Below are 142,642 nucleotides of genomic sequence, written 5' to 3'. Positions count from 1 at the left end.
ACCGGGATTGTCAGCCGACCCCTGAGGTCAGAAACACTGTTGTGTTTTCCAAGGTTCCCAGCCCCGCTTCTAGGAGAGGGTTGGAGCCTCTGGCCAAGGATGTTATTCTGCTTCTCTGGCCTCCCCATTCTCTCCCTACCCCCACCCCTTTCCTCCATCTCTCCTTTCCCCTCTCCCCTTTCTGTTCCCTCCAACCTCCCCTCTCCTTTCTCCTCCCCTCCTTCTCTTCTGTTTCCCCTTCCCCCCCACCTCATTATCCTTCCCATCTGCCCACCTCCCTGTACGCGAGCCCCGCCCCTAGCCCCAGCCCCAAGCCAGTCTTTGCGTGCTCAGCACAGGGAGGCAGCTGAGCTGGGCTCCCAGGCTCCGGGGTGAGCCAGCCTGGAAATCCCCCCACTTCTGTGGAGCTCTGCTCAGTGGGAGAGTGAGAAGACAAACACAGCGGCCCACGCTCGCATGTGCAGTGAGCGCTGAGCGTCGAGCAGCGAGGGCCAGCGGGACCCATTTGGATGGGGCGGGGGCGCCCAGAGGACCCGAGAGAAGGCGCGCTGGCTGGGAGGGGGAGCGGGAGCCCTTCAGGTTGTAAGGGGGAGGGGGGAGACTCTATGCCAGTTTGTATGGAGGCCACTGGAGGCCGGCTGGGGACGCAGCACAGGAAGACCAGGCCTGTGAGTGTGGTTCACAGCAAGTGTCCGTTCTGCCATGCCCCTCCCCCAAGCCTTCCCTGGCCAGACAAGGACTTGTCAGCCCATCTGAGATTGGGAGGGAAGTGGCATCAGGGGACAGGGGTTTAATGAGAAAGATGATCCCCTCCCCAAGTCACCTCCCGCTTTTCCAAACACTTGAAGCTTATTACTCACCCAGGAGCCTGCTCTGGCTTCACAGACCCTTGGGGACTGGGTGTTATTTAACTCACCCTACAGACTCATTACTTCATTACTTCATTAGCGAAGTCACACGGTGGGGACCCAGGGGCCTCTCCTCTGTAAAAGGCCTTGCAAACATCCATCATCAAAAATTAATTAAACGCTTCCTTCTCTGGGTGTCTCGTAGCTGCAAGGTCCCCCTTCTGAGGCAGCCGGAGAACAGTCCTGTCGATCTGCAGGCACCACTTCCTAGCCTCCCCGCTGAATCTGGGGTGCTCCAGGGGTGGAGCTGGTTTATGAGGTAGCATGATGGGCATCAGACATAGGGCTGAGCGGAGACATGACCTCAGGTAGTAACATCCAGTGCCAGTCTCCCGTGGAGGATGGGTTTCCAGGCAGATTGAATAATGTGAGACGTTCATGCTTATGTTTCTGTCCCGGTGGTTCATGGGCCTGTGAGAGGGATCACACGCTGCCCAAGGAACCAGAACCTAGTGTGTCCATCAGTCTCCAGGAGACCTGAACTCCTGGTCTTTCTCCCAGCCTTGAACTGGGGTACAGTGAACCCCAGTGTAAGTGAGTGCATCCTAGTCACCTTCTCTTCAAAGCCTCACCAGGGTACCACCACTCTATCTGCAGGGTCTACATGTGTTCATCACAGGCCCTGGGCAAAATACTAGTTTCCAGAGATGTTGTGCCCGCCTCGTTGCTAACCAAGAAGGTGGCTAGAAAGGGCCACATGACATCAATAAATAAACCATGTAGATACCAGTGAAGAAGCAGGGATTAAAAACACTGACTGTAATTAAAAGTGCAGACCACCATACCTAGCCTTTTAAGACATGAGCACCAGGGATTGAACTCAGGTCCTCATGCTGGTGTGGAAAGTAGTTTACTGACTGAGTCATTGACCTAACTTAGTACCCTCCTCTTTTAATTTACCACTGCAATCATTTATATTTCATTTTATTTTATTTTGCGTGTGTGTGTGTGTGTGTGTGTCTGTGTGTGTATGTGTGTGTGTGTATGTGTGTGTGTGTGTGCATGTGCACATGTCTGTCTGTCTGTGCATGTGTGTGTATGGATGCCCCTGGAGTCCAGAAGAGGACATTAGATCCCTTGGAGCTAGAATTACAGGTGTATGTGAGCCGCCCTGTCTGGGCACTAGGGTCCAGACTGGGGTCCAGACTCTGGCCTTCTGATAGAGCACTAAATGCTCCTAACCGCTAAGCCATCTCTTCAGGTCCCCCTAACTTTGCTCTTTTAGGGAGCTTACTCTGTGGTCCAGGCTAGCCTTGAACTTTCAATCCTCCTGCCTCAGCCTCCCAAGTTCTGGGGTGACCAGCATGAGTCTCCTTCTCTCTCATGTGTCATGGATTGCCTCATGGACAGTGATCCAGGATGATCCTTACTAACTGCACAATAAGCTCAAGTAAGGGTCCAGGCATAGCTCAGGACCCGAGACTCGGCATTTCTTTCTGGACCACATCCAACCCCCTGGTTTTTTGTTTGTTTGTTTGTTTTGTTTTGTTTTTTGAGGCAGGGTTTCTCTGTGTAGCTTTGGCACCTTTCTGGGAACTCACTCTGTAGCCCAGACTGGTCTCGAACTCACAGAGATCTGCCTGCCTCTGGGATTAAAGGTGTGCACCACCACCACCTGGCCATCCAACCCACTGTAGGCAGTGGGTGCTTGATGCCTGATGTCACAACTCAGAGAGACAGGTGGTCCAGTGGTGGTGGGCGGAGCCAGACTCTACAGGGCAGGGGGGCCGGATGCGAAGCTGACTTCAACTTCATGTCCACATCCACACCGTGGACTTGGCAGAGGCTGGCCCATCTTGTCTCTCACTAGCTCCGTGGTTCTCAACCTTCCTGACGCTGCGGCCCTTTAATACAGCTCCTCATGTTGTAGTGACCCCACCCCCCAACCATAAAATCATTTTTGTTGCTACTTCATAGCTGTGATTTTGCTGCTGTTGTGGATAGTGATGTCAATATTTTTGGAGACAGAGGGTTGCCCAAGGGGCCGAGACCCACAGGTTGGGAACTGCCGCTCTAGACTGACAGCCCTGGCTGCTGTTGTTAGGTTCAGCTGCACAGAGATGGAGAGGCGGATTACAGGGTGGCCAGGATGAAGCTGGGAGCCAGAGCAAGATGCTGGCAGCATTGAACAGGATGGAAGCCCAGGGAGGGGGCGTGGCTGGAGTCTAGGCTTTTGGGGGAAGATGTTGACCATTTTGATTTTTTTTTTAAGGATTTGGGATGGAGTCAAGAAAAGAGGCTTGCTCCCAGCCTTCTGTGGGGCCTGTGGAGGGCCAAGGTTTCTCTTACCTTGTTGACAGGATAATGGAGGAACCAGGAACCAAGCAAGAAGAGAAGAAGAATGGGGGTGGGGTGAGAGTGGGGGGTCCAGGAGGCCTGTGGGAAAAGTAGATCTCAGTGTATCACGGCAAGCCCTGCTCTTTGAGTGGATTCCAAATGAGGCTGGTGGAGGACCCAGGTGGGAGCACCTGCACCCAGAGCACAGTTAGATGGAAAGAGACAGAAAGGTGTACGTTCACAGTCAAGCCAGGCATGGGGCAGACCATCAAGAACTCTGTAGGCCGAGGCAGGAGGATTGTGACTCCAAGGCAATCTTAGGAAAGTTAGTGGTGTTCTGCCTCAAAACAAAAATTAAAGAGGTGGCTGGGGTGTATCTCAGTGGAGAGCACCTGCCTAGAATCCCCCAGTGAGGGGCTGGGGTGTGGCTCAGTGATAGAGCCCCTGCCTAGAATCCCCCAGTGAGGGGCTGGGGTGTGGCTCAGTGATAGAGCCCCTGCCTAGAATCCCCCAGTGAGGGGCTGGGGTGTGGCTCAGTGGTCAGGCACCTGCCTAGAATCCCCCAGTGAGGGGCTGGGGTGTGGCTCAGTGGTAGAGCCCCTGCCTAGAATCCCCCAGTGAGGGGCTGGGTGTGACTCAGTGGTAGAGCCCCTGCCTAGAATCCCCCAGTGAGGGCTGGGGTGTGGCTCAGTGGTAGAGCACCTGCCTAGAATCCCCCAGTGAGGGCTGGGGTGTGGCTCAGTGGTAGAGCACCTGCCTGGAACCCCCCAGTGGGGTGTGGCTTCTCTCCACAACCCCTTATTTTACTCTTCCTCTGAAGTTCCTCTCAACCTCAGTGTGCTTGCTTGCTCTCTGTCTTTCTTCAGTGTCTCTACTCTCTCCCTCTCCCTCCCTCCCTCCCTCTCTCTCTCTCTCTCTCTCTCTCTCTCTCTCTCTCTCTCTCTCAGTGTTTCCATGTCTCTCAATAGTTTTTGCTGTCTCTCTGTACCTCTTCTTCTTTGTTTCTGTCTTTTAGTCTCTGTTTCTATCTGTCCTCTCCTGTCTGTCTGTCTGTCTGTCTCCAGACCCCCTTTTCTCTCTGTAGCCCACACTAGCCTTGTACGCTCTCAGAACTGCCACTCTCCCTACCCCCACCTGGCTTTGCTCTCCTTTTTCTTAACCCAGCTTTCAAGTTTGCAGAGGCTAGAAGGAACCCAGCAATCCCATAGCCCCCTGCAGGGATTAAACTCCCGTCCTGACTCCCCAGTGGGTGAGGAAGCGGCTCAGTCCAGCTGCGGCCAGGTGAGTGGCTCTGGGAAAACGCAGCCACTGGGCCACAGGGACTAGAGACTTCCCTTGGCTGCTCACTCACTCAGCCTCTGCCGGTGAAGGACTCAGGACGGGCAGATGCCGTCTACTTTGTGGACATTGTCCAAGAGGCTGCAGGACACCCTGGAGCGCAGTGGAAGGATGCAGGGGACAGTGTGGACAGGAGAGCAGCAGGGATGTCAGTAGGTCAGCCCAAACTAGAGCATCCCAGGGACCAGGGTGGGTTCAACATCCCCTCAGGGACAGTGATTATAGAATCAGAGGTGGGGGCTGAAGAGAGAGGGTTCAGGAGGGAAAGTGCTCTCTGTTAAGTCCTGAGGACCTGAGTTTGATCCCACTCACCAAAACCCATGTAAAATTACTGGATGTGATGGTACACGCTTGTAAACTCAGTGCTGGTGAGGCAGAGATGGGAGAAGCCTGGTGCTCACTGGCCAGCAAGCCTAGCCAAACCTGTTGAGTTCCAACCCAAGAGAGACCTACAAGGTGGTCAGTGCATAAGAAACAAGACCAAACTGGGCATCGGTGGCACACGCCTTTAATCCCAGAACTCAGGAGGCAGAGGCAGGTGGATCTCTGTGAGTTTGAGGCCAGCCTGGTCTCCAGGACAGCCAAGGCTACCCAGAGAAACCATGTCTTAAACACACACACACACACACACACACACACACACACACACAAAAGAAACAAGATCAACATTGCTTTCTAGCCACTTTATACATATACAAACACATATGTGCACACATATATTTACACACACACATTTACACACACATCTAGTTTTGGCACCCAGAACTAGAGGTGGTCCAACAGACTGGCCATTTCTAACATTTGTTTTTTGTTTTTTTTGTTTGTTTGTTTTTGAGATAGGGTTTCTCTAGATAGCCCTGGCTGACTTGAAACTCTATGTAGACCAGGCTGCCCTTGAACTAACTCAGAGATCCACCTGCCTTTGCAACTGTGAACATTTAGAAGCCTATCATGAGACTAAGGAAGGGGCTTGTTCTATATGACCCCAGGTGGAGCATCATGGAGTCAGTAAAATCAGATACCCTAATACCGGTGAGACCCAGTCACAGCCACACAGGAATAGACTGGCTGACCCCGTGGATAATGAGCTCTTCATCACTGGAGACGTTCAGTGTGAAGACCACGGTGTGGCAGTGATGTTGAATAAGGTGGCTGCTTGATCCTCACAGTTCCTTGGATTTTTCTCTTCTGATGGCAGAGAGAGAGAGAGAGAGAGAGAGAGAGAGAGAGAGAGAGAGAGAGATTATTTCTGTGTAAAAAACGACACTGTCTCTGTCACGTTGAGCCCCACAGTAACAGCTGTGGGAAGCCTCATTCGTACCTTCACGGAGCGTTCTTGCGTTCTTGAACTTGGAGTGCAAATTAACTTCATGTGATCTGAAATATAAAAGGTCGCTTCTCCCACAAATTGGAGTCTAGGAGACGCTTGCCAAGCTCGTGAGCGGCTGGGGTTCCATGGGGACACCAGCCAGGAAGGGCTGGCGTCCACTCCGCTGCCTCGCTCCTGAGGATGGCTCTGCACTGTCCTTTGTCAAGGCCGTTTACTCCGGTCACCACGTCCCTCAGGCTATGACCTCTTCTCCTTCTCCGGTATCTCCTCTCCTTGGATCCCCGACTTCTCTGAGACCTCCTGGCCATGTCCTGTTGGAAGCGGGCAGACCACCGCTAAGGGTCCCAGGAAGAGACCAGATCACCCTAGCTTTCCTGACTTTTCAAACCTTTGTTCTGAGCTCTACAAGGTCAGCCCTGTTTCCTCAAGCTGTGCTGGAGGTTTGCACACGGCACTCTACCCTTGAGCACATCCCTTTGCTCACAGTACTCTTCAGTGAGCAGCTGCCCTGGGAGAGGCTGAGCGGGCTGCCTAGGTCATGCGGGGGACTCTGAGCCTATGAGCCTCTTGAACTCTGATCCATGAAGTAGCCCCCAAAGGTCCGAGTCACCTCCATCGACCCCACTCTCCCATACTAAGCCCTTGGCCTTGGGCACTCCCAACTGGCTACCAACTTGGATCTTTGCTCTGCCTGACACCTGATTGGAAGCTCTATGATCACCCCGATGTCCCTCCTGCATCCCTGTAGGTAAGGCTAAGCCACAAGGGCTCGTGAGCCTGACATACCATAAAATATATGCTCAAAACCAGCTTCCAAGGGCCCCTGGTGTCCAGTGACAGTAAGAGGTCCTTTGGGGTTGTATTGTGTGTTTGGGGTTTGTGGTCAGCACAAGGCCCTCCCTCTCTAAGTGTCCACCAGGCCTCAGAGGCCTAGATAACACAGCTTCCTGAGCCTTGGGTGTGGAGCCACACACAGCTGTGTGCACATCTGTGCTGATGCCATGCCCACGCCCACTCCCTCTCTCTCTCCCTCCTACCAACTGTTGAAGTCCACCGAGCCTGCCTTTGCTGGTCCGGCTGGTCCAAGGAAGTCCTGTAACCCAGCTACCCACTCCTCAAATGCAGCCTTTCTGACCACCGTGGTTCCTGAGAGGGGAGAAACCAGGGGTCGGGTGGTCAGGTGGGGCAATCAATGACCTGGCAGAGCCTTTCAGATCCACTGTGTGTAGAGGAGAGTGAGTTGCCAGATTTGGGGGACCGTGATTAGGAGGTGGCAGGGGGCGCCAGGACCTGCAGCTGATGAGAGGGAAGGCAGGACTGCTCCAGGTCACTGGAAACCTAAGAACGGATAAAACCCCGACTTTACCCTGACTCGAGGTCAGAGGATAACTTTCCTTGTATGGTACTGGGGATGGGACTGAAGGCCTTCCATATGAAGATGCTCTACCACTGAGTCACATCCCCAGCCTCTCACTGGGGGATTCCAGGCTGGAGAGAAGACGTCTACCCCCACAGTCACACCCACAGCTACACTTCATACCCCAAGCCACACCCACAGCCACACCCCAACCCATACACGCACAGCTGCAGCCACACACGCCACAGCCACCCTCCACAGCTACCCCCCACAGTCACCCCCCACAGCCACCCCCCACACCCCCACACCCACGCCCCCCACAGCCACCCCCCACAGCCACCCCTCACAGCCACCCTCCACACCCCCACACCCTCACTCCCCACAGCCACCTCCCCACCCCCACACTCCCCACAGCCACCCCCCACAGCCACCTCCCCACCCCCACACTCCCCACAGCCACCACCCAGAGACACATCCCCACAGAGCCCCCGGGTGGCTGGCGGTGCTCTGGATATTTAGCCCTGAGACCTACCTCACTTCCAACCACAGTGCTATGGACAAGAGACCAGGACTCACCAGCATCCTCGAGGCCCACCCATCCCCATCCATGGGGATGCCCTAGCTTGCACATTAGCACTCCATCTCTCACCTGCCTTGGCTGGGTGAGTGGTTCCAGCAGAGCAAGCCGGGTATCCATCTACTTGTGCCTTTGTGTGTCTTTTGTGATTGGTGCCTCTCTGGTGCTGTTCCTTGGTGCCTGGCAGTGACCCTGCCTGGTGCAATGGTACCAAGTGGAGCCTGATGAGGCTGAGGTGCCCGATGAGGCTGAGGTGGTAGCCTTTTTCGTTTGTTATTTGTATTTGAGTCAGGCTCTCACTACAGAGCCCTGGATGGCTTGGAACTTTCTATACAGGCCAGGATGGCCCCAGACTTAGAGCAGTCCTCTTGTCCCTGCTCCCTGAGCACTGGCAGGACAGGTGTGTGCCACCATGCCTGCCTTTGATGGAGTTCAGAGCTTTGACCAAGAGTTTTCAGAGACTACTGTGCCAGGCAAGTGAGCAAACTGCCCTCTCTGGGCATTTGTTTCCTGCATCCTCCTCCTTCCATCCTTCAGGGAAGGCTCCAGGAGCCTTTATGATACAGGAAGTGCGTTTGCACAGACCTGGTTTCCATTAAGGATGGCCATTCACTCCACTGCTGTTGGCCAGGAACTCAGCTGAGGCTAAAGACCAGAAAGGTCTCAAGTCTTCTTGTGGACCTCTTCCTGTGCCACAGGCTCCCTCACAGCCTGGTGCCTGTCCCCCTCTGTGGTGACCTGTCTTGGAGGTCGTCTTTGGTCTATCATTAGTTAACTTGTGTTCTTACAAGTTCCTGTGTGATAGCCCAAAACCCAGACTCTCAGGATGTGTCTGCATTTCAGCCCAAGTCTTATAGAGGTCAGCAAAAGTAAGATGAGGTCATTGGTTGGCCACTAATCCCACATGCTTGCTATGTAAGGGGAAGAGATCAGGATGAGTGTCATGGCAGAGGCTTCTTAACCCAGCTACATGGGAGACTGAGTCTAGAAGGTCACAAGTTCAAGACCTGAATAGGCTACAGAGTTCAACCCAAGCTCAGATAATTTACTGAGACCTTGTCTCAAAAAAAGAAGTAAGAAGAGGGTGGGAGATGTAGTTCAGTGGTAGAGCCCCTGCCTAGAATCCCCCAGTGAGGTGTGGCTCAGTGGTAGAGCACCTGCCTAGAATCCCCAGTGAGGTGTGGCTCAGTGGTAGAGCACCTGCCTAACAAGGTTGAGGAATAATTAAAAACAAAGACCAAGAAACTGGGGGAAAAAAAAAGCCACCCCTCCCCCAAACAGAGGAACAACCCTGTAAGGTCAAGAGTGAAGAGGTGTGTGTGTGTGTGTGTGTGTGTGTGTGTGTGTGTGTGTGTGTGTGTCCAAGGCTGGGATGAGGCTTCAGTAGGAAACAGCACTGCCACAGTGTGACCTTGCTCTCGAAGCTTCAGGACAGCAGGGCTCAGGGTCTGTGTGAGCTCTGGGTCTACGACTACAGCACAGCTCAGGGACCGGGCTGTGTCCAAGCAGCCCACAAGCTGCCGCCTGCAGTGGGGACATTTGTAGCTGGCTGGGACCTCTTGGGGCTGATCTCCTAACACTTCAGAATGACCATTTAATGCAGATTCCCTCCCAGGCAGGGAAAGCGTTGATGTGTCACCTGCCCAGAGACAGCTGATAGCCCCGATCACAGCCACAGTAATCCCGCAGGCCGAATGCCGAAGCACACGACTGTGAGGACGGGGACCCCTAGATCCTGTTCCCCCAGCTTGGATGTCTCCCCCTGATGTGCTGATCCACAGGAGACCCTTTCCTAGTCTGGCTCAGTAACTGCAGCATTGTGTGCTGGCTGGGCCTCAAGGTCCCGTGTCTCAGTGGATTTTATTTCTCTCGTTATTTGTGTCATGGGCTCTTACGGCTGCCTCTGACAGCAAGGAGAGAAAAATTACACCTTTCTGGAGATGTTGTTAGAGAGAGAGAGAGGTGGGAAAAGACCACTCAGTGGAGAAGGCGGTGCTCGGCTGAGGCCCCTGAACCACAGACGGTGAAGACGAGTTAAAAGCCTGTGGTATCCCAGGGTCATTTCTCAGGGTCTCTTCCAGCACCCACCCAACCACAGGACCTCGGGGTGTCTGCCTTCACCAGCCTTCACCTTCAAGATGGCTAACACTCAATTTCTCCTATCTGTCTCCTCTTTCCTCGGATCGCCTCATTCATTCATTAATTCAGTCATTCATTCAGGAAGTGCCTACTCGGCCTCAGGACACAGCTATGAATGGAAAGCATTCCCAGTCTCCCGGGGGTGAATCTGTCTGACTGTGCCCTGAAGGACGACTTTCTGTCTCCTTGCTTTTTATTTTCAAAATAAACTCCTTTGAAAGCAGTCTGGCAGTTAAACAGCTAGTGCCCGAGCCAGCCATCTGCCTCTAGGACATCCCCGGGAGCACAGGAAATACTCACATATGCATGTCCCTGACACGCTCAGTATTCCCGCAGCAAAGCTGTGGAGGCTTCCATGTTAGCGTTCCATTGCTAGGACAAAATACCGGAGACAGATGCCTGCAGGGAGAGGCTTGTGTTGGCTCACAGCTTTAGAGCCTCCAGTCCGTGGTCAGATGGCCCTCTTGCTGGTAGGACCCAACAGGGTCCAGAGCCACCCAGGAGTCATTCTGGGCATGTCTGCATTGAGCAGAGAGGAGCAAGCGAGCTGAGCACCAGCATCCATCTCTCTCTGCTCCCCGACTGTGGATGCCACGTGACCAGTCGCCTCCTGCTCCTGCCACCACACTGCTGCTGTGGTGGTCTACAGCTCTTCAAAGAGAGCCACAGCAAACCCTCCCCTCTTAAAGCTGCCTTTGTGGGGGATTTGTCACAGAAACCAGAAAAAACGACAAATACGAGATCCATTAACGTTCCCGCAAGTGTGTGTAGGAGGTGGAGGGCCAAGAGACCCACATGGCTCACGAGATCCTCCCGAGGCCCCGCGGTGCCTTGATAGCTAAGACATAAATAATTGACAGGGGTAGGAACTACTCAGTGATGATGCAACTGTCCCTGAGTCACCCATGCCGCTGTAAGGGACCCCAACAAACTCATGGGTTCACCAAGCTGGATTTGGGTGGAAACCGTCCTTTGGTCTGCTAGTGACCTCTCTGTCTGGGTGAATAGACATTTCCTCACTTCCACCCAAGAAAAGTCAGCACCCCTCCTACTTACAACCTTACATCTCCCACCAATAGATTCATGGGCAAGTAGGGTGAGATCCATCCATTGAGTGGAGCACCAACTGGCAGTAGGAAAGGATGCAGACGTGCTAGGATGTGCCTGAGTCTTGTCAGTGATCAATATGCCGAGTTAACGGGGCCAGACACGGAAGGCCAACATCTGATGTGACTCCATCAACATGAGATACCCAGAATGCCACAGAGACGGGAAGTAGATGCATGATGGTTGGGGGCGGGGCTGGGAAGGAGTTATGGAGTGATTGGTGGTCAAGGGTGCCAGGTCTCTCTATGAATTGACGGGAATGTTCTATGAGCTGGAGAGGGGGTTCAGTGGGTAAAGTGCTTGGCACACAAGCGTGAGGATCATCAGCACCCACATGAAAATTTGGGCATTGTGGTGCGTTCCAGTAGTAACAGCACCGGGGAGGCAAACGTACGATAATCCCTGAACTCCCTGGCCAGCCTACCTAGCCCAATTTATGAGCCCCAGGCCATTGAGATCTCTAAAAATAAGGTAGAAGGAGATTGAGATATATACCCAAAGTTGACCTCTGGCCTCCACATATGTGTACACACATGAACACGTGCACATGCATGTGCCACATACACACAAAGTATTCTAATATTGGCCACAGTGACAGATTCTGGCGTCGGTGGCTGTATAGAAGGCCATTGGACTGGGCTGTCCCTCCAACTGGGTGAATTGTGCAACTGGACATGCAAATTAGACCTTAACAAGCCCGTTAAGATACAGCGGTGCCAGCCCTCTGTGGGTTGTTAAGACAGTTGTTTGTTTTCTGTAAAATACTTTAAATATTGCCTGACATATGCCAAGTATTCAATGACTGTTAGCTATTTTAAAAGAATAAATCCCTGACTGTAGCATTAACTGCTTGCGAGTCTAAGGCTGGAGGATCGATCTGGAATTGATTCACTTCGGAGGTGGAGACTGGCCTGGCACCGTGGTGAGACCCTGTCTCTACACATGAAAATGAAACAGTAGTCAAAACCATCCCTTTTCCACTCTGGAAACCCCGTTTCCCCAGGAAGCCAGCTGAGCCTGCAGGGAAGGCTCACCAAGGCTAACAGCAGGGTCCCACTACCTGCAGGCTGCTGGGACCTTCTCATCTCTGTGTTCCTTCTTTGTAAAAATCTCCCTGTGTGGGGTCTGCGTGTGCACACATGCTCATGTGTGTGAATGCATACATGAAGGTCGTGTGTACACATGAATGCACATGTAGGGGTTGGAGGACAACCTCGGTTGCTGATCCTCACCTTTTGCCTTGTTTGATATGGGGTGTCATCATGGCTGTGTATGCCAGAAGAGCTTCCAGGCAGTCTCCTGTCTCCACCTCCTATCTCGACACAGACGCGATGGAGTTACAGATGTGCACTGTCGTGTCTGGCTTTACGTGGATTCCAGGGATCCAAACACGGGTTTTCACGATTGCATGGTAAGCAATGCATCCACGGACCCATCTGCCCTCCCTCTGGTCTCTTTTTACTCTTGGGGATTAAGACATAGACGCCTGTGAGGGGCCCAGCAATGGGCTGCTCTGCCTCTTGCCCCCACCTTGTCTTCCTCCTCCTCACTCTCTTCATCCTCTTCTTCCTCTTCACCCCCCCCCCTCAAATGCCCAACAGCAAGCATGCTCCGATGACATTCTCCTTTTCTGATCTCAGAGTCCCAGATCTCCTAACACCCATCTAAGTCAGAGGAGGCCACATCAGCAGGCATGCCTGACATGCACACACACACACACACACACACACACACACACACACACACACACATACACACACACACACCACACACATACATACACATACATACACACATACACACATACATACACACATACACACACATACACACATACATACATACACACACACACACACACACACACACACACACACACACACCATGTTATTGCCCTCCACGGGGAATATGGATGGTTGCCCATCACACTGACTTTCAGCCCCAGAGACTGGAGCTGCCTCAGCCTCTGCTGCTACTGCCCTGATGAAGCACACTGATTCCTGCTTTGGAGGGCAGGTGGCAAATCCATCGAGGGAAATTTGTAGATGAAATTAAACTGACAGGAAGCCTGATGATATAGGAGATGTTAAAACTGTCCAATATCGTCTGAGTAAATTAGAGGAATAAAAGAAGATTTATCCCCAGCAAAGCTGGAGCCATTTTAATGGGAGAATATGTCTGAGTAGAAACAGAAGAAATTTGGAACCGCTTCGGGAGAACCGGAGGTAACTCGGACGTCGACGTTAAGCACGGAGTGAGACATTCGGTCACCCGGTACTTCCAGAGCCGTCACCTCACCCTCCTGCTTGAGGCCCTGTGAGAAGAGGTCCTGGCTTTGTTTGGCTCTTGGTGGTCATGGGGTAGGGGCTGGGCTTCCGGTCCCAAGAAATACCTGACTCAGATCTGCAGGCTCAGCTTGGCATGTGTGTCCGCTCCGTCTTCAGCGTTGATTGAGTGCCCGCTGCCTGCCTGGTGCCCTTTGTATTTGAGTTTTGAAGGGGCGGGAGAGGTGTCCTCACCAAGCATAGGGACCACGTTTGGTCTTCATCACAGGCTTAGAAAGGCTGGGTGTGGTGGTCCACACTCGCAGGACGGTCCCTGAGGAGACAAGTGCATTTCTGGGGCTCCCTGGACGTCTGGTCTAGCTGAATCGGTGAGCCCGTACCAGTGACAGCACCTTTCTCAGAAAACAAGGTTGAGCCCGAGAGATGGCTTGGTGGGAAAAAGTGCGTGCCACGCAGTCCTAATGGCCTGAGTTTGATCCCGGTGACCACGTCTTTGTAGGAGAGAATCAACTCCACCAAATTGTCCTCTGACTTCATACATGGAACATCCCCACACATCTCTGCCTCCTTCCCTCCTCCTCTCTACCGCTCTCTGAGAGAGACACACACTAGAAAAAGATGGGATGACTCCTGAGGAACAACACCCGGGGTTGACCTCTGGCCTCCACTCCACATGTGTACACCCCACCTATACACACATGAACGTGTAAACATGCACATACATAGAAATGTATAGGCAAGGATGTTGATGTGAACGGTTAGAAGCTGTGACAGGGTTTCCAGATCATATTACAAGGGTTCACGAGGGCTCCCAGATGAAACCTGGACTGGGTTGCCCCTGGGCTCCCAAGCAGGTGACTGGCAGGCCTTTGTCTGCTCATAGGGCTGGCCATGCAAAGAACGCTGCCCGCCAGTGGGTCCTTCCTGAGGCCGAGGCCCAGCTGGAAAAAGTGAACACTTTAATGATGGAGAGAGGGAGGGGGAGAGGAAAGAGAAGGAAAGGAAGGGAGGAGGGAGGGAGTCCTCAGGGGCCCCAAACATGACCACCCTCCCAGCCTGGGGCATACAAGCCCAGGGTCTCCCATCACCCACGTGAAAAGAGTTTGCAGGGGATGCAGCTGGCTGAGGAGACAGAGGGGTGAGGAGGAGCGGGCAGCTGAGGCCGGGCTCTGGGAGGGACAAAGTGGGGGTGAGCCTTCATGGAGCTGCGCAGCCTTAATGACAGTCTGGTGTCAGACAGGCCCCACGGCTCTCCCCGAGCCGGCATCTCCAGCGGCCCCTTGCCAATTAAAGATGAGCCGAGCATAGCATTCGTTAGCTTCCCAATCGTCAAGAAGCCAATTAGAGGCGCCTTAGATCCACTTGACCGCGTCTGCCGATTGTCAGCCTTGGGGGACCGCTGAGGCGGGGTGGCCCAGCCAGGCTGGGGCTGCACTAAATTGGCCCGAGAAGGTAGATTCAGGCACCGCTCTGTCTTCTGACCACTCCAGTGTGGTCCCGGGTTTGGGGTACCTTCCTCCTGGAGGGGGACGGTCTACTTCAGGAAGAAGTCCCCGAGAGGCGGTTCTGAGCACCAACTGTCAGAATCGGCAGTCAGGCCAAGTTTATAGTGAGAGAAATAGGACCCTGAGGGACAGGACCAATGTGTCACAGCCCTGGGGCCGGGAGGGACTGTAGAGGACACCTCTAACTACCCTGAGTGGCCTCTCATCTGTACAGATGTTTGTTTGTTTTGTCTTGAGACAGGTCTTATTCTGTAGCCCAGGCTGGACTTGAACTCACACCCTCCTTTTGTCTCAGCCTTTCCCGGTGTTTGGATTAGAGGAGTATGCCACCATACTTGTCCCTCAAGGGACCCTCTAGTTTTTCAGCAGCAAAGGCAGCTCCCTGCTTTGCAGGTCATACCGTGCCTGCCAGAGTTCCCTAGAATGAAGCTGAGGTAAGAAGGAATTTCCTGAAGGAGACGCCCTGGAGATTTGCGTAAACCGGGGGCTGGGGCGGCATGCTGCGGCTCCCGCTGCATTACCTGCAGCTCCTAGGACATGCAGCCTCCTCAGGAGCAGCTTCTTCCCTTGGGGAGACAGACTGCAGCGACAGAGCTCCACAGAGCTCGGAACCTCACGTGACAAGGGGAAGTGAGAGCTTTCCCTGGAAAAATCAGTCTGGAAAGTGCGGTTGTCAGGGATGGCTGGGGGGTTCAGCGAGCGACAAGTGACCGATCTGTGAGGCTTTGACACAGGAGCTGGGTGTCTGTGACCACACGCCAGGGAGACAGAGGCTGGAAGAGCTCGGCCTGGGGGCTGGGGACACGGCTTGGTCCATGACGTGCTTGCCATATAAGCATGAGGTCCAAGCTCCACCCTCAGCATCCATGTAAAATGTGGGGTGTGGTGGTACATGGATGTGATCAGGGATGGGGAGGCAGAGACAAGAGGAACCATGGCCTCATTGGCCAGTTACAGAGCAGAATCAGGGCACTCCAAGGCTGTGGGCAGCCTGTCTCAAAAGAAAAGGTGCCTGAGGAGTGACACCAGAGATTGTCCTTTGGCTCCACACATACAGAGACATGCACATCTCACACACATACACATAATATACTACACACACATACACATATACCACATACATACAACACACATACCACATACATAAAACACACATACCACATGCATGTTTACCACAGGCATATCCTACACACACATACAACACATACAGACACATACACATATGCACACACACCACATAAAAATACATGCTCTAACACAATATATACACAGGCCATGCACATAAACACATATACCGTATACATACACCACACACACACACACACACACACACACACACTACATACACCTGACATATGCATACCACATACATACAACACACATATTACATACACATGGCATATACATGCTACACACATATAACACATGCATATAACACATGTACATACACATGCAACATATATAAAACACATTCACTCATCAAGCCAACATGGGCTACATGAGATTCTGTCTCAGAAATAAAGAACTTAGATGGCTGTTAGTTGCTTTTTATCTTGTGTTGCCCAAGCTCGGGCTGGGTGCCAGGCACTGCTGCATGCACAGAAGACAGATCATGCCAGGAAGCCAGGAACAAAGGGAGTCCCCATGTAGCAGGGAATGCTGAAGACAAGGTCACCATGCTGTGCCCTAAGCGTGGTGGAGGGTGTCTGCCCGTGCCGATCTGTAACAAAAACCTGCAGACAGGAAATTTATCCAGGGTAGACTGCGGTTTCTCACAATTCTGTGGCTGGAAGTTCACAGCCACACACTAAGTGGATTCTGTGCCTGGTGAAGGAGGTGTCCAGGTCCTCCATGGTGGAAGGGGGCAAGGTTTTTGTGCGTGTGCATGGTATTGCATATTACATAGGTATAACACGTGTGTTGTATGCCACAGGCATGTATGTGGTGTTCATGCAATACATATGCGGCATGTATATATGTGTTATACGCATGTGGTATATGTGTAGCATACAGGTGGCATATGTGTACATGTGTAGTATATCTGGGTTGTGTGTGTATGTTGTATGCACGTGGTGTGTATACATGTGATGTGTTTGTGTTCTCTGTGTGTACATGGTATATATGTATGGGGTGTGTGTGTGTGTGTGTGTGTGTGTGTGTGTGTGTGTGTGATGTATTCATGTCTGTGTGAAGACTAGAGGCCAATGTTGGGTGTCTTTATCATTCCTTCATTTTATTTTTCAAGTCAGAGTCCCTCACTGAACATGAATCTTCCCATCACTGATTCAGCCGGGCTCATTGGCCAGTGAGCCCCAAGGATCCCTGTGTCCACCTCCCCAGGGCTGGGGTGACAGGCGTGTATACTGCTGTGCCTGGCTTTTTATGTGAGTTAAGGGTGTCCTACCACTGAGACACACCCCAGCCCCTCACTGGGGGATTCTAGGCAGGGGCTCTACCACTGAGCCACACCCCAGCCCCTCACTGGGGATTCTAGGCAGGTACTCTACCACTGATCCACACCCCAGCCCCTCACTGGGGGATTCTAGGCAGGTGTTCTACCACTGAGCCACACCCCAGCCCCTCACTGGGGATTCTAGGCAGGGGCTCTACCACTGACCCACACCCCAGCCCCTCACTGGGGGATTCTAGGCAGGGCCTCTACCACTGAGCCACACCCCAGCCCCTCACTGGGGGATTCTAGGCAGGGCCTCTACCACTGAGCCACACTCCAGCCCCTCACTGGGGATTCTAGGCAGGTGCTCTACCACTGAGCCACACCCCAGCCCCTCACTGGGGGATTCTAGGAAGGTGCTCTACCACTGCACCAAACCTCACCACTCTAAAAATAAATCCTTATTGTGAGTATGTGTGTGGAAAACACTTACGAGTTTGGTCCAAGTCAGGCATCATGGGGTCTTAGAATGTCTCGCCTACACATGAAGAGGGAGGGGAGGTCAGAGGCAGGTGTCTAATGTAATTGAAACAAATTCACCCTCACCGAAGAGTGCCCCTCTGTGCCCACCTGGTGGTTTGGAATCAGGGTGTGATTCTGATCTCCCTGGGTGTCACTGCCGTGACACGCCTCTTGTTCATGGAATGCACCCAGGGCCCTCTTCCTGGACCCTCACATGCCCTTGCCCATCCCACTCCAGTCTTCCATTGGGCTGTTCATCATTTTATTGATTTGTGGGCGTCCTCCACAGATCTGGGACATTCATACTCGCCCGGTTGTGTGGGATGTAATCATCCCGCCTGTCTGCGGCCGCATCTGTCTTGCGGCTTTGTTGATGGTGCAGTTTGTCTTACAGAGATTCTTAATTTTGCTCTACTGAGTCCTGTGCGTCTTTCCCTCCATGATTTGTGTCTTTGGTGCCTGTGGGGGCAGCTCCCGCTGCCTGGAGATGGCAGGAAGCTTGCCTTGCTGAAGCCTGCACCCCGCTGCCGACTGTGTGTGCAGTGCTGTGGGGGGAGGGCTCCTTCGGAGTTTCCTTTGTGTGGCGCCCAGTGGACAAACCACGGGTGTCGATTCTCGCTCTCCGTCTTTATTCCTAGTTGTGACCTATTTTTGTTCTGTGTGTATGACGGGTGTGTGGTTGCACATGGGCCAACGCGGAGGTCGGAGGACAACTTTGTGGAGTCAGTTCCCTCCTTCCGCCTTCGCGTGGGTTCCAGGCATGGAACTCAGGTCGCTTGGCTTGGTTTCGGCAAGTGCTTTTCCTGCTGAGCTATCTCACCAGCTCTCCAGTCTGTTTTTTTGAGACACAGTCTCTCCCTGAACTTGGAGCTTGCTGAGTCAGCCAGGCTGGCTGGTCAATGAGCCCCAGGAATCCTCCTGCCTCCACCTCCTCAGCGCTGGGATGGTAAGTACACACCACAGTGCCTGGGTTTTACGTGGGTTCTGGGCCCCAAACTTAGGCCCTTGTGTTTCCACTGTACTGATGGAGCCATTTCCCCAGACTGCATTTTGAGTTCCCTGGTTGGGTTCCAGCATAATCCGACTTTACCCCACTGGTCAGTGCTGGACGTTGGTTTGCAGTGTTTTCCATGTATAAGGCTGATTTGAGGTTTGGGGAGGTAAGGGGGAGGCTTGGGGATCACAGAAGTGGAGAGTGTGGGAGGGAGTGTTAGTGACAGGGCCATGGGGAGGACGTGGAGGGGAAGGAACTCTGTCTTAGTTACCTGTTCTCCTTGCTGTGACCTGTGATCTGGTGGAAGCACATTGAGGGGAAAACAGGTTTATTATGGCTCATGGTTTGAAGGGAGATGGTTTTTCACGGTGGGAAAGGCATGGTGGAAGGAGGCTCATGGGGATGGGGGCATGTAACGGCTTCTTGCTACCATCTTGGTAGGTCAGGAAGCAGAGAGGGTTTGGGCCCGAAACAGAGCCAGCCTATAGAACAAAACAAAGCAAGACAAATCACAAAATCTTTACGGCAACCCACTTCCTCCAGCTAAGTACTATTTCCTAAAGGTTCAGTACTCTCCCAGATGGTGCGCACGTGTGCATGTGCATGTGCGCGCGCGCGCGCACACACACACACGCACGGGGTAGGGGGATGGAGAGGGGGAGAGAGTAATCAAAACCTGTGGATGTGAGGAATGTTTGCCCTCTCATCTAAGTAGCAACAGCTGGGGAGTCCGTGAGAATCTCTCTTTGCTTCTCTTCTGGTTTGCCCATGAGATGTCCCCCACAGGCTCGTGATTGAACCGTCAGCCCCCAGCTGGTGGCACTGTTTGGGAAAGTTGTGCAGCCTCTGGTGTGGCATGCATGGCTGGTAGAGGTGGGTCACTGAGGGCGGGTTTTGGAGGTTATGACTGAGTTCCACATCCAACCTGAGCTTTCTGCTGCCCGAGCCTCCAATGTGGGAGCAAGTCACGCTGCAATTTCCTGCTGCTGCTGCTGCTGTTGCCATGGCAACCTGAGCTGCTCCCTCCTCTCCAGCTGCCATGACTTCCCTGCCATGAACCCTGAGCCAAAATAAGCCTTTCCTCCCTTAAGTTGCTCCTGTCAAGTGTTGAGAATTTTTTACATTCATCATCATTACCATCACCATCACCATCATCGCCACCATCATCATCACCATCATCACCATCACCATCATCATCACCATCATCACCACCATCATCACCATCACCATCATCATCACCATCATCACCACCATGATGATCATCACCATCATCATCATTATTTTTTTTTCAAGAGAAGGTTTCTCTGTGTAGCCCTGGGTGTCTGGGAACTCCCTCTGTAGACCAGGCTGTTCTTGAACTTAGATATCAGCCTGCCTCTGCCTTCCCGGTACTGGGATTAAAAGCATGTGCACCACCACCACCTAGCTATTTTCATTATTTTAATTATGTATATATGTGTGTCTTTGGGATACGAGTACAGGTGTCCATGGAGGCTAGAAAGGTATCAGATCCCTTGGAGCTGGAGTCAGTTGTGAGTCACCCGATGTGGGTTCTGGGAACTCAACTTGGGTCTCTGGAAGAGCAGGGTGTGCTCTTAATGGCTGAGCCACCTCTGTAGCCCTCCGCCTGGGATTTTGTCACAGCGATGGGGAAGGAATGGGCACAGTTCCTAAACTTTCCTCATGTGCTTACGGCAAAGGCCTTATGACTTTCTGGGGAGCACAGGACAGCAGCCACTACCCAGGGCAAAATGCCCCTGATGCTCTGTCCAGTGTCTCTCTCCTCACTCAGCCACAGGAATTCAGGGGCCCTTCCTAAAGGCACTTGGGGATCAGGGCAGGTAACCCAGCTAAGAGTTACAGGCTCGGTCTGTAGGGCAGTGGAAGGTTCTGAGGACTGAAGGAGAAAATTAGGGGATATCCCAGAAGATCAAACTGTGGACACAGCAAGTTCTACTTGAAGCCATCCTGGGCTCCGTGTGTGTGTGTGTGTGTGTGTGTGTGTGTGTGTGTGTGTGTGTGTGTGCCCCTGCATATGTGGAGGCCAGAGGTCAACATCAGGTATCTTTCTCCATCTCTTTCCACCTTATTTTTTTGAGACAGAAGTCTCAGTGAACCTAGAGCACACTAATTTGGCTAGACTGGCCTGGCTAGAGAGAGAACCCCAGAGACCCTCCTGTCTCTGCCTGCCCAGCTCCTCTGTGAATATTCCTGATTTGAACTCAGGTCCTAACAGCTGTATTGGAAGCACTTCATCACCAAGCCATTCATCCCCTCATCTCCCTCCTGGGCATCTAGATTCATCTTTCTGTGTCTAACAGGGGCGTCTCTCTCTGGCTGTGTTCGAATCTCTCTCTCTCCTCGGAGACAGAGTCTCTGTGAATAGCCTGAGCTGCTCTTGAGTTGACAACCTTCTGCTTCTACAACCTTCTGGGTCTGACCTGGGTGACCTGGCCTCCTATAAGACAACAGGCCGAGGAGATGGTCTGTGTGCTGGGCATCGTGTGCTGGGCATCGTGGTGTGCTGGGCACCGTGTGCTGGGCATCATGGTGTGCTGGGCATTGTGTGCTGGGCATCGAGTGCTGGACATCGTGTGCTGGGCATCGTGTGCTGGGCATCGTGTGCTGGGCATTGTGGTGTGCTGGGCACCGTGTGCTGGGCATTGTGTGCTGGGCATCGTGTGCTGGGCATCGAGTGCTGGGCATCGTGTGCTGGGCATCGTGGTGTGCTGGGCATCGTGTGCTGGGCATCGTGTGCTGGGCATCGTGTGCTGGGCATTGTGGTGTGCTGGGCACCGTGTGCTGGGCATCATGGTGTGCTGGGCATTGTGTGCTGGGCATCGAGTGCTGGACATCGTGCGCTGGGCATCGTGCGCTGGGCATCGTGTGCTGGGCATCGAGTGCTGGGCATCGTGCGCTGGGCATCGTGTGCTGGGCATCATGTGCTGGGCATCGTGGTGTGCTGGGCATCATCGCGTGCTGGGCATCGTGTGCTGGGCATCATCGTGTGCTCATGTCACTCTGTTTCTGTGCCATAGCTTCTCTGGTTCTTCCAGGGAAGGAACCTGGGTCTCAGAGTCAGAGAAAACAGTCCACATTGTCCCTGCATAGTGGCCTAGGTAGGGGGGCTTACTCTGAAAATGTGTGTGTGTGTGTGTGTGTGTGTGTGTGTGTGTGTGTGTGTGTATGTGTGTGTGTGTGTGTGTGTGTGTGTGTGTGTGTGTGTGAGAGAGAGAGAGAGAGAGAGAGAGAGAGAGAGAGAGAGAGAGAGAGAGAGAGAGAGTCAGTCTAGCCCAGGCTGTCCTGGAACTTGCTTTATAGACTGCCCTTGAATTTGACTCACAGCAATCCTCCTGCCTCAGCTACTCAAGTGTTAGTACTGCAGACTTGGCCACTAGGCCTGGCCTCATTTCTTCTTTTTTGAAGACCCCCATCCCCTGTCGATTTGTGTCACAGTGCACATGTGGAGGCCAGAGGACGACCCGAGGTGTCCTTTCTCACCTTCCACTTGACAAGGTCTTTTGTTTACTCTGTTGTGCACCCCAGCCTAGCTGGCCCAGCGACGACGTCCAGGCGTTCTCTGTCTATGCCTCCCGTTTGCCTTAGGAGTGTCGGGGTTACAGACACGTGCTGCCTCACCTAACTACACAGAGGTCTGGGGATCCGAACCCAGGTCCTCACACGTGCACAGTGGGCGCTTTATCCACCCAGCCACCTCCCTGACCCCTAGTCTTTTCTTTTAAAAGATTTGCTTATTTTTATTTTATGTGTATGAGTGTTTGCCTTCATGTATGTCTGTGCACCATGCGTGTGCCTGGTGTCCAGAGAGTCCAGAAGAGGGTGTCAGATCCCCTGGAATTTGAGTTGTAGACAGTTGTGAGGCACCATGTGGGTCCTGGGACTTGAACCTGGGTCCTCTGTAAGAGCAGCCAGTGCTTTCAGCCATCTCTCCAGCCCCCTAATCTTTTCTGACAAGGACCCTCGTCGGACCCACCCAATGACCCCATTTCCTTTAACCACCCTTTCAGATCCCGTGGGTTAGAACTTCAGCATATGAAACGGGGGAGGCACAAGTAAGCTTGCATTGTGGGAGGGGTGGGTAAGAGGTCTCAGGGCCTGGGGGGACTTGACTTCACTGGCCACACCGAGCCAGAAGGAGGTCACACCGACTGAGGGATGGGGGATGCTGAGGTATCTGGCAACCAGAAAGACAAGGTGTGATGGGGTGGTTGAGGACAAGGAGCCACCCCTAGCCGTTGGCAGGATGGCCCAGCGGCAGCAGCATAGAGAACCAGCCCCCTCCCCCTACGTATATACTTAAGGGTTTTGGAGCCCACTGTTTAGGGAGAAGGCGGAGAGTCCAGGCTCCGTTCCGTTACAGTGAAGGAGAGGTGAAATTTTGAGCGAGAAGCCCAGGCCTGCTTTCTCCCTGCCCAGTAGCACGGGCAGGGCTAGTGTGGCCAAGAGCTCACGTCCCTTGTGTCCCCAAACTTTGGAACTACACCGCCAAGAAAAAACTATCCCCTCTGTGCCATAAGAGGTGTACCCTGCACTGGTGGAGACGTACGGGGCCCTCTAGGGGGGTAGGCAGCTCCCCACTTGAAAGCCTCCTGCTGATGCTGTGTCCTGGGGAGCTAGAAGGAGTGCTGAGAGGGCAGTTGGGGTCGCCAAGTCGGCCAGGTCTTTGGGCCCCAGACTTAAGACCTCCGGAAGGGAGGTAGCCCCGAGGTCCAGCAGCTGGCTCACTGGCCTGAGGCCAAGGAGTGCAGATGGGAAAGTCCCTGCTCCAGCCCTGATGCCGGCACCGTGCCCCTCCCCCTCCCCAGCTCCCCGCTGCCGCCCAGGCCACCTGCCTGCTGTCCGGATTAGCTGAGACTCAGGTTTAAGGCTGGCTGAGTCCTTGGCTGTTAGGCGCCTCCCCTGACCTTGAGAGGACACTGAGCAGGTGTCCAGGCAGAGTTGGTGGAAAGTGAGGCCACTTAATCCGGAGGCCCAGCATGACAGGGGCAGGACGCTCTCTGGAACCTTCCTCTTGCTTCATTCCCCTTTAATGTCACCTCTGCTTGCTTGCTCTCCTGTCTGGTCTCTCCTCTTCCCCCCATCTTCTTTTTCCTTCCTCACCTCTTCTTCCCCATCTCCTCTCCTGCCCTTCCTCGTTCCCCCCTTTTCCTCTCCTTCCCCGCTACCTCCCATCTCTCTCTTTGTGAGGCAGGGTTTTACTATGTAGCCCTGACTGGTCTTGAACTGCAGTCCAGGAGGCTGACCTTGAACTTGTGGCAATCCTCTTGTCTTGGCCTGCCAAAATGCTGGGACAATGGGCATGAACCATCACGCCCAGCCTCTTCCCCCTCCTCTTCCTCTTTCCCACCTCCCATGTCCCCTCCGCCTCTCTGGATATAAGGGAACTGTGTGACAGAGCCGTTCCGTGCTTTGTGTGACAGAGCCGTTCCGTGCTTGGCTGTACCTCCTAGCAGTGACTTCAGGCCTGCTCTTTTCCATCCGCTGAGAGCTGGGTACCCGTGGGTTCCGCCTTGCCCATCCACTCATTTGCATTGTCTGCTGTGAAGAGCATCGGAGTGAGCACTTTGGACCCGTGACTATGGAGTCCTTGTGTCTCAGTGACCTTTCTTATCACTGTGAAAACAAAACAAACAAACAGCACCTCAGAGAAACAACTCAAGAGAGAGGGGCTTCTTCGGCTCAAGGTTTCAGAGGGTTTGGTCCATTGTGACGGTTCGGCACATCCTGCAGAAGCCTGCAGGTGGGACCCTCAGTGGTCCAGCCCCAGTGACCCACCATCTCCATCAACCGTGCCTCCAGACTCCAAGGTTCCACAGTGCCACCAGCTGAGTCCCAAGCGTCCAAATGCACGGGCCTGTGGGCGACGATTCTCAGCCAAACCCTAGCACCCATTTTCTTTGGAGTACACACCGTGGAACAGGGTTTCTGGGTCACGTGGGAAGTCCATGTAGACAGTCTCGCAAAAATCCTGGACTGTCCTCCGTAGCGGCTGTACCATTTTACAGTCCCACCAGCTTGTGTGAGGCTCCACTTTCTCCACATGTGTGGTCCTCCCTGATGCGGGGTCCCAGGGATTGAATTCGCGTGGTCAGGTTTGGCCGCGAGCATCTCTACCCACTGAGTCATCTCACCAACCCATCCACCTTGGTTTTTGAGCCAGGGTCTCTCACTGGCCTAGAACTCGTTAGACTAGGCTGGCTGGCAAATCCCAGGGATCCACCTGTCTCGTGGCAGATCTCATCTCAATCACGCATCTCTCCAGTAAGCCCAGGCCGCTATGCTAACTTTGTCACAAGGCATCCGAGGATGCGACACAGGTCTTTGTGCTCTCAGGGAAGCACTTTACCAGCGGACACATGTCCCCAGCACGTGTTCTCTTTTCTAAGGAGATGGTGAACTTATTGGTGAGAGATGGCACCGCGTCCCACTGGGGCGGCGATTTACACTAGCTCTGTGCGACGCTCAACGCCTTTTTCATGTCATTTGGTGGCCTTTTAGTACTCTCCCTGGAGAAATGTCTTGTTCCCCAGCTGGTCTCAAACTCCTGGGCTCAAACGACCCCGTCCCCACCCCACACCCTCTCACCCCTGCCACAGTCGTCCACAGCTGGGACCACAGGCTAGGTGCCAATGGTTTTCTTTACTTATTTCCTGGTTTGTTTATTCATATTTTCTTCTGAGGTGCTGGGGCTTGAACCCAGGGCCTTCGACCAGTCAAGTCCTTCATCGCTGAGCTCTAGCCTAAAAAGAGTAAATTTTTAATGAAATAGGTCAGGCTTTCGATGTCATATTTAAAACAATCTTTTTTGTTTGTTCGTTTTTGTTTTTGTTTTGAGATAGGGTTTTTCTGTGAAGCAGTCCTGACTGTCCTGGAACTCACTCTGTAGACCAGGCTGGCCTCGAACTCACAGAGATCCACCTGTCTCTTTAATCCCAGAGTGCTGGGATTAAAGGCGTGCGCTACCACCACCCAGCTTTAAAACAATCTTTACCTAAACAAAGACACAAAGATTTTCCACGTTTTCTGACAGAAATTTGATTATTTTAGGTTTCACATGTATGAAGGTCCACGGCCCATTTAGGGTTGGTTTTGTATGTGGAGCAAACTGCCCTTCTGTGTTTATTCTTTGCACGTAGGGACCCAAGCTTCACAGTTTCACCACACAGCTTTTGCCACTTTGTCAGAAGTTAGCCATCCATGGTGCTCTACAACCGGGGGACCCGGATTTTATCCCCATGTAAAACCCATGTAAAAAAAAAGCCAGATGTATTGGTTGGTCTTTTGTAATTCCAGCTGGGAAGGCAGAGACAGGCGGGACTCGGGCTCACTGGCCAGCCAGTCTAGCTGAATTGGCAAGTTCTGGGTAAAAGTAGGAATCTCTGTCTCAAGAAGCAAGGTGGCTGGTGCCTGAGCAGCCACACCGGAGGCTCATCTCTGGTCACAAGGCACTCACACACAGGCACACACCTGCACGCGCATGAACTCACACAGCTAAAAATCAGTCATAATCTATGCGTGTGTCTGTGCCAAGGCTCCCTCTTGAATTCATGGGTCTTTCTGCTTACATTTAGCCAATACCAGGCCTTTTCGTTTACTGTAGTTTTGTAGTGTGTCCTGAGTCCAGCAATGCAGCATGAGTGTGCTAACCTTGTTCTTTTCCAAGGTCACTTGAGCTACTCACATCTTTTGCAACCCGAGTAAGTCTGGCAAATCCTCTGGCTTCTCAGTGGCTGGCCTCATCAGTGGCAATGGCTGATGTTGGTTTTTGCTGCTGGGGGCTGATCTTCCTAAAATCCTGCTTTCCCCTGGCATGGTCCCACTGCCACCTGCTGCTTTCTCGCTCCTGCCCAGACACCAGGTCTCCTAGGGGGCTGAAAATTATCACTTCCCTGCAAGGTCTGAAGCCCAGGAGGGTTTCAAATGTGGAAAAAATCTGTCCTAATGTTTTGATCCTGTTTCCAGAGTAGCTCTTTTTATTACTGACTAACACCAGGGTACCAGCGGGATTATCTAATACTTGGGTTGTCATTTGTCAATCATCTACCTATCATCATCTATCCATTTATATATCTAATCCATTCACCCACCCATCCACTTATCCATCCGTTCATCCATCATCTATCCACTCATAGTTCATCCATCCATTCATCATCCATACATCCATCATCCATCCATTATCCATCCATCTATACAATCTATCCATCCACACATTCATTAGTCATCTATCACCCATAAACCCATTCATCCATTATTCATCCATCAATCATCCATTTATCCATTCAGTTTATCCATTCAATCATCCGTCGATCACTCATCCATTTACTTATCCATTATTCACTCATCTACCCATCCAATCCATTCACCCATCTATTATTCACCTATCAACCATCCATCCATCCATCCATCCATCCATCCATCTATCCATCCATCTATCCACATTTAGCTATTCACCCATCTACCTCACCTATATACATCCCCACCTGACCCATGTTATTTCTCACCTCACTTGTCTACAGTGAGGGATACTGGGATGCAACATGGTACCCTGGTGAGGACCAAACATGCTGCACTGTGAGCAGGGAATGCTGGTCAGGGAGGTGACATGCCTAGGAGTGCCTACCAGGGCATGGGGGACAGCTGGCCCTCCATGCGCCCTGGCTCCTGCTGTGCTGTGCATGGCCCCTCCATGCAGCTGATGCATTTCTGATGAGATGCATTTTGGAGCTGTAAACAAGCTTTTTTTTTTTTTTTTTTTTTTTTTTTTTTTTTTTTAATCTTTTCCTTCATTTTCTCCTGACTCCATGGCCTCCTCTGCCTGTTGAGTCAAGGGCCCCAGCTGCCTCAGGGGGACTGTGGACAGAGCTAAGAACAAATAAATCAATGGACTCTCCAGGAGAGTGTGGAAAAGCTCACAGCAGCGGCAATGTTCTGAAAGCTTGGAGGCTTTCTTTGCAAGAGCAGGGCTTTTGAAGGAGGAAAGGGATTTTAGGCAAGAACACAGATTTCATTGGCACAAGCTGTAGTGTGGGAGAGGCTGTGGGGGGCCTTTGTGCTGCTTGAGAGGGGACAGTTGAGGAAGCAAGAGGGGAGGCTGAGAAATCCTGAGGTGGTTGGTGATATCAGTAAAGACAACATGTGTCTGGTTTATTCTCTCTCTCTCTCTCTCTCTCTCTCTCTCTCTCTCTCTCTCTCTCTCCTCTCTCTCTCTCTCTCTCTCTCTCTCTCTCTCTCTCTCTCTCTCTAATCAACTTCCAATAGATCTAGTCATACCTGGGGAGAAGGAATGTCAACTGAGGAGTTGCCTTCATTAGCTTGGTCAGTGGGCTTGTCTGCGTCAGCATTTTCTTGATAGAAAGATTCAGCCAAGTGTACATGGTGGTATCCCTGGTCAAGGGGGCCTGGGCTACATAAAAAGGGTAGCTGAGCAAGCCAGGGGGAAGCAGGTCAGTCGGCAGCATTCCTTGATCTCCTGCTTCTGTTCTGCCTTCAAGTTCCTGCTTTGAGTTCCTGCCTTTGATGCCCCTCGGCGGTGGACAGTAAACTGAGTAAAGCCTCATCCTGTCCACGTTGTTTTTGCCCAGTGTTTTATCACAGCAACAAGGAAGCAAACAAAACTGGAACCAGACAGAAACTGGCACCAGAAGTGGGTGTGGCTGTGCCGGAGCTAGCCTTGTGGCTTTTATGACCTGGGCCCTTTTCTGTGAAGCAAGGGAGGACTGTAGAGCTCCATGCTGGCCGAGTTTTGAGTGCTCAGAGCTTACTGGGCTGTTGTGAGAACTTGGAAAAGAACCCTGAGAGCAGTACAGACGATGGAGACCTGGCTTGTGACGTTTTAGAGGGAAGTCCAAGAGTCCCTCAAAGACACTAACAAGGCTATTTGTGTGATATTTTGAATTAAGAACCCGTGGTTCTGATCAGCTAAGCCTGAAGAGTCAGCTGTAATTAACAAGAGACCAGCACCACTGAAGTGAAACATTTGCTTTACTGGGAAAATCAATGCTGGTTAGCTGGGGCTGAAAAACCAACTGTGATTAAGAAAGGAAAAAAACAAAACAAAACAGCATCACTGATGCAAAATCTTCTGGGAAGTATTTCCTTAGAGTCAGCACATAGAAGCCGCGGTCCAGTGAGAGGCCAGCCCCAGGCCACACAGCAAGCTGGCAACAAGACTTGACAGATAGTGTGTAAGGATTTCCCACAAGGTGCTGATTTGGAATACACAAAGAGGTCATGGAGGGAAGCTGAGGCTTGTCGCGGGGTAGCAGGGCCAGAGTCTCCCTGAGGAGAGGCCATGGGTTCAGCCTCGAGTGCAGTGGAGACTCCAGCCTATTGGAGATGCCAGGAGTGTGGGGCAACCATCAAGGACAGCAGATGGTGTAGAGTGGAGCCTACCTGAGCCTATGTGTGTGCCGCAGATGGCTGGTAAGCTGGTAAGTGGGCCTGCCCAAGCTGTTAGGAACTCAGAAGATCATTAGTGAGTCCCAGATGTCGGAACTCAGAAATACCAGCCACAAAGAGGGAAAAAGGGAACAAAAATGAAAAGCTTCATTGGAACAAACAGTTACAAGAAACAAACAAATAAAAAGACATGCAAATAAATAAAAGACATGGTCGGTGGCATAAGCCTGTCATTCTAGCTACCAGATACTGTGGAGGCTGAGTCGGGAAGATCATGAGTTCATGGTCAGCCTGGGCAACTTGGTGACACCATCTCCAAGTAGAAAAATTAAAAAGCCAGTGAGATGGTCCAGACTGTGAAGGTTCTTGCTGTTAAGACCTGAGTTTAATCCCTAGAACTCATGTGGTAGAATGAGAAAACTGAATCTTGCAAGTTCTCCTTTGACCTCAGCACATGCAACAAGGCACACACACTAAATTAATAAGTTGCATTTTTAAAAAAGTGAATAGGACTGGAGATGTAGCTCAGCAGTATCTTGTTTGCCTGGAATCCCCCGAGGAGGGGCTGTGGCATAGCTCACTGGTAGAGCACCTGCCTAGAATCCCCCAGTGAGGGGCTGGGGTGTGGCTCAGTGGTAGAGCCCCTGCCTAGAATCCCCCAGTGAGGGGCCGGGGTGTGGCTCAGTGGTAGAGCACCTGCCTAGAATCCCCCAGTGAGGGGCTGGGGTGTGGCTCAGTGGTAGAGCACTTGCCTAGAATCCCCCAGTGAGGGGCTGGGGTGTGGCTCAGTGGTAGAGCACCTGCCTAGAATCCCCCAGTGAGGGGCTGGGGTGTGGCTCAGTGGTAGAGCACCTGCCTAGAATCCTCCAGTGAGGGGCTGGGGTGTGGCTCAGTGGTAGAGCACCTGCCTAGAATCCCCCAGTGAGGGGCTGGGGTGTGGCTCAGTGGTAGAGCACCTGCCTAGAATCCTCCAGTGAGGGGCTGGGGTGTGGCTCAGTGGTAGAGCACCTGCCTAGAATCCTCCAGTGAGGGGCTGGGGTGTGGCTCAGTGGTAGAGCACCTGCCTAGAATCCCCCAGTGAGGGGCTGGGGTGTGGCTCAGTGGTAGAGCACCTGCCTAGAATCCCCCAGTGAGGGGCAGAGGTGTGGCTCAGAGTTCAAGTAACTCCCTAGCATGTGAGGTCATGGGCTCAATGTAAGAAAAGGAATAAAGGAGAAAAACAATGCAAGCTGACAATGGTGAATGGCTCGGGGGCTGTCTCAGGCCTGACTAACAGCTCCTAACAGAAGCTAGCATTTCTAAGAAGCTTCCAGAATGATCTGTTTGTTCAGAGGCCGGGAGAGTCTCTTCACTCCATCCCTGGCATCTGTGGATAAGCAAGGACTCCTGGGGTGATTTTAGCACTGGATGTGAGGAATGTGGCAGTATTTGCAGACCTTGTTTAAAGAGGTTTCTAAGAATGCTCAGGAGTGGGCATGTTAGCAACCGTGTAAATATTGTGGCCTTAAGTGTTTATTGAACGGAAGCAATAAGAGCCCAGACAGACCTCCTTAAAGGCGCTTCTTACCAGTGAGCCGGCAGGTCCTCCAAAAGAGGCTCTTGCAGGCAACGGATACAATGTATTTCAGATGTATTTGTAGAAGCTTTTGGAGAAGTTGGTTTGAGGGGCTGGGGAGATGACTCAGTTGGTAAGGTACTCACTCGCTGTGCAAGCCGGAGCACCCAGGACCTGCATAAAAAGCAGCTAGGTGCAGTGGTGCATGTTTGCAACTGCAGCACCGGGGAGCCAGCCTTGGCAGATTCCTGGGGTCACTGGCCAGGCAGCTAGCCTACTGAGCTGGCTCCAGGCCAGTGACAAACTGTCTCAAAAAACCCAAGTGGACAGCTCCTGGGGAAATAACACCTGAGACTGTCCTCTGGCCTCTAGACACATGCAAGCACACACACGTGACTGCACACACAGGTGTATAGCTGTTCAAACAGGTGCACACACGGGATCCTAAATGTATATATTTGTATATATAAGTTGCATATATCCACACCTGACCAATTTAAATGCTTGCACACAGAAACGCATGTGAATTAGCCTTCTGCCACTGTAACAAAATACCAACTTCACAAGGGAAAAAGTTACGTTGGCTTATAGTTTTAAAGCTTTCAGACCATGCTTTGAGTCCACGGTAGCCCAGTGCATCATGGGAGGAATGTGGGCTAGAGGAGGCCGAGCCTGCAACATGGGACTTTAAGGCCCATATCACATCTAAATGGTAACATCACAGGCTAGCTGGATGGCTCAGTGGGTAGAGGTGCTTACCTCCTGGCCTGAGTTTGATCCACGCGGTGGAAGGAGAAAAGTGACCCCCTCAAGCTGTCCTGTGACCTCCATACACACGGCGTGGCACACTCAAGTGCACACATACATACATAATAAGGAAATAGAATAAGAACATTAAAAGTTGCTTTAATGAAATAAACTGTCACACCAGGGCCTGGGAGGTGGCTCAGCTTAGGTCGGCAAAGGGCTTGCCACGCAAGCACAAGGGCTTGAGTTTAATCCAAAGCCTCACATATAAAAAGCCGACAGGGTGACATATGTTTGTAATCCCAGCACTGGGGAGGCAGAGACAGGCAGGTCACCAGCCAGCTCATCTAGCAAAATCGCCAAGTCCCAGGCCAGGGAGAGACCTTGCCTCCTAAAACAAGGTGGTTGGCTCCTGAGGAACAACACTCAAGGCTGACATCTGTCCTCCACATGCCAGTGTACAGTCATGCATGTACTCACCCCAGTATGCACGCATACGCACGTGTGCATGCGCACACACAGATATGCATAAAATAAATATATAAATAAACATAGATGAAAATAAACAAGTGATCTGTAACACTTTCCCAAAAGGCCAAGTCTGGCTGCCACACGCATCTGGTCATACCTGTTACATATCGATTGCTGGGATATAATGGTGAATGGCTTTGGATGTTGCCTTACGTCCCTCATGGATCTCTAACAGAACAGGATTTGGTGGGAAAGGCTTGTCTTCACTCTGTGGTGCATTGGCCAGAAGGCAAGACAGGAGCCTGGACTCTACTCCAAGACGGTGCATGAGATGGCAGGTGGTGCCGTGACCCGCACGGCCTGGGACCCATATGGTGCACATGAAGGGGTCAAAAACAACTTACGGGAGTTGGTTCTCTCCTTCTATCATGTAAGTTACAGGAATCAAGCTCAGGTTGCCAGGCTTGACAGTAAGTTCCTTCACCTGCTCAGCCATCTCAAAGGCCCTGCATGGAATTTTCAAGGAATCAAGGACAGGCCTTCTGTTTTGCTACATGTGGCAGGGTCAATTGTATTAGGTTTGGGCTCTGGGCTACTCAGGCCATGCTCACCAGCAGCAGTCTCTCTATCTCTCTGTCAGACCTATTGTGACCTTCTGTGAGTCCATGGTTCCCACTTCCACAAAGGAAGTTTCCCCAAGCACCCAAATGTGTCAGTCCCTACAGGTGATACATCGGGGTAAGGACACACACTCCTGAAGGGCTGTCCCCTTGTACCTTATCTCACAGGGGAATGGAGAGAACCTGATTGCAAGCACACGCTATGGGTTAATCCTCCATGACACGCTACGGCACCTCCCTCCTCTCTTCGAAACCTATGTGAATGAGTGATTAAGTTTTGAAAGTAAGTTTTAAAATATCACCTTGACACAAGCTAGAATCACCTGGGAAGAGAGGCTGAATGAGAAATTGCCTAGATCAGATTGGCCTGTGGAGATGTCCATGGGAGATTGTCTTGATTATAGTTCACTGAAGTGGGAAAAACTGTTGTGGAATATTATTTTAAGATGAATTCTATTTTTTTTAATGCTGTGGAACATTTGTTTTAATTATGCAAAGATGTGTTGCATTCTTTTATGTTGCATTTGTTTAACTTTGTGAATCTGTATTACCTTGCCTGCCTAAAACTTCTGATTGGTCTAATAAAGAGCTGAATGGACAATAGCAAGGTAGGAGAAAGGATAGGTGGGGTTGGCAGGCAGAGAGAATAAATTGGAGGAGAATGGATCAAGGAGCAAGAAAGGAGAAAGAGGGGTTGGGGATTTAGCTCAGTGGTAGAGTGCTTGTCTAGCAAGTGCAAGGCCCTGGGTTCGGTGTTCAGCTCCAGAAAGAAAGAAAGAAAGAAAGAAAGAAAGAAAGAAAGAAAGAAAGAAAGAAAGAAAGAAAGATAGGAAGGAAGGAAGGAAGGAAGAAAGGAAGGAAGAAAGGAGAAGGAGAGGAGGACTCCAAGGGCCAGCCACACACACACACAGCCAGACACAGAATAAGAAGGAAAGATAAGGTACACAGAAATAGAGAAAGGTAAAATCCCAGAGGCAAAAGATAGACGGGATAATTTAAGTTAAGAAAACCTGGCTAGAAACAAGCCAAGCTAAGGCTGGGCATTTATAAGAAAGAAGTCTCTCTGTGTGTATTTATTTGGGAGCTGTGTGGTGGGTCGTCCAAAGAGTAAAGAGTGAAAAAGAGTAAAAAGAAAAAACAGCAACAGAAAACCTACCCATTGTGTGTGGTGTGGTTCCCTGGGCTTGGATCCCAGACTGTGTAAGAATAGAGAGAGCTAGCTGAGCACTAAGCATGCACGTTTGCATTGCTCTCCACTCTTGACTGTGGATGGGATGTGAATAGCTGCTTCTAGACCCTGCCTTGACTCCTTGCAGCGAAGGCCGACTGTGACCTGGAATTGTGAGCTAAAAGAAACCCTTTCTCCACTAAGCTTCTTTCTGTCAAGGTACTTTATCACAGCAACAGAGATGAAACCAGGCCAGAGGGGAGCCCCCACATTGCCTCGTGGGTCGGAACTCTCTTCAGAACATACTGTGCTGTGCTTCTACGTCATCAATATTTCTTCTAATCAATCTCTTGCCCCAAAGGACAATCTGCCTTCATGTCCCCACTGAATTCTGAAATCCAGGATCTTACAAAATAGAAGACAGACCTCAATGCTCAGAAGAAGGAAGGCCAAAGTCACCCTGAAAGAGTAGAGTGTCCCCATAAGAGAGGTGGTACAGCCAGCTTTGAAAAACACAACTTATCACATGCTCTTAAAGCTGTCTGGGCCCTTCTGTGGAAGAGATTAGGGCCATTATGGGCTCTGGTTCCTGTTAGACCACAGACCCTCCAACTGCTCTTCTCTCCTCCAGAAATAGGACCACAAACCCCTGTAGTTCCCTTTGGGACAGAGATAGTTGATAAGAAGCAGTGCTGTGCTGTGGCCTTGACCTGCCCCATGCAAGGTCAAAATAAGTATGTGGTTTGTGCCCCTTGATGTATAGACCGGGCCAGACTAACTGAACTCCCAACACTCCCTGAACACTAATGCAAGCCAGAAAATTCCCTCTGTTCATGCTTTCTAAAAGGAAAATGAAGGGCCTGTCTCTTCCTCCAGGGCTCCCATCATGCTGCATGTGGTAGCTCCCCCCTCCCACTCCCACTTTGAGCATCTCTCAGCTTCTCCTGAGATTTTAAATTTTTTTTTAGTTTTTATTTTTAATTATGTGTTTGTGTGTGGGGATATGTGCACGTGAGTGCAGTGCTCACAGAGGCCAGAAGAGGGCATTGTAGACACCTTAGCTAGAGTTACAGGCAATTGTAAGCCATCTGATGTGGGTGCTGGGGGGCCAAATCCTGGTTCTCTACAAGAACAGTGCATATTCTTGAGCACTGGGCCACCCTTCCTCTTGGGTTTTGAAGGTGTTGGGAGAATTCCTACCCTGGGGCAACATAAACATCTACCTCTCTTTGTAAGGTTCCAATGACAAGCCAAAGTATGCTTCCTGTGCTGGCTACTTTTACATCAACTTCACACAAGCTAGAGTCCTCTGAAAGGAAGGAACCTCAATTGAGAAAAATGGCTCCATTTTTCCTAAAGGATCCAGCTGTAGGGCATTTTCTTAATTAGTTATTGATGGGAGAGGACCCATCCTACTGTGAGTAGTGTCATCTCTGGCTGGAGGTCCTGGGTTCTATAAGGAAGCAGGCAGAGCAAGTCACGAGGAGCAAGCCAGTAAGCAGGACCCCTCCATGGCTTCTGCATCAGCTCCTGCCTCCTGATTCCTGCCCTGTGTGAGTTCTGTCCTGACTTCTTCCGGTGATGAACTAAGATGTGGAAGGGTCAGCCAAATAAACCCTGTCCTCCCCAAGTTGCCTTTGGTTATGGTGTTTCATCACAGCAATAGTATTCCCAACTATAGGACAATTACCGTGGGGGACCACTGAGGTTATCGGACTTGCTCACAGAGCATGGGTCACCCTAGAGAAGCCACACTAGGAAGTTTACCCTCAGTGCAGATGATGGCGTTCCCACAGCCACATAGAGGAAGCTCCCGGGTAACCTTCCCCAGTCCGTACACTCTAGTACCCCACGAGGCCATGAGCAGCTAGGGCAGAATTACACACCCACGGCTGTGAGGAGTGGCTGAGATCTCCCTTCCAGCTCCTCCTTCCATGGGGGAATGTCAGCGGTCCACAGCCTGACTGTGACAGTCCCCTGCAAGCCTAGCTGATCTGATGAAGTTGCGGCTCAGGGGGTGGTTCTCCCCAATGAAGGGAAGCTTCTCCTCCCTCCCTTCCAGGCCCCATCTTGCCCTCTCTGGGGCGGCGACGCCGTCCCTCATAGCTGCTGCTCTTCTACCTCAAGGCCTGATCGTGCCCACCCCATCCTGTAGTCACAGGTCTCCCCCACCATCCCTTTCTTCCTCCTTTCCTTCTTCCCTTCCCTTCTCTCTCTCTCCTAATAAAGCTCACTCAGATGGGTAATTTGACATCAACTCCTTTTCCAAACCTAAGCAACTGACCTGGATTTTTATTACAGCAGGACTCACCTAAAGACCCGCTGAGTGGTCCCCTAAAGACAGTCACAGGGAAGCCGGGTGGTGGTGGCACTTAGGAGGCAGAAGCAGGAGGATCTCTGTGAGTTCGAGGCCAGCCTGGTCTACAGAGGGAGTTCCAGGACAGGCTCCAAAGTTACACAGAGAAACCCTTCTATGAAAAACTTAAAAAAAAAAAAAGACAGTCATGGGGACCCCCACAGGCCAGTTGTTGCATTAACTTTTCCTGGGAAGATTTGCACAATCATCTATTCACCCCAGATAGGGCATCAGTGACATTTCAAAGCACAAGTCCACCCAATGGGGTTACTGGGCTTCCTTACGAAGCATGGATGAGGGATGACTGAGGAGCCCGAGTGACCCTTGAGTCATGCCAAAGCTCTACCCCATGGTGACCTCATGGAAGCTACATCACAGAGTCTCCTTTTAGTCAACCCTCCACTTCCGGTATACTCCAGCATCTTTCAAGATCGCTGGCAGCTAGGGGAGGGCAGGAGGGAGTTGCAGATGGAATCCCAGCCAGGGACCCTGACTCTCCCCTCCTCCTGCCAGGAAGTGTCAGTGGTTCATTACCACCACCATCTACATGGTACCTCTGTATTGTTCCCATCAGTTAAGTTAGTTGCCATGGCTACAGGGTCCAGGTACTCTCTTCTCCAAGATGGTGAACACGTCATGCCCGGAGGGAAACTCCACAGCACAGCCACAGTCCTCTCATTCCCCGGGGCTCAGTCTTCCATATCGTTATGGGGGATGAGTTAGCCTTGCCTTCTGCAGATGGGGGGGGTCAGAGGAAGATTTACAAATCGAAGTGTGTGTTAATTTTGAAGTTTATTTTGGTTGTTGTTATTTTATTTTGGTTCCCAAAAACAAATGGTTTGGATATCAGCTGCCTACAATTACACCACAAATTGGCCGAAAATGTAGCAAATTATCAACAATAAGTGTGCATTGTCCTATCTAACTTCTGGGAGGAAACAGTTTGGAGGGGCTCAGACGAGTGATTCTGTCTTGGGGACTCACATGCTGGAAGCTGCAGCCAGGAGTCACACTGTGTGGCATCAGCAGGGACTCCAAAGGGACCAGAGGATCCATATCTAACGTAGTGCGTGCCCTCCGGTGGCTGGTGGCTGCGGGCCTTGGCTTCTCACCAGTGTCTTCACAGCAGGCATGGTTTCCTCCTGATGAGGGGCCTTCAGCACCCAGGAGAGGGTACCCCCATCTTTGCAGCCTCACCTGGGGGTCACTCTGCCTTCTACAGTAGCATTTTTGTTCAGACCTGAGTTCAGAGGACACCCGCAGAGATGACCATGTTCTTGTGTCCCGGAACAATTCATTGGACACATGGATGGTGATGGGAACAGAGTGGAGTTTATTAAGAAAGGTAAAGGTACTTATGAGCTGTGAAGACAGCCGGGGAAAGATGCTCAGAAACCCCATGCCACGTGAATTCTGGTCCCTTAGAAGTTGTCTGTGTTGCAGCTTGAGGAAGGAAGGAAGGAAGGAAGGAAGGGAGGGAGGGAGGGAGGGAGGGAGAAAGGAAGGAAGGAAGGAAGGAAGGAAGGAAGGAAGGAAGGGAGGGAGGAAGAGTTGATGTGACTCACAGTTCAAGCATGGTGGCAGGAGCGTGAGGCAGCTGGTCACGTGACATCCACAGTCAGGAAGCAGAGAGAGATGGATGCTGGGGCTCAGCTCGCTTCCTCCCCCTGCCTTTTTTTCCTCTGAGACAGGGTTTCTCTGTGTAGCTTTGGAGCCTGTCCTGGAACTCGCTTTGTAGTCCAGGCTGGCCTCGAACTCACAGAGATCCGCCTGCCTCTGCCTCCTGAGTGCTGGGATTAAGGACGTGCACCACTACTGCCTGGCTCGCTGTTTCCTTTTTATTCAGTCCAGGACCCCCAGCCCGTGGGATGGTGCCACCCATGTTTAGGGTGAGTCTTTGCGCCTCAGTTCACTGGGTCTAAATAATCCCATGTAGGCATGCCCAGAGGCTTGTATTCGAAGTGATTCTGGATCTGGTCAAGTTGAGGGTCAGTTTTAATTACCACTTATTCCCAGAGCCCCTAACTTCTGTGCATCATGGAGTTTCTTCCCATCTGTTTTTGTGCGTAGCCCAGGCGGGGAGAGATTTCCAATAGATCTCTCTCCTATGTGGATTTTTTCATATATTCATCTCTACAGTTCTTTCTCCACAACCCTTCTCTATTGCTACATCTTGCCACCCAGAGAGCAGACTGGCAGTCTGAGGTCATAACCTCAGGAGGAGGGGGTCTTGCGGGAATCATGGAGGCTGGCCACCAAGTGCATGCTGGGGCTTGGAAGCGCATGAGCTTCAGAGAGCTCGTCCCATCTGATGGTTTAGATCGACTGTCCCCTGGACAGGACGTGAAATCACCTTGGAGACAAAGCTCTAGGCATGTTGGTGAAGGATTATCTTGGGACAGTGAACTGAATTGGGAAGACTCACCCTCACTGTGGGCAGCACCATTCCCTAGGCTAGGGTTCTGGACTAAATAAAAAAGAAAGGAGAAAGTGAGCAGACTGCTAGCATTCATACATCTCTGCATCCTGACTGCAGATGCAATACAACCGGCTACCTTACACTCCTGCCACCAAGGTGGACTGTATACCCTGGAGCTGTGAGCCAGAGCAAGCTCTACCTTCCTTATGTCACTTGTGAGTTTTGTCATAGCAACAGGAAAGTAATAGATGCAGGCAGACGCTTCAGAGTTTTGCTCAGGTCATCTCAATCTCAAGACCATGCTGAGATAGAGGCTTGAGAACTGTGGCTATTGTGTGGCCTTTGGCTGGGTGTCCAGATTGTGTGGGGTCCAGGAATGTATCTGCAGGAGACATCCACCTCCAGGTCCCACAGAAGAGGCCAGAGTCAAGGATCAAAGGTCAGTCTGGGTCAGCAAGCAGCAGAGAGGGCGGTGGACCTGGAAACACGGAGGGGTCCATGAGGGACCTGGATGCCAGGCGGAGGCATCTGTAGTGATGCCTCCCTTCCCTGTGTCCCCTCAAACACAGTCACTAAGATTCCTCCCCCCGTGGAAACAGAAGCCACCAACAGGGAGAAATGTTTCCAAATATTTATCCAGCAGAAGACTTGCATTCTGAATATGTAGAGAACATTTACAGTTCATTAACAGGAAAGTAAGGACACGAGCTTTTAAGACGCTCTAAATGTTTAAACAGATGCTCCACTAATGACCCATTTGGATTCCCAGCACCCATAGAAACCTCAGACATGGCCTCATGCACCCATAATCCCAGCAGTTGGGGAGGTAGAGGCATGCGGATCTCAGGGGTGCATTGGCCAGCTAGTCTTACGAAATCAGTGAGTTCAGTTTCAGGAAGAGACCCTGCTGCAAAAAAAAAATGAGGTGGAGAGAGACTGCGGGAGATACCCAAAGTCAACCCCCAGGCTCCACATGAATTCGAACACTCGTGCACAGTGCCTGTATGCATGCACGTGTGTACAACAGAAACACACCAATTTCTTAAAAAAGGAAACAAGCACACACAAAAAGGGTGTTTCTCACTAAATCCAGGTATGCTGGATCACACCTCTCATCCCAGTGTTCAGGAGGCTGAGGCAGGTGGCTGGAGAGTTGGAAGCTAGCCCAGCTACTCAGCAAGGTTTTATTAAAAACAACAACAACAACAACAACAAAACAAAAAACGAAAAAACCAAATACAAACAAAAACTGCTCAATGTTATTAATCACTAGGGAAATATGTATTAAAACCATAGTGAGATCTCAAGTCCCTCTTGTGGCTAAAGCCAAAAGACCTGACTATAGCAAGTGTTGGCAAGGATATGGGACAACAGGCAGGCACTTCTGTGCAGACAGCTAACGGAGAAATATCAATGCTGTGGCCAATCTGGTAACATTTCCTGTCTCTCAAAGAGTGAAACACATACCCACAAGTTGCAGCCACCGCTCCTTAGCACTCCCATCAGTATCTGTCCACACAAAGACAGAGGTGTGAAAATTCATACAGCACCATTTGCCTGTCTGAGTTGTGGGATTCATTTAGCTGAAGGGTAGTAATGACTTGTGCGGACTCTCCCTTGGGATGCATGAGCAAATCGGTGACATTATTTTCGGATCTCCCATGCTGCTTCATCTGCATGAGGAGAAACTGAGGCCGCGAGAGTATGGGGCAGCAACAAGGATCGGCCAGCAGGGCCCAGCAGGAAGGGGACATTAAGGTCCCTCCTCACTTCATCTTGGCAGGGCCACATTTCTGCTAGACAGTCTCCATGCTTCCCTCTGCGGCTTAGGGCAGCGTTAATTGGACAGAATCTGGACCAAGTCCTCTCAGAACCACCCTGCTAATAAGCAGGCCATCACATGAAGGCGGGAGCTGCCAGAGCCCTCGCTGGGTTGGGCTCAATTAATTCAAACAAAAAGAGGCTGTGAAGCTCTCATCCAGTGGGCTGGCTTGACAGGCATGCGGGGGTGGGGGTGGGGGGCAGGCTTCCGGTGGCCCCTTTGAAAATTCAAGCCCTGAGTTCCCCATGAGGACAGGAAGGCGTGGCCTCTCTCAGCAGCCCAAAGAGGAGAAGACCCAAGCCGGTTCAGAAGCTTAGTGGGCTTCATCAGGGAGATGGGTGGGAATGGGGAGTTGGGATGTACAGGTCTGGTTTGTCCAGGCTTGTTTGAGCAGGCTTGCTATTCTTTTCCATGCTCATGCGAAATTATTCATCCATCTGAACCCAGTGCCTTAAAATAATGAGTCTTAGCCAGGTGATGGTGGCACAGGCCTTTAATCGCAGCACTCAGGAAGCAGAGGCAGGTGGATCTCTGAATTTGAGGCCAGTCTGGTCTACAGAACAAGTTCCAGGACAGCCAGGGCTACACAGAGAAATCCTGTTTCAAAAAAAGAATCTTCCATTCTGCGCGAACTCCTGATCTCCAGGCAGGTTTCATGGGGATTTATTTATTTATTTATTTATTTATTTATTTATTTATTTATATTATTATACTATTGTTACTATTACTATTATTAGAGACAGGGTCTGGCTGTGCAGCTCAGCTTGGTCTGGATCTGAAGACCCTCCTGCCTCTGCCTCCTGAGAGCCGGGATGGCAGGGCTGTACCACCTTGCCTGGCTTAGGTGAGTCTGGACTCTATTCCCATGACAGAGTGAAGCGGGCAGCTCTCCTGGAGTTGAAAGGCTCTCAATCAAGCATGCACCCTCCCCTGGCCTGAACACTGGTGCTGGCTGAGACCTGTTTCTGTGATCCAGAATGTCCTCGGAAGAGTGCCTGGGTTACTAAGGGAGTCCATTACACAGTCTCCTGTTACACTTCACCCTGGCAATACTGTGTTGGTCCAGGGCATCACAACACCAGATTAGGGTCAGGGACTCATGGGGCAGTAACCAGACTTCAGAAAGGTAGATCTAGAGTAAATAGGGTTTGGATCACAGTGAGGCAGAGGGCAGTGGGCAGTGGGCAGTGGGCAGCGGGCAGCGGGCAGTGGCAGTGGGCAGTGGGCAGTGGGCAGAGGGCGGTGGGCAGAGGGCAGTGGCAGTGGGCAGTGGCAGTGGGCAGTGGGCAGTGGCAGAGGGCAGAGGGCAGTGGCAGTGGCAGAGGGCAGTGGCAGAGGGCAGAGGGCAGTGGGCAGCGGGCAGTGGCAGTGGGCATTGGCAGTGGGCAGAGGGCAGTGGGCAGTGGGCAGTGGGCAGTGGCAGTGGCAGAGGGCAGTGGCAGAGGGCAGAGGGCAGTGGCAGTGGGCAGTGGCAGTGGCAGAGGGCAGTGGCAGAGGGCAGAGGGCAGTGGCAGTGGCAGTGGGCAGTGGGCAGTGGCAGAGGGCAGTGGGCAGTGGCAGTGGCAGTGGGCAGTGGGCAGTGGCAGTGGGCAGTGGCAGTGGGCAGAGGGCAGTGGCAGTGGGCAGTGGGCAGAGGGCAGTGGCAGAGGGCGGTGGGCAGTGGGCAGTGGGCAGTGGCAGAGGGCAGTGGGCAGTGGCAGAGGGCAGTGGTAGAGGGCAGTGGCAGTGGGCAGTGGCAGTGGGCAGAGGGCAGTGGGCAGTGGGCAGAGGGCAGTGGGCAGAGGGCAGTGGCAGTGGGCAGTGGGCAGTGGCAGAGGGCAGTGGCAGTAGGCAGTGGCAGTGGCAGTGGGCAGTGGCAGTAGGCAGTGGCAGTGGCAGTGGGCAGTGGCAGTGGGCAGTGGCAGTGGCAGTGGCAGTGGCAGTGGGCAGTGGCAGAGGGCAGTGGGGACAGGTGGCAGTGGCAGTGGGGACAGGTGGCAGTGGCAGTGGGGACAGTGGGCAGTGGCAGTGGCAGAGGGCAGTGGGGACAGGTGGCAGTGGCAGTGGGGACAGTGGGCAGTGGCAGTGGCAGTGGGCAGTGGCAGTGGCAGTGGGCAGTGACAGTGGGCAGTGGGCAGTGGCAGAGGGCAGTGGGCAGTGGCAGAGGGCAGTGGTAGAGGGCAGTGGCAGTGGGCAGTGGCAGTGGGCAGTGGGCAGTGGCAGAGGGCAGTGGGCAGTGGCAGAGGGCAGTGGCAGTGGCAGTGGGCAGTGACAGTGGGCAGTGGGCAGTGGCAGTGGCAGTGGGCAGTGGCAGTGGGCAGTGGCAGTGGGCAGTAGGCAGTGGCAGTAGGCAGTGGCAGTGGCAGTGGGCAGTGGCAGTAGGCAGTGGCAGTGGCAGTGGGCAGTGGCAGTAGGCAGTGGCAGTGGTAGTGGGCAGTGGCAGTAGGCAGTGGGCAGTGGTAGTGGGCAGTGGCAGAGGGCAGTGGGCAGAGGGCAGTGGGCAGTGGGCAGTGGGCAGTGGGCAGTGGCAGTGGCAGTGGGCCCCCCCCCCGCCCCATTCACCTTTCCTCTTTTGGAGCATTCATGACTGTCTACACCCCCACGATGTCAACTGGAGTCACCAGGGCATCCCCGTGTTAGCCCCAGGCCTTCTTCTGTGATACTGATCTTCATATCCTACAGAGGGGAATGGAGACTCAGGGTGGGAAATAGATTTGCCAGTGACACACAGCGGGGCTTGAAGGTCACTTCGACTTCGACCACAAAAGTGGTCCCCATTTTTGTAAACCACAACGACTTCCGGAAGAAGGGACTTGGGGACTTGATCGGGATCTCAGGCCAGAGCAGGGATTCTCTTCACCGTCAGAGTGGTGAGGGGTGGGGTGGGGTAGGAAAGGCTGGGGTAAAGGTCTGCACGTGCCTGACTTTGGCCTTCACCTGCCTTGGGCTTCTCTTTGCTTTGTATAAAGAGGGTCTGGGTCCCTGCCTTCTGGGGTGTAAAGACCATGGTGAGAAAAGGCAGAGGCGTAGCCACAACTCACCAAAACTCTCCGAAGGCAGAGTGACAGAGGGAAAGCGTTAGTGGGGACCCCCAGGCTCTATTCTAAAAAAATGAGACACCCTGTGTCCCTCAGCTGAGCCCCACTGCTTCTGACCGGCCCAGCCTGGCCTCCTGTGCAGCTCTCCAACTGAACAAGTTCAAGACCTGACGGTAACTAGATGCATAAAGTTGGTGGGAAAAAAAAATCTGGATATAAATAAGTATTCCTGGGGCACTCCACCTCCTGCAGGCATGAACTTTGAATAATTGGAGAGAATTATGCCGAGGACTAATCAAAACTTTTTTTTCCACTTGCTAATTACCTCTGGGCTTCATCAGTGTCACAGTCTAATCAACTCCAGACATCTTAATTGACCCTTGGGAAATGCCAGAACCGGAGGGCTTTGGTGTCACAGTGAGGGGGGCTGGGAGCCGGGAGGCTGGGGTCCTGGATGGAGCCGCCTTGGCCTGGGGAGGGGGCTGGCTGGCTATGGGGTGGGGCAGGCCAAGCTGCTGGCTCTGCTCAGTAGGAAAGAAGCCTTGCTCTGTCCTGCAGACCCTCGGACGCCATCTTCCACATCCTCCGTGGGTTTTAGTCCTCGAATGGATGGAGTTCAGGTAGGGTTTGTTCCGGGTGGTCCCCAGGGTAGGGATGACTTCTTAGAAAATGGGGCTGGGTAGCTCTGGAATGCTCCACCCAGTGGTGGGGATTGAGGGGAGCCCGGGGTGTCTGCAGGAGAAAAGAGGGCTTGATTCTTTTCCTAAATGAAGCCATTTGCTCAGGATGAACGATCTCTCTTCTAAGAACAGAACCCAGCCTGGGGAAGAAGCCTTGGGAGGTAGAGTCCTGGGTGGCAGGCAGGCTTGGGCAAGTGGAGAAATCTGCGCCAGGAGGCAAGGCGAGGAGCTGGGAGGGAGGGAGAGAAGAGCCCTGTGTAGGTGGTGGGGTCCAGAAATGGTTTGTTCCCGGGAAGTCTTCTCGTCCTCTCTGTCCCCTGCCTCCCGGATTCTGCCATCTTCCTGCCTTCCTCCCCATTTCCTCACCTCCCCATCTGTCCCGACCTCCCTTCTTGCTCTCTCCATCTGTCTCTCTCTCGTAGGGTCTCCAGGGAGGCTGCTGAGAGGGGGCCGGGAGGCTGCTCTGGGTGCACAGCTGGGCTGGGGAAGCTGCGGGGCCTCCAGTGGCTGATATCACCCTGGGTCTGACTGGGTGGCCCCACACGGTGCCCTCTACAGTCCCGCGTGGAGGAGAAGGTCCAGGCACTTTTTCTGTGCCAACTAACCTGATATTTCAGCTATTTTCTGTGACTCTGAATTCTGAGAGAAAGAGAGCGCCTTGCCTAGGGGCCAGGCTAGCCCACCAGAGCGCCAGTCGGCCAGACCCAGGGTCATTTATTCACTATGGTTAGGATGCCATCCTTGACCTTAGTGCAAAGGCACTTCAGGGGGTTCTTGGGAACCATTTATTTTGTGCTACTGGCGATGGAACTTATGGGCTCTAGCATACTCGGCTCTCTGTTACTGAGCCACACCCCAGCCCCTCACTGGGGGATTCTAGACAGAGGCTCTACCACTGAGTCACACCCCAGCCCCTCACTGGGGGATTCTAGGCAGGGGCTCTACCACTGAGCCACACCCCAACCCCTCACTGGGGATTCTAGGCAGGGGCTCTACCACTGAGCCACACCCCAGCCCCTCACTGGGGATTCTAGGCAGGTGATCTACCACTGAGCCACACCCCAGCCCCTCACTGGGGGATTCTAGGCAGGTGCTCTACCACTGAGCCACACCCCAGCCCCTCACTGGGGGATTCTAGGCAGGTGCTCTACCACTGAGTCACACCCCAGCCCCTCACTGGGGGATTCTAGGTGGGTGCTCTACCACTGAGCCACACCCCAGCCCCTCACTGGGGGATTCTAGGCAGGTGCTCTACCACTGAGACACACCCCAGCCCCTCACTGGGGGATTCTAGGCAGGGGCTCTACCACTGAGCCACACCCCAGCCCCTCACTGGGGGATTCTAGGCAGGGGCTCTACCACTGAGCCACACCCCAGCCCCTCACTGGGGGATTCTAGGCAGGGGCTCTACCACTGAGACACACCCCAGCCCCTCACTGGGGGATTCTAGGCAGGGGCTCTACCACTGAGCCACACCCCAGCCCCTCACTGGGGGATTCTAGGCAGGGGCTCTACCACTAAGCCACATCCCAGCCCTCTCTTTATTTTAAGACAGTCTCCCTGAGTTGTCCCTGCAGGCCTAGAACTCACTCTGCAGCCCAGTCCGATCTTAAACTTGTAATCCACCTGCCTCACCCTATGGAGTAACTGTGATTATGTCTGAGACATCAGTCCTGACTTTTCTTCTGTCTGTTTGGGGTTGAGGCTTAGTTCCCCTTGTGCTTTGGAGGTACACTCCAGGTACACTCCAGCTCCAGCCCCACACTGTGGACACACCGAAAACCTTTCAGTGACCAGCTTGGTGTGTTTTGCTCCTGGTGGGATTTGCTCAGACAAGAGTGGGGTCTGCCTGGGACAACATCCTGGGGGGTACAGACAGGGCGCTCTAAGTCCAGCCCCCGCCCTGGGAGGGGTCCCACGCACTCGAGGGTCGGTCTGTTGTGAACTCAGGGACCCTACCTATGCAACTTCAGCAGCAGTCTGTCCCTCCTGCACAGAGCCCGCCCGCCCCGTCAGGCCCCAGGCCCCAGGCCCCTGGATGGACCAGCTTAGCCTCCCTGGCCGGCAGGAGCCATTCATCTCCACTCGGTGATAGATGGTCTGTCCTGTTTCGCGCCTGCCGCTCTTGCTATTTCAGTAGCAGAATAATGTTTATCGGTTCCCAGGGCAGTGCCACCCTCCCTCACCCACCCTCCCTCCTGCCCACCCCCTTCCTGCACACGGGGGACTCTCAGTGGTATCAGGCGGGTTGCTTAATTCGCTGTCCCCATCTCCTCTTTCTTATTGCATTTTTTTGGAGGGGTTGGGGGAGGGCCTCTGGAACGAGGCAGATATTTTCCTGGTGAACTTTTTTCAAAATAAAAACCATCATTTATGATTATTCACCCACCCCACTTGCTGTCAGCCTTTGGTTTCTTATCAGGGTGACTTCCCTTGTTCTCTCCCCTTCCCCCCCCCACTCCACCCCTGCCTCCCTGACACGGGCAGGGATGCAGGGCGGGGTGTCTTAGCTTGGGGTTTGCTGGAGATCCTAAGAACCTCCTGCACCTCGTCATCACATGACCCCTGCCCTGCCTCCTCCTGGACTCTGTTCCCAGGGCCTCCCCGGCCGTGCCTTCCTGGTGAGATCTGTGTGAGGTCACTTTATACAGTCTTGTCATCTTTATACGGACACAGACGTAGGCCTGTTGATCATTCCTTCATCCAGCAAACACTCCCTGAGGGCTTACCCCCCTTTTCCTGTGTCTATGCCTGTGGTGTGTGTGTGTGTGTGTGTGTGTGTGTGTGTGTGTGTGTGTGTGTGCATATTGAGGCCATAGGTCGTTTTCCAGTGTCTTCCTCAATTTTTTCCATCTTAGTTTTTTGCATGTGTGTGTGCATGTAGTTGATGTTACATCAGGAATCATTTCAATGGCTCTTCTGCCTCATTTTTTTTTTTTTTTTCTGAGACAGGGTTTCTCTGTGTAGCTCTGGCTGTCCTGGAACTCGCTCTGTAGCCCAGGCTGACCTCAAACTCACAGAGATCCGCCTGCCTCTGCCTCCTGAGTGCTGGGATTAAAGGCGTGCGCCACCATGCCTGGCTCGCTCTGGGAATCCCACCTCTGCCTTCTGAGGTGGGCTGCCATGCCCACTCAGCTCTGGGTGTCCTCCAGCTTGCACAGCTTTAGCTGCTGAGTCACCCCCAGCTTCCTGAGGATTTTTATGTCCCACGAAAAGCCGCACACCTGCCTATATAGGAATCTACCCTGACATATCCCCCAGTCCACCTGTATCTCAGAGACGTCCTCCTTCTAAGTTCATAAAATGGAGCCCTGGACTTCCTGTGGCTTTGCTGTGCAACATTGGGCAACTCACCGACCCTCTCTGAGTCTTCCTCTCTTTCCTCTTCAGTAAAAGCAAACTCTGGGTGCTGGGTACCTCCGATCTGGCGGCACATTTTCCTACCAGCCCTCAGGTGACACCTGTTCTGAGCAGCTTTGGCCTGGCCCAGCCCTTTCATGGCTTCCTGCCCAGTCACCAGGAACAGCCAGGCCTGTGTGGGGCACTTCCCGCAGCCTGCCATGCCCAAGTGTCTAGCCAGCTGGGCTCTGGAACCCTCATTCAGCTCAGGAAGGGACCACCTGTTCCAGATCCTGGGTGACCCTTCCTGAGGGGGTTCTGCCAGGTCTTGGATGGAGGGGGCTCCAGGGTCCAGGCTGACAGAGGATCAGGTCTTGAAATGGGCTCAGGAGCATCTGTCCACACTGCCTCTCCCTACACTGGTTTTCGGAGGTCATCATGAATATTTATGAGCCTATGAATATTCATGATGCCGGTGAAGCCGCCCTTCCCAGCCTCCAGCCCTTGGGCACTTCCAGGGCAGCTAAGTCCCTGAAAGCCACCGTCTCTGTTGACCCTGCATGCCACCCAGTGAGGCGCAGCAGCTCACCAGAAGCCCGTTGAGCACCCTACCTCAGGAGAGAGAGCCCCGGCTCTGACTCTCTTCCTCATTAAAGACTGGCCCTTTCTTAGGCCTCAGTTTCCCTTTTGACCCCCCAGGGGACTTGCGCCTCCTAAGAACAATGGCAGGCTCTCTCAGAGTCTTCATTGTCTCTAGGACAAAGGCAGGAGCCTCGGGTTCCTAACCTTGTCAGACTGGATGTCAGGTATGGAATCCAAGAGGCCTTGGATCAGGTGTCCCTGCCGCTCTCCCAGCTACCACTGGGGACAGCCCAGCTGAAGCTAGCTCAGCCACGGGAGAAGCAAGGATCTTGGCACACTGGATCATACTGCTCAGTCAGACTCGGAGTCCCACTGCTCACCTGTGTGACCTCTGTGGGGCCCTCAGCTCCGTACTGTGACCCCTCTGAGTGAGTTCCCTGCCCGTATTCCAGGCCTGGCCGTCCTTGGTGGATGTAGGCTGTTTTGTGTCAGGGAGCTCCAAGCTGAACACATCTGCTCATTCTCCCAGAGGATAATCCAGGAGGCCAAGCCCAGAGTGGCTGCAGAGCGCCCCTCTACCCAGAGGAGCCAAGGACCCCAAGTTTTGCTTGTAAGTCCTACAGGCTTTGGGTTTTCAAGGTGCCTGGCCCCATCTACCTACAGAGTGGATACTCCTCCAGGCTGGCTCGTCCACAGGGCTCCACCAACTAGAACAAACTGTTCAGTGCCTTCTAGAATGTTCCAAGCTACGTGCTCTTTGGTATGCCTTCTCCAGTGTCTAGCAAGAACTTGCTATCTGCCCCATTGTGTGCTGGGAGCCCCAGAGCTTCCTATGAGACGAGCCCTGCATACAATGAGACTGAAGGCATCACTGGGTCCCGACTTCTCACCCTGTCTTCACAAACCCACAGAGAGACAATTGGCTCTGGGCTCACTTGCCCAAGGTCACACAGCCCGTATATGGCAGGATTTGAACCTGTCTCAGTGTGGAGGGCGAATAGAGGTCCCCTTATACTTTGGATCTTTGCCTAGACTGACCCTGTGGGAGCTTCATGGCTGAGACCCAGCCTGCTCGGTGCTGTTTGCCTAAATATGTCCAACCTCTGTCTTCCCACGGGACTGACGCAGCCACCGCCAACATCTGTGGGGACAATGGCACTGGAATGCCTAATGAGAGTTCGACGTGGCCCTGCCACGGAGCGTGGGCTGGGACAGATGGTCCATCATTATCTATCTTTATTAATTACTGGCTCCCTGGGCAGCGATTGGCTCTAAGCTCAGCCTTGTCAGAGGCACCAAGGCCCCCAGCTCTTCTGGAAGGAAGAAACAGCCCTTCGTTGAGTACAGCACGCTTTTCCTCCCGGCTGCCTTGGAGGCCACAGACGTTTTTGGCTCAGTGAGGTCCCTAGGGGGCTGGGCTAGGCAAGAAGCAAAGTTACAAAGGTAGTTACTTGAGGGTCCTGGGTGGAGGGATGTGTGCAGGGAGAGGCAGACACTCTCCCCTCCCCATCCCCCCACCCCCTCCCCGTCCAAAGCCCACACAGCAGCAGCCAGGATCTGGTCAGTTGTGCTCACGCCTGAGCACGTTGCATGCATGTTCTTGTGTGTGTTTGCATGTGTGCCTGTGAGTGGTTGTGTGTGTGTGTGTGTGTGTGTGTGTGTGTGTGTGTGTGTGTGTGTACACATGCGCGTGGAGGCCAGAGGTTGATGTGTGGTCTCTTCTTCAATCGCTCTCCACCTAGCTTTGCAGATTTAAAAAGAAAATGTGTACGTGTGTGTGTGTGTGTGTGTGTGTGTTTCTTACATGTGTGCGGGTGCTCAGGAAGCTGGAGGAGGCTCCTGGAGCTGGAGTTACAGACAGCGGTGAACTCCCCAAAATGGGTGCTGGGAATCAAATCAGGGTTCCAGGGCTCTTAACCTGATAACCACTGAAACACCCAGCTCCTCTCTACCTTTATTTTATTTTATTTATTTATTTGTTTGTTTGTTCGTTCATTCATTCATTCATTCATTCATTCATTCATTCATTCATTCCCAGACAGGGTTTCTCTGACTGTCTGGAACCCGCTCTGTAGACCAGGATGTCCTTGAACTCAGAGATCTGCCTGCCTCTGCCTCCTAAGTACTGGGATTAAAGATGTGCACTACCATTGTCCAGCTCCACCTTGTTTTTTGAGACAGCATCTTTCACTGAACCCGGAGCTCTCCAGGTCACTGGGGCAGGCCAGCCAGTGAGCTCCAGGGATTTGCCAGGCTCTGCTGCCCATACTCCCAACCCCGGAGTTACAGACCTAGCCACTGAGCCAGGCTTTATGTGAGCTCTGGGGATCCATACTTGTGTGGTAAGAACTTTACCAACTGCGTTATCTCCCCAACTCAAGCCCTTCTGCATCCCTCTCAGTCTTGGGTTCCTGGTGTAGGGGCCTTGGAGACCCACAGACCTCCGAGGTCTCCTCCTGCCTCACCTTTCACATGCTCAGAGCACCATCTGCCCTGGGTCACCTTGAGCTTTGGTCTGGGTCCCAAGCTCAGCCTGGCCCCAAACTTGCCAAGAGGCTCAATAGGTCCCTTCTCACTTCCCCTCCCCGTCATGTTCTCATCTATGATGAGGGAGTGCAGGGACCCCTCTGTGGTCTGTGCCCAAGGTGCCAATGAGATAACTGGGGCCCCTGCCCTAGGCCCAACATGTGGCATTGTCCTCTATCACCCCTGGTCCCACCCCAAGGGACATTGATATCCTCCTACCCTCCAGGAAGTGGATAGAATAGTCACCAGGGAAAGAGATCCTCTGGGCTCTGGGTTCAGATTCTGTTGCTGGGGCAAGAACCAGGCATCCCGAGGCTGTGCCAGAGCAGACAAGGCTGTACGTGCCTGCCAGCCAACACACATCTCCCAGCTTGTGTGCAGCCTGTTAGTCAAGGAGATGATAAGAGGTGAAGCACAAGATTTCCAGTCAATAAAAAGTGCTGTGGAGGCTTTTTATACCCCGTCTGTCACACAGGGTAGGCGTTTTATCTGCTGCCCATTTGACAGCTCGTCAGGAAGCAAGGCCCTGCCAAAGCCCTTGGTGCTGCTGATTCAACAGTGCCCTCAAGAGCTGGCCAGTTTCTGTGAGGGGAGTGATAGACAGAAACAACCCTCTAGACCCTAGATCTATCCTGAGCTGGAGTGTGGAGTCAGGAAGAGCTACCTGTGACTGCTTGTTTGGGTCACTAGAACAAAATACAACAGGAATTTAATCTCATAGTCCTATGGGCTGGAGCGCGGGGCTCAGGTACGGATAGAGCCAGCTCCCCTGGGGGCCTCTCTCCTGGGGGTGTAGACTGTGTGTCCCCTTGTGTCCTCGGATGGCCAGCCTTTTCCAGTGTCTGTCCTCATCTCTTCTTGGAGGTGTGTGTGTGTAAAAGGTCAGCCTCAGGATTTCCCCACCATTTTGTTTGTTTGTTTTGAGATATGGTCTCTCACTGAACCTGGGGCTTGCCCATTAGTCCAGACTGGCTGCTCGGTGAGCCCCGTGGATCTGCCCGTCTCTGTCTCTCCCATGCTGGGCTTATAGGCCTGAAACCTCATGTCCAGCTTTTTTATGTGGGTTCCGTCAGCCAAGCACCAGCTGGGCCAGCTCCCCAGAGTATGATGTCGTCTTCTTCTTATGGGGGCCCATCGGGAGAGGCGCTCTGTGTGATAACCTCCACGAAGGCTATGTCTCCAATACAGCCACATTCTGAAGTTCAGGGCCGGGACTTCAAGACGGAAATTCGGAGCGAGGACCCAATTAGCGTCTAATTCTGCTTTCTTTCCTGAGTTGCCCTGACGCCTTGCTGAGTGACTCTAGGTAACCCCTGCCCCCAAACCTCTGTGTCTTCAAAGGGGTGGCCGGGATCCATAAGGGTAATCTTCCTGCAGACTGTGAAGGCCACACCCACAGGAGCCTTGTGAGTGGAAGGAACAAAGGAGGTTGAGCAGCCATCGTGGTCACAACAGAGTCAAGGACTCAGCTGAAACACGGCCTTGAATCCCAGCCCGGCCAGTGACTGGCTGTGTGACCACACAAAGGTTGCTTTGTCTCAGTTCCCTAACCTAGCAAACAGACCTGGAGTAGGGCTGAGTGAGTGGACAGAGGTAGATATGGCTGCTGAGCAGTGTGCAAGCCAAGAGGTGGAGGCTCGGTCCCGGAGGCTGAAGACAGCCTTGAACCCCAAGGAAAATAATATTCATGCTTAACTCTGCGGACAGCAAGGAAGTTCAGGGATTTTCCCAGCAGAGACACCTGAAAGGTCAGCTCGGGCAGGGTGGCATTGGCGGCTGTCCCACAGCGCTAGGGGTCTGATCCAGAAGGAATGGAGGCGTAGGGGCATATGGCAAGAGGAAACCCACTCAGGCTTCCCTGAGAGGGTGAGTGGGAGGAGAGCTGACTCCAGGCTGCCCGGTCTGGGGCAGGAAGGTTTGTTGGAGCCTGCGGATCCCAGAACTCAGGAGGCACCACAGTTCAAGACCAACCTGAGACTATCGCAAAAGAAGCAGTAAAAAGAGGGCTGGGGGTGTGGCTCAGTGGTAGAGCACCTGCCTAGAATCTCCCAGTGAGGGGCTGGGGTGTGGCTCAGTAGTAGAGCACCTGCCTAGAATCCCCCAGTGAGGGGCTGGGGTGTGGCTCAGTGGTAGAGCACCTGCCTACAGTCCCCCAGTGAGGGGCTACTTTGACCAAGAGCCTCTGGGTGGTAGTCACAAGAATAGGACAGAAAGCTTCAACGGCTCCCTCCAAATTGGAAAGAAAATATCTTCAAAATTGTCTCTCTACTTTTTCAAACAATAAAAACCCCGTGGAACAGATAACACCCAACCCAAACATCCTCCAGGAAGCCACCTGAGGTGTCAAGAACAGAATGCATCTCCACCTTCGCAGTGCCTCTGAGCTATAAGGAATATCATTTTCCAGGCTGTGTGATTGTGGGTCAATAGCTTGACATCTCTGAGCTTCAGCTGCCCTTTGAAAAACAGAAAAGTGAGGGTCACTCTCTGGGCTGCTGAGGTAAGGGAGATGGGGTGTCATGGGCTTAGTGTGCTGCATGGCAGTATGCCAACGCCAAGACTTCAGAGTGAGACATTACTGAGCACAATCTTTACAGAGGTGATCTAGGGTAAATGAGGTCATTGGGGTGACCCTAATCCATTGTGACAGTGTCTTTAAGAGAAGGGGAAATCTGGACCCAGAAGACATGGAAAGGAAGAAAAGGAGACAGCTGGCAGCCACAGGAAGCCAGACACGGCAGTTAACCGGGAAGGGAGGTGAGGCAGGGTGCTCCTCCACAGCATCCGGAGGCAGCTCGGCCCCCAAACACCTTGGCTGTGAGTGGACACCCCTCTGCTGCATTAGCAGAGTGTGGCATCCCATGACAGTGGCCCCAGAACATTGGCACAGACCTAGGTGTGTCAAGGTCCACACTGTGAGGGCTGCTGGCTCCTGGCAATGTTAGCCTAGCACTCTGCCTGCACGTGTGCTCTTCCACAGATCCCTGCGCCCTGGAATGTGGCATTAGTGGCACCTACTCCCCTTTGTGGTCTAGGTAAGGTTAGAGTGAAACTCGATAGTTAGTGGACATTGGTGAGGGCACATGCACACATATGTCACACACACAGATATTTATGGCATGTGGATGTACACACATGTGAATGTTACACTTAAATCATGCATGCAAAGCACCCAGCAATGCATATGTACATACATGCATGCATACACATGTGCACACCTCCACACAGGCACCCCGAACACATGGACACACATACATGTGCGCACATACCATGCACATAATCATGCAGCATATACATGCACACGACTCCCTGAACATAAGCGTTCAGCACACACGTACTCTGCACGCACATCTTCACACATATGCATGGAGGCCCCAATGCAGACTTGTTCACATGTATATATGCACGCATGCATATATCAACACAGGGCTCCAATGCACAAATACGCACACATATGCAGACACACAGACGTGCTTACATGCACACATATGGCAGACATGCACCAACATACACATGGTTGGAGGTCACCAGCCTAGTGCTGAGGAAGTTCCTGTAGCCTCCCTCTTCCCTTGCCAGTGCTTGAGTGAAGCCAGAGCTGGTATGTGTCACCAGGCACAGGCTGCAGGCTGAGCATGCCTCTGGGCAGGGTGCTCAGTTCCAGAATGCTGTCTGCAGCTATTGTGAGTACCTACTATGTGCATGACTGACAGTGATTACCAGACAAATGTGACCCTCGAGGAGATCACAGTGAAAAGTCCAGAAAGATACTGTCTTATCTGAATTTTCCCAGGGGCCTGCCTTGAGAAAATCCTTCCCAGAGTCCTGTGGAAGATGCTATGTCCAGCATGGGATTATCTGAGGGAAAAGAATCTGTGTACACCAGTTTCTTATGTCCACTTACTTTATTTCTCTATGACAAACTTCTGTCTACACAGCGTCAGTTCTGTTCTGATGCTCAGCTCCTCTCTGTCCCTTCGTTTTCTGTCCTCTCACAGCCCTAGTAATTAATAACTAAGCTCTTATGCTCTGGACCTCATCTTTGTCCTCCGTTCTTTTGTCCTCCGTCTTTCCTTCCTCTCCTCCTCTCCTGACCGGATTCAAATCCACCTACAGTCTGCAAAACTTTTCCTTGCTCCTTACTCCTCGGCCTGAGCCAGTCTGCCTTACCATCTACAGAAACTCTGCCTTGTTCTCTTCTCTCTGGCCACTCTTCTGGGACCAGGAATTCTGCTCCAGTCTTTACTGCACCTGGTTATGCAAAAATTCTTTTTGTCTTGAGTCAAGAGCTCTGGCACGCCATTAGGCCTGAGGGAAGGGATGATCTGAGCTTCATTTGCACAAGAAACAAAGCTATGCATACAGTCTGCCTGTCTCTTAGGCTCTATAGGGTTGTTACCTAGTAGATCAGCAGTAGGTCTGAGAAGCTTACACTGTTTGCCATATGGCCTAGTAGTATATGAGTGCACAAGAAACTCATAGCAGATGACAGCTGATATATTAAAAGCTGAATAATAACAAATATTCCCTGATAAATGCTTCCCTCTAGAAAGATTCCTTGAACATCCTAGGTATAGCTTTATAATATACAGCTGAATCTCTATAATGTATTCTTGTGGCTTTCAGCACTGCCTGAAGCACGTGTTGTCAAAGGAAGCAGGAGTATGCAGTGTGTTCGAACCCACATTCATGGGGGCAACAGTGCCTTTCCATCTAGGCTCCAGAAATCCTAGGAGCAGAGAGAAACCCTCTCTCTGCTCCTAGGCTCCTCTTGTATCTCCCTCCCTGGAAGGAACCCTGCTTGCCTGATGCTGTTTTTAAGAAATAAAGGACCTCTGGGCCCCGTCTACTTAAAACCTTGCAAAATGTCACTCTTGTTACCTTCTCATTCAGACCCATTTGAGTCAGAATTGGAATGAACGGCTGGGACCAGGGAACGGGTCTCACTCTGGGGGCTTCACCTTCACCTCTGAGGAGAGCAATCCCACCCTTCAAAATGCAGTCATGTAGTAGGGAGCATAAAGAGGGTGCCTGCCCAGCCCCCGGTCCTGCCCAGCCTCTACCCCACCCTGGCCTGCACTGCCCACCTTTGCAGGACCAGAGCGCCCCAGGCAGAGGAACAGCTTCCCTTTCTCAGTCAGTCTCTTCTTACACCTTCTTTCAGTAAGCAAACTTTGGTTGGACAGGATGGTGGCCCCTGCTCTCTATCTTCTAAGCTGTGAAGGGTGCTGGTGTGAGCAAACCATCCACATGGGGAGAGGCCGATGGCCTGAGGGACTGAGGAGAGGAGAGAAGCTGGGAAGGCCACTGGGGGACAGTGGAGCAGGCTGTGGGATCTGGTGCTGGCCAGATAGAAACCTCAGCTCTGGGGGAAGACTTGCTGAGTGAAGGGTGAGAGATGACGAATGGGAAAGTCGGGCAGCGATGCGGATTGTCATCCTAGTTACTCAGCCTGGCTACTTAGTGAGGCCTCGTCTGGAAATGAGAAGCAACAGGAGGGCTGGGTGGACGCAGCTGGCGAGACAGCTCCGTCAGCAAAGCGTGTGCTGCAGAAGCACAAGGATCTGGGTTCGATCCCAAGAGCTCACATCAAATGGGAGGGTGTGGTGGCATGCACCCCAGTGCTGGCCAGTCAGCTAGCATGCTTGGCCAGTAAGAGACTTTTCCTCAGAAAATAAGATGGCTTGGGCGTGGTGGCCTCTATCGTCAATCCCAACACTTGGCAGGTGGATTTCTGTGATTTCAAGGCCAGCCTGGTTTGTGTAGAGAGCTCCAGAATAGCCAAGGCTACACCGTGAGACCCCGTCTCAAAAAACAAACAAAAAAGTAAAGACAAAACTGAATAGCACCCGAGGAACAATGTTCAAGGTTGACCTCTGTCCTACACACACACACAATGCACACATGCACATACACACACAATGCACACATGCACATGCACACACAATGCACACATGCACACATATACATGCACAAACACACAATGCACACATGCACACATATACATGCACAAACACACAATGCACACATGCACATGCACACACACACAAATAAGTAATTAAATAAGTAAAAACAGGGAGGTTGAAGAGCTGATTCAGTGGTTAAGAGCACTTGTTGCTCTTGTATTGGACCTAGTTTCAGTCCCCAGCACCCACATGAGGCTCACAACTGTTTATAACTCCAGTTCCATGGGATCTGATACCCTCTCCTGAACTCTATGGGCACCAGGAGCATGTGCTACCTAGATATACATGCAGACAACACGTACAGAGAGAGAGAGAGAGAGAGAGAGAGAGAGAGAGAGAGAGAGAGAGAGAGAGAGAGAGATTTAAAACTTAGCTCAGAAGCTCAGAAGGAAGCATTGGCCTAAACATAAAAGTTGAAACTGTAAAAAGCTTAGCAGAGGGCCATGGAGATGGCTCAGTCGGTAAATTTCCAGCCTCATAAGCATGAGGGACCCGAGTTTGATCTCCAGAAGCCATGTAAAAAGCCAGGTATGGCAGTGCACATTAGAAATCCCAGCACTGGCCAGGCAGTGGTGGCACATGCCTTTAATCCCAGCACTCAGGAGGCAGAGGCAGGCGGTTCTTTGAGTTCAAGACCAGCCTGGTCTACAGAGCAAGTTCCTGGACAGTCAGGGCTACACAGAGAAAGACTGCCTCAGAAAACCAGAGAGAGAGAGAGAGAGAGAGAGAGAGAGAGAGAGAGAGAGAGAGAGAGAGAGAGAGATCAGTCAGCCAATCCCAGCACTGGGGAGGTAGAAACATCAGGATCCTGGGCACTCACTGTCAGCCAGCCTATCCTGCTTGGCAAGCTCAGGCCAGTGAGAGACTGTCTCCAGAAACAAGGTTGTTGGATCATGAGGGGCAGCGATACCTGATATTTACCTTTAGCTTCCACAAATGCACACACACACACACACACACACACACACACACACACACACACCAGAAGGAGAGAGAGAGAGAACCTTAGAGAAGAACTTAAGGAGCAGAACTTTATCTTAAGCTAAGGGAGCTCAAATGTGTCACCAAGAACTCAAGAGATTAAGAGAAATATGGACTTCATTAAAATTAAAATTCTCTGTGCTGTAGACAGCGCCCATGCAGACAAATGATCCACAGGGACAGAGAAGACACTTGCAAGTGATATGCCTAATGAGGGACTTGTGTCTAAACTATGTAAAGAACTCTGACAACTCAATAACAATAATATAAATATACTGATTTTTAAATGGGCAAAAATATGAATATGCATTTATCCAAAGAGTTTATGCAAATTTCCCATGCACGTACAGAAAAAAATTCTCAACATCAATAGCCATTGGGGGAAATGCAAATCATGGTCATAATGAGACAGTACTTCACATCCTCTAGCATGGCCATCATCGCAAATGACAAGGTAAGTGTTGGTGTGAGGGTGGAGGTGTGGAAAATGCGGGGCTTCTCTAGGAAAGGTTGTGGGTTCTTCAGAAGGATGAGCACCAGGTTGTCAACAACTCAAGGGCTAGGTATATATATGTGGAAAATGAGACCAAATGTCCACACGAAACTGGATAACAACGTTCCTTCGCTCATCAGAGGCCCAGAGCAGAAGAAACCACTCAAATGTCTATCCTATGACATGGATGAATAAAAAGTGTGGTATATCCATACAGTGGAGCATTACTCAGCAATGAAAGGGAATGGACTCCAGATACTTGCTTTCTCATGTGTGAGCCTCAAAAAATCATGATGGCCACTTAAACAAGTCAGTCACAGGGGACCACACTGCAAATGATTCCATTCTTAGTGAGGACCCAGAACAGTCAAATCCACAGAATTAGAAAACAGGTGGATGAGTCTTCTGGGGTTGGCAATAGTTGTACAAGATTTTCTTTTCAAATGGGGGAAATGTTCTGAAATCAGATGGTGGTATGGTCACACAATGCTGTGTATGTGGTGTAGTGTGTGTGTGTGTGTGTGTATGTGTGTGTAGTCATATGTATGTGTGGAGTCAGAGGACAACTTTCAGGAATTGGTTCCCTCCTTCCACTGTGGGTCTTGGGGATCGAACTGAAACCACCAGGTTTGGAGACAAACACTTTTGCCTGCTGAGCCCCAGCCCCTCAAGTTGTATACATGAAAGGCGATCTCCTTACTGGAGTTATGATCACCCCATGAACTTTGGGCTTGTCACCTACGAACTGGGGCGGGAGACTCCAGTTTGTGGGGTCTTCTCCTCCCTGATTACCAGAGAGGTGAGGAGAGGGAAGGGACAGTGAGGACTCTTCATTTTCACTTTTGTATTTGCTTTTATTATGAGAGGAAAAGTCTGAACAACATACACGAGTAGTAGAGCCATCGAGGGACATCAGTTCTATTTTTAGGGGGTGCTGACACTGTTCAGTATGGTCACCAAGGTGGAAGTGACCCTGTTTGTACACACGGTCAGAACTAGTCCTGGGGGCGGTGAGATGGCTCAGCCATTAAAGATGCTTGTTGCCACACTCGACAACCCGAGTTCGGTATCCTCCGGACCCACACAGTGCAGGCCAAGAACCAACTCCTGCAAGCTGCCCTCTGACCTCTACACGTCACCATAGCAGGTGCCTCCCCCAATAAGTAAACATAATTTATACAAAATCAAAACAAACCAAACCAAAAAACTCAGCACCACGTTCACAGCCGGACACAGAAGTCTGCATTTTGCTGTCCATATAAATAAGTATGATGATTTTTTTTTTTTGAGATAGGGTCTCACTTTATCACCCTGGTTGGCCTCAAGCTCCCTCTGTAGCCCAGGCTGGCCTTGAACTCACAGAGATCCACCTGCCTCTGCCTCCTGAGGGCTGGGATTAAAGATCTGCACACCACGCCTGGCTGAAGGATAATTTTAAAAATTAATTCTCTTTACCCGCTCCTTCCTCAAACTCTGGCCACAGGTCCTTATGGCTAGAGAAGTAATCCCTGTGCACAGCAAAAATTCCTGTCCTTTCCTTCCCGTCTTTTGTAAACAAACGCAAAAATCACGAACTAGATATACTGGTGTGCTTCTTGCTATTTTTTCTCCTCTAAAGAAAATCTTAGACCTGGGTCTTGGTGGTACAGGCCTGTCAGGCCAGCTACTAGAGAGGCTAAGTGAGAAGGACAGCAGATTCAAGGCCAGTCTGGGCTACAGAGTGAGTTTAAAGCCTGCACATTAGACTTAGTGAGACCTGGTCTTAAATAAAAAGTAAAAAGTAGCTAGGGGTGGCTCAGTGGTAGAGTACCTGCCTAGGATCCCCCAATGAGGGGCTGGGGTGTAGCTCAGTGGTAGAGCCCCTGCCTAGAATCCCCAGTGAGGGGCTGGGGTGTGGCTCAGTGGTAGAGCACCTGCCTAGAATCCCCAGTGAGGGGCTGGGGTGTGACTCAGTGGTAGAACACCTGCCTAGAATCCCCAGTGAGGGGCTGGGGTGTGACTCAGTGGTAGAGCACCTGCCTAGAATCCCCCAGTGAGGGGCTGGGGTGTGGCTCAGTGGTAGAGCACCTGCCTAGAATCCCCAGTGAGGGGCTGGGGTGTGGCTCAGTGGTAGAGCACCTGCCTAGAATCCCCAGTGAGAGGCTGGGGTGTGGCTCAGTGGTAGAATAATTACCTGGAATCCCCCCAAAAGGGCTCAGTAGTAGCATGTTTGTTTAGCACATGCAAGGCCTTGGCTTCAGTCCCCAGCACAAGAAAATAAGTAAGTAGATAAGAGGAGCTGGGTTCCGAGTGTCCGGTCTCTCTCTGTTGGCTGCCCTGCTCTGCTGGCTGTGCTGCGAGGCACATAAGTCCGCCCTCATCCGTGGGTATTTAGGACACCTCTGATCTGCTGCTGTTACAGAGTGCCCCAGCAAACAACCTTGCACACAGTCATATATCACTTTTCGAATTCGTGACAAGCATCTAGAGGACACATTCCTAGAAGAAAATGCCAGGCCCAAGGGTGTGTGGCTTTGGAATTCTGACATCCTCCTCTCAGGAGTTCCCAGAGCATCTCCTTCTCTGTACTGTGGCCTCAGAGTAGCTGGGAAACTGTCTAACCTTTGCCAACTTGGGAGTGAAAAGTCATGCTGAGCTTTCATTTGCATTGTGTTGAGTGTGATGACTTCTCTTTTGTTGAGAGATCTTCCCCGCCCCCTCCTTTTCTGTTTGCTTTCTCTCCCACTTTCCATGCCTTTATCACCCTTTTCTTATTGAGTTGTAAGAGCTCTTTATATATGAGGAACCTTATATGGCTTTGGGGTCTTCTGGGGGTTGTGGATTGTCACTGCAAAGTTCTGGCTATTGGAGGGATGGTCACCATTTTCCTCTAGGCTGCACTTCCTTTGGTGGTGTGTGGAAATGTCCCTTTACACTTCTCAGCTTTCCACAGCAATGAGATCGCACTGACTCAGTGGATGTAAAGTCATCCCCCCCACCCCCCCGCTGGGCCTCTGCTGAGCCTGCTGAAATCAACGTGGGTGGCTCTGAGCTTGGGGTCCCACATGTATCCAGTGGGAGAGTTGAGCCCATCCTTCTAAATCCGTTCTAGGCCCGCCCCTTCACCCTCATCTCAGGAAGGACAGTTGTCATGGCTGCATCTGGTTCTTGCCTAAGAGGCCTGTGTGGGGTGGGGGGATGAAGGGTATAAGCAGATGTGTGCAGGAACCTGTGTGGGAGCAGATAAAGAAACGTCAAGGGCAAGCTGGGCCCGTTGGCACATACCTATAGTTCTGGCCCTCAGGGGCCTGAGGCAGGGCACTGGAGTCCCAGGCTAGCCTGGGCTACAGATCAAGAGCCTGTAGATGGATATGGAGGAGGAAGAGAGGAAGCTGATGAAGTAGAGGAAAAGGGAAAGAGGTGGTGAACGAGTCAAAGCAGGGTGGGGTGGGGTGATTTCTTTGTTGGGACCCAGTCTGATAGACCACAGGCCAAACATCTGGCCCTTTTGCATTCTTGAGAATGATGCTTGCAGTCCCATGCCAGTTTATAAGCTCAGGTACCCTGATAGCACCCTCTGGACCCAGGGAATGCGTGATCTGGGAGCAGAGTGCAATGGGTGTGCCTTGGTGACTGACTTCACAGGCCCTCCTCCGCCATGTCTCAACGAGGCTCCTGAGGTGTGTGTGGAGTCCTTCTACTTCTGCCAGAACTGATGTTCTCCATGAGGGTGAGCTTGGGGATGAACTATGGGGTGTGCCCACTAGGTATAAGGCTTCTCTGCAAATGTGTGGGTACAATATCCATCATGTCCACATTGCAGGATGCTCTGGGGTCCATATGTCTGCTGATGACAAGGTTCAGGCAAATAAGAGAGGGGTGGAGGGATCGTGGAGTGTGTGTGTGTGTGTGTGTGTGTGTGTGTGTGTGTGTGGCTGCACGGTTGAGAGAGCCAGGGCTCTCACTAGGTGGAAACTATCGGAATCCAGCCTCTCTCCCACCTCATCCCTTTGGCTCTGGCCTGGAGTTAGCTTTGTGGTCCAGCCTTCCCAGCTTGAGGGATGCCTGACTTTTTTTTTTTTTTTTTTTTTTTTTTGGTGGGGGTGCATCATTCCGGCCAGCCAAGCATCATGGGATCTTCTCCCCCCCCCCCACATCTTAAAGAGCTCTGTGTGTGTTGGTGGGGTTGAGGGTGGGCATACAGACAGTACCGGCTAAGTGCAGGGATGGTTCCCAGAATGCTGAGGAAGGAGGAATGGTCATATCTGTCCAGGTTACTGACAGCTAGACTCTGAGGGAGCCGGCAAGAGAGACCCTAAGACCCTGGGCTTTGGGGCTTCAGTCTCAACCTGGTTCTTCTTGAGGTTTGAGTGCCCCGAGCAAGGATAGACTAGACGGGACAGCTCTGTCCTTGACTGGAATGCTTTGTGTCCAAGAATCCACCGGAAGGGGCGGGGTGTAGACCTTCCTCTATCCTCGGCCTCAACTGGAATCTCACTCCCCTGTGTTCCAAATGAAAGATGGGCTGGATGAGGCCTAGGGTCCTGCCAAGTGTGGGCCTCCTGCCGATGCCGCAGGCTGGATGGAGTTTATGGCCTACAGGAGAGTCTCAGGACAGGCCACCGGCCCTGAGCCCGGGGATACCCATCCTGGTCCTCTGGTCGCGTCTGGGTATGGGAGTGGTGTGAGGCTTGGTGCAGCGTGGCCAGAGGACCAGGATGGGCGTCCCGGGCTCGGGTCCCGGTCCCCAGCCGCGCACTGCAGCTCTAGCCTCCGCGACCTGGCTTTGTCGGCGCTGCTTCCCAGAGCTCGACTCTTGGGGTGCTCTGGCTAGGAGGTGGGGTCCAAAAGGGTCACATCCGCTCTGCCCAAGGGGGTCCTCCAGCTCTGCAAGCGCACGGAGGCTCGGAAGCTGCGCACAAGGCCTTAGCCCGGCGAGGGCGCTCTTGAACTTAATTTTGAATTTCAACCCAACGCCAAAGCTACTGGCTAGGGAAGGGGCGCGGTAGGGAGCGGGAGACCAGGCAACCGGTTCTGTCAGTGTTCTGGGAAGGATAAAGGGGGCGGGGTGAACTGCCTGGGGCCCAGAGCCCCAGAGGGGCGACTTGGATCCCCCGAGAATCGGGAGAGGCTAGTGGGAGGGGAAATCCACCACTCGGAACCTTCCGGGAATGTGCCAGGCTGATCTCACGCCTCCGGGTCTCTCAGCCCAAGGGGGTGGTGACAAGTGATACAGAGGGGAGGGACTGTGAAGTGGGTCGGTGACCTTAGGGGGAGAACAAGTCACTGGTGGGAAGAGGGGATGTTCCATCTCCAGGGCCAGACAACCTTGTACCACCTCCTATTCTCCTCCCCCGCGCCCGCCGGGTGAAACAACTGTCCCTGCGGGTGGTGCTGTGACACACGCGCTTACACAGGGTCTGACTTCGGGGTCAACTTCTACATGGCTTCGCGCGGGTGCGTGTGTGTGCACAGCCGTGACTGTACGCGCGTGCACATCCCCGTTTCTCATACCCACCTCCCATCGCCAGGAAGGGTCCCAACCCCATGACACTCGGGGACTTGGGCTCCACGGCGCAGTTCGGTGGCCTGGGGATGCCGGCAGGGCCAGGAAAAGGAGGAGAGGCTGGGTCGGCGTCCTGAGATGTCCCTACAGCTCCAGCCAACTTCCCCTCGGGGAGCCCTGACCCCCTCCCCGGGCCACCGACGGACGTGCAACGGCCCCCGCCCCTGCTCAGGTCCCCTCCCCGTGCGGCTCCCACGTCCGACCTGCCTCGCGCTCACAAAATGAACCACCGCCTCGCGTCGCCGCGGCCGCTGCCGCCGCGCCCGCGCCCGAGCTCGAGAGCCGGAGCCGCCCGGCCCCTTCGGCGTCGCCGGCGCCGCGGCCGCCCTGCCTGCCCGGCCGGTCCGGGGCTGCTCCGATCGCGCGGTCCCCGGCTCTTGACGCAGTGAGCGCCGCAGCCCGGCTCCCGCAGGCTCCTCTCCGCTCCCGGCGAGAGGCCGATCCCAAGCCTGGCGGACTCGGGGAGGGGCGGGTAGTGCGGGCGGGGGAGGAGGTCTGTCTGGAGCCAGCCAGAGCCCCGAGGAGGAAGAGGAGGAGGAAGCAGGGGCAGCCACCGCCGCCGCCGCCGCCGCCGCCGCGGCGCTCCCGGGACTTGGGCGCGCGCGCTCTGCTAGCCGGCGACCGAGCCTCCAGACCCGGGGGCCGCAGCCCCGTTCAGGTAGGAAGGGGTGTGCAGCGGGCGGGGGTCCCCTTTGCCGCAGACGCGGGGTCTACAGGTCCCCGCCCCTGGAGGGGGAGGGGCGGGGAGGATGCGCTCTCGCCGGCTTCCCGGGTGGCGCGGGAGTCCCCAACGGCTCCCACAGCCCTGATCTCCTCTATCGCCCCAGTCCCCCGCGCCCTGCCCTGGGTGTCCGCATCTGGGCCGAGTCCTCTCCTAGCCTGTGGGGGCTTCGGATGCAGGGCTTTGAGCCCGAGACTCCAGGGCGCCCCCAACTCCTGGCGTTCACTAGGCGGGTGCACCCGAAGTTCTCGATCGGCGAGCTCCGCGGCCGGACAAACTTCCCTCCCCGACTCCGCGGATCTGAGAGCCTAAGCTTAGGACCCCCCACCCTCTAGGATTAGGGAGCACCACCGGGAACCTGAAACTTTGCTGAGTGTGCTGTGTAGGTGGGGGAGGGGAGAAGAGGGGTCGCTTTGCTCTGAGGTGCACGCGATGGCCGTGGTGCCCCAAGTTGCCCCAGAAGCTGCATCCCCGAGTCTGAATACCTCCACTCCTAGTCCAAGGAGGAGAAAAAGTGGGTGGTGGGGACGACTTTGATTTCGTACGTGTGGCTCTTTGATCTCCAGTCGCCGGAGCCCTGGGAAGGGTATTGTGAGACCCGCGCCCTAGCCCAGCCGGGTGTCCTGCCTCTGTCCAGCTCCCTGGAAGGACTGACTCCTAGTTATTAATAGGCGCCTGTGACAGGAGCCTGGAGGGATTGGGAAAGCGGCTGGGCTGGGTTTGGCGGCGCCTTGAAGCTGACCCTCCTCAGTTCTCACGGATCCCATTCCATCGCCTGCCCACCCCTCTCCTTTCACTCCGCTCAGGCCTCGGTGAGGTGTCATCTCCCCTCACCTAACTTTTCTCTTCCCAGACAGCCCGATCTGGACTGTTAACCACCTGGGGTCAAGAGCCCAGGCCGATCTCTTGACACCCAAGCACTCTTTCCAAATTCCCCCCAGGTTATGGGTGTGAAGTCCCCAGGGCCACCGTGCCTAGCATGAATGGGGATCACCCTCAACCAGTTTCGAGTCCTTGCGACCCATCGCCCACGCGTGACACATTCACCAGCAGCTGCCTAGGGGCTGTGGAGAGCAGACTGGCCTGCGAAGCTCCTGAAAGGGTTTGGGGGAAAGAAAGTACTCCGTTCCCTGTGAGGGGAAGAGCCAGTGTCTTCTTGCGCCCCCCCCCCCTCTCCCCCGCCAGTGTCCCCTTCCCACACCCTGAGGTATCAGAAGGATTCTGTGCCCCCTCCCCACCTCACCCAAAATCTCAGGTCAGAACCTGGGTGGGCTCTAGCATTTGGGAACAAGGGAGTTGGGCACTTCTTCCTGCTGGGATGAGAGGTCGCAGAGCCCAGACCCCTAACAGCTGGGGACTCTTTGTCCCAAGGGTGCCGCGGCCCCGCCCCCTTTGGGTTCACGGCTTCCGAGCCCGCTTCAGCAACCTTAGAGCTTGGAGAGCTGAGGTGGCGCATCTTTTCCGCTGCTCTGGGTCTGGGGAGCGGCAGGGGGCGTGGAGTACAGCGATGGGTCCCTGACAGATGTCCTCGCGTGGCGGCGCCGGCATCTCTGTGATAGAATTAATGGCTTACAAGCAAACGGCCGATCTGTCCGGTCCCGGGGGAGGGGTGGCCCCATGGGACTCCCGGATCTTGGTTACAACCAGCAGAGCAGCTTGGAGATTAGGGGACATAGCCTGGAAGACCTGACCATATTACTACCCCCCCCCAATCCCCCAGCTAGAAGCTCCAATAATGGATGCCTTGGGGGACCCTTCCACGGAAGGACGACTATCAGTGTTCCCTCAAGCTGACCTCCTGGGATTTTCCTCCTCTCCTGCAGACTGTTGACCCTTGTTGAAGCCTGGAGGGTGGGGCTGTACTGGTCAAGGGCGCTCTGGGGACCTGGACCTCAGCTTGCTTGTTCGTTGTCGAAGGGATCAGAGAGACAAAGTTCAGTTGAGTGAACCGGGAGGCACGTAATAATAACACAGTGCCTGGTACACAGCCGCGCTCACCCTAAATCTCTTGGTTATCACGGTTTCGGCTAGGGCAGGTCAGGGGGAACCCTAGAGATGTGGAGAGTCTGCCCCCTCTCTTGGAGTTTGCCTCGGGAAACTGGTGGCAGGCCCCTCCTCTTCCCCTGCACAGAATTGGCCAGCCCCAGAATACCATCCAAGAGTGACTGGGAGGCCCCAGACACAATCTTGTCCTTGGAGATCAGCTGATGGGAACTCCTTCTAGATACAGCTGTGAGGAAAAGGTGTCCCACACCTCCCATCCCAGGGCCATGGGCCATAGCCTGGAACATCCAGGCTAGCAGCCTTTATCTATTTGATGTGCTTAGCCTGGGACCTGGCCATGACAGGAGGCCAGGCCTGGGAAACTACGTACATCTCCGATGGCCCAAGGGTCCTGCTGCCCTCTCTATCTAACCTGATCATATTGGTCACACAGTTCTAAGACACATTGCCCACATTGGGTATCTCTTCCTAGGAGCCCTGTCCAGCCAGGACTGAGAGGGCTCACAGCCCTCAATTTCCAAGTTCATTCAGTGCTTGAAGGCCTGGCAGGGGGAAGAGAGCTAAGAGCCCACCACCCCACTTCCAGCTCCTGTAGGTGCCCAGGCCAGGAGGGAGCCCAGGCCTGTCACCCCCTGAGCAGGGCCAGTCCATACGCACGACTGGATGGTGCTGTGGGCGTTCATTCACTTTCCTTCTTCGGTCCCCACACACTATAGGATTTATCTTGATTTGCTCAGCCACTGAATTGAGTCAACTCTTTTGTATGCTCGGTGAATTGCCCAGCTGCTGGCGAGGAGCGGAGGAGCGGAGAGAGCGTGCAGGGGGTACTGAGGCCGGGAATCAGGAGCGGGCGGGCGGGGGACAGGAAATGGGGAGGGGGCGCCGCGTGGGGACGAGATGGGCTGTGTGGGGAGAAGGGATCTGCCGGAGGCACCGGTGGGGCTGCGAACAGGACTTATCCAGGACGCTGTCATCAGTGTCCTGGCCAGAGTGAGGAGGACTCTGTAGGGCTCCGAGCCTAGCTAGGGGTCTTCTTGGGCCTGGTGACCTGGGGTCCTGACTGGTTTCTCTCCTGGGGCTTCCTCACAAGCAGGCGCACGTCGGGAATGGTAGGCTAAGCTGGAGGGGGTGCTGGAGAGCCCTTGAAGTCCTCTCAGAGGTTGGGGTGAGCGAGTGAAGGTTGGGGGTCAGAGCCAGGAGTGTCGTTCTGCGTCCCTAGGTCCCAGCTGTCTGGGATCTGGGCCAGTTCCACCGGAAGACCTGGCTCCTGACAAGGTCTTGGTGTGTTGGTGGTGATGGGGTCGGGCGAGGCCCCTGCTGAGGCAGCAGATGCCCCCTCCTACTTAGACGTGCAGGAGGACGGTCAGGTGCCCCCCTCCCCCGCAGTTTCCTCCTCGATCCCCAGCTCCCATGAGCCGGATCCTGAGGGCGATACAAGCCGGCAGCGCAGAGGGGACCGGGAGGCGGGGAGGAGGGAGGGCGCGCGGCTCTCGCAGCCGGACTGAGCGCCGGCGGAGCGGGTGGAGGGAGCCGACTGGTGGCGAGGGCGGGCGGGGGAGGGGAAGGAGGGCGGGCGGCGGGAACCAGCGCCCCCCCTTCGAACCCCCCTCCCAGGCCGCGCGGCGAGGGGCGGGGCACGCGCGCAGATCGATGGGCGAAGCTGGGGAGGAATTTCAATCCGAGAGCGAACTTAGAGCTTGAAGGACGGAGGCGAGGCGGCAGCGGTGGTGGCGGTGGCGGGTGCAGCCCCGGAACGCCGGCCGAGCCGGGCCGGGCAGGTAAGCGTGAAGCTCGGGGATCTTGCGTCGCAGCGTGGCCCGAAGCCGAGCTTGGGCCCGTGGGACCCTGGCCACTCCGCGGGCGACCGGCGGGCGACATTGCGCTTCTCTCACGCCAACGCGCAGAGTGCGCCCCTGACCCTCTGGCTGCGCCCTAGGCCCCGCGCACGAACCCGGAGCGGTGCAGCCGGTAAAGTTGTAGCAACTTGGCTGTAGAGGAATCTGAGCCGGTTCAGTCCCGCAGAGCCAGAGACTAGGGGTACGGATGTCGCTTTAGAGTCACTGCCGCAGCCTTCAGCCTCCAGATGAACAGCCCCTTCCCCAGCACTATGCTTCGCTGCTTGCACCCAAACCTGCTCCCCAGTGCCAACGACCCCCCACAGCCGCTGCCCTGCCTGGAAACCTCCACACTGTCCACGCACCTCCTCTCCCGAGTCCCTGACCGCCACCCAGCCGGTATCAACATCCCTAGTCTGTCTGCCATCCTTCTCACGGTTGGAGAACCTATTGGCAAGGCACCTGGGGACTGTTCGGCCGCCTATCAGAGAGGCCAGGGTCTACATCGAAGCCAGTGGGCAAAACCCTGGCGTGGGAGCTGAGGACTTTACTAGAAACTTGGTGAACCCCTCCCCACAAACTTGGAGCTGTCATGACCATCATCTAGGGGTTGGGGTGAGAAGCCTGGGAACCTGATCTCTCACGATTTCTAACCTGCTTGTCCGTTAAACTGGGGCCACAGGGTGTCTCAGGTTGTGTTTACAGCCACGCTCATACCACCACCACTCCCTCCAGGACCCGACAACATCTGAGATCAAAATTATGCTCTTCCAGGTAGAGGGTGGGCGACCTTGAGTCGGATGACATCGCTGAGCCTCAGTTTTCCTATCCGTAAAATGGGGATAGGATGATACTTTCAGAGAAGTGAAGGGTTAACTGAAGATGGATGTGGGGAGTTGTTTTCTCCAGCCTGGGGCAGAGGGAACCAAGGAGTGCAGAACCCAGATGGAGCTGTTGGGTGTGTACCTACCCCTCACCCCACTGTGCTGGGTTGTGAGGGCTATGAGAGAAGTACTCTCAGGAAAGCCTGGGGTCTTTGGGGATGGGAGTTCTGGAAGGTGTCAGAGCTGGGAGCAGGTATAAAAAGCAAGCCCTCTTCCTAATCTCTCCTACAGACACGTTCTAAAAGAGCCACCCCCCAGCCTCAAGAGGCAATGATCAAATTGGAGTTATGTCACTGAAAAGCCCAAAATAACCTCTTCTCTTGTGCCTCCCCTGGCCTCCTCAGCTGTCATCTTGTAATCGAACAAGTGTCGAAGGGACAGATTCTTAAGTCCCACCCCATCTACATGTCCCAAGTCACCAAAGGTGGAGGGTTAAAGTCCGGATGGCTGAGGGTGGTGTAAGAGAATACTCTTCTTCTTCCTCTCCCTCTGGATTCCGGGGGCTGGGATCTCACAGCTTCATCTTTTGCTTCCCTGGACCCTCAGAGGTCCAGGCAGGTTGAAGACGTCTGAAGTCCCCCACTCTGCCCAGCAGAAGCCCTTGGGGTCCCCAGGTGAGAAAGGTCTGTTGCTATGTTCTTTTCTCTGTTCCCTAAGGGTTAGTGTGCCCCCCCCCCCCCGTGGTGCCTAGCCTTCTGGGTGTGTGTGTGTCACTTGGCATGATACAGCAGGCCAGTGCAGGCTGTCCGCTGACTCCGAGAAAAGCTGGGATGGGCCCCTTCCCTGAGCCCCCATTCTGAGAAGGAGCGGGGAGAAAGATCAGGGGGCTCTGACCTCAGGAGAGTGAGCAGGCGGTTCGATCGTCCCTCCCCTCTCCAGAAAGCACCCATTTCCCCAAAGTGTCTTGGCCGTGGTGGGTTTCCTACACATTGGTTGGGGAATCTGCTAGACATTTCTCCCTTGCACCCCACCCCACCCCACAAAAAAAACCCAGGTGGTTGAGGACCCCTGGAGATTCCCAAGCCAGGGACCTTAGTTCAACTGTGCCATTTGAATCATGGAATGTAAGTCCTTGGACTCACACTCTTCAGTCCACACTCCGGTTAGTGGGACTAAAATTCTGACAGAGTTGGACCAGACAACACAGTAGGGCCTCTCGTGCGCGCCCTGAGACCCTTGCTGGTCTCCAGTATCTAGATACCACCGCTAGATTCTAGGGAAGTTTCCTCAACACCCAGGAAGTCTTTCTCAGATCCTGCCACGTCACTGTCCTGCCCCTGAGGAACCCGGTTCCCATCTGTAGGAGACCCGACTCTAAGCAGCAAGACACAGACAGCTACTGTAGCCTCCCGGATATTTACGAGCAGAGAGGCCCTGGCCCCGTGGGTTCATATTTCTCAGCTGAAAGGGGCTAAGCCTTGTAGCCATCGGGGTGGGTGGCAGATAGACAGGGACAGAAAGAGTGACATGAAATGGATGCCACCACATTGACAGGCAGGAGACGGATCTCCCGAACCGGCAATGGGGCCCATCAATTTCCGGGTGTAAACTTGGATGAGATGATGGTGTACCATCAGACACTGGATACGTTTGTCACATACCCTCCATTGCTCTTCTTTTGTTATCTGTCCTGGATTTAATTTCTCCCAGCAACGCATAGAATGTCACCTGGCCTTGAGTGAAGTCTTTGTTGGGGTGACTGATGACAGGTGTCCCCTGCGTGGAACTTGGGCATTGTCCATTCCTAAAGTTCACATGAGTAGAGGAGGCCCAGAGAGGCATAGGATGGTGTCCAGAGTTGCACAGCAAGCCGGGTTGGGAGGAGTAGTTATTTGCTCAGGCTGCTGGGGACACCTGTTTTTCTCTTGCATCTGTGCCGGAGATGAGCAAGGAGTGGGGTGCTGCTCATGGTCTTGTGGTACCCCTCTGCATTCCTACCTGGGCACCTGACTCTGTGGACCCTACTCTGTCTCCCCCCCCCCGCAGGCTGTAGGCCAGCTTCCTGGAGGGGAGAGGAAGGCAGGAGTTGAGGGCCAGCCTGGGACTCCCAGCCACCTCAGCTCACGGGGACTGACCTCCGAGCCTGGGAATGAGGCCGGGGTGCAGCTAGAGGGAGGTGGACCCAGCCAATGTCGTTCTTTCTAATGGGGATCAACCGATCTGGTCCCATTTTCCAGAAAGGTCTAGGACCATCCAAGGTCAGGAGTCATGAGCTGTAGGACTTAAACCCCTGGAGGCCGAGATCTGCCTCCTCGATGCAGCGCTGCCCCACTGGGCCAGGACCTCAGTACTGGAAGGAGCTAGGAAGCCTAGGCCTCCTTAGGCAAATACAGAATGGGTGGGGGACTCAGTTCCCAGCTCCTTCTGGGCTTAGGATGAGAGGAAAACAGTCATGGTTGGCTCCGCTCACCAGCACTGGGACCACTGCCCCCTAGCCCTTGGTGGGGACCTGTCTTGATGATTTGATCTCCCTCTGGTCCCCACCACTGTGACCTGTCTCTTAGGGTCCCCTCTCTTGTGAGACAGTTCCATGCTTTTATGCCCCCAATATGGAGGGGTGTGGCTTGCAGAAGAGGGTCTCCCGGTCCTTAAGGGATGGGCAGGCATGGCCTTAGCCAGGCGTTGGAGAGTGTTAGCGTACCCTCCGATGTGGTCTTCTAACATCTGCTGTCCCCTGCAGTTTCTGCCACAAGAGTCTCCCTGTGCCAGCCCCAGGCATGGACTCCGGTCACAGGAAGAGACAATTAGAAGGGATTCTGGGGCACAGGCAGGGCCAGGTCCATCTGCAAGACCTTGGTGTCCCCCAAAGAAGCTGAAATTCAGGAAAAAAAATGAAGGTGGGAAGGCATGAGCTGGCCCGGAAACTTCCATCAACTCAGCCTGGCAGCTCAGCTCCACTTTCAAAGCAACCCTTCCACATGACAGATGGGGAAATTGAGGCCCAGATCAGACTGTTGCCATGGCAATCTAGGTCAGAGCAGACAGAACGCTCAGACCACGCTCACCCCCACACCTGACTTCTCCCCTCAACACGAACACAGCCAGATTCCCAGCCTTGCAGATGGGAACTCCACCCCTGCCTGTAGGTCTCCATCCTGGAGGTGAGGGTTCACTGCCTGTGGTGTCCCCCAGAACCCTCTGGCCTCAGGGGCACACGTCTGCCCTTTGCCCCAGCCGATCACACCTCCATGAGAGCTTTCCACTGGTGCAGTCAATGCTGACAGGACAACTGAGGCTCAGAGAGCCTGTCCCCACCACAGGCAACACCCCCCCAGCACCACCCCTACCTTGGAAGCTATTGGGTCCAGACAGAATCCTGCCTATCATGGGAACCCCGGGGAAATGACTGACAGCATGAGACTCGCTGTGTTTACTGACAAATCCCAGTTTTATTTTCAGTAGGATCAAACCCCGGCAACTCTTAGTCATTAACTTCCTCTGGTTTAGTAAACACGGAAGGAAGCTCGTATGGGCTGCCACATAGTCCCAACACACAGGCACGCATTCAGGGATGAAGGCAGCCCCGGCCGGTCAGGTGGGGGTGCGGGGATGAGGATAGTGTCTGGAGAGGGACTGTAGACCCTTCCAGGGTACACACTGAGTGCTAAAGCGTGGCCTCTGTGGCCAGCCATGCCCTTCTGGCTGTAGTCAGTGACGGCCATGCATTTCTGTAGTGCTTTCTCCTGGCAAAGGATCTCGGGTCAGAGTCCTCACTGTGCCCACAGCACAGATTCCAGAGGACCTGAGGCTTCTCACGTATGTTCCTTGGGAGGTCAGAGCCTTGAGCCGGGAAGGGCACCAGCTGACGGACTGGGAGCTCCTGACCTGCCTGGTAAAGTGCTAGATCTTGGTTCCTGACTGTCTCATGCGAGGTGGATATTTTAGGGGCCTTTCTAGTGCTTAGCAGCATCAGGGTACCCTGGATGCTATCCCTGAAAGAGCTATAATCCCCCGAAGTCCTTAACTCCTGGCTTTTTGGGACCCCAGGAGAGTGGTGCACCTACCCCCGCCCCATGTTTCTCTCATGGGACATTTACATCAGAACCACTGCTGATCCCTCAACCAGGAGCCTCTGAGAGGGGTGAGTTGAAGCTCAAGGGTGATCCCGTATCAGCCATGTGACCTGGGAGGAAAGTCCTCCTCTTTGTACCTCTAGGTTTTAATTTGTCAAGTGAGTTTGAGGCATCGGGTGACACAGAGGACTGAAAGCATTGTGTGTGTGTGTGTGTGTGTGTGTGTGTGTGTGTGTGTGTGGTGATGGTTGTGGTGGTGGTGATGGTCATGGGGTGGATTAGTGTGCTCTGCTCCAGGGCAGGGGGCTGAGATTGTAAGCCTTTGATGTGGGGTGTGGCCGGGTTGCGTCCCTTCCCCTCCTTTGAGCCATGACTTCCGCCTGGGTTTGGCTGGACCCTCACAGTGTGTCTGTATAGAAGAGGCAAGGCTGCCGTACCTCTGGACTAGTTCCCTGGATTTGGTGCTTTGTTCTGTGGGCCCTTGACATCCTGGGTGGGGGCACTTCTGTGTCCTGTGGGGGTAAGAATGTAAAGAGAGAGGGGGCCGGGGGAGGAGGAGGAAGAAGAACTGAGACCCTGCTATGGCCACAGGCTGGACTGTCAGAGGACCAGCAAAGCCAGCATGGACGAGCAACCAGGCTAAAAAGTCAAAAGAGAAGGCCTTTTTTAGGTTCCGGCTGACCCCAGGCTGAAGTTCATGGGGAGAGGTCACTGTTGTTCTCATAGCTCAGGGAAACTTCTGGAAATTTGTAGCATCCCGGAGACCAGGCTGATGGACATGTTTAAAAGGCCTCTCTGAACCAGTCACAGTGATGCTGAGGAGGCTGAGGCAGGAGGTTTGTAAATCCAAAGGTAGCCTGGGATGCAAAGAGGGACCTTGTTTCAAAGTGAGCAAACGGATAAGAAGCTCTTCCCACGCCCTGCGGTGAAGAAGTATGTTCCAGGCACCAGCAGAAATGAGATTCTTGAGGGTCTCATGATCTGGGCTGACGACGCAGGTGATGGAGAAACTGAGTTCTCTTTTGACGTTGCTTGAGTAGTTGGAGCTGGGCCAGCGAGACGGCTCAGTGGGTAGAGGCACCTGACGACCTGAGTTCCGTCTCCAGGACCCACATGATGGAAGGAGATGCACACGCCCCACCCCCTCCAATAAATGCAATGTAATTTTCTTAAATTGGAGCCACATTCTATAAAGCAAAACCTTCCCCCCCCACCGTGTGTGTGTGTGTGTGTGTGTGTGTGTGTGTGTGTGTGTGTGTGTAAATAAGGGGCACACCTGTGGTGAACAAGATTTTGGAAAGTGAATCTCACTTCCTTTCGATGTCCATTAATGCTTCAGAGATGGAAACGGGGTACATGTGCCCCCCAGGATTCCTGTGGGTGCTGGGGACAGTGGTGCCTGGGGTGCACATTCTTAGGAACCGGCATCTGTCTCGGAGCCAGGGTCACAGGACATGCAGACATGTGTGCGGGCAGGAGCAATGTTGACAGGTCAGCCTCTGTAACGTGAACATGCGCTGGGCCCTTTCCTGTCCTCAGATCCTGCAGAGCAGGTGAAGCTGGAGGGTGAGCCTCACCTGTTGGGTCTGAGTGCTGCCTGGGAGCTCAGGGAAGAGCCAGGCCTCTGAGGTGTTCGCCGCCTGACAGACATCTGGGCTTGTTTTGGTTTTCTCCGTCTGGTGTCCCCACAGAGCAAGGACATGTTAGATCTGAGGGATGCGCTTCACCAGGGATGGCGTTTTAGAAAAACAGCTTGTCAGAAAGCCAGGGTGTCGGGACTGGAAAGATGGTTCAGTCTAGAGCAGCGGTTCTCAGCCTTCCTGATGCCGAGACCCGTTAGTACAATCTCTCATGTGGTGGTGACCCCCAACCACGAAATTATTTTTGTTGCCACTCCGTAACTCGATTTTTGCTACTGTTATGAATCGTAATGTAAGTATCTGTGTTTTCTGATGGTCTTAGGCACGACCCCTGTGAGTGTCTTCCAACCCCAAAGGGGTCATGACCCACAGTTTGAGAACCACTGTCTATAAAGAGGCTGCTGTGAGCGAGGGAGGCCCTGAGCTCCATGCCCAGAACCCTTGGAAGAAGCTGGGTGTGGTGGGCCCTGCCTTGTAATCCAGAACTGGGGAGATGGGGACGGGGGCTGGATCCTTGGGGCCTCGCCTATGTGGTGGGCTTCAGTTCAGTGAGAGACCATGTCTCAACAAACAGGATGAATCACACCTGAGGACCAAGATTGACCTCTGGCCTCTCGGTCTGTCTGTCTGTCTGTCTGTCTCTGTCTCTGTCTCTCTCAAACACACACACACACACACACACACACACACACACACACACACACATATTCTCACAATGTTCAGGCAAGACTAGCCAGGTGCACACAAGGGCTCACTGCCCCCTCCTCCCACCCAGAAGGCCAGGGTAACAGCCCTGTGCCCAGATGGGACCCTCTGTTCCAATCCTGCCACAGCCGGCTCCAGCTGGCTCACAGTGAATGGAGGGTTACCCTAGTAGCATCCGACTGCCTGCCGTACAGCCCCCAGGTCTACATCATTACTCACAGGCTGTCCCTACCTGCTCCTGGCAGGCTCAGGAGGTGCTGAACGCACAGCCCAGTCCCCAGTCCAGGCTTTGTCCCCACCTCAGCCTCGAACACCCAATTGTGTGTGTGTGGTCTTAGTCGCCCAGCTTTCCTCCCATGCCCCCGCCCCATGGCCCCCTTGTGGTCTCTGAGGCACTCCCCCCTGCTCCATCATGCCTCCCCAGCTGAGTGGCTCAGCAGGTTGGCCAGTGTCAGGTACGAGTGACTGTACATTTGGGAATGAGGGGCGGGTGAGGCGGAGAGGAAGACATTGGGTTAGGTGGATCCCTAGGCCCTGCTGAAGTCCTTGGTTGGATTCCCCATGCTCTCCCTGGGAGGGACAGGTGGAGATAGGGCCGTGGCCAAGGAGCAGCAGTGAGCTTGGAGGAACCTGCGTACGTCATACATGGTGCGCAGCAGCCAGGACGCATGTCAAAGACAAAGCCGCTTCTGCCTACTCCTCCCAAGTCGATGTCTCCCTCCGAGCCTGTGCCCTGTGCTCTGCACGCTGCATGGGGAGCCTTTAAGCCCTGGTCCCTCTGAGTCTGTGATTGTGTCAGGACACCCTTGAGTCGGAGGTGTGTCCAAGGCAGGTCACCAAAGGGACAGGAATGTGAGTTGGATTTGGGCCAAGGTCCCCAAGGTCACTTCTGGGAGTGAAACCCAGTGAGCCGATGGCCACACAGGAAGTCCTGGCCTCAGGAAGGGCAAACTCCCAAGCCTGGGCATTCATGAGGCAGGGCTGGCTAGGACGGTGCCTGCTCCAGTCACAGAGTGCACCTTACCTTTCTCTCTGTGTAGCCCTGGCTGTCCTGGTTCTCAATTTGTAGACCAGGGTGGCCTCAAACTCACAGAGACCCGATTGTCTCTGCCTCCCTAGTGCTGGCATTAAAGGCATGAGCCACCACCACTCAGCTTGAGCTGTGATTTTTTTTTTTACATACTACAAATACTGTGGAGTCCCGCCTGTGCAAACCCACTGTGGGTTACCTCTCCTACTGTGAGTGTATGATTCTGCAGGCTTAGACATGGACAGAATCACACAACCAGGGCCTCAAAAATCAGTTTTTTTTTTCTACTGTATCATTCATTTAGTTCTGAGACAGGTTGTCGGGATGTAGCCCAGGTTATCCGCAAACTCCCAATCAACTTCCTGCTTCACCTCTCGTGCTGGGATGACAGGCATGGGTTTCTCAGCTCAGCTTCTTTCTTAGTGACTCGTGTGTGTGTGTGTGTGTGTGTGTGTGTGTGTGTGTGTGTGTGTGTGTGTGTGTACATGTACACAGGCATTTGTGTGCAAGCCTGCAGAGGCCAATGAACCTCAGAAATACTCCTGTCTCCACCTCCTCAGGCCCAAGATATTCTCTGTCTCTGTCTCTGTCTGTCTGTCTGTCTCCCCCTCTCTCTGGTACCACATGCGCCCAGCTGGGGGAAGCTTCTGCACCCCCGCAAATAAAACCAGAAAAGAATTCTAGGGTGTACATCCACCCAGTTCACACAACTGCGGGTCAAAACAGAAATGTAGGAAAGGGGCAGCCCCCAACACTGTCACTCCCCTGGAACTATGCTATGTGGCACCATAGCATTTTTTAAAAAGCATGGCTTCTAGGAATCAGACTCCGGCTCTCCTGCTCCTGGGGCAAGCACCCTCCCGTCTGAGCCGCCTCCCCACCCTAGTCTAATGGTTTTGAAGTTAGCTCCTATTGCTGCATGAGTCATCCCATATTTATTTTTAATTGCTAAGTAGTATTCCCCTGTCTTGATGGAACGCCTATCCTTTCCCTGCATCCCCGAGGGACAGACATTTGAATCATTTCTAGTTTGGGGTCGTAATGAATCACACTGTGACATTTGTGTACCAGCTTTTATGTGGACGCCAGCCTTCATTTCTCTCGGGTAGATCCCTCGGAATGGATTGCTGAGTCATTTGGTAAGTTTATATTTAAATTCTTAACAAACTGCCAACTTGCCAGACTTCCAAATTGGCTGGACCAGTTTACGTCCTCATCAGCAATCCTTGAGGGTCTGGTGTGTTCTGGTAGCTGGTACGGTCAGTCTTTTTATTACAGAGATCCGCGTCGGAGTACAGTGCTATCTGGTGCTGGGTCCAATTTGCAGTCTCCAGGCTGACCAGCGACGTTGAACGTCTTTAAGCTCGTAGGCACCCACGTTTCTTCTTTGATAAAATGTCTATTCAAATCTTTGCCCATTTTAATGGGTTTGTCTCATTATTAGCTTTCAAAATTATTCAAATTTACTGTGAGAGAGTTCTGTACGTATTCCAACATGAGTCTTTTGTAAGAAACGGATTTATAAATGCCATATCTTGATATTCTCTCTCTCTCTCTCTCTCTCTCTCTCTCTCTCTCTCTCTCTCTCTCTCTCGGGTCTCATGTACCTCAGGTTGGTCTCAAACTTGCTACACAGCTTGAGGATGACCTTGATCTTCTGATCCTCCTGCCTCCACTCCTGAATGCTGGGATTACAGGCATGTGCCAGCACACCAGGGTTTATTCTGGGCTGAGGTAGGAAGCCAGGGCTTCCTGAGTCCTGGGCAAGTTCTCTTCCCATGGAGCTGCAGTTCAAGCCCCTGCTCTCCTCATAGCATCTTTCTGGTGCACAGGATTTTCCTATCACAGTGTCCATTTTATTCATTTTCTTTTCTTTCACGAATCTGGTGTTTTGCTTTCTTTGCCTAGTCCAAGGTCACAAAGATTTTCCTCCCTTTTCCCCCAGGAGTTGTAGAGTTTGGGCTGTGCTACTCAGATTTATTGGCCATCTGAAGTTAATGTCTGCTTATGATGTAGAAGGACCGAAGTTCATTTTTTTTCGGTGTGTGTGTGTGTGTGTGTGTGTGTGTGTGTGTGTGTTTTAAAAAGACTCTCCTCAGCTTTATATTTTCTTGAGGCTATAAATGTAGGAGCTTATTTTTGGATTCTTTTTTCTACTCCACTGGTGTCTATTTTTTTAAAAGATGTTATATTTATGTATTATTAGTGTGTGTGTGTGTGTGTGTGTGTGTGTGTGTGTGTGTGTGTGTGTTCGTGTGCTGTGATGTGAATGTGGAGGTCAGAGGACGACTCACAGGGTGGGCTCTCCCCTTCCTCCATGGATTCCAGGTTTGGACTCAGGTCATCAGACTTAACAGCAAGTGCCTTGACCTACTGAGCCATCTGGCCGGCCCTGTCATCCATCCCTTGTCTGTTCTGATGGCTGGGCCACACGCTCTGCACTACTGGCGCTCTGCAGCAGGGTTTGAAATGAAAAGTTAGAGGCCACTCAAATTGTTTTTCTCTTCAAACTCATTTTGACTCTCCCTAGTTTCTCCCCACCCCTTGCCAAGGTTAGGATCCACCTGTCAGTGTCTCCGAAAGTGCCTACTGGGAGTTTGAGGGGCTTGTGCTTAATTCATAGATCAATTTAGGATTGCTAATGACATTTTAGAGCGTTGCTTCTCTTTATTTGGGTCTTTAATGTCTCCAAGCACTTTGTCATTTTCTGTATGTAATTATTGTGAATTGAACACTTTTCAGACACTGTCTCATAATGTAGCCCAGGCTAGCCTTAAACTCAGGGTTCTTCTGTTTCTGTTTTCTGCATGGTGAGGTTACAGGTGAGCACACCCACGCCCAGCTTAACTGAATGTCTTTAGGGAAATTCACGGTAAATATTTTGTTTTCTAGAATAAGCTATTGCAAATGGAATTATTTCTTAATTTTGCAGTGTTTACTGCCAGTATAGATAAATATTGGTTAGATATGCACAAAATGTATGTGTGTGTGCACGTTTGCATGTATGTGGAGGGCAGAGGACACCCTTGAGTGTGATTCCTCAGGATCTAACTTGTTTTTAGAGACAAGGTCTCTGTCGTGTTAGTTTGGAACTCACTAAGTAGGCTTTGCTGGCCGGCCATCGAGTCCTAGAATTATTTACCTGTTTCTGCCTCCTCAGCGCTGGAATTACAGTCAAGCACTGCCACATCCAGATTTATTTATTGTTAAAGATTTGAGTTTTTATGTGTATGAGTGTTTGGTCTGCAGGTGTGTATGTGCACCATGTGCATGCAGTTCCCACAGAGTCCAGAAGAGGGCATCAGATCCATTGGAACTAGAGCTACAAGCAGTTGTGAGCCACAGTGTGGGTGCTGGGAACCAAACCTGGGTCCTCTGCAAGAACAGCCACTCTTAACCACTGAGCCATGTCTTCAGCCTTATATCAAGAGTTTTTCAAATCTGAGTTCTGGGGATTGCATGGCAAATACTTTACTGACTGAGCTGTCTCCCCAGCCCAAATTTTACATATTGATTCTTTGTTCCATAGCCTTGCTAAATGTGACCATTGATCATCCGTTCTAGCAGATGTTAGTGGATTCATACAGGATCATTGGTCTGCAAACATGGAGGGATTAGCACCTTCCTTTTTGAACTGCATGTCTCATGTTTCTTTGTTTCTTTTTTTCTTTTTGGTTTTTCGAGACAGGGTTTCTCTGTGTAGCTTTGCGCCTTTCCTGGAACTCGCTTTGGAGACCAGGCTGGCCTTGAACTCACAGAGATCTGCCTGCCTCTGCCTCCCAAGCGCTGGCATTAAAGGCGAGCACCACCACTGCCCGGCTTCATATTTCTTTATCTTGCCTTATTGCTTTGGCTGGCATCTCTAGAGTCACGTTGAACAGCACAGATGCTTCATGATCGTGGAGAAAAGTGTTTTTGTCTTTACTGTTCAGGATGAAGTAAGATGTGGGATTTTATTTTATTTTAGGGTTTAAAATTTTCCTAACATTGATACCTGATTGCAAGTTTTCCCATAATAGTATTGTCAACTGCTTTTTCCACATTTGCCAAGGTGACCCTGTGGTTTTTCCCTTTTATCTATTGTTTTATGTTACTAGCTTGGCTCACTAATATTTTGTTGAGGATTTTGCATCAATGTTTGGGAGACAGAGAAGCTTATCTATGTTCTACGGGGATGTTTTACTTCCACTGCCAGGAAAAAAGAAAAACCCATCAGTTTCATGAATATGCCTTTCTGTCTCTGTTTCTGTCTGTCTCCATCTCTATCGTCTGTCTCTGTCTCTGTCTCTCTCTCTCCCTATTGTTCCTTGGGCAAAGATTCTACCACTTGAGTTATAGCCTTAGCTTTTGTTTAGTTTGAACAGGGTCTTGATGTGTAGACCAGGACAAGCCATAAACCCCCCACTTCAGACTTTCGAATGCTGAGATCACCAGAGTACACAGCCATACCCAGTTCATCTTCTTTTCTGGTGAGTTCTCTTTGATTTTGTCTCTTTAGTTGTTAGCCAGAATTTACTACTAAAGCCGTGTGGGTCTGGGCTTCTTTCCATGGGAAGATTTCAAACCAGTTGTCTCTTTGGGTCCTGAGTCTGAAGGTTTTCTGTTGCTTGTCAAAACTTGTGCCTGTCTAGGCATCTGTCCACATCTGTCCACTTCATTGAAAGTGTTGGTGCTTTCGTCTGATTGTAATGTTTCTTCATATTCCTGTGTGTTTGAAAAGAATGTACTGTCCCCTGGCTAGAGTGGCTTCTGGAAACATCGGTCAGCTAGTGATGGTGTTGTCCAATCTGTATTCTTCTCCACCTCAGCCGCATTTGTTTGTTTTGTGATACACTGGATTGGAACCTAGGTACATGCTCATCCACCGAGCAACAGCTCTGCCCTGGTTACCTTCATACAATTATTTTTCTGTCACTTTAATTTCCACATGTTTATACATTTATGCTAAAATATGCCTTTTATTCAGTGTATGTTATATTTGGCTCTTGTTCTTTTAAATTCACTCTGATAGTCTCTGCCTTTTATTTGGACTGTTTATCCCATTTGTAGTTATTTTATTTTTTGAAGTTTCTATTTACACAGTTATTTTCTGTGTCTCAAGTCTTTTTCCCCTCTTGTTTCCTTTGCTGCCTCCTTTTGTGTTTTGGAAATGCCTTTGGGTAATATTTTACTTCTGTTGGTTCTTGGCCAGTGGAATTTCAACTCCAAATTTATCACTTCCCCCTCCTCCTATTTCATGACAGGACTGCTCTATGTAGCCCTGGCTGTGCTGGATCTCTCTAAGTAGACCCGGCAGGCCTCAAACTCACAGAGATCCACCTGCCTCTGCCTCCCTCATGCTGGGACTAAAGGTGTGTTGAAGGAGCCACTATGCCTGGCTCCAAGTGTCTCACTTTATAATAATTCCTGCGAGGCTGGAGAGATGACTCAAGCCGCAGAAGAGCTCTTGCTGCCCTTCCAGGGGACCAGGGTTCAGTTGCCAGCCCTCATGTCAGGTGCCTCCCAACTCCAACCCCAGCTCTAAGGAAGCTAACAACCCCTACTGGCCTCTGTGGGCACTTGCATACATGTGTACAGACCCATACCTACACACACACACACACACACACACACACACACACACACACCACACTTAAAAATAAAATCTTAAAGTAATTTCTGTGTCTTTGTTGAGATTGCACTTTTTTGTTGTTATTTTTGAGACAGGGTCTCTCTGTGTGGTCCTTGCTGTCCTGGAGTTTGCTACGTCGACCAGGCTGGCCTTGAACTCTGCCTGCCTCTGCCTCCTGAGTTCTGGGGTTAAAGGTGTGCACTCTGACTGGCTCAGAGGTTGCACACTTTCACTTATTATTATACTTTCATTTAACTCTTTAAACACGGTTTTGTTTCTTTGAGCCAATTTATAATATGTAACTGCCTTAGAGTATTTTTCTGCCATACCAGACATCCGAGGACCTTCCAGGATGGTGTTTATGAGCTGCTTCCTTTTTCCCAGTAGGAGCCATTCTTTCTGATTTTGTCTGTTGTATAATTTTGTATAGAGAATGGACAATTGTCTCAGAGTGGATCTAGAGGCTGAGTTTTTCCTTGGGGAGTTGTTAGCGCTGGCATTTTATGCTGCTGTTTTTATTGTTTGTTTAGTAACTTAATTGGACTAAAGCTGTGGAATAGACTTGTTCTCCCCCTTACTTCTTCAGTTCTAATTCCTCCTATTGTTTGTCTTTTTCTCTTCCCTTCCTCTTATTTTCTCCTTCCTCTCTTTCTCTTCTCTCCTTTCTCTCTTCCCCTTTATTTTCCTCATCTCCTCCCCTAATGTTCTCTTATTTTTCCTGCTCATCCTCCCTGTCCTCTTCTCCCCGATTCCTTCTCTTCCTCACCCTCTTTCACCTCCTCTCCTTCCTCTGCCTTCTTCCCTCTCCTCCTTCCTCTTCTCACCCCTTCCTCCTCCTCCCCTTCTCCTCCATTCTATCACTTTCTAGGGGCCGCTCTATGTATGCCCAGCTTTGTGATCAGTTGGAGGTTGTGTAGCCTGCTTGGGGCCTGTCGGTCTCCGTGCCCAGTGGGCAGACTCATGGGTGCGTTAGGGAGCACATCAAAGATCAGTCAGCTTTTGTGTGTCTCTTGGCCCTTGCTTCCTGCCAGACCCTTCTGTGGCACCTGCATGCTCTCAGTGGGCCAAGAGCTTAAGCTATCTGGGCCTCTGCTTCCCCACATCGGTGTCCATCCACCAGCTGTGTGGCGAGATCGGGTCTCTGTGTGACTGCTCATGCGTAGTCCCTGATTTGTCCCTGCCCCTGTCATGGTTTCAGTTCCAGCTAGCAGCCTTGCTGGCTTTCCATCCACCACCATCGAGGCTCCTGCACTTTCCTGGCCAGCGGGGTCATGTGCCTTTTGCTCAGAGTCACATCAACCCCTGGCAGAGAAGCTTCTGGTCCTCATGGCCTGCTCAGTGCAACCCTGTTTAAATGCTACACCAGCTGATTGGGTGGGGAGAGAGGCAGTTCTAGGAAAGAGCAGCACAGACACCTTTGTTATCCACGGTCAGTGCTTTCCCCCAAATAAATCTCTTTGGTTAGTTTCTAGGATGCTGGAATGATCACCGTTGAGAGTTTTGACTAGTTTTGTAGCTGGTGTGTGTGTGTGTGTGTGTGTGTGTGTGTGTGTGTGTCTGTCTGTCTGTCTGTGTCTGTCTGTCTGTCTTTGTGTTCCCAGGCATGTGTGGAAACCTGAGGTCAATGGGGAGGTGTCCTCAGTCACTCCCCATCTTATTTTTTGAGGCAGGGTCTCTTGCTGAATGGAGAGCTCACTGATTGAGCTGGATTAGATGGCCAATGAGCCTCCAGGATCCTTCTGTCTCCACCCCCTTCTGTGGTGGGGTTACAGATGTGTTCCAGCATGGCCAGCTTTTATGGGGGTGCTGGGGATCTGAACTCTGGTCCTTGCGCTTGTACAAGAAAGCCCTTTATCCACTGAGCCCTCTGTCTAGCTTGTAATTCCCCTGCCTCAGCCTCCTGAGTGCTGAGATTAAAGATGTGTACCATAACACCCAGGCAAACTGGGTTTTGAAGAAAAGATTTTGAGATCTATACCACCTCCTTGGTGCTGCCTTAAATACAAAACTTTTGGGTCAACAGGGAAGGGCATTTGCTCCCAAACCTGACAACCTGAGTTTGATCCTCAGGACCCACACAGCAGAAGGAGAGAATCAACTCCTGTAAGTTGTCTTGTAACCTCCACATATCCATCATGGCACATGTGCCCCCCACCCCCGGACACCATGCAAGTGTCTCCTGTCCCCACCTTTCCCTCCTTGTCAGGGGCAAGCACTCCGATTTTGATCCACGTGCCATTTTGCAGCGTTGTACATGACTTGAATGGAACCATCTCCAGAAGTATATGAGCTCTCTAAATGTTGGTTGTGTGGAGAGAATATTCCATTTACCTGTGGGCAGCTGCATTTTATTGACAGATTTATGGTTGTATGAATGGTTGTGTGGGTGTCAGGATGGATGAATTGGTGGTTGGAGGCATGGGTGAATGAATGGATGAGCAGGTGGGTGGATGGACTGATGGGTAAGTAGATGGATGAGTGGATAAAAGGATGGATAGATGGGTGGTGGGTCAGTGGAAGGATCAGTGGATGGAGGATGGAAACAGGTGGTTGAATGAATGGATGGATGGTTGAGTGGTTGAATGGATGACAGATGGGTGGGTAGATGAATGGGTGGGTGAGTGGATGCGTGGGTAGGTGAGTGGATGAACAGATGACTGATAGCAAACATGGATGTTTGGATAGGTGGATGGAAGGTTGAGTGAGTGGGTGGGTGGTAGATGGCTGAATGAGTGGACAGATGGTTGAATGGATGGAAGGATAGTTGAATGGATGGAAGGATGGTTGAGTCGGTGGATGGATGGTTGAATGAATGGACAGATGGTTCAATGAATGGATGGTTGAGTGGGTGGATGTATGGTTGAGTGGGTGGATGGATGGTCGAGTGGGTAGATGAGTGGGTGGGTGATAGACGGTTGAATGAATGGATGGATAGGTGGATGTATGGTTGGATGAGTGGGTAGGTAGGTGGATGCCTGGGTAGGTGAGTGGGTAAACAGATGACGGATAGCAAGCATGGACCATAGGTGTATCCACCATGATAATGGATGGCTGGATGATGGGACTGGTACAGAATGGAGACAACTGGCTAGATGATGGTATGTGATAGGGATGAGTTGTTATATGGTAGATGTCTATACCCCTGCAGGGTCTGAAAAACAGTGCCACCATGGTTAGAAGTTTGAAAGTGTAGAATCCCTTCAAATGGAGAGAGTAGCTCATGCTACCAAATAGCATATGGCAGAGACCCTGAATCCCAGAGGAGTGGCTTGACCAAGCTTATGAGGTTCACACGGTCACTGTGGTAAGACTTGAACCCAGTTCTAGCTTCCTTCCAGCATAGCCTCCTGAGATGTGGAACCTAACCCGGCCAGGACTCCAATGGACTGACTGATCCCTGAAGGCAAGAGCTCAGTCTGTGCCCTCACAGCCCAGGTCTGACAGCGCCACGCGTTGAGGCCACTAACTGGCCCGAAGCCTTGGCTGAGCACCTACTGTGTACCTGACTCGGGGTAGACCGTGAGAGTTCAGAATTGGAGTCTTTTGGTCCTTCACATTAGGGGACACCGCGACACACATTTATGTAGCATGAGGTTAGAACCCATGTCCCTGAAGACCGGGAGTCACCGCTCCCGGGATGTGCCTTTGCATCTCCAGCCTTGTCCGTCCCGTCTCTGTGTCCCACAAGTCAGCTACTGGCACCGCACTTCCGGCAGCATCTGTGGGTGGTGATAGATGCAGGCATGGCGGGAATCTCACAGAGGACAGCCTCCCGAAGAGCCTGTCTTGGCTCCACACAGGGGTGTTGCTAGGCTGTGTCTAAAGGCTGGGCCAGGGAGCCTGGAGATGTTTAACTTTGAAAAATAGACCTTCACAGCTCATTAGGTCCCAGCCTCTCGGCCCGGCGCCTCGGGCGGCTCGGGAATGGGAGACGGCAGGGCATGAAATCGCTGAGGTATTTAAAGGCCGATTCTGCATTCTCCACCAGTGGTGTCTGTCCGCCAGGCCCCTGGCAGGCCCGTCGTGTCGCGCGGAATGGGGTCGGGTGGCTGATGTGTTTCTAGAGCACTGTGTGTGACCTGATTGACCCCAGGCTAGGCACTCCTGAGTCTTGACCTCAGACAAGTCAGTTCTTGGCCTCAGTTTCCCCACTTCTACCTATGCCTGTGTGTGTCAACACCTTTGCTCTTTTTGTTTGTTTTTTTTTTTTTTTTTTTTTTTTTTTTTTTTTTTTTTTTTTTTTTGAAACAGTCTCATGTAGCCCAGGCTAGCCCTGAACTCCTTAAGTACCGGAGGATAGTCTTGAACTCCTTATCTTCCTTTCTCTCCCTTCTGAGTTCTAGATGCCAGGCATGACTACAATAGGGTTATGGAGTGCTGGGGATGGAACCCAGGGCTTCGTGCATGCTGGGCAAGCCACTACCAGCTGAGCCACCTGCCCTTTCCCACTCCCAGAAGTGGAAACTGGTTGTGAGCTGCCCCTTAGCTGCAGCTTCTCAAGGATGTTGCACTCTAGGCTCCCTCCTGCCTCTTGATGTAGGGATCCCAGGATCCGAATAGTATCAGCACTTCCAAGTAGGCTAGGCTCTCGGGGCTCCCGGCATGGTGGCTGGCAGCGAGGGCTACAGGCACAGGTTGGCCTGCCAGGTTTCCCTTAGTCTGAGATGTTCATTCATTGTCCATCCTAGGGGCCAGGAGGAGGGGCTGGGCTGGGAGGAGGAGGCTCATTTGCATGGAGCCTCAAAGAGACAGCCAAGAAAAATCAGAGCTAATCATTAGAGTCGGCCGCGGCCACAGGGCTCTAAATTGCATTAGGCGGCTTCTGGTCTTCATTGAATGTATCAGATGCAAAGGCAGGAGCAGGAAGCTCTGGGCGGGTGACCTGCCCGCCCGCCCGCCCGCCGCCCGCCCCCGCGGCAGCTGCCTCTGCCTAGAAGCTGGGGGGCCAAGGAAGTTTTCTGAGGCGTGGAGCCCTCTAGAGCCCCCCCCCAACTCCTGCCTCTCAACCCCCACCAGCTCCTGTAAGACTTTCCCAGGGCTCTGTGACCTTGGACGAGTTACCTTCCTTCTCTGGGCTTGTTTCCTTAATTAGAAACTAGAAAGGCTGGCTTCCTGAGTGCCAAAGCTGCCGAATGAAAGCAGAAGCCCAGGTGGGGGTCGGAGAAGCTCCAGGCTTCTTCCTTCCGCTCTGCAGGGTAGAGCAAAAGCGCCTGTAAGGGCCTGTGTGGCCCCCCTAGTCCGCACCACGAGGCCTGGACTGTTCCTCGGAACCTTAGTCTTGTCGTCTGTGTAATGGGTAGAGCTCAGTTGGTAGAGTGCTTGCCTGGCACCCCATTAACCCAGCATGGTAGCGCGTGCCTGTCATCTAAGTACTGGGAATGTAGACAAACTCAGGGGGTCATCGTGGGCCCTTCTTGGGGGGATGTGGATCACCCAGGAAATGGTCTAGAAGCAGACTCCCTCTGCGGGTCTGGCTTGGAGCAGGTGTGACTTGTGAGGTTCCAGGGGGTTCTGGGACAGAGACAATCCAGCCATGGAGGTGGTTATGGCTGGAGGGTTTTCTTCAGAACCCAGGAGACCCCAACCAGGTAGAAGGGACATTTGTGAGGTGTCCTGAAGGGGCTCCAGGGAGGCCTGCGTCCTCCATCTGGGCAGGTACATTAGTGTTGGGTGACGAAGGCGGGCACAGTCCCAGTGCTGTGTGCTGTGTGCACAGCTTGCCTGCGTGTGCCAGGGAGCACGTCGTCCATGAGGACACGCACAGCTGTGTGTGCACATGTGCGTGCTAACAGAGCCCACATTTCGGTAGATACCTGTAGTTACAGGGTCACCCCGAGGGGCTGCTGTCCTGTGTGAACATGCAGAGTCAAGTGTCCACGGACGTGTGATCCCCGCTTCCGTGGGCTCACACGCAGCTGTGTGTACCCGCGCTTGCCCCTCCTGCTCGTCCCCATGGCAACCCCAGCAGTGTGTCCTGGTGAGACACAGAGCAGGTGTCGGGAGATCTCTGTTGGTGCTGGGGGAGTCACAAGGGATGGGCTCCCCACAGTGGGCGGGCAGGGCCAGCTGGGGTTCTCAGGCAGAGGCTCTGGGTTCAGGAGAACCTTCTGGAAGCCCCCCATCTGTGATTCCTACAGGATGAGTCACAGGCCCATTCGGCCAGGATTTAGTACTGTCCTTGGTGATAGATCAGCAGCATGGGGGGGGGGAGGGTCTCAATCCCACTTTCTGGGAAGGTAAAGGACACAGGTCTCTCACGCTTCCCCTCCCACCTCCGTGGAGAGAGAGGAAGGGACCCCACCTCACCTCTTGTTCCAGTCATGGGTAGAGTGGGTGGAGCCCTTGCCTTAAAACCCAGCTACCTAGCGGCTCCCTGTTTCCTTTTGCTATTTAGCTGGTTGTGGAGATCTCTGCCTTGAGACCCAAGGCTCAGGCCCTCCCCACCCTCCTGTGAAGTCATCCAGCTCAGGCTGGCAGGGTTCCCATGGCAACAGCAGTGACGTCACAAAGGCGGGAGGAGGACAGCCGGAGGGAGGTGTGGGGTGAGGCTGAGGAGGGGATTCCTGGCTTCTCTTCCACCTTCTAGAAAAATAATGCTTTGGCCACTTGTTACCAGTAGGCACGAGCCAGTGATACTAGGAACAAGTCCTGGATGCTTCCCCACACAGTCCTCAGAGATAGGAGGAGTGAGGGACGCCCTTCTCTCCAGATGCCAAGTCCCTTCAGGAGTGAGGAGGTGGACGTTAGCCTCAGAAGCAGAGATGTCACGGTCACCTGGTCTGGTTAACCAGCGGCTCTTGCCAAACTCAGAGTGACAGCCTTCAAGGGCCCGTGACTGTGCAGCTCACTGAGCGTTGTTCCTGTGGGGGCATGGGAGCTGTGCCTGAGCTTCCTTTTATTACGTGGTGTGTGTGTGTCCATGTGTGTGTGTGTGTGTGTGTGTGTGTCCGTGTGTGTGTGTGTGTGTGTGTGTCCGTGTGTGTGTGTGTGTGTCCGTGTTCCGTGTGTGTGTTTTTTTTTTGTGTGTCCGTGTCCGTGTGTCCGTGTGTGTGTGTCCGTGTGTGTCCGTGTGTGTGTGGTGTTGTGTTTGTGTGTGTGTGTGTGTGTGTGTGTGTGTGTGTCCGTGTGTGTGTGTCCTGTGGAGGTCAGAGGACAACTGGCTGGAATCGGTTCTCAGTTCTCACGTTCCATCACCTTGGTTCCAGGGACTGAACTCAGGTTGTCAGCTTGGTGGCAAGCGCTTTTACCTGCTGAGCCATCCATCTCCCCAGCTGCCCTCCCCAGCCTGCCTGCCTTTAAGACAGGGTCTTGTGTAGCCCAGGCTGGCTTCAGACTCACTAGTTAGCTGAGGATGACCTTAACCTTGTGATCCTCCTGCGTCCACCTTCCGAGTGCTGGGATGATGGTGTGTGCCACCACGCTGGGTTTATGCGGTGTTGGGAATGGAACTCCATGCTTCCTATGTGCCAGCCAAGCTCTACCGCTGAGCTGCATCCCAGCCGGCACTGGAGTTTCTTAGTCTCTCTTTGATCTGGCTCAACTGACTGCAAGGAGGCGCGCCATCAGGCTCTCAGGACTACATCAGGACATCCACAGTAGCAGCACTGGGACCCCTGGGCGCCCCCTGTTGGGCATGGATAAAGCAGCTTCTCTGCTCTGGCTGTAGAAAGGCACCGGCCTGTAGCTGGCCTGGTCGCTATTGCTGGGTGTGATAGCTCCGGACACAGCCCTGGGAAAAGAGCACAGTGGGGGCCATGAGAGGTCCCAGGTTTAGCTCCAGAGCCGTGTGCCAGGTAGCCTGGTGATGTCAGCATCCCACCTGGTACCAAAGCTGCCCTGAGCGCTGCCTCCACTGGTACCCCCAGCTGCCTGAGCTCATCCTGCCTCCACTGGTACCCCCAGCTGCCCTGAGTGCTGCATCCTGCCTCCACTGCCCAGCTGATCCTGCCACTCCCTGAGTGCTGCATCCTCCTCCACTGGTACCCCCAGCTGCCCTGAGTCCTGCATCCTGCCTCCACTGGTACCCCCAGCTGCCCTGAGTGCTGCATCCTGCCTCCACTGGTACCCCCAGCTGCCCTGAGTGCTGCATCCTGCCTCCACTGCTGTTGTTTCCAAGCCAGAGAGGGACCTTGTCTTCCTGGGCTGCACTCTCTATTCTCAGATTCCCGGAGGGTGAATGTGCTTGGAAGCATGGGGCAAAATGTAGTCTCCTGGCCAATTGTGCAAGAGGCAAAGGCACACTGCTTCTCCCAGATGTGACCTTTAAAAAACCCAGCTAGTTCTGGATGGACCAACTCAGGTTTCACAATCATCTATTTGGAAAATGCTATACTGTTTATCTTCTTTGAGACAGGGTCTCACTTTGTGGCCCAGGCTGGCCTCAAACTCACAAATCTCCTGGCTCACCTCCCTCTAGTGCTGGGATTACAAGCTTGAGCCACCACCCCTAAATTTTATGTGGGTTCTGGGGACTAAACCTAGGTCCTCGTGATCAGAGCAAGTGCTTTACCAACTGAGCATTTCCTAGTTCCGTCAGTCTGCACATCTTGTTGGGTCTACCCCGTACCCCAACCCTGGGGTTACAAAACAGAGCTCATGTCTTCCTGGGTATGTGATTTTTTTTAAAGAGCCTACTGTGTGTTGTGTGTGTTGTGTGTTGGTTGAGGCACAGACATGACCTCATTCTTCCCGGAACCCTCTTTCTTACAGTCACCGGTATCCTCTGCCATGAGCATGTTCAGGCCATCTCTCAGCATCCTGCGGTCACTTGAAAAGGTATCCACCAGGTGGGAGCAGGGATGCAGAGCAGAACTCTAAGGCTTTCTTCCCAGATGCCTCCAGCCCACAGGGGGGCATCCTGAGAGGCGGGGCTCGAAGGCAGGAGGCAGGTGCTGACCCCAGGCCGGGACGCTTTTCCTGCTCACTCCTCACCTGCCATTTGACTCTAAGGATCTGTAGCCATTCAAGGTGGCCCATGTCCATCATCTCAGCACTCAAGAGGCAGAGGCAAAAGGATCGCAAGTTCCAGGCTAGCCTGGGCTACATCGTGAGTTCCTATCTCAAATGACAAACAGAAGATAGGTTTGGTAGATTCGAGGTGAGAGAGAGCTGATAAATGAGAGGTTCGATCGATAATACTTTAAGGGAGAATCAAAGTCTGCTTGGGGGGTTCTTAGAAGTGAGAAGAGGCAGGGGTCTGGTGGTTACCTGGACAGGGCTGACATTGTGCCTTCCTGGGAGAGGTTCGTGAAGGGAAAGCTCATGTCAGCAGGAAGCATGGCAAGAGGGGACAGAAAGCATGTGACGACCCTTCCTGTTCCTGATGAGCACATTTAGATGGGGCCAATACAACTGTTGCCATCTCCTGATACGTCACCTGTGTCTAGATGTGTCTTTTATTCTACGCCTACATTTGAACATCTCACCCCCAAATTTTTTTTAGCCCATTAGAGACCAAGGGAAACTTAGCTTCGTCTCAGGCAAACAAGCAAAACTCCAGCCTCATTTTCTTGTCTCTCTAATAAGCACTTCTCAAATGTACAGCTTGCACGCACAATTCGTCAGGTTAATGTCTTCTCAATCCTCCTGCCTCCCCTCTGCAGAGAGCTGCTTCTCCTGCAGCAGCGTCCTGAGAGGGAGAATCCGCCTCAAGCTTCCAGGAGCAAATTAGCACTATCAGCTTCCTGGTGGGTGAGGAGCTGATGTTGGGACTGGGAGAGAGCGAGGAGGTGGGGTGAGGGGCCCCCAGCATTACTGCCGCACAGTAAGCTTCCAGTAACTCACAGAGCACTTGGGCCTTCTCAGGTCACAGAACACTGGTAAGCACAAGCCTGGAAGAATCATAATCCCAACACTTGGAAGGCTGAGGCAGGAGGATCAGAGAGTTTCAGGCCAGTCTGGGTTACAGAGTCAGACCTTGTCTCAAAAGGATAAAACAGTACCAATTAGTGCAGGTGCTTTTCTTTAGCCTAGCGTTTAAAGTTATGTGAATATAAACCCGGCATGGGGCACATCTTTAATACCAGCACTCAGGAGGCAGAGGTAGGTGGATCTCTGTGAGTTTGAGGCTAGCCTGGTCTACAGAGCAAGTTCTATAGCCTACTAGCATCCATAAAAGCCAGGCGTTTGCAGCTAATCCAGCACTCAGCAAACGGATCTCTGTGAGTTCGAAACTATATAGAAAGAAAGCAAAGAAAAAAAAAAAAAAAAAAAAAAAAAAAAAAAAAAAAAAAAAAAACCAAAAACCTTATATTAATATATTTTGCTTGGTGTGTGTGTGTGTGTGTGTGTGTGTGTGTGTGTGTGTGTGTTCCTGTGTATGTTTCTGGGTTCGTGTGTGTGCATATGTTGTGAAGAGCCAAAGGTTGACACTTCAGATCCACCCCTCACCCAGTGTCTTGAGGTAGTCTCTCACTGGCCTGGAGCCTGTCAAGAGGGTTAGATAACTCTGCATGGTTGTTTCCCAAATTGCATGCACTGGAAATCATGGCGTGAATTTTTTTTCTCCCTGAGTTTATACTTGGGGTCAGGATTCCCTGCAACGATTGTCTTCTGCCATGACTAGTAGTCGTTAGTCTTAATTGCCGGAGAAGAATCTCCTGGAAGAGCGAACGGGGCTGTGCAGTTTGATAGCAAGCATTCCTTCTATAAGATATATGTCACACATTTAAAGTGTTTCAAAGACTTACACGCTGGAGAGAAATCATGGACTCAGATACATGCAGCTTCGTGCCCGACTGCTTCCCACGCGGTGGACCTCAGCATCCCAGTGTGGCTGCCCGTGCGCCTTAGGCGTCGTTTCCTCCCACTGGCAGACACAAGCTGGTGGAAGCTTGCCAGCCGGTGGGCGTGTCATGGTGCTTGACCAAAATTTCTTCCTAATCTCCCTGGTGCACCCTGGAACTGAGCATCAGGGGTGGGGCTTATGACCCCTTGTATTTCCTCATCTGTGAAATGAAGGCCTTTTTACAAATATCTGTTCATTTTATAGCCGAGCTTTCTGAGTTTTGCTAATCAATTTGCCAGATTTCTTTCTGGATTCTGAAAGAAGGATATTTGCTTCAGATGACACAGGGCAGGGACAGCAACCTCCTAAAATCCTGTGTGTGGCCTATGTTTTGTTTGTTTGTTGGTTGGTTGGTTTTTACTTTTCATTTTGGAGGATTTGGTAACCCAAGCTGGCTGTGAGAGCATGATCCTTCTAAGTTTCCCAAGTCTGGGAATATAGGCCTGTGCCGCCATGCTTAGCATAGGAATTATTTACTTATTATTTATGCACTGATGATTAAACCTGGAGCCTTGTGCATGCTAAAGAAGTGCTATGTCCCTGAGCCACACCCCAGCCCTCATTGGGGATTCTAGACAGGATCTCTACCACTGAGCCACACCCCAGCCCCTCACTGGGGGATTCTAGGCAGGGCTCTACCACTGAGCCACACCCCAGCCCCTCACTGGGGGATTCTAGGCAGGTGCCTCTACCACTGAGCCACACCCCAGCCCCTCATTGGGGATTCTAGACAGGATCTCTACCACTGAGCCACACCCCAGCCCCTCACTGGGGGATTCTAGGCAGGGCCTCTACCACTGAGCCACACCCCAGCCCCTCACTGGGGGATTCTAGGCAAGTGCTCTACCACTGAGCCACACCCCAGCCCCTCACTGGGGGATTCTAGGCAGGTGCTCTACCACTGAGCACATCTCACTTTTTTTATTTTGAGACAGAATCTCACTAAGTGGCCCAGGTTACCCCTGTGCTCACTCTGTAGCTCAGGCAACCCCTGAAGCTGTGGTTCTCCTCTATCAGCCTCCCATTTCTAGGCTTGCAGGCCTGCTCCATCATGCTCAGCATATGGTGTATTTTTAAGAGCAGAAATTCCTCATTTTTTAGCAGTGATATTTATTAGTTTATAATTGTGTGGGTGGGCAGGAATTCTCCCCTGTCACCACATTATTAGTGTATTTTCAAACATGATAACATTATGTATAAAATATATTAGTATATCATATGATGCGCAGTTCTCTTTCCACACATTTTGTATGGTTCAGGGACTCGGCTCACACAGCCATACTTTCAGTTTTGAATGACCGACTTTATTAAGCATACAACGAACTGAAGTAAGAGAATAAGTAGATGATGAGTGGATGGAGAGAGAGAAAAACTGAGACAGAGAGATCGACACAGAGACACACACAGAGAAACAGAGACACACAGAGAGACAGAGACAGGCATACACAGAGACGAGAGACAGAGAGAGATACACATGCACAGGAACACACACATCATCATCATCATCATCGTCATCAAACCAAGGGTTTGTGAACACCCAGCAGAAACCAGCTGGGGAAGTTGAGGCAGTCAGCTGGAGCCGTGACTGAGCTTTCTCTCCATGGCTGGACTTCAGGGCTCTTTCCCACCTCAGGCGCTTTCCCATCATGGGACGAACTCTGGAAATAGTTCACCTTCCAGCTGTTTTCAAGGACACAATGTTCTTCTTCTGGGGCCATTTAGTCATTGCCTTCCCTCCCAGTCACAGAGTTAAGGGGACAGTTCATCCTCAGACTGTGGGGGACACTTTGAGACAAACAGATGGATTTGAAAAGGGGTGGATGAACCCCAGTGTCAGAGACAGTTTCTCAGTGAGCTCAAACAGCACATGACAATCACCAACACGATGGGCCGTGTGAGTCTCGGCTCAGGCTGGACTGGTTGGATGGGATGGGAAGGGTTGACTCAGGTTCACAGTGTTTGCGTTTAGACACCCGATTGACAGAGGGCTGTCACCTTTCCCTGTTGGTTGTTATACCTCCTCCAAGGTAGATCACAGATGCATCTCTAGGTGGTCCATCTGCTCTGCAGGCATGTGGGAATGCTAATTTAAACTTGTGTTAACCTCATGTGATGTCAGTTGCCATAGCTCCATGGCCAGCTATCCATACAGACCCCACCGAACCTTGTTCTCTCAGCCATGCCTCTTGCACACAAATCTTCGAACTCGCTGGACAAGCTCTACAAAGAGAAAAGAATCTGCTTGGATTTTTGACTGGAATCTGATTGAACCTGTAGATCTATCTGGAGAAGGTCAATCAAAAAAATAAAGATATATTCGTTATGTGTGTGTGTGTGTGTGTGTGTGTGTGTGTGTGTGTGTTGGAGTCCAGCAGAGGATGTCAGTTCTGTGGCTGGAGTTGTAGATGGTTGTGAGCTGCTTGGGTGCTGGAAATCAGTCTCAGGTTCTCTGCAAGAGTAGCAAGCTGTCTTAGCCATTGAGCCAACCCTCCAGACCAAGATTTTTTATTCAGTCAATTTTAACCTGCTTTTTGCTGTAAATGCATAGACACCTAATATACAATTGTATGTGAATTTTTACATCTACCACTTGACCAAACACCTACTATTAATATTGTAATGCACACACACTTTTGGCTTCTATATACATAGTCATATCCTTGAGGAATGTCTAGAGTTTTATTTCTTCCTTTCTGAGCCTTAGACTTTCCATTTCTTTTTCTTGCCTTGTTGCAGTGGCTGAAGTCACTAGGACGGTGTCAAATAGAAATGTCCCTGCCATGTTCTTGGTTTCAGAGCAGCTTCACCGTGAGGTGTGCTCTCTGCTCTGAGCCAGTCATGGCTTCCTTTGTTCTTTGGAGCCAGGACCTCATTACGCAGTTTTGCTGGCCTGGAACTCATGATCCTTCTGCCTCAGTCTCCCGACTGAAGCAAGGGACACTCAAAAGAGCTTCTAATTTGTACTCTGAAATGATTTTGGCCAAGTCTACCACAGTCTAATGAGCTTTGCTGGGCACTGAGTTTTAGCTTTAGCTTAGTTTGTTTGTTTGTTTGTTTGTTTGGTATTTAGATCAATCCTTATTTGGTGAGCACAAGTTGAATTTCATCTTATTTCATTAAAATATGCATTTCTGGGACTGGAGAGATGGCTCAGTGACTAAGAGCAATTGCTGTTCTTGAGAAGAACCTGAGTTCAGATCCCAGAACCCACATGGGGTAGCTCACACAATACTTATGACTTCAGCTCCAGGGGATCTGATGCCCTCTTCTGGCCTCTTTAGGCACTGCACACACACACACACACACACACACACACACACACACACACACACACACCCTTACAAAATGTATCTCCCTGAGGCACAAGGTTGAACAGACCCATGTATGTGTGAACAGACTCTCTGAGTCTGATTCTTTGCTCATGTCCACACATTGTTGGGGCTTCAATGCTGGTATGAGTGGGTGTTGTTCCATCTCTGCCAAATATATCACAGACATTTCCTCTCTGTACCACAGAGATTTTCATTTTTTGTTGTTTTCTTTTTTATGTGCCTTTTCCTGGTTTTTATTTGGCCAAATTTGCTTCTCTCTTCCTTTACACTTTTCTCCACTCCTCCTGAGCTTGGAAAGCCGGCTTCTCTCTTGAGACCTCATGAGGATTGGATTGTGTTTCCACCCAGCTTTTTTTCTTTATGGCTTAATATTTCACATTTAACTGTTTACTCCATTTGGAATTTGTGGGCCCGTGGGTGTGGGGTGAGGGGTTAATTGCAGCTGGAAGTTTACCAGCGGATGGGGCCTCATTTGCACCTGAGAGTCTCTGGGGTCTGGATTTGGGCGCCTGTGCTGAGCAGGGAGAGATTGAAGGAAGGAAGGAGGTGGCGGGCTGCGCAGACGGCATGGGGACTGTGCAGCCATGATTACCACAGCGACTGTTCTGGCCGCCGTCTCTGCCTGAGCTGAAGTTGAAAGCAGAGCATTCAGTCCAGCTCAACCATAGGCTGTGTAACCCCGGCTCTGACTCAGTTTCTTCTCTGTGAAATGGACTCGGTGCTACACACCCATCATCCCAGCTCTTGAGAAGCAGAAATAGGAGGATGGGGAATATGAGGCCAGCCTGGGCAACAGAGTAAGATCCTGTTTCAAAAACAAAACAGGGGCTGGGGAGATGGCTGTGGGGGTAAAGCGCTTGTTACACAAATGTGAGGATCTGAGTTCAATCCCCAGCACTGACATAAAAAGCTGGACACTGCGGTGCACGCTTGTAATCCCAGCGGTGGGGAGGCAGAGGCAGGAGGATCTCTGGGACTCCCTCACCAGCTAGCCTATCCCACTTGGTGAAGTTTCAGGTCAACGAGAGACACTATCTCAAAAAACAATGTGGATGGCACCTGAGAAACTGCATGCGAGGTTGACCTCCGACCTCCGCACACACGTGCACACGTGTGTACATATACATGGAGACCTCTCTACAAGTAGTGTAAACCTGCACACACTTGTTACATACATGCATGCACACCCAATCAAGGGACTGATGACACCGCTTCGCCTTTAAGAGATGTCACGAGGAGCAGGTGTGCTGGCTGCTGTGCGTGCCCTGTAAGCAGACAGGGACCAGGCAGGCTCACGGCAAACCCCAGCTCTGCTGTGTGGCCTTAGTCAAGTGACCTGACTTCTCTGATCCTCAGTTTCTGCATCTGAAGGTGGAGACCACAGAAGGCATGGTGGATGGTTCCATAGGACACTCCACAATGACAGTCACGGTCAGTGAGAGCTGCATGGTCTGGGGCGCCCCCTCTAACAGGGTGGCATCTACAGTTGTGGTCTTTGCTAAGATCTTTGTTCAGGAGAGTGTGTCCATCTCTAGGGAGTGGCCAGGTGGTACACACACACGTGGCACACATAGACACACATGCATGCAACCAGACCTCTGAGTACATGTGGTTGTACACAGACACATAGACGGGGATTGAATACATATGTGTGTATGTGTACACCTACACATCACACCCTTCTACATGTAGTCAGAGCCTCTGTGTGCACACAGTCACATAGCAGACAGGCACAGACCATGGACACAGTGACACACACACACACACACACACACACACACACACACACACACACACTCATGCTCAGATTCCGTGTCAAGCTGGCCTGGGAGTTAACCGCGTCCAGCTGTCTTATTCTCACTAGGCCTGGCCTTGCCCCGATTTCCTGCTGGTCACTATGCTGTCCCTGTCCACCTTGAGGCAGCTCCTCAGTTCAGCTAAATCCTGCTGCGTTTGTCCCCAGTCTCCTCAGCTCCCCTCCTTTGTGGCCACAGGATGTTTGTGCTGTACTGGGATCCCACACGAGGCTCTGGCACTTCGGCCCTGTGGCCCGACGGCTCCTGGGAGAAGCTGAACTCTCAAATGTGTGTACTTGTAACCAACACCTTGTTACAAGGGGACCCCTCCGTCATTTGCTGGCCTTGAAACTTGAGTTATGATAGCCTGACCCCTGGCGAGGGGGCAGGAGTGGCCAGCTGGCTCCTCCCATGTCCCTGTGCGCTCTGCACCTAGGGTAAGGCAGGTGGGAGATGGAGACCCGTGTGAGGCAGAAACACGGTCACAGAGGTGGGTTCCTAGAGCTGGGCTCCTACTCTTCCAGGGTGACCGCAAAGACCTGCCTGCACAGCCCTGGGGAAGCGTTTGGGATTTTCCTGAGCTTAACTTGGGGTTGGAGTCAGGTGGGGAGATCAGTCCCTCTGCCCTTCTTCCCCTTCCCAGTTGGGGACCACACCGGCTCTCCCCTCCGAGCTCTGTGCAATGCCCAGTGCCCTGATCTGCATGTCCAGCTCTCAGTGGAAGGCAAGGGCTTGAGTGGGTCATCCTTTACTGGCCTAGGCTGCCTGTGCCACACGGGAGGGCTGGCAGCCCCATCCAGGGAAGGCTCAAGGTCCTGGGTGGCCTGGAGTTAGAGCTGCTTGTTCTCATCAGGGTGGTGGTGGAGACGCCCTCCCGACCAAGCTGGGCCATGGAGGAGGGCGGTCAGCTGGAGACAGCCAGGTCTGAGTCTCCCGGGCTGGTGGTCCTGATGTGGGGCACTCTGAGTGGGGGTGTGAGCACAGGGTGGGGGGGTAGGGTGAGGAGCCAGTGTGCCGCCTGGGGTCACGGGGTCAGGTATTGGTGGGTCACGACCCCTCCCTGCAGGGAACCCGAGGTGTGGTCTTGGGGACAGGGGGTGGCAGGCAGGCAGTGGCGGGCGGAACAGCTGTGCAAGAGGCTGGGCTGCTGGCATCAGCAAGCGCCCCTCCTCCCCCCACGCTAAACAATCACGGCACAAATATGCAAATGGTATAATTACTGTTATTTGTTTTGCTGATATAAGTGTTTGAAATGCAAATGTCAACTCTGGGCGCTGTTGGTTTTCCCCACCCTCTCCCCCGGACATTTGCAAGTCGATCAGTTAGCCCTCATCCCGGGAACACTGGGGGTGCCCCCATCGGAGAGAGCTGGAACACAAGGCACCACCTGTTCCGGCCAGTGCACTGACCCCGAGGCCATGACCTTTCCAAAGGTACCCATCTGTGGAAGAACCTCATACCCACCAGCCAGCCGGCAGATCTGGCATCAGAGCCTCAGTTTACCTCCCCATATAATGGCCCTAGGCACTTAACTGGCCCACTGCAATACTAGTGAAAACTCCAGCTCTCAGTTTCCCATCTTGGAGTCTCTGAATTTGGTCTGACTCTCTTTTCCCGAGTATCATGGACAATATGTATGTTTCCAGATTGGGCCCGGGTTCTGATCCTGCAGCCAGGATGATGGCTGAGGCTCCTAGGTAGGCCCAAGGGAGAGAAACTGAGGCACAGCAAGCAGTTTAGGGGCTTATTACAGACCCACCAGCCAGAGATGTCACTTGAAGGCCACCACACACTGGTGAGGCCGCAGGACTGTTTCCTCTAGTCGGAACCCATGAGCTCTGTTTCCTAGTCTGACCCGAAGCAATTTACAGCCCGAGCCATCCAGGTCTCAGCCACAAGCTGAGCCTCCTACTGTGTGTGTGTGTGTGTGTGTGAGTGTGTGTGTGTGTGTGTGTCCCTTCCAGCAGAGCCACCAATCTGTCATCCATGCTGTCACTCAGACACGTGTGAGGGGCCCCCTAAAGCCCTTAATCACCTCTGAGCCTGTCAAGATCACGCACCTGAGAGACCTGCCACGCAACCATCTCCCAGAGGGCCAGTGAGCCAGGCCTGAAGCTCACATTGACTTCTTCCTGTGCTCAGGTGTGTGCACTCGCATGTGCAAGCCTGTGCTCACGCTCCGCCACAGACTCCTGGCAACTGCCTTGACTTGGGTGTGGCAGCACCCAGCACCAGATAGGAGAGAACACAGAGCTGGCTCAGAGGCCTTGCCCCAGTCTCCCGACCTCCACTCACACTTGTAGTGGTGCTGGTGTTAGTGTTCTGTCTTGGACAGCTTTGCTGTGAAGTCTGATGGTGGCAGAGACTGTGTTCCGGCCCTGCCTGGGTTGGTGTCTTTGGCAGGCTGTCCTCAGAACTCAATTTTCTCTCCTGTCTCGGGCTTGTTTGTGGGGCTAACTGGGCATGCCCTCTCCCTTCTCCCCTGGGCATTGCTGCATTCAGGCCTCTCTCTGCCAAGTGCTGGAAGCTGGGGCTGCCGTGGATGGACAGGTGGCCCAGAGCAGGGACCTTGACCAGGCCTGGAGATGGAGGGGAAGTTGGGGCCAGGGCCAGGGCCAGGCCTGGAGATGGAGAGGAGGTGGGGGCCAGGGTCAGGGCCAGGCCTGGAGATGGGGAGCAGGTGGGGGCCAGGGCCAGGGCCAGGCCTGGAGATGGGGAGCAGGTGGGGGCCAGGGCCAGGACCAGGCCTGGAGATGGAGGGGAGGTGGGGGCCAGGGCCAGGGCCAGGCCTGGAGATGGAGAGGAGGTGGGGGCCAGGGCCAGGGCCAGGCCTGGAGATGGGGAGCAGGTGGGGGCCAGGGCCAGGACCAGGCCTGGAGATGGAGAGGAGGTGATGGCCAGGGCCAGGGCCAGGCCTGGAGATGGGGAGCAGGTGGGGGCCAGGGCCAGGGCCAGGCCTGGAGATGGAGAGGAGGTGATGGCCAGGGCCAGGGCCAGGCCTGGAGATGGGGAGGAGGTGGGGGCCAGGGCCAGGCCTGGAGATGGGGAGCAGGTGGGGGCCAGGGCCAGGCCTGGAGATGGAGGGGAGGTGATGGCCAGGGCCAGGACCAGGCCTGGAGATGGGGAGCAGGTGGGGACCAGGGCCAGGACCAGGCCTGGAGATGGAGAGGAGGTGATGGCCAGGGCCAGGGCCAGGCCTGGAGATGGGGAGCAGGTGGGGGCCAGGGCCAGGCCTGGAGATGGGGAGCAGGTGGAGGCCAGGACCAGGCCTGGAGATGGGGAGCAGGTGGTGGCCAGGACCAGGCCTGGAGATGGAGAGGAGGTGATGGCCAGGGCCAGGGCCAGGCCTGGAGATGGGGAGCAGGTGGGGGCCAGGACCAGGGCCAGGCCTGGAGATGGGGAGCAGGTGGGGGCCAGGGGCAGGGCCAGGGCCAGGCCTGGAGATGGGGCGCAGGTGGGGGCCAGGGCCAGGGCCAGGCCTGGAGATGGGGAGCAGGTGGTGGCCAGGGCCAGGCCTGGAGATGGGGAGCAGGTGGGGGCCAGGGCCAGGCCTAGAGAAGGAACATGACTGTTTTCCCTGGGTTCATCTCAGCCCTGAGGCCCCCCTGCTATATTTGTTCCACTTACCTTTACAGAGGCAGGTTTGGGCCTCGTTAGCATATTCAAATACAGTCCATTATTATTTGAATTAGCTGTTAAGTAATTAGTTCTAATTGATGAGTGCTCCCCCACTTCCCCGCACATTTTTTGGTTATGTACATCCGCTCCTAACCCACAATTTTAGGTAATTACCGCCACTCACTGTCTATTTACACACACACACACACACACACACACACACACACACACACACACACAGAGTCCTCCAGTGACAGGTTCCTTGTCGCCTTTAACATTCTCTGCCAGCCTGGGAAATGCAGCTGGGGGCACGGGTACAGATTCAGCTGGCCCTCCAGCTCTGCCAGCCTTCCAGGGGCACAAGTATCCCAGAGCCTCCTCGCTACCCCTCATAAAACCCTTTGCCTTCAAAGTCCCCTGCTCCAAGATGTTCTGAGGTGCAAGACACTGGAGGATGCTATTCATTCCTCTTCGCAGTCACAGGGCCTCTTAGACTGAATGAAAAGGATGAACTGACATGGTTACCAGAGAATTTACGTACTTTCTAGATGCTCAGGGACTAAAAGCCGATGCATTGAATGGATGGATGGATGAATGGATGGACGGATGAATGAGTGAATGAATGCATGAATGGATGAATGAACAAGTGAGTGAATGTATGCATGAACTATTAAAAGCACACCTGCATGAATGAGGTCATCTTCTGGGTAGATGTAGAGCCCTGTTAGTGGCCACCTTCCTCAAGACTGGTTAGTTCAGCTACAGGAATACCCTTGAGGCAAGATTTCATTCTCCTGACTTAGTTTTCCCAAGTCATCGTCCCTGGCTGGCTCCAAACAGCCTGTGCCCTGGGGATGAAGGGAAGGTTAGCTAGTGGGTGGTGGTGGTGGTCTTTGCTTGGTCAGTCTCTCATGGAGATAGAGGCCGAGCCAGACATTGGATAGGTAGGCGCCTTGTTCGTGGAGTTCCATGCAGAAGCTCTGTCCCTTGATAACAGACAGAGGCCACAGGGGATGGACTTGGGACTGAAAGATGCAGCCATAGCTGTCTGGAGCTGCAGCCACAGGTATAGTTGAACCCTGGTGGGAAAGTCGGATGAGGCTTCTGCCATTAGCAGATGTTTCTGGGACTACCCAGGTGCTGTTTTGACCAGAAGCCCACCTACAGGTGGTAGAGGTTGGACAAGATCATGGAGATGTGCCCTCTTGGGGCAATGGGGTTGGATTCCTCTGTTCTGAGTTCTATGCCGTCTGTTAGCTTTCTGCCTTGTCTGGCAGAGCTGGGATGTAATACCACACACGGCCAACAGGAGGTGCTGTTGGGACCTAAGGCAGGTCTCCAGAAAGTCTGGCTTTTGAGTGGGATTTTCTCCAGATGTTACTTAGGCAAGTAACATTTGAGCTCGGAAGGATTCTACATTTTGACTTCCCAGATTGCAGTAGGAAAGCATTTGGAAACTTGTGGGGTGCTCTTCTGGGTCACATGGGGATGAGATGGGCCCATGTCGTGCCTTTCTCTGCTGGAGGTCAGAGGGCCACCAGACCTTTCAGGAAGATGGTCCAGGAGGTCTCAGGGACGAGGAGTCAGGGATGGAGATGCCCTCCCAGTGCCTGGGGTTCAGGAAGGCAGACAGCAGGCCCCTGGTCTCTGTGGTGCCACACCCAGAGAGGAGGGGGGTAGATGCTCGAGTAACATGGATCCCCAGACACAGCCTGACATGTGGCTGAGACCCACATGGGGGAGCGGGCATGGGTGGCTGCCATGATGCTGAGCAGATTTGGCTGCGCTGACCTCAGGCCTTCAGCACAGCCACGGGTGCTGACTTCCGAGGCTACAGAGCCTGGCCTTGCCCTGGGCCTCGCCTTCTCACGCCGTCACCTGCCTTCCACTCCCTCCAAGCCTTCCTGCCTTTGGAGTGTCTCAACTGGGCTGTGGGGAAGTCATTTCCCACCCCCAACCTCCAAAATCTATACAGGGCTTCTTGAGCCTCTTTAGTGTGAGTATTTGTGAGATGCGTGGGTCCTTAGGGGAAGAAATGGGGAAGCAGAGTACCGTGCTAAACATGCAGCACTTACACCTGGAGACGTGCCCACCCCTGCCCTTCTAGGGCCTCGTTTAGGCCCATCCCCTTTCCTTCCCTCGGGCTTGACAGTTCACATATTAAAATGCAGCCTCCTGGACCTGGCAGACACAGGCCCTGAATGAGTGTTTGTTGAATGAATGGAGGATGGAACAGTTCCCAGCCAGCTACCTAGAAAGGCAGGTGGCAGAGCAGATGGCCTCCAGGCTCCTGCAGGTCTGAAGGAGGCACACATATGCTCCACTGGGCTTCCTCAGGAACCCAGGGGCGGGACATTGTTCCTCAGTTGCCGGTATTGAGTTATAATTTGGAGGTGTTGAGGATGGAACTGAGGGACTCCTTCATACTAGGTCAGCTCTGACCACACCCCAGCCCCTCACTGGGGGATTCTAGGCAGGTGCTCTACCACTGAACCACACCCAGGCCCTCACTGGGGGATTCTAGGCTGGGGCTCTACCACTGAGCCATACCCCAGCCCCTCACTGGGGGATTCTAGGCAGGGGCTCTACCACTGAGCCCTGCCTCCATTCCCCAAGATCCCTTACACCTGATTGTTTCAGGTGCTGCCATATCCCACCTTCTGTATTCCTGACTTTCTCTTGCTCCTAGTACAGAAACTCCATCCCTGGAAGCCATATTAAAGACCCCTCCATGTTACATAGTCCTTGGCTGGATTCTGTATTCATGAGCAGGGCCTGAGCTTGTCTGGTAGCTGTGGTTAGAACAGCCTGGAGCTGACATGATGAAGCCCAGACCCCCTGTGAAGGCTCCTCCCCCCTCCCTGCCTCTCTTTCCTTGTCTGAGAAATGGACACAGCACCTCTCCAGCAGGGTTGATACTATCCAGATAACATCTGCTGACTTGTCCAGAGCCACTGGCCGCCCTGGTGATCCTGCCCCGCCTCCCGCCCCATGCTGCAGAAGTCAGCTTGCCATGCTGTGCTGTTCTCCAGCTCAGAACTGTTGATGTGCCCCAGGGCGACAGGGGGTGACAGCGTCCATGTTGGCCTGTTGAGCCACTGTCTAGGGAATGGCTGGAGACAGCGCAGCAAACAGCTCCAGCTAATTAGCGAAAGGTCATGCGGCTCCTGGAGTCCCTGCTTTTGAAGTCTTGCCACAGGCAGGGAAAGCAGCTTGGAGAAGGCTGGGATGACCAGACTCCTGCCCCCACCTAGCCCCAAATTGTCCAACTCGTGACTCTGAGACTGGCTTTCTAGAAACTCCCCCAAAGCGATCGGGGCTGGACGGGCCCCTGGGCATCAAGGCTGTGTCCCCAGCAGGCAGCTGTGACCTTCATGGCCTGTGCTCGCCTCACCCCCAGAGGTGACTCAGTGATCTCGGGCAGGGCGATGGGCCCAGACACCCCTCATTGCGCCCCCATGGCCCCCACCTCTCCCACCACGACACCCTTTACAGCTTCTCTCTAAATCAATCCGCTTTTTAAAAACTTAAATACATTTTTTTATAGCACTACACAAATGGAAAACAGGTCTCCCCGGCCATAAATAGAATTCATAATCATAAAAATAAATTCAATGGAAAGAAAACAATGTTATTAAATTCTCATTGGGTGCTGTAGCCCTGGGGAGGCTCAGAGCCCAAGGCTTGCTATTGCTTTATTAGAGAGAGAGAGAGAGAGAGAGAGAGAGAGAGAGAGAGAGAGAGAGAGAGAGAGAGAGAGAAAGATTAAGACCTAGCAATCCTGGCCTGAGATTTTTCCACCCAACAGAGTCGGAAGCATTTGCAGGGAATTCGAATTGGGAACCACTCCCCAATAAAACAGTTCAGTGTTCTTTTATGTTATGCCAGTTAGAGTGTGTAAAACAGAGGCCTGCCCTGTAGGGCTGAACTCCACACAGGGCTCCTGTCTCCTGTGAAGAGCATGGTGACAGGGCACAGTCCTGAGAACTAGCCAGTGGTTCTGGTTCCTGTCCTGTCATCTTGAGCATTTGTCCTCGTGGTCTTAAGACGGCTGCTGTACCTCCAGCCATTGCATCTGTGTTTCAGGCAGGAAAGAAGGAGAGTGTGAGAGAGGAAAAGGAAAAGGAATTTTGTAGATGCATCTGTCGGCCGGGCTGAGTTTGCCGACTATACCAGCCCATGCATGGCTGTAACCCGTATTTCCCGGTGGTTATGCCCCTGTTCCCTGCATGCCCCCTCCCCTGCCTCACCATCCCAGCATGCCTCAGGGCATCACCATGAGCTGTGATGGAGCTGTAGGGGGAGGGGAGGGCCGTGATGAAGAAGGAGAGGGGACTGGAGTGATGCTCGGAGTGACCTGAGTGGCAGCAGGCTGAGGACGCAGCGCCAGAGGCTGTCATCATCGGCTGTGGCTTCCTCAGAGCTGCGATGTGGGGACACACGGCCCGGAGCAGAGGGTAGCATTCACTTGTGTCTTCGTAGCGCGGATGTCTCTGCCTGAGCCCTTCAGGAGTGCTGCCCAAGTGACTCACGTGCTGTGGCTGTGAGGACAGAGAGGAGCTGGCCTCTGCCCAGACTCCAGCGCAGGCGTCCGTCTCTCCGGCCCAGCCGTCTGCTTGCTGCACCCAGATCACAGGCGTGGCTGATGGCTGCTTGGTCTTGAAGCACCCAGTAGGGCTGCGGATCCAGGGGGGCTGCACTCAGTGGAGGATGTGGGCAGCCTGAGGCTCAGCTTCTGAGGTGTGCTCCACGGGGGCCATCTCTGGAGCGTGTGGGTGTGCCGACACCGGTTCACCAGGGCGGGCCCTGGAGGGAGGCCGTCAGAGACAAGCTGAGGTGTAGGGGTGTGTTCCTGCCTTCCTGTCCTCCACCCTCCATGCTCCTGCTGAGCCCCCTCCCCAGTAACCAAATCCCCTAAGCAAGGTTTTCCTCTGTGTTAAGACGAGAGAATGAGCCAAAACTTGGCAAATAAGATAAATGTTTGTATCCCACCTACGACAGCCCAGAGGTGGGTGGCCAGGCCAGGTGGGGCAGGCATCTCCACCTGTGGTTTCTTTGTCTGGGGCCAAAGTAACTACTTTGACTCCTACCACTGTGTCTGGATCCCAGCTGGGTACACACACACACACACACACACACACACGCACACACGCACGCACGCACGCACGCACGCACGCACACACGCATACTGCAAAACTTGATGCTGTTCTCTCCCCCATGCTGGGCCTGGGAATTGAACTCAGGTCGTCAGACTTGGCAGCAAGCCCCTTTACCTGCTGATCCATCTCACCAACCCTCAAGTTTCAAGGCTATGAAGAGAATAGAAGCTGGTGCATCAGCCAGAATTCTTGGACATAGATTCTCCATGGATGCCCTGGATCTTGGGACCTGGCAGGAGCCAGCAGACATGTGGGCGCCTGAGGAGCCCGCACAGTGTCACTTCCCAGGCTCTCTGTGGCCCCTCCAGGACGCCTTCTTTTGCTAGGAGTCTCCCAACAAGAATGAACTATTATACTTAGGAAAGAAAGGGCACCGGAGAGAGAGGCCTGTGTCCACTGTCCACACAGCACGTCAGCGTAGAGGGAGGGCCATTAATCATCACACAGGATGTGTGGTCAGCTAGGGACGTTCCGCCTGTGCTCTGGTTGGAGGTCCAAAGGCTTGAGGCGACACTCAAATTAACGAGAGAGGCTGGGGAGGTTGCTCAGCAGATAAAATGCTTACTGTTCAAGCATGGGACCTGAGTTCGAATTCCACCTACATCAAATGTGGTGGCCCATGTCTCTACTCCCCGCGAGCCTACAGGGAGACAGGAGGCACAGACTGGAGACTGCCAAGAAGCTCAGGGGCCAGCTAACCTGGTGTGTGCAGGGGCGAAAAAGGCACCCTGCCCTGAGCAAGGCGGAAGGCAAGGCTCACACCTGGAGTTGGCCTCTGTCCCCAACACATGTGTGACGGCACACACGTGCTCTCCCTCATACACGTGACTAGGCCTGCATCCATGCACAGCACGAACATTACACACATAAATAATAATAAAGCTAAGGATAGCCACTTAAGGGTTCCGGAAAAACCTGAGTTCCAACTCCTTGCTCCGTCACCTGCCCAAGCACCGGCCCCTGCAAACCTTGGGGACAGAGCAAGGGAGAATCCATTGCCAAGGAGATGTCTCCAGGCCCCATGTCACTGGGAAGGGATAGAAAACACCCCGGAGAGAGGTCAAGATTTCAGCTAATTTCTAACCCCATCTGGCTGTGTGTCTTCAGGGAAGCGCTTTGCCCCCTCTGGGCTGAAACCCTGAGATGACTTGGCAACTCAGCCTTGTCCTCAGATTGAGAGAAAACTGCTTTTCTCCAGAAGGTCCCTCAGCCAGAGCTGGAGACAGACAGACAGACACCTGATCCTCACTCTGCACCCACCCCAGCAGGACCTCACGAACCACTGCTTCAACCCGCCCCCCTCTGAGGCTCAAGGCCCCCCTGAGGGCAGCCTGTCCTTGCACACCCCCATGGACGGGGAACTCAGTCCGACACCACAGGCCATTCCTTTTCAAAACGTTTTAAAATTTATTATAAAATATTCAAGACATCTCAAATATTTAAGGAATCCCTAATAAATATTTCACTAATTATAAAATATTTACTATGACCAAAGGTATAAAGAATAACACAGTGGAGATCCCTCCCAGGTGGCTGCTCACACTCTGGAGGCTTCCCGCGCACGGGAGCGGGTTTGTCCCTCTTCTCTGCCTGTCTGATTTTGAGTTCGCTGAAGTCCTCAAAACAGAATTTGCCATTATAGATAGCATCTGGAGAGGGACACATCACGAGCTCCCTCTGTAGCTCAGGCTGGCTTCAAACCTATAATCCACCTGCCTCAGCCTCCTGAGTACTAGGATGATAGGAGGATCTTATTTATTTCTATGTATGGTGTGTGTGTGTGTGTGTGTGTGTGTGTGTGTGTGTGTGTGCACACTCGTGTGCATGTGTGAATGAACGTGGAGGCTAGTGACTGTCCTCCATCATATCTTTTGAGATGGTCTCCTGCGGAACCCAGAACTCACTGACTTGCCTGGACTCTCGGACCAGTGAGCGCAGTTTGGGGGGCGGAGGGGAGCTCCTGTCTCTGCCCCTCCCTCCTCCAGGGCTTTACAGGTGAGTTCTGAGGACTGAACTCAGAATCTCACACCTGTGTGGTACTTCACCCACTAAGCATCTCCCCAGCACCCCCTGAGCTGGGGACCTTCCCCCACGGCCACTGGGTTAGTGAGGAAGGCCACATGGAGCTCTTCCCCCTTCCTTGATTTTGTGATTTTTTTTTTTTTAAATCCTCACACAGTTTTACATTTATACTTACCCGAGCCCAATGAAGGACACTGCTGCAATTTTTAAAACTTTGACTCAGGGGACAGTATAGCGAGTATTTTCAAATTATCTTTTGGCGGGGTGGTTTGTTTCTTTTTCATTGCTGTATAATGCTCCACAGTGTGCATTCCCTGTGACACCTTCACTCCATACCCTGTGGACTCCTGGAGTCCTTCTCTGGCTGACATGAATGATACTGCTGTGTGTATCTTCTGACACCTCTTCTAGCTTCGTCAGGGATTAGACCCAGCCTGGGATTTTGGCTCTCGGACACGTGTGTCTTTTCCTGCATTTTTCTTCCCAGATGCGCAGGTTTCCCACTCATCAAGAAGGCTTGGAGAAATCAGTACTCACCTGCAGCCTGGGGCTGTGGCCCTGCACATGCTCTGTGGATTCCAGGCCCCAAGGAACTTTTCCCAGGCAACCTCTTCTTCCCCATGAGCCTCTATGTCTCCCCCAGCAAGGTTGCCCATTCATCCTGGATCTCACTCTGTTGACCTGCAGGTCATGTGACCTAAGATTATTATTCGCAGGCTCTGCACCAGTCTGCTTGACTTGAACTCTGACCTCACTGCTGTGGGAACCCAGGCGGGTGAACGAGCCTCTAGGTACGCCATCTATAAAATGCGAACTGCCCCCTCAGCCTCACGGGATGACTGTATGCTATGCATGTATGAACAGATGTGAAATTCTCAGAAGGTCATCTTCTGTGCAGCAGGGTGATGTGAGTCAGACCTCTTCATGTCCTTCAAGGTCAGAACTGACTTCAGCTGAGTGCCGAGCGCTTAGTTAGGGTCGCTGTTGCTGTGACGAAACACCATAACCAAAAGCAACTTGGGGAGGAGAGGGTTTATTGAACTGTTTCAGTTCCATGTCACAGTTCATCATCAAAAGCAGTGAGGGCAGGAACTCCAGCAGGGCAGGAACCTGGAGGCAGGAACTCCAGCAGGGCAGGAACCTGGAGGCAGGAACTCCAGCAGGGCAGGAACCTGGAGGCAGGAACTCCAGCAGGGCAGGAACCTGGAGGCAGGCGCTGATGCAGAGGCCATGGAGGGTGCTGCTTTCTGCCTTGCTCCTCATGGCTTGCTCAGCCTGTTTTCTTACAGAACCCAGGACCAGCAGCCCAGGGATGGCCCCACCCACCATGAGCTGGGCTCTCCCCCATCAATCACTAGTTAAGGAAATGCTCTAGAGGCTTGCCTACAGCCCAGTCTTACGGAGGCATTTTCTTTATTGAGGCTCCTTCCCTCCGGTCTCTCTACCTTGTGTCAAGCTGATATAAAATGAGCCAGCACACAGAGCACAGTCTTCCCTCTTCTGCTCAGTATATCTCTATGACATCGTCCAAGTTTGCCTCTTGAAGTTCCTGTTCCCCGGGGGTGACATGGGACCACACTTCTCTGCCCGCACTTTTGTGGTGCAATCGCACATGACGACTTGAGCCGCTAACCCTGCTAAGAGGAAGCTCTGGATCTCACTGTAGGACCTTCAAGCTTGTCACAGTGTGGCTGGCTGGGGACAGAACCCATAGGCTGCCCTGAGACTCATCAGGTCCAAGAGAGTTCGAGCTGGGATCTGGGAGGCTGTCCAGGGTCTTCCAGAACAGAGGTGGGAAGTGATTCTGCCCAGCCCCCTAAGGTGGGTGCAAGACACCTGCCTGGCATTGGTAGAAAGAACCTGGGGAATAGGATGGTGGCCTCAGAGGAAGGCTGCCAGCTTTAAATCCTGCCTCAGCCAGCCCTGAGGTCCTAGCAGCCATGTGGGTCTTCTGCAGAGAGCAGAAAGATGGACATGTGTGTTGCTGGAGAGCTTCTGGGGTGTGTATGTGTGTGTGTCTGTGTCTGTGTGTCTGTGTGTGTGTATGTGTGTGTGTGTCTGTGTGTGTGTGTGCGTGTGTCTGTGTGTGTCTGTGTGTGTGTGTCTGTGTGTGTCTGTGTGTGTGTGTGACAGACAGACTGGGAGCTCTGGCTAAGAGGTGCATGGTCTACAGGCTGCTGCCTGCGGGTGGCAGGTGACAGACAGGGACTCAGAGACATGGGCAGATAGGCAGGGAGCCACGGGCCAGGATTAAACCCCCAAGGGCTTCATCAGGAAGCCAGCCTGGTGCGACCCTGGGGCTGTGCTCACACCCCAGTTGGGTGGCTTCCAGACCCAACTGTGACACCAAATATGGAAGGTTCCCAGCTGCCAGGCAGGCGGCCGAGCTCCTACTGCGAGACAGGAGGCAGACTCACGTGTGCAGCATGTGGTGAAGGCTGGGGTCGGGGACAGGAGGCAGACTCACGTGTGCAGCATGTGGCGAAGGCTGGGGTCAGGTACAGCAGGAGTCAGGGACAAGGGTGACATGCTTGCTCATGAAATCACATGAGCAGACACACTGGCCCTGGCAGTTCTCAGGATAGAAAATTCTGGACTTGTGACTCTCATCTGTGGCCACTCCACCCCAGGAGCATGAAGGAGACAGACCTTTATTCTGGTGGGGAGATCTCCTTAGGCTCTGACATTGCTAGACGCTGGTGTAACTTGGCCAGACTTAACTTTTATTCTATCCAGTGAAAAAGACTGAAGGGAGCTGATGACTCCCAAGTGTTCATCAGTGTCCCGGAACCCGCTCCCCCACCCCCCAGGGATGACTCTGTAATTCCCAGAGTTCTCACCAGCCCCTGAGGAGAGCGTCTATCCCCACATTCTGACTCCAGATTCTTCTGTCTACCTGGAGACTCCAGCCTCACCCTTCCTCGGCCTCCTGACTAGCAGCCTCCGCCTAATGGCTCAGAAGCCAGCGCTCCGGGGACCCTGACCTCTTGGGCCTGGCTGAGAAGGAAGCTGTGTCCCTAAGGACTGCATGTGAGCCTGAGGCCAGCCCCACCCACCCACAGCCTCCACATCCCGCCTTCCCAGCTCATGTAGGGGACCAGATGATGGTGCTCCGTCCCTCTACCTCTGCTTTGCACCCCTGCCCTTGTCCTCCTCGCATCTCTGCACCCCTGCCTGCCCTGCTCACCAGCCTCTGCACCCCCTCCCTGCTTCTCTGGGGCATTGGTTGCATTTTGTTTGTTTTTTCAGACTTGGAGAGCTGAGTGACTTCATGGCAAGCCACACCTGGCTCCGGCTAGGTGCTGTCGGCTGTCCCTCCAGCAAGCCACCACCCTGTCCTCTCCCACCCTCTCCCCTCCTGAGCCTCAGCCATATTCCCTCTCTCCCTTCCGTCTCCCACTCCCGTCACAGGTTAAGTGCCTAGGAGCCGTCTTGCGGAGCGGTGATGTGGCGGTGTGAATTCAGTGGGTGGGTGACTCTCTTAGGAGGCCACGCCATTGTCCCCATTTTTAAAGGGAGGAGAGAGAAGTCAGAAAGACTGAGTGCTTTCCCCCCCGGGAGCTGAAGGTCTGCGGCTGCCCACTCCGTGCCCCGTGCACACTACACTGGCTTTCTCCTGTGCCGTGCACAGCCACAGAAAACCTCAATACTCGCTGTCATGGTGGCTCTGTCAGTGGGTCCGCCTGTCAGAAGGTGAAATGAGGGTCAGAGATGTTCAGGAGCGTCCTTGAGGCTGGACAGCTCGGTCAGTGGGTTCAGGTCCCCAGCACCCATATAAAAAACTGCATGTGGAGGTACATGCTTGTAATCTCAGTGCTGGAGAGGCTGAGACTGGAGGATCCCCCGAGCTCTCTGGCCAGCCAGCCTACCCTAGCTAGCTAGTGAGAGACTTTCTCCAAAAATAATGTTGACAGAGCCTGAGGGATGGTAGGCTAGATTACCTCTGGCCCTCCCCCACACCCACGGAGAAGGAGAAGAGGTCGTTACTGTGGTGGTTTGCAGGGAAGCCTACAGCTGGCAGATGTTCCAGGCAGGAGAAAAAAGGCTGAGGAGCTTTAGGGTCCTGGCTTGTGCCAATAGTGCTGTCTAGAGTCCCCGTGCCAGCCTCCGCCTCAGCACGGGAACCGTGAGGCTGCTCAGAATGTCTCTGAGGGCTGGGGACTGCCTCCCAGCAGATAGCAGACTGGGAGGGCGGAAGCTGGGAGGGGGGGGCGCCACCTGCCTGCCCCTGGTGTGTGATACGCAGACCAGTGCTGCTGCTGCTGTTGCGTAACAAGTGGTCCGGCAGCTGTTCCACATCTAGGTTTGTGAGTCAGACGCTCAGGGAAGGGGTTGGTAGCACTGTTAGTTCTGCTCAACCTCGGTACTTGCCCCCAGCTAGTCACTGAGGAGGCCCTTGGCCTCCATCCCCCAGTTCCCACCCAAGCAGCTTGCACACCCACAGCAGGAGGGCATGGAAGTCACTTTCAGGACATGCTGCAGGTTGATGCTGGCTGATGTAGCTAGCTCGGTGGCCTGGTAAGGTAGAGCCACCCACGCAACCACAGGAGGTGACATTGCTGCTGTATTTCATAAACTGCCCTTGCTGGGAGCCCTGATGCTGTCCATGGTGCCTGTCTGTCTGTCTGTTAGGAGGGATGAACCATGAGCTGAGTCAGGGTCTTCTGTTTCTTCTTGTGTATCTTCAGTACCCTTGGGGTGTGTTAAAGTATCCACATGTCCATGCACAGATGTCCTTGAGCCTAGCCCTGTGGGCCCTGGAGAGGGGTGCAGGGAATGCCCCCAAATCAGACCTCACTAATTGGGGACTGTCTCCCCAAAGTCCCCACAGTCCCCCTAACTGCTCTTACATCTGCCAATAAAGAGTCCTTCCGAGTTCCTAATGCATGCTCAGAGATCACCCTGTCTCCTCCCCTTCTGTGGGCTGCCCCCAGATGGTGATGGCCTAGGCTAGGGATGTTTACCTACACAGCTCCACAAAAAGAACCCGAACCCCTGAGAGCAGGGGCTCCTCTCCAAGAACATCGGAGGCTGAGCCCATGACCACCTAGAGGAGAGTGTAGAAAAGGCCACACACTCCCAAAGTGGCAAAGACACCCCAGAAATGAAACCCCACACCATCCTTGCCCATGAATACCATCAAAACCTCCTTGGGAAGACAAGAGCAGACAGTCGCGGGTCGGAAGAATATTAGAGAGATGATCCACCTTGATTATACAGGATTCATACAAAGAATTCGGAGATGGCCTCGAGCTAGAGCAATCTATTAATATAATATATAATACCAACCAGTCAGCCAGCACACTGTGTTAATAAATGACAAAGGGCATTTGACCAAGCCCTGGTGCCAACTTCTGGTTTTAAAGGAACAGCTAAAAATAGTCTGGGGAGGTACTTTGTTATCAGAGTTGAGGATCTGCCTCAGCCAAGACTGTTAGAAATGATGGCATTAAAAAAATCATTCCTGTTCAAAAACTTTTATTAGAAAAAAAGACAGTGCCTTTCTCTTTGTACTGCGATGGTAGACATAGCAATAAGACAGGAAAGCGAAATGAACAGCTGTCTCTAGGAAAAATTGTAATTATTTGCTTGCTGTCTGTGTGATTTGAGACCCAAGAGAAGCAACTGAAAAAAATAATTTAATATATGAATTTAATATGAAGGTACAGAGCCAGAGAGAAAACACGTAACACAGATCAATAACTTTCATTTGCGCTAAAGAACAAGTGGTCTGAACAAGTAATGAAATAATTGGTCCCCGCTTGAGATGGGTACAATAAAAAAAAACAGCATAGAAGCCCCAAGGAATTTCCAGAAAATTTGACAAGAAAAATTTAGGATCATTATAAAGAGCTCGATAATGTCTTCCTGAGGGACAGGAAGAAAAAATAACAATGCGAAGAGGCTTGCCAGAACATTCCCTGGGAGTTAATTCCAGAATTAATTTACAGTTTCAACACAGTCCCTCAGCACTAGGTGGCCAGTTTTGAAAAGCAGCAGAGAATTGTCCTCAAGGTTCATCTGGCCGAATATTCAGAGCTGAGTGTGGTGGACTCCCAGTGCCCAGGAGGTAGAGGTAGGAAGATTGAACAGGCCAGCCTGTGCTACACAGAAGACATTGTCTCAAAACAACTATTCCCTCCCCCAAAAATGAATATTCAAAAACTAAAACAAAGAACTGGGACTAAGAATGTGGCTCAGTTAGTGGGGTGCTTGCCTGTCATGTATGAGGCCTGGATTCCACCCTCAGTACCACATAAATGGGGTATGTGGCACATGCCTGCAGTCCCAGTATTTGGGAGGTGAAGGCAGGGGGATCAGAAGTTAAAGGTTATCCTTGGCTACATAGTGAGCTTGAGGCCAGCCTAGACTACACGAGATCCTGTCCCAAAAAAAAAAAAAAAAAGCAGAATTAAGAAATCAGGATATATAAACAATTTAGTTATAATGTTTGTCTTCTTAGCAGATATGGAGCTAAATATATGAAGGACAATGGTGACCAGTGACAGAAAGTATACAGTTTGATGCGAGAAGGGAGAGGCAGGAAGTGTCCTGGGAGACTGTCCTGTGAGGCTGCCTTCTGTTATAGCTGCTGGTGCACTTCTTATTACTTGTTTAATTGTGCGCGTGCGTGCGTGCGTGCGTGTGTGCGTGCGTGCGTGCGTGTGTGTGTGTTGTGTGTGTGTGTGTGTGTGTGTGTGTGTGTGTAGGTAAGTGTATAGGCAGAGGCCAACCTCAGGTGCTGGTCTTCGGGTACCATTCACTTTGTTTTTTTGAGACAGGATCCCTCACTAGCCTGGAGCTCACCAGTTAGGTAAGGCTGACTGGCCAGCGAGCCCCAGGGAGCGCCTTGGCTTTTCCTCCTCAGCTCTGGGCCTGGAGTTTTAGGTGGGTTCTGGGAACAGAACTCAGGCCTCTTGCTTGCACACAGTAGGCACTATACCGCCTGAGCCACCTCCCCAGCCCTGGTGGGATCATTTATGATGACACAGAGAGGTCCTGAGGGCGCTTGGGAGCCGTGCAAGGCTGCGGAGGGAGGCAGAAAGGGTGAGGATGGAGAATCAGAAATCAACCAGAAGAAATAGATTAATCGATACATCTTGTCAAGCCCATTTGCTGCTACTTAGGAGGGGGATGGAGTCGATTCCAATCCTTTCTCCATGCAGAGGAAAACACATCCCACGTGACGGGAACATCAAACATGAGACTTCCAGTCACACAAACGTAAGGCGGTGTTCTCCGAGGGCAGGCCCCTGTCTCCACTCCGCACAGCTGTGAGAGCCAGGGCTGAAGTCTCAACCCCAAGTGTCTGGTGACAATGAATGCACAGTCCTCCTGCTTCAGCCTCCTGGGGACTGGGATGACAGCTGTGAACCACCACACCCGGGCGCGGAGGAGCCGCCTTGGTGGCTGACCATCGTTCCCTGGTGCCTGTTGAGGTGGACATGATGTGGCCTCTGAGAAGTGACAGGTGACTACGGGAGCTTCCTAGGGGACAGGGCATCCTGGCAATGGCAGGAGTGATGCCATTCCATAGTCGAGAAGCAGGGTGCACCCCAGATAGGAGGAAAGCTGTCATCCCATTCACCTCTGTAGAACTTGCCGCGTGCTGGTGGTTCTCAGGACGAACGGCATGTGGGCAGCCATGGGCGTGAGGGAATGATGTGGGCCGTTTCTCTTCCCACCCACTCCTGTCAGGGCTGTGGACTCTGTCAGAAGGTCATAGACCCCTATCTGCTGGGAGGTGTGTCCCACAGAGGAACAGCTGGAGGGCTGTTACAGTCACACACTGGTTCCAGCCATACATGTCTCAATGCCACTACCCGCAGGATAGAGTCGGTGTTTTTCTTAATTTCCCTAATTAATGCAATGTTGGAGGACTAATTGCTCATTAATGAATCGTGTGTGTGGTCCTGACTGTATGCAGAGGCCATGTCTGCTGTCTTCCTCAGTCATTCCACAGTATTTTTGAGACAGGGTCTCTCCCTGAACCTGGAGCTCTCTGATTCAACAGGATCCATGGGGCCAGCGAGCCCCATGGGTCCTGTCTCCACCTCTCCAGCACTGGGATTACAGCATGCGCCATGAGGCCTGGCTTTAATGTGGGACCAAGGATCAAACCCAGGTCCTCCGGCTTACACAGAAACACCTTGCTCACTGATCCATCTCCCCTTGTGTAGTTTTCTAGTTGCCAGATATTTGTAAAATCTGAGGGCTAGTGGCTCATTTACAGCCTTAGCTCAAAAATAGTGACGCGCCCCCCCCAAATCTTTAGTACAATGAAAAATGAATGCAGATCCAACAGCCAGGGTGCCGATGACTTGAGGGTTGGCTTGACCTGGTGAATAGCTTGCGGATGGTCACTGTGTCTGTACCCAGGCCTGGCTGGTGGAGCACAAACTGTGAGATCTGGCCCATGTCATCCCCCGGGGTGCCAGCCAGCCTTCTACAATAACTCCTTGCCTTCCCACCGGGCTAATATCAAACCCCCAAATAGGGTCAGAGTCTTCGAGGTCAGGAGAATCAGAAAGGGGCTTTCTGGAACTCAGGTTAGGATGAGAACAGCAGCCCTCAGAACAACTGGAAAGATTCAGGTCAGACTAAAGATAGAACCTCCTGGCTGCCAGAGTTATGGGGTGTGATGGGACACCCAGACCCATGCTTGCCTTTAAACGAGGCGCTCTCTCTGATGATGGGGAGTGTGGCAGAGTTCCTGGAGAGGGTCACACATTGTCTGTCATCTTCAGGGACCAGCCTGGCATCCTCCTCCGAAGATGCCTGCCAGCGCCTGAGCAGGGAGCCTTTGCGGACTGATTTCTCCCTCCAATGGTGCAATACATCATCTTTTTTAATTTAAAAAAGATGCCCGGTGGAAGCTTAAGAGACCATTAAGTGTTTGGGTCCCTAATTAACTTCAGAGCAGCCTGGAGCAGCAAGGGGGGGAGGGAGGGCCACAGGGAGTGATCTGGGGGCCCCCAGCTTCGGTTGGGAAGGAAACCGCAGACCAGACTCCCTCCTCCCTGCATCTCCAGGCCAGAGCCTCAGGGGGAGGCTGGCTGCCTTGTGCATCTGGCTCCAGCTCCACGGGCCCCTCTGGAACTTTGGAGTGAATCAGGAGACTGTTCATCTACAAACTGCCTGCTGAATTCTCCTGCTTAGTCTGTTTCCTGGTTGGCTTTCTCTCTCTGAGCCTCCCCTGCTCGCTCCCTCTTCCTCTCTCCCCCCCCGCCCCCCCTTTTCTCTCTCTGTGCTGAGGTCATCACTGATGGCTTTGGTATCCAGTAGATGCTCAATAAATGTAGATTGTGGGAGGAAAACAGTTTATGCTTACAGAGTACTTCTCTGAATAGATGGGTCAAGACCCGTGGGTTCTCCTACAAGGTCACCTGGCATTGGAGAGTCTCCCTGTCACTTTAACCCTCCTTGGTGACCTCTGAGCTCTCACAGGGAGGGGCATGGTGTGGACAAGGGTATTTTCTAGCCTCCATTTCTCTGGCCATTTGGAGGACAAAGTCAGGGCCAGGCAAGGTCCAGGGCATGCCAGGCCTGACCCTGTGGCCAATTCCCAAGGAGCCTAGCTGCTGATTCAGCCATTCTGCACTCCTGGCCATGCTGAGCTTGAATGAGTGTGTGTGTGTGGGGGGGGGGGCTGAAAGTGCAGGTAGGATCCAGGCAGCCTTGGTGGGCAATGAGGAAACCCTGAGAACTGGAGGGGGGGTCTCTGGGGCCTTTCCTATGGGAAGCCAGGGCTGACCAATGTTCTTTCTACCCAGGCTGTCTAGAAAACCACCCATGAAGAATGGAGAGAACAACCCTGTACAAAGTTCTAGAAACCTTAAATAGCCAGGAGCATGCTTCCTCACCGCCACCCTAGGAGGCAGAGCCAAGCTCATCTCTATTTGACCGATTAGGAAGCCAAAAAGAAGCTCAGACAGGGTCAGTAACTTTCCCAAGGTCACCCAGCCCGAGCTTGGCCAAACTAACTTTAGCACCCCAACCTGAGATGAGCAGCAAGGGAGCAGGCTGGCCCCCGTCTGCTCTTGGCCAGGCCGGGACCATGCAGCTTCATCCTCCCTGACCTGCTCATCATAGCCCCGCGGGCTCTGCGGCAGAGTGCTGGACAGTTCTGGCTGGAGCCCTGCTGCAGCGGCGGGCAGGCGGGCATTCGCAGTAAACATGATCTATTGGCAAAACACTGGGACGGTGAAAAGTTATCGATTGATAGCTTTCCACTCATCTCTCTGCGTCCCGCCCTGGCCCTCAGCCTGCACTGCTCCTGGGGGTGCAGGATGGGAAAGGAAGTCCACTCCATCAGCAGGAGCCTTGGCTTGGCTCCAGCTCTGCCCCGGCGGCTCTTCCAGCTCTATGATCGAGGACAGAGCCGTATTTTTAGACACATGTGATCAGTCCCACTCGTCCGCCATGATTACGCAAATCTGATGGTAAGAAGTTTAAAAGCCGGCAACACCACACTCTATTTCATCATCAGTGAAGGGCTGCAGGGCTGGAGTGGCAAGACAAACACAGCGCCATCCATTGTCCCCATGGTGCCCTGGGCTACAAAGGTCCTGCGTGAGCACCCACAGGTGTGTGTGTGTGTGTGTGTGTGTGTGTGTGTGTGTGTGTGTGTGTGTGTTCAAGAGTTATCCCCAGACATGAGGTGCTGGTCCTCTCACTATATGAAGAATCCTTGCAGATACCCCAAGGAAACTCAGGTGGGGAAACTGAGGCCTGAGGTTGGAAATGGAAGACTTGGACAGCACAGGCTTGATTGCCTAGCCTCAGTTTCTCTGGCCCCTAAGAGGAGAGACGTGGTGAGAAGCAGTGAGGGGAAGAGGTGGATGGGAACTAAGTTCCACCTTTGTCCCTGTAGCCACTCACTAGAGCTTGGTGTGTTGCCTGGCACTGCCTACTCCCCTCTCCCCTGAACACCCCACAGTCCCTGGAGAGTGATGGCTCTGACCACAGGACCCTGCACCCTTGCCTCCTCCCCTGCCTGCTGTGGTCAGCCTCCTCTCTGCTTCACGAACTCCTACTCAGCCCCTAAGACCTTCTGTCTATTGCCCTGCCCATCAGCCCGTTGTATCTCCCAGACTCTCTTCTTTCCTGCCAGACTGTGTCCCTCTGTTTATGGCCCTTTGAGGGTCCTTTGCTGTTCTTAAACGCCATGCCCAGCATCCCCTGCTGTGGGGAGAGCGTCGCATAGAGCAGGGTGGGACCAGAGGTTGTCTTGCTACCCAGGCCTGTCAATGTGCAAGTCAGTTGTCTAATGAAAGCCTATTAGAAAAGCCACACTCTGTTCACCCCTGGGGTATCTTTGAATGCTTCTGTGGCCTGTGATAGGTCCTCCCTCCCTCCCTCCCTCCCTCCCTCCCTCCTTTCCTCCCTCCCTCCCTCCCTCCCTCCCCCCTCCCTCCCTCCCTCCTTCGTTCTGTGTGTGTGTTCATGTGAGTGCAAATGTGTATGCATGCATGCATGCACATGCAAGTATACCTGCACATGGAGGTCAGAGGTCAACCACCTCAGGTACCATTCACTCTTCATTTTTATTTTCTTTTGAGACAGTGTCTCACTGGTCTGGAGCTCCCTAATTCAGCTAGGCTGTCTGGCCCCCAAACCTCAGGGATCCTCCTGTCTCTGCCTCCCCAGCATTGTGCTTAGCTTCTTACGTGGGTTAAGGGGATCCCAACCCAGATCTTCATGCTCACATGGTGCGTGTCACCAACTAAGCCGTCTCCCGCTGTGACATTTCTTTAAATGGCTAGTAGACTCCTTCAGGGACCTCTGCCATCTCCATCCAGGCCATGCGGCCTGGCCCTCAGCTCCCAGCACCGGCTTCAAGGCCTCCCCGTCACGAGAAGCTCAGTGGTCAGAGCTGTCAACTAGTCCCAGGGAGCTGAGCTAGCACCTGGCTTCGGCCCCTGCGCTCTGTGGGTGGAGTCTGTCCTCCAAACCAGGCCTTGGAGCTCCCTGGGGGGGCCCCCATCTGCACACCTCATCCACACGCCGGGAAATGCCGGGGCTGTGGAGACCCACTGCAGTTCAGGTAACTGGAAAGTGCTGGGGACAGCGCTGGACAGGTCAGCCACAGGCCCACCTGAGAACCCAGCTTCAGGGACAGGATGGGGGCGCCCGTGCCAACGGCTGCCGTGATGGGAGCAAGACAAACCGTCAGGAGTTAGTGGCCCAGAGGTCACCTGCGACAGAGACAGGAGACATCACTCTCTTAGATCCAGGGTGGAAATACCTGGAAAAAGGTGAAGTCAAGAGACAGATGGAAACATGGGCCACCCTATTGAGAAAGTCTGCTTTGAAGGGCAGGACGAGCTGAGTAGGGAAGGGGTACACAGATTGCGTGCGTTGCTTATTTCAGTGGGAGATTACAGGATTTGGTCCAATGGCCATTGGCTCCACTTCTGACATTAGGTATCCATATGTGGGCAGAGGAACCCTGACACTGAATGTGGCCCATGGCCCAGAACGTCTGTTCCAGATGGGGAGACCGGGTCTGGTGCCAGGCTGCAATTCCCTCATGCAGGGTCTGTGTACTACCTTCCACCCTGGAGTCTGTGGATTGATGAGTGAATTACTAAGCACAGGGTGAAAGGGAAATGATGAGGAGGGGCTGCAGGGGAGGTGAGGACCAGGGGAATGGATGAATTATGGAATGAGGGAATGGATGAATGGCGGAGCTTGGGTTAGAGGTGGGACACCATCCTGGGCCATCAAAACCCATTGAGGCAGTTTGGCCTGTTCCCTTGGTAACCACTCCCCATAGCGTTCCATGCATGGCCTCAGTACTCTGCACCCAGACCCATGGTGTGTGCCCTGTCTTCCACTTAATTCTGTGCCTATGGCTCTGGGTGCCATTGGGCCAACCCTCTCAACCTGTCTGGGCCACTTCACAGTGTGACCCGGGGATGTTTTGGGAGATGTATTAAGGCAACTCCATGTAGTTAAAAGGGAGGTTTATTTTGGGGTAACTTACAAGTAAAGGCTCTGGGAGAGGTGAAGTGCAGTCCATCAGGGTTCTCTGGAGAACTCTGTTCGGTCTACCATCCAGCATCCAGGATCACCAGGAGCCAAGAGAGCTGGCACATCCGGATCTCAGTTCTTAAGGGCTCCCGTCTCAGCCCCGCCTCAGGGGCAGGTCATAGGTAGGCATGGCATTTACCGGAAGCCTTACTGAGGGTAGTACTTCCAGGTCAAAGCTGGAACAGCTACCTACTACAAGGATGAGTCTTTCTTTTGGGGCCTCAGTTTCCCCGATCTGTAAAGCTAAGTATGGAAGGAGAATTTAGGAGCCCACAAGGCTGAGGTTGTGGGGTTCCCTGTGAAGCAGAGGCTACATGAGAGGTGGGTCTGTCTTTTCGTGCTTGAGGAGCTGCTGGCCATGGCAGATGGAACTTCCATGGATTCCTACCCTGATCTGCACTGAAGATCTCTGCACTGTTGACAAGCCTAGGTGTGGGGTGGCAGAAGGCTGGGGGTGGGGAGCGGGCGGGTACAGAGGACCATGGCTGGAGTCAGGGGCCCTTGTATTCTGTATTCCCACTGTCATACTGGAAGGCTCAGTGCAGTGGGGGTGATGGGGAGCAGGGTCTGGTTTCCACACTATGAGTCCTACCACAAATGACTAGACAGCCGTGCAGGGGGCGACATGGTGACGTGGGAGTATGAAAGAGGTAAGAGGGGACAACAGAGGACCTCAGGGTCCCCACATAGCCTGTCCCATGTGTCTAGGTGAGCATGCACATGCAAACCCATACCCAGGAGGATACAGAAATGCAAATGTCCGTACACACACCTGCAACCGGGTGCGTAGGAGGCTGGCGCACTGCAGGAGACACCACGGCGCCTCTTTGGGCCTGTAATCCTGCTTAACTCGACTTTCAGTTATTTTGAGCAAGAGATTACAGCTGATTAAGATCTCTCACCAGGCGCCACCCCTCCCGGAGGCTGGGACAGAAAGGCCCTGCCCACCCGGTCAGTGTCCTCAAGGCCAACTCCACTGGCCTTTCTCTGGCTTGAACTCTCCTGTGGTTATCAGTTCAGGCTTCAAGGCGTCGTGGATAAACTGTACCACCACGGTGCACTTGACATTGGTGTCAAAACCTAGGATGAGGAGCCCAAAGGAATCCCCGGGCCCTCCTGGCCAAGGATCTTGCCACTCTGATGTCCTATGTCCCCTTTTCAGCTCCAGATTGTAAGGTCCAAGGAGACCTGAGGCTGCTGAACTCCAAGGCAGTGCCTGAGTTCCTCTGGGCTTCCAATCTGTTCTGTTCATCTTTCTCCGTTAGAAATGGATTCCCTCGGGAGCCAGGTCCCATTTATGAAGTTTGCAAAGAGGAGAGAAATATATATATATTCCTCCTCATTTTAGCCGCCTCAGTTCAGCCTAGTTGCTGCTGTCAATACTGGTGAAATACACTCAGCTGGCTGCTGGCCAGGCCACTGAGCAGTGACCAAGGCTGCTGTAAATCCCTGTATTAACAAGCACATACCCATTTCTCCATCCTGCAAGTGGGCAGAAGGGACCAGAGTATAAAGGACCCCAGTTCTCCCGTGAGGTTTCTTCCCATCACCCCACAGTTCTAGTCTCGTGCATTCTGGGCTCTGGGGACTGGGGGAGGCACAGTCCTGGTCCTGGGGTGTGCATGGCTGGGGGGGTCATGGGTAGGTGAGGCTGCTTGTATGCATGGCGGATGGAGCGAGGTGGGCATGGCCCTGGGAAGTGGAGGATGCTGTTGTTAAGCCTGGAGAGGATTTTTTTTTAATTAAAGAAATTGTTTTACATTTCTTTATTAGTTGTGTGTGCTGGGGGGTGATGGTCGGAGGACACCTTGCAGGAGTCGGTTCTCTCCTTCCACCACGTGGGTCCTGGGGATTGAACTCAGGTCCTCAGGCTTGGCAGTAGTCACACTGATTTGATGAGCCGTCCTTCTCCCTCAATCCCAGGAGGACTTCTTGGCAACGTGGGTTGTCACTCCTCCACGGCCGTGCGGGGACAGCGTCGAAGTCCCGGGTGCTATCTACATAGATGGCCTCAGAGATCAGGCAGCTGATTCATCTGGAGAAACTGAGGCCCAGAGGGAGGTGGCTTGCTGGGCCATGTGGTGGGAGATTTCACTCTGAGCTCTACCAGTTTCAAGCCCTGGCTGTGCCGGGCCGCTTTCCCCGCCTGCCTCCTTGAGGGCAGAAGAAGAACTAATCCGCCTCCGGCTGGGGACGTTGGCTGGGTGTCCGGCACCTCCTGCAGGCGGTTCTGAAGGTGCTGTGGCTGGCCCTTCTCGGGGAGAAGTGACATCCAAGCACTCCAGGTGGCAGGCGTGGTGCCAATAAGTCAATGAGATGGATGTCCTGCCCTTATCCAGCCTTACCACTCGTTGCCGGATGAACTCTGAGTCCCTTCTCTAGGCTGCTACCCTGTGGATCCAAGGCTATGCTCACTGAACTGCACCACCCCTCACAACACCTCTGAGCTGGCCACCCAGGGGACATCATGTCCACCTTGCCCATGAAGAAATGACCAAAGTGACGTCTGTTTTCCTTGGTGATCCCGGACTCTTTCAGCCCAGCCCCATGATCTAGGACAAGTATCAGGGTTTTCGTTTTACAGCAGACACGGGTGGACGGCTCTGCCGAATCCTTCAGACAGGCACCCGGTGACCTTGGACGTGAGCTTTTTCTGTGACTTACTCTCTTTTCTCTTGTTTTGCAGCAGAGAGCACTTCAGGCAGAGGAGCCGGGAGAAGCCACCAGGACGCACAGGCCCATGGGAAAGCAGGCCGTGGTCACCTCAGGACCGGGGAGGACGACGTGGGGTGGCGGGCAGTGAGGGAGCCGTCCTCCCTCCCAGCACTTGCGCCATGCAGCTTGGGACAGGACACCTCGGACAGTACAGGCAGTGACCCATCCCACCCCTAAGTCCCCTGGGGGGGCACTGCCCAGCCCTCCACCCTGTCCCCACAGGCAGAGTGTCCCGAGATGGCTGGGCATGGGTGGGCTGCACCGTGGGTGCTTGTGGCAGCCGCCACATTACTGCACGCGGGCGGGCTGGCCCAAGGTGACTGCTGGCTGATCGAGGGTGACAAGGGCTTCGTGTGGCTGGCCATCTGCAGCCAGAACCAGCCGCCCTATGAGGCCATCCCCCAGCAGATCAACAACACCATCGTGGACCTGCGGCTTAACGAGAACCGCATCCGCAGTGTGCAGTATGCCTCCCTGAGCCGCTTTGGGAACCTCACATACCTCAACCTCACCAAGAATGAGATAGGCTACATCGAGGACGGGGCCTTCTCCGGCCAGTTCAACCTCCAGGTGCTGCAGCTGGGTTACAATCGGCTGCGCAACCTTACGGAGGGCATGCTGCGGGGCCTGAGCAAGCTTGAGTACCTGTACCTGCAAGCCAACCTCATCGAGGTGGTGATGGCCAGCGCCTTCTGGGAGTGTCCCAACATCATCAACATAGATCTCTCCATGAACCGCATCCAGCAGCTGGGCAGCGGCACCTTCGCCGGCCTGACCAAGCTCTCGGTGTGTGAAATCTACAGCAACCCTTTCTACTGCTCCTGTGAGCTGCTGGGCTTCCTGCGCTGGCTGGCCGCCTTCACCAATGCCACGCAGACCCACGACCGGGTACAGTGTGAGTCACCTCCAGTCTACGCCGGCTACTTCCTGCTGGGCCAGGGCCGCCATGGCCACCAGCGTAGCATCCTCAGCAAACTGCAGTCTGTGTGTACTGAGGACTCCTACACAGCCGAGGTGCTTGGTGCACCTCGCCCAGTGCCAGGCCGGTCACAGCCAGGACATTCGCCGCCACCACCTCCCCCGGAGCCTAGCGACATGCCCTGTGCCGATGATGAGTGCTTCTCTGGTGACGGCACTACACCGCTGGTGGTCCTCACTACCCTGGCCACTCAGATGGAGGCCCGTCCCTCCATGAAAGTCAAGCAGCTGACCCAAAACTCGGCCACCATCATGGTGCAGCTGCCGAGCCCGTTCAACCGCATGTACACGCTGGAGCAGTACAACAACAGCAAATCGTTCACCGTGTCCAAGCTGACCCAGCCTCAGGAGGAGATCCGCCTCACCAACCTCTACACCCTCACCAACTACACATACTGCGTGGTCTCCACCAGCTCTGGCACCCATCACAACCACACCTGCCTTACCATCTGCCTGCCCAAACCGCCCAGCCCACCTGGCCCCGTGCCCAGCCCCTCCACAGCCACCCACTACATCATGACCATCCTGGGCTGCCTCTTCGGCATGGTGCTGGTTCTGGGCGCCGTCTACTACTGCCTGCGCAAGCGGAGGCGGCAGGAGGAGAAACATAAGAAGGCGGTGGCGGCAGCGGCTGGCAGCCTGAAAAAGACCATCATTGAACTTAAGTATGGGCCTGAGATTGAGGCGCCTGGGCTAGCCCCGCTGACCCAGGGCCCGCTGCTGGGTCCCGAGGCTGTGACTCGAATACCCTACCTGCCAGCCACCACCAGTGATGTGGAGCAGTACAAGCTGGTGGAGAGTAGCGAGACCCCTAAAGCCACCAAGGGGAACTACATTGAAGTGCGCACAGGGGAGCCGCCAGAACGCAGAAGCTGCGAGCTGAGCCGGCCCGGCCAGGAAACCCAGCACTCAGTGACGGAGATTTCCACCATCGCCAAGGAAGTGGATCGGGTCAACCAGATCATTAACAATTGCATCGACGCACTCAAGTCTGAGTCCACTTCCTTCCAGGGCGCCAAACCCGGGGCCGCGCCTGCCGCTGAGCCGCAGCTGGTACTGCTGTCCGAGCCTCTGGCTAGCAAGCACAGCTTCCTGTCCCCTGTATACAAAGATGCCTTTGGCCACGGTGGCCTGCAGCGGCACCACAGCGTGGAGGCTGCGCCCGGGCCCCCCAGGGCCAGCACTTCATCCAGCGGTTCTGCACGTAGCCCTCGCTCCTTCCGGGCTGAGGCCACCGGCACACATAAGGCCCCAGCCACTGAGACCAAGTACATTGAAAAAAGCTCACCTGTGCCCGAGACCATCCTCACTGTGACACCCGCGGCCACCGTGCTGCGGGCTGAGGCCGACAAGGGTCGCCAGTATGGCGAGCATCGGCACTCGTACCCCGGCTCCCACCCTGCTGAGCCACCTGCTCCACCACCACCTCCACCCACTCATGAGGGGCTCGGTGGCCGCAAGGCATCCATCCTGGAGCCTCTGACCCGGCCACGACCCCGAGACCTCGTCTACTCGCAGCTGTCTCCGCAGTACCATAACCTGAGCTATTCCTCCAGCCCCGAGTACACCTGCAGGGCGTCCCCGAGCATCTGGGAGCGCCTCAGACTGAGCCGTCGGAGGCACAAGGATGACGCAGAGTTCATGGCGGCTGGCCACGCCCTGCGCAAGAAGGTCCAGTTTGCCAAAGATGAGGACCTGCATGACATCCTAGACTACTGGAAAGGTGTGTCCGCCCAGCACAAGTCCTGAATCTCCCTCCATCCCTCGGCAGGGCCCAAGGCAACCCGGCCCTGTCCTCTCCGAAACTCGTGATGCTCAGTGGACCAAAAAGGATAGACCATCTGCAGCAGCTAGCCCTGACTGAGACTCAACACTAAGCCCAACATACGTGCACAAAACAAGGGGCTGCGGGGCTCAGCGCCTGGCCTGCAGGGACAGCATGAGGAGGCCGCAGGTGGCCGGGACAGTAGATAGACTAACTTTCATGTAAACTGTACTGTGCCTGCTGCCTGGTGCAAGCAAGCAAGCCACACACACACACACACACACACACACACATACACACACGCACACACACACACACACGCACACACGCACGTGCATGCGCACATGCACATGCACAGGCACACACAAATACACCCACACACATTACACACAGCACAAGTGTGCACACATGCACAAACACACATAAACACACACACACGCATGCATACACTCACATGCACATGCATACACATGCACACACACACACACACACACACACACACACACACGGGACTTCGGAAAACTGTGTCTTACGGGTGGGGGTGGGGGAGGGGGATTTTTTCCATTATCTTTCCTGTTTTGAGTCTTCTCTTCCTTTTCTCTCTTTCTTCTCTCTTTCCTCTTTCCTTTCTTCCTTTTTAAAAAAATATATATATAAAAGTGAAATTCTTTAAAAAAAAAAAAAAAAAGACCTAAATCACCTATCATGGGGAGGGGGCGTGACCAAGTGTGGCCAGCTTCATGGCACGCCCTAAATATGATCTCCCAGTCTGCGGAGTACAGAGGGGTGGAGCTGAGACGGATGGACCTCCTGACTCTGGCAGTCTCCTGAGGCTGTGGGACCCCAGCAGGGAGATGGAGACTGTGCCTGGGGGCAGGACAGGGTGGGAAGAGGGGTGCAGGCTGGGAAGCATTGTGAGGTCCCTCTCACCCCAGTCCCATCTCCATTGTACACTGTAGCTATTGTATTGTACAGAAAAAAAAATCTATATTTGCAAAGTTTGCTGTAAAATGAGAGAGAAAAAAAGACTATGTCTACTAAAAAAATCTGCAAAGGAAAAAAATCCAAATCCATGTGTTCTGTGGGTTTTTACTGGCGGTGGGGTGGTGGTTTGGGGTCTCAGCTAGGCATGTGATTGTGGACAGTGGCTCTGATGGGCTCAGCAGGAGCCCGGGGGGAAGGTTGGTGACTCACACTGGGCAGGGAAGTGTCCAGTCTCGGGGAGGGTGGGAAGCAGTGTGGGTGGGGTGGGAATAAGAGGCGGAGGAGGCTGAGCAGGGTTGTGGGGACACCAGGGCCCGTGTGCAGGCCTGGTGGCTGAGGGTGGGGACAGCCTGGAATACGCAGATGTTCCTCTGAGCTGGTGGCGATGGTGGGGTTGATGTGAGGTCAGAGGGTGTGTTTGTGGGGGAGTCCTTCCATACCCAGAGCCCCACCCACATGGAGAGAGACCCCTCCCTGGCCTGCACCAGGAAGTCAACCTTCATCTTCCCGCAGCTGGCCCTACCCTGCCAAACCTTCCCTGTTCCTTGACCACGCTGTGTCTCATGTGGCCTTCTCTGGGTGGTCCATCCTCAAGGGATGAGCAGTGGATCTTTCTAAGTTCTTCAGTTTCTGGAGCTGGTAGGGGGAAGTTCCACTCCAAGGCTAGCCTCAGTACTTCCTGTAATTGAGACCATAATTCAACCTTTGTCCAGGACCACCCATCTGCAAACCTCTAGCCCAATGCCAGCAGCACAATAGCACCAGGGGCCCCGTGGTCACCCCCACCCAATGCTGCTCTCTTCCAGAGAGGTTCAGTGCTGTGGAGGGAAAGGACACCCTGTTCCTTCCTACCCATGGAAACTTGAGGCCCTTCTCGTACCTGGGCAGTCAGGAGGCATATCTCCCAATCAATATTCCCAACTGTTTTGAGGACCTTCTCTTCATCCCCTTAGAGGCCCTAGTCACTGAGGGCTCCCCACTCAGGGCAAACAACTCCTAATATGGTCTGCTGACAAGGACCCAGTAAGATGCCAATATCCTGGATCCAGCAAGGTGCCTGGGGACTTGAGTATGGAGCCACAGTTATAAAAAGAGGTAGGTGTGGTGTCTGATGAGCTGTGGGGAATAGGCCTAGGTCCCAGCCTAGCTGGAGATGAGGCCTGGGGGGGGGGCTGAGGCCAGGGGCAGGCAGCCCTGGAACAGCGGTCTCTGCTTACATACTCCCGGGGACACGAGGCTCATCTCTTTCCTCCAGCTTTAGGCATCTTCCTTAGACCCACACAGTCCTGGGGGCCAGTTCAGAACTACACACAGAGCCCATGCTGGATTCCTAACCAGGCTGCACTTGACAGGCACCCTACCAGCGAACCCTCTAAATGGGTCCCCCTCAAGGACTACATGTCCTGTCCTTTCTTATCCAGCCTAACAGGCACCAACCAGCTCAACTCCTTCCCAGCTCTGTACCTTCCTGAGTACCAAGAGAGGATCCATCTGTGGTCCAGAGACAGTGGTCACACCCAGAGAGGAATGTAGGATCCAGAGCTGGTGGTGGGGGCCCAGAGAAGGGCCTTCTCTTCCCAGGGACACATAGCCACTCACTGACCGTTCTGGTTACGGGACAGAGGGAGGTGGCCAGGCCTGCTCAACATACTCCTTGTCACCAAGGAGGCAAAATAGCTATTTATAGGGGACCAGGACAGACAGAACAAAGGGACCAGCCTCGCAGGCCAGGCAGCTGGCCAGGCCGTGCATGTGTGTGAAGGGACAGGACAGAGAGAGCTGGCGCCAGGATGGGGTATAATGGGAGAATCACAAGTCTGGAGAGGGACTAGGGCAGAGGGGCAAAGGCAGGAGAGGCCGGCAGGATGCTCAGCTCCAGAGCCCAGGCAGCAGCAGCTCCTAGACTCCCAGGGCCTCCTGGAGCCCATGGAGTCAATTCTGCATCTGGTGTGAGCTGATGACAAAGACCCCACCCCACCACATCCTTATTAGAGCATGGTCACTAAGGCTCCAGGGGAAGACCTACACATTAAAAATATTTCTATATTTATTTTTATGTGTATAAACACTTAGCCTGCCTGTTTGTACGTGCACCATGTGCATGCCTGGTACCTGTGGAGGCCAGAAGAGGGCGTCAGATCCCCTGGAACTGTAATTGTGGATGGTTATGAGCCACTATGTGGGTATTCAGAATCAAACCTGGGTCCTCTCGAAGAACAGCCAGTGCTCTGAATTGCTGAGCCATCTCTCCAGCTCTGACCCACACATTTATCAAGTGCCCACTGTGTGAAAAAACTCTGTGCCCAGCTGAGCTTGGGAACATGTGGACTGGCAGCTACGTGCCATGGAAGAAAGCAGGCAGCTCAGAAGTGCACAGGGATGTATGGAAGACAGTGGGAAAGCCAGGGGTGGAGGGTGGGGGCTCCTGGAAGTCGTGGGACCTGGCTTGGAGAAGGAGAAAGAAGAGGGAGGGCAGGCCCTAGGTGAGTGGGGTCTGAGCTGAGTTTGGAGTAGGGATGTGGGAACTCTGCCCATGGCCCCTGCTTTGTGGTTTCCCGGGGGGAATGGAAGTTCTGGAAACTGGAATCAGGGGCTCTGTGACTGTTCCTGCACCAAGTCCCAACTATCTCCTCCATCCAGTGTGGGGATGGCACCCCATCCCCTCCTCCTGTTACCAGGGCAGTCTCACCTGTTAGTCTCTGCCACCAAAGCAGCACACAGGGCAGCTGCAGGTGGCTGGTATGGATGAGAGGACTCTGGGGGACAAAGCCTACTCCACATGCCTGTTAGCTTCCACAACCCGGCCCCGCGAGAGTAACCCTGGGTCACATCAGCCATAGGTGTCTGCTCCGTATGGTGCAGAGAATGATCTGGGAAAAGCCATACTTTTGTTTGAATGAGTGTATTTACTAAATATATAGGAATCCAATGTGTGTGTGTGTGTGTGTGTGTGTGTGTGTGTGTGTGTGAGAGAGAGAGAGAGAGAGAGAGAGAGAGAGAGAGAGAGAGAGAGAAAGAGAGAGAGAGAGAGAGAGAGAGAGTCAAATCAGGGACTTAAAACCCAACCCCTGTCCCATGGAGGCAGACAGCTGGGGCTTCCCACAGAGAGCGGAGCACACCCTCAGACTGACACCAACCAGAGGCTTCCACAGAACAAACAGCAGCAGATAAAGATCACCTCTTCCAATCGGGGCCTCAGGACATCCAGCAGACACCGACTGGGGAAGTTGAGGCAGCTGGCTGGAGTCCAGGCTGAGCTTCTTTCCTGTTACAGCCACGTTCACACCACAGGATGAACACTATTGAGATGTTTCCAGCTGTTTTCGAGGGTGTGACGTTTTCACTCCTGGGCTGTTTTGCTGTCCTCTCCTCCCTGACACAGAGTTAGAGGGACCAGCCCATCCCCAGACAAGGGGTCTTGGAGGACACATGGAGACAGCCATGTTTGGGTCTGAAGGGTAGGGTACAGCCCACTTCTGAGCCAGCTTCTCAGTGAGCTCAAACAGCAGGTGGCGATTCGTCAATATAGTATACAGTGCAGTGCCCTGTCGGCCTGAGCAGGCCAATGCCATGGAGAGTGACAGGTCACTTCCTAGAGGACAGGGTTGGGGGGGAACTGGGCATCAGACAGAGATCTCCCCACAAGGGTAGAGTGCAAAAGCAGAACTCATTCATTAGGTCACTCATTCATTTATTCAACATGCAATGATAGGAACCTACCTTGTGCCCGCTCTGGGAAACATCAACGGACGCTACTCCCATTCCTGAGGGTGCAGCAACCCTGGTTGTAGGAAAAGAGTGTAGGGGGCCACAGGGAAGGTGAACTTGATCAAAGAGAAAGAGACAGGCCAGGGGACCCTGGAGAGGGACCATGGGGGTGGGTCACAGCTGGCAGGATGGGGAATCACCTACTCCCTTGCTCTCTTCCCATCTCTCCCTCATCACCCTCTGAGCTCCTCAGTAGCTGTGTGGCATGACAGTGAGGGTCAGGAGACCCTGGCACCAATGTTCAATGTCAGAGAGGCAAAGCATGTAAAGAACGGTCCAGCCTTGATGCCAACATGCCAGCCAGGATGGTGGCAGAGAAAGCCACCGTCTCCTCTGGACAGGGACACTCTTCAAGGGAGATGCTCATGTGAGGCCTTGAAGGACAGACAGGAGCTGGCAGCGTGGAGGCGGGAGGTGGGGCCAGAGAAAGGGGATGGACCCCCCAGGGCACACCCAGCGGGGAGGCGGGTGGGAGGCAGGCCGTCACTGCAGTTAGAAACTGGGGCAGGCCGTCAGCTGGGCTGGGCACTTCTTTGCAAGTGTGAAGAAATCCGAGTGAGCTGCGAACCCCAGGGAGCCTGCGATGGTATTTTATAAAGCATAATAAGTTTTATTGATTCTTCTTATCTCAGAAGTAATCCTTTTATTACATAAGCCTGAGAACACAGCTGAACATGAAGAAAACAGAGCTCACAGCGTCGCTCCACCCAGCGAGAACCATGGAAATTTGAGGTCTACTCAAGACCACTGGGATCCTCCGCCTCCCTTCTTAGGGGTTCTCTCTCTTCCCTGGCAGAGAGTGCGGTGCCCTGTGCAAAGGCGGAGGCATGGCAAGGAAGTAGGTGTGGGCAATGTGTACAGGAGGGCGGAGAGTCAGTGTCACAGGGGTCTCCTGGAGAGGGTGGTTCTATTCAGCACCACGGACAGCTCCCGCCACTCGGAAGTCCTGGCAGATGCAAGGTTCTCTGGACAACTCTGTCAGGACTACTCTCTCGGCCTTATTGCTTTACTTCCCAAAATTTGTGTGTGGTGTGTGAGTGTGTCTATGTGCATGTGCTTGTGTGTGTGCACGCACACAGATGTGTATAAATGTGTGTGCCTGTGTGAATGTGTGTGTATGTTTGAGGTTGCAGCCTAGAGGTCAACATCAAGTGCCATCCTTGATCACTCTCCACTGTAATTTTTGAGACAGGGTCTCTCACTGAACCTGGAACACATCAATTTGATTAGACCGGCTGGCCAGCGAGCCCCAGAGATCCTCCTGTCTCCACCTGCCCAGTGCCAGGACTGTAAGTGTGCCCCATCATGCCCAGTTTTCTATGGGGGTTCTGGGGACCTGAACTCAGGTCCTCATGCTTAGCAGGCAAGTACTCACACTGAGCTGGTCCCCAGCCTGATGGTCATATAGTTTAGATTTGAAATGTAGAGTTATAGAAAGTTGAGAAGTTTCATAGCATCACAAGCTGTTGCCATGGTGACCTCTTACCCACTCTATCACAGGATCAAAACCTGGAAACCAGCATACAGACTGCTGCAATGTATTTGTGATGCATCAGGGCTTATTTATTTATTATACACACACACGTGCACACACATGCACTTATCCTGACATGTGCAGTTACCACCACAATGAAGACACAACATAAACACTGGGCTTTTCCTCACACAGGTCACCTCCCCCATCATACGCCTGTGCTAGTGCCAACCACAGACCTCTTCCTCACTCTTTCCTCAGAATGTCATTAACTGTCATCCCATGCTGTGTGACTTTTGGGCTCCTCACAGCCACAAAGTTTTGGAGAGCCATCTGAGCTGGTGCATGTTGGTAGTTTTCTTTTTTCATTGGTGAGTAGTATTCCATTGTGTAAGTGATTGAGCAGAGGTTGTTTAACTACTCCTCTGTGTAAGAGCATTTGGGATGTTTACACTTTGAGCTATTACAAATAAAGCCACAATAAAAACCACACAATGGCTCTGTGTGACCACAAGTGTTTGTTTCTCAGGGATAAATGTTCATGAGGGCAACCCTGGTCTATGTTTCGCCCCAATTCTGAGGCAGGGAACGCACCATGCTCAGCTTTCCTTGAATTGTTTGTTTTTGAAGCAGAGTCTTATGTAGCACAGGCTGGCTCAAATTCATTTACGCAGCCTGTGATGGCCTTGAACTCCTGATCCCCCTGCCTCCACCTCTCCAGTGCTGCGAGTGTGAGCATGCACCACCATACACAGTTGGTGCTGGGGATGGAACCCAGGGCTTTGTGCATGCTAGGCTAGCAGTCTGCCAACTGAGCCACGCCCCAGTCCTCCCTCACCATTATCAACTGAGACACATCCCTACAGCATGGCCCCAGGCCAAGCTGACCTAGACAGTCACTCAACTGAGGCTCCCTTCTTAAATGATTCTAGGCCAGTGGTTCTTAGCCTTTCAGGGGCTGCATATCAGATGTTTACATTACAATTAGTAACAGTAGCAAAATTGCAGTTATGAAGTTTTCATGAAAATTGTATGGTTGGGGGTCAGCACAGCACGAGGAACTGTGTTAAAGGGTCACAGCCTTAGGAGGGTTGAGAACCACTGTTCTAGGCTGTGTTAAGTTGACAGTCACAGACAACATGGATAAGCTTGACTGTCACATAAGTTGATGGGTTATCATTTTTGTTTCAATCAGCAAACTTAATTCTTAAAGCTCACGTGGTGGAGGCTAGCCCTTTGCATTTGTTTCCAACCCCATCCTACCCCCATGACCTTCCTGAAGTGGCCAGTCTTCTCATTTTCTTTCTGTTTAGAATCTTTGGCAATTAGTTAAAGGTGCATTTGCTGGTGAGCAACTCTCTTAAAGAATCAGAAATGAGTGCTTGGTTCCCTGAAGGGTGACCAGACCTTCAGCTCCTCTTCCCTCCCGATGGGGGATTCTGGTGTGGCCCTTGTTGTCTGTTCAGTCAGGGCTCCCCTCCTGGCCTCCGTGGTCAGGTGAAAACCGCCAGCGTTCAGAGGGGTTCACCCCTGCATAGCATTGCCCTTCCCCCAGCTGCCTTCATTGTTTACAGCTTCATGTCAGGAGACGATGCTCTGCTTGCATGTTTCGTTTTGTTTAAACTCGGAGCATGCATACTCTGAATCTGTAGACTTGAACTCTTTATTCAGTTTAGGAAACGGGAATTTACAATGTGTGTCTGTCCCTCTAGCCCCCTGCTCTTGCTTCTCCCCTTCTGTAGCTCTCCTGACAGGTGTATTCCATTTTTCAAGGGGGGGTCTCAGGATCCATTTTTCCTGCCATCTGCTTCTTTCTGTGTCTTTTGGATGGTGTAATTTCCATAATCTTTTCAGTTTACTGGTTCATCTTTTTCTGAAAGTGATAAATCAGCTTGTCCTTGGTGTGTGTGTGTGTGTGTGTGTGTGTGTGTGCGTGTATGTGTATGCATGCATGTGTATGTTTATGTGTATGTGTGTGAATATGTGTGTAATCTAGTGTATGTGTATGTGTGTTCATGCATGTGTATGTGTGTGTGCTAATGTGTGTGTATGCTAGTATGAATATTAGTTTGTGTGCTAGTGTGTATGTGTGTGTATGCTAGTATGTGTGTGAGTGGGGTCGGGGTAGAGGACAACTGTGGGAGTCTGTTCTCTCCTTCCTCCATGGGGTCCTGGGAATCGAACCCAGGTCATCAGGCTTGGCAGCAATCACCTTTACCTACTGAGTCATCTCACTGGCTTTCCAATGGGCTTCCATCTTTTGGCTATTTTTTTTTTTCAGTCTTCTCTTTCCCATTAGATTTTTCCTTCACATCTTCTATCTCTTAGGTGAGTTTTTTTTTATTTCTTTGTTTCAAAAGTGTTTGGCAGTTTGGTGTGTCAGAGTCCTTGCTTCACAGGCATGAGGACCTGGGTTTGGAACCCACTTAAAAAGCGGAGCAGGTCCACGCATGCGCCTGTAACCCTGGGACTCTGAGGGATGTAGAGGGCGGGGGGAGTGGTTTGCTGGGTGTTGCTGGCTACCAGCTGAGCTCCAGGTCAGCGAGAGACCCTGTCTCAAGGAGACAAGGTGGAGAGCGATGGAACAGGACACTTGATGTCATCTTCTAGCTTCCGTGTATGTACAGCACGCATGCACATTTGCCCATAATTGCTCGCTCTCTCACACACAAGTATCCAGAGCTGCTTGCTGAAGCGTACTTTACAATTACTTCTTGAAACACTTGTCTCATGATTTCAGTGTCTGAGTTCCCTTAGCATTGCTGCATGGGGGTCATTTTTCTCATGCGGAGTCTGAATTCTCTGGTTCCTTAAAGGATGTCATGCTCATTGTGTGTGTATAATTCTTGAATGTTCCAAAGTTGGTCCATTTTTAAACATACCAAAAAAGTTGTAATAGGCACCACCCTAAATGACTGAGATCACAGAGAAATGGCCAAGGGGGGCGGAAATCGAAGCCCACACCAAATAAACCCTGTAGCAGCCCCTGAAGACTAACTAACCACACTGGGTAGAAGTCATTTGGCTTCTGAAAAGACTTACTGCCATTTTAATTATGGTGTGTGTGTGTGTGTGTGTGTGTGTGTGTGTGTGTGTGTGTGTGTAGGCTGTCAGATAAATCACTGTGGTCTGTTTTCAGTATGAGGTGCATGGAGAAAGCATCGGAGAGGCACGAAGTCCCTGTCTTCCCCAGCTGACAGGGTGGATGGGAAGGGCTGCTGGTCTGGGTGCTTTTCAGTTTATCTCAGCATTACAAAGTAACAGCTCAGCGAGCCCCTGTGTCAGAAAAGGAGGGACTCTTGGGCCCCAGGAGGGCGGGGGGGGGGTAGGGAAGGGGATTAGGCTACATGAGTTGGGGAAATGGGACCTCCCTGAAGACTCAGCCAAGGAGGAGGTCAGGGGATGGGGAAGTGTGACTAGGGACATAAAAACCACCGTTCTGTGCCAAATCAGCACGCCAGCCGCTTCTGCCCTTTCTCTAGGCTGATGTCTGACTTTGCAAGGTCAAAACAGGTGCTTCGTTTTCTCTACGCTGAGTCCCTGGTGCTCATGTTATGAAATGGTGATCACTGCTTCCCACAAGGCTGCGGGCTGACAGTTCTCTCACCTTTAATCTGAATGTTCATGTGTACCATGTGTGCGCAGTGTCTTTGGAGACCAGAAGAGGGCGTCAGATCCCTAGAACTGGACTTACAGGCAGTTGCGAACCATTATGTCCATGCTTGGAACAGAACCCTGGTCTTCTTCAAGATCAGTCGTTGCTCTTAGCCGCCAAGCCATCTCTCTGGCCCCTCCACCTTGTGTTTTGAGAAAAGCATCTCTCCCTGGAGCTTACTGGCCAGAAGCCCTCAGGGATTGCCTGCCTCTGCTTCCCGGGCCCTGAGATCACAGGTGCACACCACTCTACTCCACTGTTCCGTGGTCACTGGGGAGCTGAACTCAGGACTTCAGGCTTGCACGGCAAATCCTTTACCCACCAAGCCGGCTCCCCAGCCCCTTAGCGACCATCTGAGACAAGTCCCGTTTCCTCCTTGCACTAGTCATCCCTTCTGAGACTGCTCGGCCGGCCCTCTGCTGGGTCTTGGGTCTCCTTTTATACATAAAATCCGGAGAGAGCCTTTTGTACCTCAGCGGGGCCACTAACTCGAGGGCCAGGCAGGTGATCCGGTCAGGCACTTTGGATGGAGACATAACCGTCTTTTTCCTTTGGCTGGTTTCTCTAAAAACCATGCCTTTAATCTTCGGAGTGCCCCCGACTGGGAGAGCAGCAGCAGGAGCAGGTGGGAGGCCCCGGAACCTTCTGAGAACTGCCACTCAATCTCCATTTTTAAAATAGGCCTTCACCTTCGGCCATGCGCTTTCAAGCACAGAAGTTTCCTGATCCCTTCTCTACCGGAGATAAAACTCCTCAAGGAGGTACACTGTTGTTCTGTGTCTTCGCTGGTGACGCTCTGCCCCCCCCATCTCTTCCCTCCTCCTCCTCCTCCTCCTCCTTCCTCCTCTCACTTCCTCCCTCACTCTTCTTCCCTCCTCCCCCTCCTTCTTTCCCTGTCCTTCCTCTCTCCTCCCTCTCCCTCCCTCCTCGTCCTCCCCCTCCTCCTCTTATCCCCTGGATCTCCTTCTCTTCCTCTTAGTCTTTCTATGTGTGTGTGCATATGGATACCGGTATGTATAGTGGCTAGAAGTCAATCATAGGCATCAGCCCATAGGCCAGTGGCTCTCAATCTGTGGGTCGAGACCCCTTTGGAGTTAGTATATCAGATATTTACATTTTGATTTATAACAGTAGTAAAATTACAGTTATGAAGAGGCAATGAAAATAATTTTATGGCTGGGGGTCACCACAGCATGAGAAATTGTGTTAAAGGGTCGCAACATTAGGAAGGTTGAGAACCGTGTGTGTGTGTGTGTGTGTGTGTGTGTGTGTGTGTGTGTGTGTAAGCCCGGAGCCGTCTGACATTGGGAGTCTTCTGTGATTGCTCTCTACCTTATTTTCTGAGTCGGGCTCTCTCACTGACATCGGTACCTCTGGGGCTGCGATAAGACAGCCCCATGAACGCAGTTCCAGGGAGAAAGGGTTTTGCTTCCGCTCACAGCTCAGTCCGTCACTGTGGGGAGGCCAAGGCAGGAACCTCAAACAGCGGCTCGGTCCCATGCACACTCAGGAGCAGAGAAACGAACGCAGGAATGGCTAGTGCTCCGCTAGCTTCCTCTACAGCCCGGGGAGCTGCCGAAGTCTGGGAGTGCCCACACTTCCCTTCCCGCCTCCATGGGACAGCAGCTGCCTCACTTCCCCTAGCTGAGCACAGCCAAGCGCTCCTGCTGGCACAAGGACAGACTCATTCACACCATGGAAACTTAAGCTGTGAGGATGCAAACCTAACCTCCCCCAGGTGAGTCACCGGATGTGATGAGCAGTGGGCCATGCCCACCTCCCTGGTTCTCGCTTGCCATTTTGATGGTGCTGGGGATTTAATTCAAGGCCTTGTGCATTCTGCTCAAGTGGTCAACCACTGAGCCACACCCCAGCCCCTCACTGGGGGATTCTAGGCAGGTGCTCTACCACTGAGCCACACCCCAGCCCCTCACTGGGGATTCTAGGCAGGGGCTCTACCACTGAGCCACACCCCAGCCCCTCACTGGGGGATCCTAGGCAGGGGTTCTATCACTGAGCCACACCCCAGCCCCTCACTGGGGGATCCTAGGCAGGGGCTCTACCACTGAGCCACACTCCAGCCCCTCACTGGAGGATTCTGAACTACATTCCCAGCCCTCTGTTTACTCTTTTATTGAGTCAGGATATTTCTTAAGTTGCTCAAGCTAGTCTGGAACTCTAGCCTAGGCAGGTCTTGACCTAGCGATCCTCCTGCTTTAGCCTCCCCAGCTGCTGCACGGTAGGTCTGCACCACCAGTCCTGGCTTAAAGACCTGTTGACTGTTTAGTCCATCAGATCAGATCAGTCTCTGTGATCGATTCTCTTCTTTCCCAGAATGTGGGTGACATCGCCATCCACTAAAGCCCAAAGCGACAACAGCCCAACTTGCACTACCACAGAGCTGAGTACCACAGCACACAGGATAGAAGGTCCCAGCACACAGAATCCATGCTTGAGAAATCTCATACAGGACTATACTGAGCAGCCATGAATGAGTACCCACTGTACGAGTTCCAGGAAGTCTGTTTTTAAACTTTAATTAATTAATGTGTGTGTGTGTGGGGGGGGGGTTCGGGCATGCCACGGTGCACGTGTGGAGGTCGGAGGACACCTTAAAGGAGTGGGTTCTCTCCTTCCACCCTGTAGGTCTCAGGGCTTGAACTGAGGTCATCAGGCTTGGCCACGGGTGCCTTTACCCACTTTGTGGATCCTCAAAGGTCTATTTTTAGCACACTAAAAATAAACCAAAAAACCAGCAACCCACTCCTATTACAAATTAATACAATTTTCTTTCCATTTCTATAAACATGTGTCCTTTACATTAAATATGTAGGGCTCGTGCCAATGAGATAGCTCATTGGAAAAGGCACTTGCCTCCAAGCCTGATGACCTACCTGAGTTCGGTCCTGAGACCCACATGGTGGATGAAGAGAACCAACTTCCGTTAAGTTGTTCACTGACCTCCACATGCAGGCCATCACACATACGCCTACACATGCACATCCACACAATAAACACATGAAACATAATAATAATAATAAAAGAAGACTCAGGGCCTTGTGTAGTGACAGCATTGGGTGGGGTATTGTCACACTCACAGTGGTTGACCAGATGGTCCACATGGTCTGGAGTTCCTCTCCCATATTTACTGCCTGCAAGCGCTCTGGCCACACTCACTGAAGCCTCCTCTTCACTCCCATCAGCTCCTGGACTGGAGCTCTGGTTCCTCCATCCATCCATCCCACCCCAATGTCTACGTTCCAGCGAGTTCAGTCAGCTCAATGAGCCATGCATCTTATACGGCGGCGGACAAGGTGAGCCCCTGCTTTCTCCCATCCCCCCTCAATCTCTTTCTTGGCTCCTCTCTCACATACGTTCTTCCCGCAGCTGCTGGATCACTTTCCAGGAGCTTTTGTACGAGATTGCTTCAAATTTATAGACTAACCCAGGGGACAATGACCTCTGTACAACATTCATTGCTCCAGGGCAGCAGCACCGTGAGGCTGGCCTTTAATCCGAGGTCTTTTTCAAGATGCTTGTGGGGGAGGGGAGATCAGGTAGAAGCTGTTTCTTCTTCTTTTTCCTTTGGCTGGCTGTGTGTGCTCACATGCCTGAGTGTGGGATCAGTCCCTGGGTCGTGTGTTCCACCTGGAAGGTCTCACCTTTCCCAGTAGGGATGGATTTCTCACATTCTCAGAGAAGTTAGATCCCCCAACCCCCAGTTTGGACATGTGACCTATGTTGAGCCAATCAGAAGCTTAGCCTTGTAAGCCTCTATATCTGGTCCATGATACAAGTAGGAGAGAGGTGGGGGAGGGAAGAGGGCGAAAGAGAGGGTAGACATGCAGATGCACAAGCACGTACTGGTGCATGAGCCTTGGCTAGAGGTCAACCTCAGGTGCTACCCCTCAGGTTCTGTTCACCTTGGTTTTTTGAGACAGGGTCTCTCACTCACCTGGAGATCACCAAGTAGGCTAAACTGGCTGGGTGACCCATCTGTCCTCATCTGCTGGTATTGCAAGCACATGCCACCATGTCCAGCTTTTTCTGGACACTGAACTCAAGTCCTCATACTTGGATAGTATCTTAGGGTTTCTATTGCTGTGAAGAGACACCATGACCATTGTAACTCTTATAAAGGAAAACATTTAATTGGGGCTGGCTTACAGTTCAGAGGGTCAGTCCATTATTACCATGGTGGGACATGATGATGTGCAGGCAGACATGATGCTGTAGCTGAGAGTACTACATCTTGATTGGCAGGCAACAGGAAGTGGTCTGAGACACTGGGCATGGCCTGGGCATATATGAGACCTCAAAGCCCACCTCTGCAATGACACACTTCCTACTCCAACAAGGCCACACCTCCCAATAGTGACATTCCTTATGAGCTTATAGGGACCAATTACATCCGAACTACCACAGACAGTGTTATAAATAGCTTTTTTTTAATGACTAGGGGATGAAAGGGTTTCTTTGTCTTACAGCTTACAGTTCATCATTGAGGGAAGTCAGAGCAGAAAGTCAAGCTGGAACCTGAACATAGAAACTGAAGCAGAGGCTATGGAGGAGTGCTGCTTACTGTCTTGCTTCCCATGGCCTTCTCAGCTACCTTTTAAAAATACAACTCAGGTCCCCCTGCCCAGGGATGGCACTACTCACAGTGAACCAATCCTTCTTATATTAATTAGCAATTAAGAAAATGCCTCATAGATAGACCCACAGGCCAATCTGATCTGGATGATTCTTCAGTTGGGTTGCCTCTACCAAGGTAATGCTAAGTTTATGTCAAGTTGACAACTGAAGATAACAATGACATTCTATCCCTTGTCAAACTTGACATATGAACATATCACTTTAAACTATAATCTTTCCTTTCTTGTTTGTCCCCACTATCTCATGCTCACATCACAATATATAATACAGTACAACTTTTAAAGTTCAACACTGAAAGTCCCGGGTCTCTTAAAAAACACAAAGTCTCTTATGTGTGGACCCCTGGAAAACAAAAAATACGTTATTTACTTTCTTCTTCCAAGAGGAACAAAGCAGGGCATGGTTACAATCAGATCAAAGAAAGACCAAAAATCTAGTTGTGTAAAAAGCTCAGTGTCCAACATGTTGGACTTACTCACGATCTTTTGGGCTTCAAAGTTCTTGGGTCATTTTATCTCTCCAGCTCTGCCATCCACAGCACACACATGTTGTCCAGTAGGCTCGGGCTCCACACCAGACCCGTCACTGGTGGTCATCCCAAGGCCTTAGCATTTCCAATATGCCATACCTTCCCCAGGGTGTCACCTGACCTCTCTCCAAGGATGTCTCAGCTTCTCTCTATGGCTACTTCCGTCCTACAGCTTTTATGTCATCAAAACCAGTACTATGTGAAAGACTCTTAAATACTGCCAAGTTTGGCTTCCAGATGGAGACGCAGCCTGTCCCATTCTGGATCACAGCTTCTATGCACAGATCCTGAGGAAATAGTCCCCAAGAAAATTTTGCTTCAATGACAATGATCTCTTTTTAATCACAGCTGATTCCTCAGCCCTGGCTAACCAGAACCCCTTGTCCCAGTAAAGAACAGAGGGTTTCACTTCCACAAATCTTTTTTCTTCCCCAGAGACAGGATCTCACACTGCAGCCCTGGCTGTCCTGGAACTCACTCTGTAGAGCAGTCT

General features: G+C 52.9%; 1 protein-coding gene across 2 annotated transcripts; it reads left to right on the top strand.

Annotated features, from left to right (window-relative positions):
* The first annotated feature begins 63,969 nt into the window (after nt 1–63,969).
* Nucleotides 63,970–127,406, top strand: Elfn1 (extracellular leucine rich repeat and fibronectin type III domain containing 1). Of its 2 annotated transcripts, none has more exons than XM_028859734.2 (2): nt 63,970–64,092; nt 124,312–127,406. In XM_028859734.2, exon 2 carries the CDS (start codon nt 124,578–124,580, stop codon nt 127,065–127,067), a length of 2,490 nt encoding a protein of 829 aa, XP_028715567.1. In that variant the 5' UTR covers nt 63,970–64,092; nt 124,312–124,577; the 3' UTR covers nt 127,068–127,406. The 2 variants fall into 2 exon arrangements, with proteins under 2 accessions (XP_028715567.1, XP_037054337.1); XM_037198442.1 differs by lacking the exon at nt 63,970–64,092 and adding an exon at nt 67,757–67,937.
* The last annotated feature ends 15,236 nt before the right edge of the window (nt 127,407–142,642 follow it).

The sequence above is a fragment of the Peromyscus leucopus genome, chromosome 23, assembly GCF_004664715.2.
Source record: "Peromyscus leucopus breed LL Stock chromosome 23, UCI_PerLeu_2.1, whole genome shotgun sequence".
Lineage (NCBI taxonomy): Eukaryota > Metazoa > Chordata > Mammalia > Rodentia > Cricetidae > Peromyscus > Peromyscus leucopus.
The sequence above is the reverse complement of the archived record's forward strand: the minus strand, read 5'-3'. Positions and strand labels throughout refer to the sequence as shown.

Excerpts from the sequence above, each read along its gene's own strand:
- Elfn1 (XM_028859734.2), top strand. The coding sequence starts at position 124,578 with ATGGCTGGGCATGGGTGGGCTGCACCGTGGGTGCTTGTGGCAGCCGCC.